This window comes from Lathamus discolor, chromosome Z, assembly GCF_037157495.1.
Source record: "Lathamus discolor isolate bLatDis1 chromosome Z, bLatDis1.hap1, whole genome shotgun sequence".
Lineage (NCBI taxonomy): Eukaryota > Metazoa > Chordata > Aves > Psittaciformes > Psittacidae > Lathamus > Lathamus discolor.
The window spans coordinates 82,245,587-82,389,765 of record NC_088909.1 but is presented as its reverse complement, the minus strand read 5'-3'; the positions used below and the strand labels follow the sequence as shown (position 1 = coordinate 82,389,765).

Below are 144,179 nucleotides of genomic sequence, written 5' to 3'. Positions count from 1 at the left end.
ACACACTCCCCTGAAGCTTTTCTTGGTTGAAGAGCAGGACAAAGTAACTGGAGGGTGTGATGGTGTCCACAGAATTTATGTGTAAAGTGTTGGTTGTGATCCCTACACATTGCAAAGTTTTTGCTACCAGGTAAAATCTGGCAATTCTGTAACATACCAGTCTATTATCTTGCCTCAGAAATAGAGTTTGAACAATTGCTTGAATCAAGTGAATAGCTGCCAGATTGTAAAATGTCCTACACATAGAGAAATAGGTAGCTCTTCCTAGCCCCTTTTCTTCTTTGCCAGCTTCCACTGCTGGTATAGTTTATGTATGTGAACAAAGAGAAAGAAAAGCTGTAAATCTGCTTATTTACAGAGAGCATAATTCAAGTGCTGTAATGAGAACTGCATTTCAGTATTTGATACAATGCACCCACTTGAGAGGAAAACCATTCAAAAACACCATTTTTTCACCATCTTGGGGGCCAGATACAAATAGCCACCAACTGCTGAAGACTAACGTTTTGTTAGCATGTCTTTGTAATTCAAAGGTCACATGCAAGCAACAGGCATTCCCAGTTAGTTGATGCTACCTAAAGGTCCCTTGCTGACCAGCAAGAATCTCTAGCAGGAGACTGCTTAGTGCTCAATGTACATACATAGTTTACTCTGATGTGACATTCACTAGGAGCTATGCCAACTCTTTCACCCAGCGTTCAGCACTTAAAAGGATCCAGTTCTGAGTATGGCTCCTGCAAGCAGATGTGAAATAAATCAGCAATAATAATTAGACCTGACATTTATTTTGTTCTTCTCCTCATTGTCTGACATAGCAGCAGCAGTTAGTTAATTTAACAAACACTATGTGGCACTTTTTCACATGGTACTGTAGGGACAACTGATAAAATGAATCTTCCTTTAAATTATTTCAGAATGGTAGGAAGTCAAGCAGCCAGCCTAGTCATTTGCAGCTTAACAATCACACTAATGAACCAGTGAAGAACTGAAATAACTACAGCTTGTGTAATTCAATTTATTCTTTTCAGTGAGCCTGTTCTGTGCTTCCCGTAGGGAGGACGTGAAGCTTCTCATTCTGCCTCAGGAGATGGGGCTGAGCCAGGGGTCTGATATGTGGAAGCTAATACTCCAGTGCCTCTGGTGCACCTAGACATGTGGTATCTTCCCCTTTGCTTGCACTTCCCTTTCAGTTCTTTTGGAAGACTCTTGATGCTATGAAACAAGGTCTGTATTACGGAGCAATATGAGATGAGTAACCAAAGGATGAGCAACCCAGTGTCAAAGAACCTGTTGTGGGCAGAAACCACGGAGTAGTGAGTGTTCTGTGTGGTGGCCTGGGCTATCTCCCAGTTTTGTTTAAATAAACTTCAAATCTCTTCTGTGTTGACCGTAGATCTCAGAAAAGAACCTACCCAAATCCATAGTCATCAGAAACAATTGCATGGGTAAATCCAAGAACACAAGCAAGACATGCACAAACTCTACTGCTCATGTTGCAAAAGGTAGGGCAACTAAAAAAAAAGCTGCAGAAAGTCTTGGAGGCTTCCAGAAGGCCTGCAGCAACATCCTTAAGTGCTCTTTGAAGGATGAGTCCCTGTCAGGGAGTCTGGTGCTTATGGAAAGACTGCAGCCTCCTTCTGAGGGCAGCGTACAATGCCTCATCCATCTGTTGAAAGAGAGGAACAAGGAATAATAAGCCGGCAGAAAGACATCCTGTATTACTTAAGATTTTCAGAAATTAATATTAAAAATGAAGCAGTACATTACAGACTACAGCATGAAATCAGTTTAAGTCAAAGGTGAAGATACAACATTAACTTGTCTTTCATGGGAGCCTTCTCATTACAGGCTGTTGCTTTGTGAGATGCATTAAGTACATAGAGGAGAGGAAAGAAGGATTGCTATTTTCTATTTTGACTATGAATGAAAATCCAGAAGACCAGCTAGGCACAGCTCAGCTACTAAAATGATGAGGATTAAGAAGGCCATAACCAGTTACTAGCCAGGAATATCCATTAACAACTCTTTAATTCATGTTGATGCTTTTTACTTAGCACAAATAGGAAGGAAACCTAATCAGTGTCTATTTTCAGCTTGACAAATTTGTAACTTGACTTGCTTGGAACTTACAATTTTGCTTCTAAAAGAAGTACACAGACAAGTGTACCAATAAAGAGTCCAATTTACTTTTTACAATGTTCTTGAGAGAGGAAACAAATGTGCAAAAGCCACAGAAAGCCTCAGCCTGGCACAGAAGAAAATCCCTCGCTCAGCATTTTGTCATCTTAAGCACAGAAGCTGACACAGTTTGCTACAAAGAGGTATTGTCTGAGGATCCCCTGTCACTACAGAGACTGTGCTCCAGTCCATCATGTTCAATTGTTTAAGCTTCATGGACCTTAGAGGTATGACTGGACAATACAGTTCTGTGGTTCATAAGGCGTCACATCTGCCTTCACATTAGGTATGTATGAAAGGCTATTAGATAGCTGTTATGGTAAGTGTAAAGTATATTCCACTCATTCTGCTATTTGTTTTCCATTTTATTTAGGAAAAATCATTTTTCTATGCCTCAGTTTTTCCACTTTTGACAAGTCACAGGGCCATTCTGAATATTAACTACAGCTTGTAAAGTTCAAGCAGAGTATGGGTGCGTGCACATCTATGCATTCATACACAGAAGCACACATGTAGATTTCACTTAAGGATGCTCTGTGCCATCATTTAATCAAATTTTAGCAGACTTGTGGTGAGTTCTAGTGTTCTGTGGCTGTGTTCCTCTCAGTAGACAATGTAGGAAATGTGCACCATAAGGACATTTACTTCACTGTCAGTCATAAGATTCTGCATTAAGCATATAAAGTTCAATCAACCACTTAAATTGTATACGTGTTCATTTTGCAAAATGTACTGCACTAGTCTGAGATGCAAGCAGCAATTCTGAAAGTAACAAGAACAGTAAACAGAAAAGATTGTGTCATTAACTGGATTTCAAATAGAGAACCACAGAACCATCATCTCGTACAGCCTCCTGCCCACAGAAGGTCTAATTTCAAAGCTGTATCAGGTTGCTCAGGGCCTTTTCTGAAGATGCAGGTGGTGGAGTTGCCATGACCTTGGGGCAGCCTGATGGGTTGCATTACTCACACCCTCAAGCATTTTGAAGATTTTTTGTGTGTCTGTATGTCTCACAGTTTGCAACTTAGACCGGACTTTACTACTCAGTTCTTGATCAACCTATCACGAAGATGTTAGTTTCTTGCAGTGGTGAGTCAGTAAGGCTTTCTGGTACAGTGTCACAAAGCAAGGCGTTGTTCTTTGAAAACAGTAATGGACCAAAATGCATATGTCAGCCTCACAACTGAGTAAGTGTTATTCTGTGGAACAGCTGACATATTGCTTTCAGGACCTACCTCAGTGAGGCTTTCAGTATACATTTACATGCTTAAGACTTAAGTTTTCTGTTAAGTCACAGTCCCATTCAGTAGCTCTGAGTTCATCTGTTCAGGCCACATGGGAAGTTCAAGAATAACCTGGATTTACTTTATGCTGTTTGGAAGTCTTATATGCAAGATTATATACTGTATTTGTCAGGCTTTAACATACTCAGCATAAGTACATTTTCAAAAGCAGTAACCTAATAGTATGAGCAAATGCCTAAGGGCATAATGTTGCTGAATGTTTCAGATGCTTCTATTAATTTTATAAGACTATGTCACTAAGAACATTTCTAAAAATCAAGATTCCTCTTAAATTTAATAAATAAATTGCTGTGATTGTGACCTTTACATTATTATAGTGTTAAACCATTCCTGTCCTAAAGGTGTGGAGATTTTATTAGAAGTGTAAGTTGAAGGAGAAAAAAAGAAAGTGTCTTGGACTTTTTGTCGAAAAGAAAAATCTTTTTGGACAAAAAAGAAAAATCGGGTTAATGAACTTGTATCACTATACCATTTTGTCTTAAGGATGAAGGGCACCGGTGTAGAAGCTGGATGTACTGCATCAGCCTCCCCATCTGTTGCTGGATGAGAAGTGGATAAGTGAATAAAATCAGCTATTAGAAAACTGTCTGATGATATTAAAAAAAATTTTAAAAAATCAATGAATTGCTAGCTCTTTGCTAAAGCTATCCTACTGAACATGTGAATGGCTCCTTGGAAGATAATTATTTTCATTCTGCCTATCTTAATTCACATGCTGCACTGACTACTCCTTGAAAGTAGGCACGTTTCTGCCACAATTGGTCATTTTTAAAACAGTCACAGTTATGCGATGTTTTCATTTGTAATTTCCCCAGTGCTACTCTGCCTTCTTAACAGGCTTCTTATGTCATTAGCAAACATGAGCAGTCTGGGATAATCAGTGGTGTAGGAAGCAAGAGACGGCCTTCGCTGGAGGTTAGGTCACCCCTGTATTGTTGAGGGTAGCAAAGCAGTCGAAGGGACATTTTTCCACTTTGAAACACGATGCTGAGCATTCAAGTTGTGGTGATGAAGTAATACTCACTGAAAAGCTGGGAGTCCACTCCTCACATAACCTCTACCCCTTTGCCCTGCTGCAGTAATGCAAAACGGACACAGATCTGCCTACAGAAGAGCTGAACATATTTGGGGATTGGTGTGACAGGAGATGGCACATAACCGGAGCTCTGCTGCAGCCTGGCAAACCCTGTTCTGAGTGGCTCTGCTGCAGGACTCATCCAGTTTGTGCTCAGGTATTAGGCCAGCCCTGAGGAAGCGGAGGAGCACAAAGGTTGTGCAGCTGCTGATTTCCTTCCCGCGCAACTGGGACCTGTGCCAAGCACAGGCGAGACCTGATGATGTGTGCTGTCTCCCGCCCTCCTCCCTGCAGCAGCTGTGCACTCCAGCACCCAAATAAATCCCAGTCACTCCATGGTGGCTCTTTTGTTCCGCTGTTTTTAAACTTGGAGACCCATTTGTGCAGCCAAGTTAACACAGGGCTCAGGGCTCGAATCTGCATTGTTGTCTGCTTTGTGCAGTAATTGAATGGGCATGCCAAATGGTAGTCAAACAGCACTAAACCCAGACCAACTTTTTCTATCTTTTGTGTGAAGACAAGTGATTGTACAAGAAGCAGAAGAGAATAGCTTGCTTGATGTAAAACAAGCTGCAGATTTTGACATACTGTTGTCATTTCCATCCTAGCTACAACTAATTAAAATTCACTTCATGCAACTAAAAAAAGGAGATGCACATATTAAGATACACACATGCTTGAACTCAGGCATAACCATCAACATTATGTGTAGCATTGTGAACACTTTAGGTGGAAAAAAACTTCCCTTTTTTTTCCTGAATATTCAGGAAAGTTTGCCCTGTTTTCAACAAAATCAGAGCAAAGTTATTTGTTGTGGATAAAAGTGAAAATGGAATGTCAAAGATTAAATAAAAAAAGAAAAAAAACAACAAAACAAACCTGTGTATTGGGAATATATTTTTTTATGGATCCTGCTTCAGAGTTAGATGTAATTTCCATTATACTGACCTAACAGCATAAGAATATACTTTTCTGTGTCTGAGACCCTACATGCATGGTATGTTTGCCTGGTGTCTGGAGCACAGTCCTTCCTCAAACATCCACACAAAACCTGGAACCCTGGGGCTGGAACTTGGTTTCCTCAAAGTAGCAACTGTACAACCACTGTAATAACCTGAAAGTAAGAGCAAAGGTCAGTGGGACACATTTTACAGAAGAGAGGTCTCCAGGATTAGAATAGCCTAACTGGTAATGGTACTGAAGAGATCATTAAGATGAATTGGCTAAATTTTGTAGCAAAAGTTTTCCATCTTACTTAATTGCCGGGTAGCTTGTTGACTACTCATCGCAGGATACAACACAGTGTCTGCTCTAGTGGGAGGTGTCTGTGATGCTCTAAAGGTCAGGAGTGGATATTTATTGCGTAACATTTAACCTTCTTGATGTTATGTGTTTCGCCGCAATTATATCACTTTAAGAAACCAGTGAAGTTTTAAGGTCACACTTTGCATTTAGAATATCCCGCAGCCTTGAGGGAAGGTTTGGTCTGCTTTTAAGAAATGAAAAGCAGTTTTCCTCTGTTTTTCAGGCTCAGCAATGTATTGGTAGCACATGGTGCCAAACACCGGAAGGGATTCTCTTACTTGAAATTTTACAAAGAAAACACATACGACGTATTTCTAAAATATTCAACCTGACTTGAGTGAAAGAGGACATCTTCATAGTTTTAAATTTTGGGTAGAATTATCCCACAAAAAAATCCCAAAACCAACCAACCAAACCAAAAAACCCAAACAAACAAACAAACAAAAAAAAACAACAAAACAACCCCAAAACATAATAAAGAGTCACTGGAAGCAACATTTTATTTTCTAGTATATTCAGATGCACAGTTTTCTATCCAGTATTATTGAGACATGACATGATTTTGAGGGTATTTCAGCTACATAAGCAGAAAGAACCATGTTAGCTTCCAAAGAAACCTTATACCTGAATATCAAGACCCATGAAATAGAAGAGCATAAGGTTGGTTTAAGGAAAGGATATGATTTAATTTTTGTTATTTAGCAGAGTATAAACATTTAATGAAAGAAAACTAATAAATGTAAGAATGTAAGCCACCAGCAGGAGCAAGGAAATTTGCATAGACAAAGAGCTGGTTTACAGCTTTCATTTTCTGTGCCGTACATCCACCAAAGGAAAAAACTATGACATCATGGATGCTTCGCTTATGACATGTCGTTGTGTCCACCACAGAGGGCAACATAATAAAGCTCAATCCGGCACTCTGTCATCGAGCTGGCAGACAGTGAAATATAATACTGTCAAAGGGTGAGCCAATAAAGAAATAACGACAGAGAGACAATATTTTTCTGGCCTATGACCACCATTTTAGTTATGTTAATTCAACAGATTGAATGCAAAAAAATCTACTTGAAAGGCAATGTTATGTGCCAGCTGCCAAAAAAAATTAAAAAATTGCAGTCTCATGCTGCTTCCAAAATGTTAACTATGTGCCCCCTCCATGTGCACATGCACACAAAGACAAGACACAGAATGCTTATGTTATGCTCAGAAGTAATGCTGAGTTCTCCATTTAAGGGGAGCCAAGTATACAAGGGAGTGAATTAATGTTGTTAGACCATCTGGAACTAGTTTTTTCTCAGTCTGGCCCTTTTTAATTTGTTCTTTTATATTGCATCAATGTCATCTTTTCCTCCGTAAAAAAAGAGGGGAAAGAAAATCAGGAGATAAGAGGCTCCCAGTTTAGCATTTCCATTGTCTTTTATGTTAATGACTTTTTCCAAGCTTGTGGCTGCACCTTGTGCTATAGGGCAGCCTATAACAATTCCTCTGAACAACAAGCTTTTACACTTGAGCATTAAGCTGCAGGCTTAATTCTGCATCAGAGGACAGATCCTTATGAGACTATTTTCAACTCCTTCAACACATAGATTATGTGTTCAAAACCATTTAATTTATATAGAAATCAATTAATAGGGTTTCTTTCCCATAACTGAAATAAACATTTGTTTCTATGGCACAGAAATCCATAACAGCCTATTTCAATAAGGTTGCAATCTTATTTCTACTATTTTAATTATGGATTGTGTTTTAAAGGCATTAAATGACTGTTTTATCTAAGTAGAATAGAACCATTGTTTCTATACTTGCAGATTTTATTCAAGTGCTTGCTCTGAACTAGCACAATTCTTTTGTGATTATGTCTTTCTTATACAAGCTGAAAGGGGGTCAAGTCACTAAACTGAGATTTTACTTTTTTTTAAGAAAGTTCTTGGGTCCTGGTAATGGCTGAGGCCAAGCACCATGCTATAAAGTTGAATAGAAAACAGCCTTTCCCGGCAGTTTCCTGCTCAAATAATTCAAAGATGACAAATAAGGCATTGAATCAGAAAATCTATGAGCTGTTTTATTACTGTAAGTCTGAATCCCTCAAGTAGGCTGTGGTTGTGCTCTTCTCCTTACAAAGAAGCATGGGTATCCCCTGACAGGTGGGGAGGTGTGTATGATGGGTTTCCACATACAAAAACGTGTCAGTTCAACCAAACTGATCCAAAAATACCTGTGGTTCATTGTGTTGTTATTTATTTTAGTTGTGTTTAAACCTGCCAAGAACTGGCCTGATTTAAGCCTGATTTAAACCTGAAATACATGTGTCCAGACTGATATATCCCACCTAATTACACTACAGACAAAAAGAACCAAACAAACCCACCACAAAGGAAAAGTTCAAGAGAGCATGTAGATCTTTGGCTCATCACAATACAGCTGCATACATCCTCAGCTTTGTGGCTTTAGCTGCACTTAGCCCTTCAGCAACAGCCTGGAAATGTCTGAACCAGTGATTGCAACTGTTATTGACCTCATGAACCATAAATCCTCCAGCATTTTTTATATTATTAAGATATCTGGTGAGAAAGGCCTATTCCTGAAGAACCAGCCAAGCATGCCATTAAAGACACAAACATGGTGGTAGCATTGGTTGTGTTAGCATCATGCTTAGTGATCCATTCCATGATCCTATGATTCTATGTGGTATCTAATAGATTATGAAACACAGATCCATGTGACTTGTGTGACAAGTGTAATTTCAGGTGACGTATTTAGGTTCCTTTTAAACCAACCCTGGAAAGTCATAGAGATGCAAAGAAGGGTTTGGAGTCTGGCACATCACTAGGCAGAGGTAGAAGATGCCACCACCTGGGTGACTGATTCCCCTGGAGGTGCAAATGTGAGGCTTAGAGTTCTCCGTGCTGCTTCCACTTTCAGGCAGGAGACATGAGAGAGGCACTTCTGTTTCCCTTGGCTGCTGTGTGAAAACCAGTGAGTGGGCCCCATGGGTTACCTGAGAAAGCCCAGTGCAAGGAGCGAGATTTACAACTTCTGATGCGGGTCTTTCAACTAGACCCAAGGAACATTACACTTAGTAGGCATGGAAGTAATAAACCTGCTGAAGTGGCTTTTTGGTCTTCTGTATCTCTATCTGACAAGTAGTCAACAGGGGAAAATCACACTAAGTCTAATGTGCCTGTACACCCAGGACAGCTTTTAAGGTGTTTGTGCGTTAATGAAATGAGCTTACTCAGGTTACTAAGAATCGTAGACTCATAGAATCATAGTATCATAGAACGGTTAGGGTTGGCCTGAAGACCATTGAGTTCCAAACCCCTCCCAGGGGCAGGGACGCTTCTCACGCCATGTCTCCCAAGGCTCTGTCCAACCTGGCCTTGAACAATGCCAGGGAAGGAGAACGATAATCCTCTGACTTTTTTGGCCTATTGCTAAACCATGGCCAGTCTGTGTAAGTCCAGGCCTTTCAGAAACCTTTACTACCATTAATTACTTCTACTTCCCCCCAGCTTTGCAGCCATACTTTCCATATTCTCATTTCCAGACTGACCGACATAAAGTTGCTTTCAGCGAATGTAGCCTTTAATTAATCAACTTACTAGCAGATGTTTTCTGCAGGCTATAATTTCTTGTCTAAAAAGACATTTTCCTTCAAAGAGAGTTTAGAGCTGGTAGAAAAGATCAAATTATAACCATAAAAACTAGGCAATGTGGCGAATTGCATCTAATTGACCCAGTAATGTGATTTGGCAGCCAAATCTTTGGGGTCTCTGCTGTGAGTGACCACATTGATGAATGCCCACCTTCTCATGAATGTTGAGGTACTGAAGCACATTCACAAGTTAAAGAAATGAGACCACTAAAGAGTTTTCAGAGTGATGAACCACAATAACAGCAATAATGTTTTTTACTCCGCTATTGACCATAGTGAAAACCGGAGCTAAAAAAAGGAACGAAGATTTCCAAAGCTTATAGCTGATCCCCTAAACTGTTCTTCCTCCTCTGTAATTCACAGTTTTACAGCTATTTACCTACAGAATTGAAATGTGTTGAGATACACCTAGTTAAAGGTTTATCAATGTTAAGAAAGCACGGTGAGCCCACATTCCTTAGTTGAGTTTCTCCTGGATGTTACCATGGTATAAAAACTAATGAACGGTAAGTCTTCTGATCTTGAAACAGCTTTATGGATGCATCACCTGCAAGACCATCTAAGGGCCCAATGATTGTTTTGACTAAAAAATGCTGACTCTTAGTAAAAGGTCACAGCCTGTGGCTGCCAAAGAAAGCAAAGAAATACTATACAACATTAGTATTGTTGTTGAGCAGTTTTGTTTAACATATATTTATACAGTTACTATGCCTACCTTTCTTACTAAAATCAATCAGCCAATCCAACTTCCTCATATATCTCTCAGACTTTTTGTGTAAGTTCAGCTTTTTGCTGCTGTGTAAAAGTAATAATAAATAATGATTAGAACTCTTTGCCACATCTCTAGCATGTGTAGCCACGCCAGTGTCTGTCTGCAGGAGCACTGGAGCTGGGATCAAGGAGTAGCGATTGAACTGCTGAGGTTCCAGTGGCTGCATGAAATCTTAGATGGCAATGCTGTAAGACCAGCCTAGGTCTGCTTTAGTGAGACCACCTTAAACAGAGCTTGTGAGCTGTAAAATCTGTCTGTCTGGGGTACTGGTTAATTGCTAAGCAACTGGTGGTCATTTCCATTCCCACTAACAGCAACTGGAGAACTAGAAAACACTATACTTTTCCCTCACTTTCATTTCCCTGTCTTACCCGTCTTTTTACACTTTTATTAAATTCAATAATGTATCTAAACAGCCCCTAACTGGGAGATCTCAAATGAGAATGTCACATTTGAGAAAGGGATGCAGAAGGCAAACCAGCAGGGAACTCCTATCCCAGCAACTAGGGTCAGAATTCAACTTTTACACCCACAACAAGCAGAAGAAATTACAGTCCAGGCTGAGAAATCACACTGGAGTTCCTCTTAATAGAAAATTAAGTTATAACTCTGGGCAATTCATAGCTGAGTACAGATGCTTTTCCTATCCAATTCAGCATTAATCACTATAATCTCCCTCAATAAAAATGATTGGTATTTAATTGGCTATCATCACATCCTGTCACTTTAATGTTGCTGTGTGGCCTGTGTGACTACTGCATGATTTTATTTGGGGCATGTCTGAAGGCTGTAAATTTCAAGGGGCTTTCTCCAAGGCAGTAAACAACAATTAGTTAGTTAGGAGAGGTTGATAACATAGTACCTATTGCATGTTAGCAGGGAAAGTGAATACAAGAGTGTCATCTTGATTTTGATGTTACTGATATTTTAGCATAATCCAAAGCTGCCATAAAAGTAAAGGCCGCATCGTACTAAATAATGGATAGGAATGGGAAAAATGATTCTACCCTGAAGTATTTCCAGTCCATTAGGAACAGAGTGTAATGTAATAAATAACATCCAAGCAAAGTATGTACAATACACAACACTATCGGAGACAATGTTTGGTATATTATCATAAGAGCCATGCTTTATATATCCAGGACTAAATCTTTAACTGGACTGCATATCACAGTCCTTAGAGCCACCTTCAGACATCATACCGAAAACCAGAGCACTGAGCAGTACTAGAAGACTTCATTCCAAAACAGGGAAAGATAGGAAGAGCTGGGTATCTGTGTTAGGATTTCCCTAGTCCGCCTTCCCCCAACAAAAACCTGATGACTGTAGTGCCCCCAAAGTTTTGCAGGTAAGGCATAAGTTAACATGTGTTTGGTCAAAATGTAACAGGGAAGTTAGTATCCAGAGCAGCCACTGTATAGAAGGAAGAATCAGAAACAAAATAAAAGCACCAGAAAAACATTATTTATCTCCAGGCCAAAGAAATCTAAAGCACAATCATATAACAGATTTGCCATATTTGGATTGATACAGCTGTGTTTTAATTAGCACAACTAGTAATAAGCGAATGGCTTAGTACTTGTTTGAGAATGTGTCCCACAGTCATCTGCTGCTCAGGCCAATACTCCTACCTACAAGTGCAGCAAGATCCTCTCTTCCTTTTTGTGATGGAGTCCCTGGAGCTTAGAATATATTTGCCCCTTGAGTGCTAGCCTCCTACAGGTGTTATTAGGCTTAAGAACATAAGATTTGTTGTTAAAAGCTTTCTGGGGATATTCCAATGTTACAGATGCTGTGTGCCACATAGTACTTTATTAATAGATTATTTTCATGGAGTTATTCCTTACTCGCTTTCTATCTCCCCTTCTACTATTGTCTGTAAAGTTCTTTTAGACATTCCTTTGACAAGCTTGATTTCATAGATACCAGCAGCTTCATCTCTTCATTCTTTGACCCAAGAACTGCTTAGTAGGAAACTCTACAGATGGATATGTGTTATGCCCTTTCTCAGGATTCACCTTCTTCTTCTGCTTGCAAATCTCAGCCTTTATAACTCCAAAATTATACACCCTTTTTTTTTTTTTTTTTTGAACACTGAGGGAAAGAAAGAAAAGTTTTTTCCTCCTGATAGCTCTAACCCCTTCTCATTCATTTAATTAACCTCCTACTGGTTAACCCATATGTATTCTATGAAACCAATATGAAGAGGCTCATCTTGCTCATTACTGCCTACTTAGGGTGCCTACAATCCACATAGTATCTTTCTGTTACTAGAGATGTACCAAGCAGCGGTTACCAGCTGTCCTGGAAACGTGAGATTTGGTATAGAAATGCAGACAGCTCTATTAAGATCTGGTTTCTGGAACTTAATCAGAGTAGAAAAAAAAGGCAAACTTACGGTTGGCCAATGTTCATATAAATATATTTTCACAGATATTTAGGTGGTATACGCAAAGGTTTCTAAATCATTAAGGCTTTCTCCTTCAGGGTAGTGCTGTTGATCTTTAAAACAGGAGTGACACTATATGGCTAGAAGTAGAAATATTTATTGTCTAAAGTAGAAATACCCTCATTCAGTAGGAAATATTGATAATTATATCAATTTTGTATTAGTCCTTTTTTTCTCTACTGAGTATTACTAACAGTTACCAAGAAAACCATGTAAAAGCTCCAAGAGAACAAAAAGCCCCATAAGAAATGTGTGCCTCTTTTGGCTGGAGTTTCAACATTATCTTTTATTTCAGGTTTATAAGTGGCAGAAAATAATGTATTTAAAAATCTCTAATATTCTATGCCCAGTTTCTGTCAGATTTCAGAAAGTAGACTAACACGGGACCTATGATGTCCTGTGATTATACATTAACTTGCAATTAACGGTTAGATACACCATTGCATTATAGAATCATAGAATCATAGAATAGTTAGGGGTGGAAAGGACCTTCAGATTATCTAGTTCTAACAAACAACCCCTGCCATGGGCTGGGACACCTCACACTATATAACTTAAGATCCTACACAGAATTTAAACTGTTTTCCCCCAGCCCAAGAGCAGTCGCTGAATCACAAGTACCCTGGCCAGACTCAGGATGTTCAGAAAACGTACATGCACCCAACAGCCCCACAAGAACCTCATGTTCTTAGTCATTTCCTGCTTTACTCTGCTTTATTGTGCAGTGTTAGGGAGCTGAATAGGTGCTCTCTGCCAGCTGGAGACAGCTGTGATTCTGTGATGAGTGAAGCAATCCATACACTGTGGGAGTCCAAGTTTGCTGGATGATGTCCTCAGTGTAAATTAGCTTGAGCCCAATAAAATTAACCAAGTAGTGCTGATTTACTGCCTAGAGAAATGGAGATGTTGGTTACTGTGGAGTGTGGCCCTCAGCAGCTCATTAATGAGGTCATATTTTTATACCTCACAGAAACAGATTTGAATGGCTCACAGTTATTTAGCTGTTATTTAGCCATGGCAGAAAAAGGGCTACAAAGTGTGCCCTAATTACTGTAGTAACCTCTTGACTATGGAGCTATTGATTCAAACCTGGATGTCACGCATAAAGAAAGCCTGGTAATGTCATATTCTGCCTATCCATCCAGTTCTCAAAAGAGCTAAAAAATGTACACACATTCAAAGACTTCACGACATATTCAAAGACTTCATGACACTATTCGCAGCCAAAAAATTCCTTTCTCAGAGGGAAGGAGACTTGAGAAAAAATGTTAGCTGAGCTCCTTCAGCAGATGCATCAACATTCACCAGAATCCTTATTCTCTTCAACCAGTTTATCATCCATTTTTCATGATTTATAGAAAGATTGTTCAGCACTATACCAACCATAAAGATTCTTGAGGTTACCTTACGCCTTGTCAATATTCACTCTCCTGATTCCAAATTACATTGAGGAATTTTGCATTTAGGCCCAAATGGATATGCATTATGATTCAGAAACATTTTACCTCGAGAATTACTGCATTTGCAATCCTGTGCCAAGCAGGTAATTGTAGCAGGATATTGTGAATAGACTGCTAGGATGAGTATTGTATTGCTCTCTTTGCTGAATCCTTCATGAATGCAAAACCATTCAGAATCAGACATATTTCCACCATCACAGTTTGAGTCCCTGAACAGATTGTTAACCTCAGAAGTGAAATCAAATACAGTAAATTGAAAACACTTCTGGTTCCCTTTTACCCTGAGGCACACAAATGACAAGTGTGTACCTGCGATGGCAGGCACTGATCACTGTACATTTTTCAGGTTTGCTTTTTAAAAAAATCTTCAGCCTTTTCCCCGTATTTCATCAGTCAAAAAATCTGAATCTTATCTTGCTCTTTAAGCCACAATTTGAATACAGTTAGGTGGATAAAGATGACTACGTTAGGAGTGCAGGCTGGTAGACTGTCTTTTTGCTCAAGGGCAAATTTTGTTCCTGGACAATGCCCGCTGCTATTTTTCATGTGTAAAGAGCATATCCTCCTGTGGATTACTTCTTTCATACCACCAGGTGTGCTGAAATAAAACACTTACTTATTTTTTTTTTAAGCTTCAAATTCAGAGGGGAACATTATGCAAAAGTCCCCAAACTGTCTTTTGTTTCTCCAGCAGTTCATTTCATTGTGTCATTCTAGTAACAGATTTTCAGTGTGATGGTGAATGAGTTGTTACGTATTTAGGTTATGCGCTGCAAGAAGGAGGAAGGGCCATCTGGAGTCTCATGATAGCCAGCTCCCATGAGAGTACTTCGTCTTGGTTGTTGAATTGGTGGTACACATAGTAACTGACAAGGTGGCTCACTAGGATAATACAAGACATTGTGCTTCATTTTTCTGGACTGCTAAATGGCTTAGGTTTTACACACCTGCAGATGTTTTACCTGATCACGTGTTTTAACACCATTTGGAAGAACTGTGTTTTCAGTGCAACAAGTGAAAAATGCCATAACAAAGACAAATTGCATTCTCACAATTGCATTCTCTAGTTCTTACCCCAGATGTGCCAGTAAAACATCCCCTCTGACCCAGGGAGCAATCTCTGACATAAATCAGCTTTACAAAGGCAAAGGCAAAGGCAAAAGGCAAAGGTAAAGGCCTTCCCATTTTTCAACCGGTAGCAGCTGCAGGATATCTGTCTTAGGAAAATTTTAAGTTGTGCAGGCTATAAAATATTTCCTTGGCAAAGGAATATGCTCTGCTTTCTGTTTAAACTATGTTTTCTGTTTATAACTCTTCACAACACTGTTTCTGCATATGGGATCACAGCATACTATGTATTCAAAAGTTATTAGAATAGAAATGGAATTTGCACCACTGTGTGAGTACCAACCACAGAAGAACATGTGTGCTGCAACACTCAGCTACTTACAATTTTTCTCAACATTTTTATGTGTATTTTGACATATCTAGGAGCCCTGAACTTTTACTCAAATCCCTTAATTTTATAAATATAAACAGCAAGACTGTTCTGCCTTCATTACTTCTTGTCTATGGTCAGATTACAGGCAACAGATATAGCAGCTAGACAAGGTCATCACACTAGAAGAAAACAACCAGTTGTACCAGGGCACATAAGAAATACATCTAACCCACTCTCTGGTCCCTCACAGTGGCCATCTGTGAGTGCCTAGGGAGAATTTAAAGCAACATAAAGCAATACTTTGCCAGAATACTCTGCCAATCTTTATAGGTTGCTAGGTCAAGGACTTTCTTACTTAAATGCAGTGTCTCCCGTTATAATGGGTCTTCATGTTTTATTTCAAGAATTCATCCAGTCCAGTTAGTAAGCCATAAAAATTTCAGCATCCGAAGTGTCTTCAGGTGAGAGGCTTCATAGCTGTACTGGTTTTGGCTGGGACAGCATTAATTTTCTTGGTTGTAGCTAGTATGGGGCTATGTTTTGGATTTGTGCTGAAAACCATGTTGATAATACAGGATGTTTTTGTTACTGCTGAGCAGTGCTAACACAGTGTCAAGGCCTTTTCTACCTCCCCCACCATGCCACCTGCAAGTAGATTGGGAGTGCATGAGAAGTTAGAGGGGATGAAGCAGGGACAGTGGACCCCGGCTAACCCGAGGGATATTCCAGACCATGTGGTATCATGCTCAGCATATAAAGCTGGGAGAAGGTTGGCAGGGGGGCCACTGCCTGGGGACTGGCTGGGCATTGTTTGATTGGTGCTGAGCAATTGTTTTCATTTGCATCACTTGTCTTGTTAGGGTTTATTCTCCTTTCTTTGTTATTTTCCTTTCAATTACATTATTATTCTTAATATTATTATTATTAAAATGTTACTTCATCCCACAAGTTTTCTCACTCTTACACTTATGATTCTCTTCCCCCCATCCAACTGGGGGTGGGGAGTGACCAAATAGCTGTGTGGTGCTTAGCTGGCCCCTAGGGTTAAACCACAACACTCTTACTGTTCTGCAAAGGAGACCCTCTGCAGTTTCATTTGGTGCCCATAACTCCGGAAAATCTCTGAGCATCACTGCAGCATGCACAATCTTGTCATTAGCCCCCACCTCAGCCATCTCTTTTCCAGGCTTAGATCCATTGTCAATTTAGCCACTCCTAAGGAACAAGAAATGCAGAATTCTTTCACAGGGACAATAGGGTCCACATGAGAGCGCATCAACTGTTTTGGTCCAAATTTAGACTGCCTGAGGAATGTTAGGCTGATTTTCTTCAGGCCTGGGCAAACCATCTGCCAGGATATGCATAAACCCTCAGCTCTGTCTGTCCCCATCCATCACAAACACACATACTCACGCATGTGCACATGCAGTTGCACGTGCAGCAGGAAGGAACTGCTCCACAAAGAAAGCAGCAGGTTGGACCTTACACTCATGGCAGATTATCACCCAGGGAAAACACGTAGGGTGGGTGATGGCAGCTGTGTGAAGGCACAAGACTGTCCCCATCAAACTCATCGATGATGACTGGCAGCACAACCCAGATCTGCATCGGTACCAGATGGACGGCAAAGATTTCAGGTCAGATGTGAGCAAGGCTTTTGGTGGAGTCCAGCACTGGAGTGAATTTCTCCACTGAAGCTGAGAGAAGGGGATTATCAGCAGAGCAACAGGAATTTCTCAGCTCTGTGTGCTAGGACACCTTCAGACTCTCACCTGGTGACATGACTCAGCCTTTGTTCATCTACACTGCCAGGACAGACCTGCACCACAACTCAACCATGCCAAGTCATGTCCAAAGCTGGCTTTTTCCTACCTATCCACATTTACATTCACATTTTTACATACAGCCGGCAGATGGGGAATCTGCAAGGTCTTGCTTTTTAACCATCTCACTGAATTCACTAACACAGGGAACAAGGCTGTGTTTGGTCTCATCAACATACTAAATATTATGGTTATCACACAGAGAGCAGTAACAACTCCAGGATGATTAATTACCAAAGGCACTCCAACTCTCAGAAACACAATAAACAATTAATATAATTCAACATTACAGCTACACAACAAATTAAACTACAGAAACAAATCCACTTTTTTTCTTTTCATTAGACAGGACATAAACTCTCTTGTGAACAGGCCTGATAAAAGGAATTTCCCTTTAGGGCATTACTGATGAAAAATGACAAGTGTAATATCTCTATGTAGCACTTTCCCAAGGATCCGTCAGCAAATCCCCAAGCCTTGCAGTTCCAACTACTCTGAGTGAAATTTTCTCTTTCAAGGCTTTTATTAGGAACTATTTTCTTCCTAAAAGATATTGGGGTTCTGGCATTATGAAGTTGTACCTGAATACGCTCTAAAAAACCATGAGGTATTGCTCTTCCTCAGGAAACCAAGTCTGGTTCATTAAAAATGAAATTTTGTTCTTATGGATAGATAAATGTGCTGTGAGAGGATTAACCTGAAGTGCAGAGCATTCTTCAGCTGCACTGACATTTTTTGCTTGAAAGAGCCATTGATTCTATCCAAAACACCTGCCCATTTATACCTCCAATCACCATGGCATCCAGTCACAACATCATGTTAAAAACAAACACAAAGCCACCCCTTGGTTTGTCAGTCATGATTATCAGCATGTATGAGCCATCAGATCCTGTTTGCATTGCTCATGCAAGTAACATCTACAGCTCCCAGGATGCTGCATCTGCAGTCCGAATGAATAGCCCTCACTTCAAAGTACAGACAACAAGCAATGCTGAATCCTTAAATCCTTCCTCCAATGCATTCTTTTTTATCACTGGTTTTTAAGGTGGAACTCCATTGGCAGCTTGCATAGACAAAAAGCTAAAAAGAGATTTGTCTTTCAATGACCTATTAACATCTACTGCTATGTATCTTAGTGTCTAAGTATCAAGACATCAATCTTAAGTGAACTAAAAATCCATCACCTCATATTCTCCATCAGTATAATTTGTTAGAGCTGCAGATAAGGCTTCATTCCATTCTAGTATGCACAATATCATATTGATTTACATTGATTTATTTGGAAGACTTTCTTCAAGGCCAGGTTGGATGAAGCCTTGGGTGGGACAGTTTAGTGTGAGGTGTCCCTGCCCATGGCAGAGGGGTTGGAACTAGATGATCTTGAGGTCCTTTCCAACCCTAACTATTCTATGATTCTATGATTCTGTTACCACAGCTGGTGCAGGGAGGGGGTGAGGGGAGTGTGCAGGGACAGCTTTAGCTTGCCTAAATCAAATCAAGGATGGACTCTATGTGCTTAAAATTCATTTGAGCCTCAGGGAGCAGTCTAACCCACTTGCTTTCCATTGCTACAAAACATAGCACATAAATTAGCTCATTTGTCACATGCTAACCTTCTCATTCTGCTGGTTCTCCCTGTGTACCCTGGGTTAGGGACTGAGCTAGCCCTGCCCATCCTAAGGGGTACTTGAGGACACAGGGACAGCCACTAGAATTTGGTACCAGCCTCCCAGAGAGAGCTGAGAGCTGAGAGCTGTGGTCTGGCCAAGATGTGGGTTGGGCTGCAAAGGTGCTGCTCCCTGGGGAGTAGAAGGCTGCCAGCCCCCACGCTGCTGCTGCTGGAAGGATTTGGTCATGGTCATGGTGCAGCTGAGAGGGCAGGACCTCCTTTGCTCACCCCACAGACTCTAGCACTCTAAACTCCCTCCTTAGTGCCTCGTAACTTGGAAGCTTAAATTAGTTGGGCTGAATTATGCCATCTGTTGTTACATGTATTATGTATGTGTGTGTTTCTTTAATTTATAAATTAGGCTGCAGCCAATTAAATTGTATTCCTCATAAGATGCTTCACTTATCAAATAGGCTATGTCTTTTCTGTGATCATTACAGTATAGTCCCTCTGGATTTAGCCATCCTAGGATGGGTATTCAATTGCTCATATCTAAGGCAAGGAAAAAAAAAAAACAAACCAAACAAAAAAGCCAATCAAAAAACAAACAAACAAAAAAATAAATAAAAAAGGAAGTGCAAAGAATCTCTGAGCTAAAGATGTATTGCTGGGTTAATTACGATCAAGATTCAGTTTAAAGCATAATTCATAGCAAAACAAACCAAACTGCAGTTCATAACTGAGTACAAGCTAAATGGAAAGCCAGGACACTGAAATGCGTGCCCAGGTCACCTCCTATTCTCCAGGGTAGCTGAAGTGTAATGTATGTTCCCTCCAGAGCTATGCAGGTCACTGTCTGTAGTAGAATATCACAGGAGAGAGGCTGTGGCCACCAGTGACAGACACAAGCAAGAAGATAAACATGTGGCAAAGTAGTGGAAATATCTGAACTGCCAGAGCCTCAATCAACAATGCCAAACAGTTATCTAAGAAAAATATTTTATTTGAAGTTGAGCATGTCCAGTGTGTGCATGGCAAGTTTAAAACTGCCCTGTGATGATTTATGATTACCATGCATTGTCCTTTCTCCAGCAGGCTCTGTGTGAACACGTTGCTTCAGCTCAGTGGGAGGCATGGAGGACATAATAATAGCTCTGGAAGCCACATTTGTGAAGCTTCAGAAAAACAAAAGAAAACACTAAGAAAACAGTTCAGATAGCAACTTTTTAAACACCTCCCATCCTTTTAAAATTAAGTCCCAGCAAATATGAGGTGACTGATGAGCTGTGGCTACTACTTGTTATAGGCATCACAACTTTCACTCCCACTGTACGCATCCTCCCATATGTTCATTATTTGCCTCGCCTCTTGCTGTAAACTCCAATCAATTAATTTTGGATTAACCCCATTGCTTTATTATTTCCTGGGGTTCTTCAGTGAGAATGGGTTTTCCCTGTTCTTTGGTGTTCAGTCCATCAGTACCCCTTGTCTGCAACCTATCATTCCTGTGCTGGCTGCTGCCTTCCAACACTGTGTCCCTGGTGCACAAAGTCTGAGCAGCTTCTTGTCACCAAGTCCAGTCTTCCTTACTGCTTCCAATCAGGAAATGAAGAAATTCAAGACAATTTCTTTCCTGATATTGTTCTCTACTTCAAAGATGTTAGATCTGCCACTAGTGGCAGTACGTTTGTAATAACGGTGGTATGCTTGTTTATACTGTCAGAAGGAGTAGCTGAAATTTCATACGCAACTTATCTTTATACCATAGAATCATAGAATCATAGAATAGCTAGGGTTGGAAAGCACCTTAAGATCATGTAGTTCCAACCCCCCTGCCATTGCAGGGAAACCTCACACTAAACCAAACCACCCAAGGCTCTGTCCATCCTGGCCTTGAACACCGCCAGAGGTGGAGCATTCACAGCTTCCCGGGACAACCCATTCCAGTGCCTCACCACCCTTACAGTAAAGAAATTCTTCCTTATATCCTATCTAAACTTCCTCTGTTTAAGTTTTAATCCATTACTCCTTGTCCTATCACTACAGTCCCTAATGAAGAGTCCCTCCCCAGCATCCCTATAGGCCCCCTTCAGATACTGGAAGGCTGCTATGAGGTCTCCACGCAGCCTTCTCTTCTCCAGGCTGAACAGCCCCAACTTCCTCAGCCTGTCTTCATACGGGAGGTGCTCCAGTCCCCTGATCATCCTCATGGCCCTCCTCTGCACTTGTTCCAGCAGTTCCATGTCCTTTTGATGTTGAGGACACCAGAACTGCACACAATACTCCAGGTGAGGTCTCACGAGAGCAGAGTAGAGGGGCAGGATCACCTCCTTCGACCTGCTGGTCACGCTCCTTTCGATGCAGCCCAGGATACGGTTGGTTTTCTGGGCTGCGAGTGCACGCTGCAGCCGGCTCATGTTCAGTTTCTCATCGACCAGCACCCCCAAGTCCTCTCTTCAGGGCTGCTCTGAGTCTCTTCTCTGCCCAACCTGTAGCTGTGCCTGGGATTGCTCACATCCAGGTGTAGGACCTTGCACTTGGCATGGTTAAATTTCATAAGCTTGGCATCAGCCCACCTTACAAGCTTGCCTGTAAGCATTCCTTCCCTCCATCGTATCAACTGAACCACACAGCTTGGTGTCATCAGCAAACTTGCCGAGGACGCACTCAATCCCACTGTCCATGTCACTGACAAAGATGTTGAACAAGACCTGTCCCAACACCAATCCCTGCGGGACACCACTCGTTACTGGTCTCCAGCCGGACATTGAGCCATTGACCACAACTCTTTGTGTGCGGCCATCCAGCCAGTTCTTTATCCACCGAGTGGTCCATCCATGAAACTGATGTCTCTCCAGTTTAGAGACAAGGATGTTGTGTGGGACAGTGTCAAACGCTTTGCACAAGTCCAGGTAGATGACATCAACTGCTTTACCCTTGTCCATCAGTTCTGTAGCCCCATCATAGAAGGCCACCAAATTGGTCAGGCAGGATTACCCCTTATTGAAGCCAGCTGGCTGTCACCAAGCACCTTGTTGTTTTTCATGTGCCTTAGCATGCCTTCCAGGGGAATGTGCTCCAAGATTTTGCCAGGCACAGAGGTGAGACTGACTGGTCTGCAGTTCCCTGTGTCATTAATTTTCGCCTTCTTGAAAGTGGGGGTCATATTTCCCTTTTTCCAGTTGTTGGGAACTTCACCTGACTGCCATGATTTTTCAAATATGAATGGACAGTGGCTTAGCAACATCATTCTCCAGCTCTTTCAGGACCCATGTATGGATTTCATCAGGTCCCATGGACTTGTGTATGTTCAGTTTTCTAAGATGGTCTCGAGCCAGATCCTCTCCTACAGTGGGCCCAAGGTCTCCATTCTCACAGTCCCTGCGTCTGCCTTCCAAGACTCGGGTGTTGCAGTCAGAGCCTTTGCCAGTGAAGCTTGAGGCAGAGAAGTTATGAAGAACCTCAGCCTTCTCCAAATCCTGTGTAGCCAGTTCTGATAGCTTCCAGAGGGCATCTATGTTTTCCCTAATCTGTCTTTTATTTGCAGTGTACCTATAGAATCCCTTCCTGTTATATTTCTCATCTGTAGCCAAGTTTAATTCTAACTGGGCCTTAGCTTTCCTAACCTGGTCCCTAGCTTCCTGGACAACATCCCTATATTTTTCCCAGACCACCTGTCCTTGCTTCCACCTTTTATAAGCATTTTTTTTCCTCTCTAAGTTTCCTCAGCAGCTCCTTATCCATCCAAGGAGGTCTCCTGGCCCTCCTGCCGCACTTCCTTCTAGCTGGGATGCAGCATTCCTGAGCTTGTAGCAGGTGATCCTTGAATATCAACCAACAGTCTTGGGCCCCCCTGCCCTCCAGGGCTATATCGCATGGAACCTTACTAAGCAGGCTCCTGAAGAGGCCAAAGTCTGCTCTTTTGAGGTGACTTGCTGCACGCTCTTCTCACTGTCCTGAGGATCTCAAATTCGACCATCTTATTATTGCAGAGTAGTAAAGAATAAAAAGATAGAGTAGTAAAGAATCAAAAAGTGGATCATCACCTCATTCAGCAAACAAGGGAAAGCTTTAGGAAGAGTGCTGTTCTTGCACACCTCCTTTGTCACTCTCCGAAGTCTCAGAGTGATTCAACATAATCTCTCCCTGTAGCCCTGCCTGTCTGGCTCCCCACTATATGATTAAAGAGAAATACACCTGTGTAACGGTGAGTTGGCTTATGCCAGGTCTCCTTCTTTCCGTGCTTTCTGTGTTCTTTCTGACCTGCAGCCACTGCTCCGTATTATTTCGTCTTCCCACTTAGCTCCCTCTACAATTACCTAAAGCTTGGCATCCTGCACTTTTCATTGCTAAATTATGCCTGGCATATTACTGAATGCCTCGACTTCACGGGGCCAAGTATTGTGGTGATGGGCCATATATGCACATAGGACTACACTGAGGAGCCAGTGGAGAACTAAGCTGGTAATAAAGTAGATTTTTAGATGGAGTACAGTTAATGAAGACATAACATACTAGTTAGTGAAGAAGAATGGTGACAGGACTCACTTGTCCTAGAAGAGTATTTTACCAAGTTAAAGAGAAAGCTGAGAAAGCTGTTTTGTACATATTATGGAAATCAGTAACTGACAGGACATGAAAATATCTGTTCAACCATATGGTCTCTGAGGCAGGAAAATATCACACATGCATGTTCTGAAAAGTGCCCAACCCATCACAAATGACTGGGTAATCACAAGCCAAGTATTGTGCTGGAAGGGACCTATGGCCCTTAACTCCAGCCCCTTTGCCCTGTAAGCATCACCAAAATCCACATAAAACTTAACATGTAGCATAATTACACTTTTTCTTTGCATTCCACCTTCTCAAGTAGATTTCAAACAAGAATGCAGACAACTTAGGCAGACCACTGTTTGCTACACTGCCAAAATCCTAGATTAGCTAATATCAGTTAGTTACGTCTTGCTTGTTTCTTCCAAGTCTCTCTCACTTGTGAATGAACTGTATACTTCTTCAGCTGCATTTCTCATTCTTCTCTTAACCTCAGTTTGAGCTACAATGAAGTCTATTTAGTCCAGGCAACCACATCTCTCTACACATGCTTCTCGCGTGCACTTGCAGCAAGGAAAAGCTGTAAAAATGCCTGACTTTTTCTTCTGATGTCCTGAAGTAATGTCTGGGGTCTGGTATGAAGCTGAATATGCCTGTGAGTACACTGAGATCTACTGTACATCTTCACCCCCCACAGACCTGGCAGATACCAGGCTGTTCTTTTGAATTCAGGATGTAACACAGCATGAGACCTGCACGTGAGGGTAATTCTGGTGCAGAGCAGCAAGCAAAGTTTCAGGAAGCAGGTGAGCTGTGCTAATTCAGCACAGTTTGGTGTGCTGGGATAGGAAAGGCTCAAGAGGGGCAGTCACACCCAAGGAAACAAGGAATTATGGAAAAAAGTTACTGCAATAAATGTGTTTGTCAAGGGACAGAACTTGGACTGTCAGTGGTCTTGAAAAATAATCCTGGATACATACTTGGCATGAAGCACTTCCCAACTCTGTGTGGTCCTGTTGCATACAACGTGCATTAATGAGTTGGTTTTTTTCTTGTTGCTAACAGGTTTCAATAAAGTCTATGTAAGAAATAAGCAATTCTCAGCACAGTGTCTGACAGAACGCAAAAGTCTAGAGGAATGGCTATCCAGAGGCCATGGCACTGGCTACCAGTTTATCTATTGCCCTGTGAGTCCAAGTCAACTCACCATTATACCGCCAAAAGGAATCAAAGGTTGAGTATACCTCTTTATTTTGTCTTTTTGTCTGTGTGTGTGGTTGTTGCTGTTTTGGTTTGGGTTTTTTTCAAGATCCTGACGTAAGGATCATCATAAACTGTATCAGGTTGAGATCTGTGACCTGGGTGGCTGGTTCTTGCTAGGGATGGGATGCAAACAGGGAAAAGCGAGGAAGTGTTGACTGTAACGGTACCAGCATGATACAGCTTACAGTCTCAGGAGACTCTGTGTTTCATAGGACAGGTGAGAATGCATTCCATGCACCCCAGCAGGCCAGGAATTAATGTGTGGACTGCTTTTCCTCAGGACATGCTTTCATCTATGGCTTCCACTTTGTGACTTCATCACTATTGAGGTTTAGATGGCTTTTGCTAAGGGTAGTGGTACTATTGTTTGTGCAGTGTCCTTCCATGTTAAAAAAATAATGGACTGTACCTTATCAGTAAAAAAGTGTCTTTCCATACATAAGAAAACAGCAAAACAGGAAAAAAAAACCCCACAACAAAAAAAAAAAAACCAAAAAACCAAACAAACAAACAAAAAAAAAAAAAACAAAACAAGGAAACAAACAAAAAAACCCTCAAACAAAACAAACAAGAGTAAATTCCTTGGAGAGAAAGAAAGTGCAAACGTTTTGTATAAGCATGTCCAGACTTTCTCTCTTTTGGCAGTACAAAATAAATTCTCAAAGCAAAACTGGCAGCTTAACTCTGTGAGCAAGAAAAGTGCTTATTCCCACAAAGGTGTAATGCTCAGAAAACATTGTCTGTCAATTACACAGGCCAATCCTCCCACACTCTTAATGATGTGTTACTGTCATGATTTGGTCTACATTTCTAGCATATTTCCAGCTTTTTTAGATACAGATGATACTTATTCCCACTCAGGAAGTAAAAGTTGTTCTTGCTGCTGCTCTTGTGTGTGTTTTAGTGTTTGTTTATGTTCGTTGCAGGCTTGGGACCAGTTGCTTGTGTCTTAAGAGCTGCTAATGTTTATGAAGGAGCCACTGCATACATTAAGCAAGGCCCAGTAGAAAGCTCAGCTATATGCAATATATGTCCTGGGTTTAGCAGTAGCAGTAATTTTTTAATCCTTCTTAGTAGCTGGTGCAGAGCTGTGTTTTTAACTTTCGGCCTGGGAACAGCGCTGATAACACCAATGTTTTTAGTTGCTGCTTAGTAATGTTTAGTCTGACCAAGGACTTTCTGAGTCTCATGCTCTGCCAGGGAGGAGGGGAAATTGGAAGGAAGCAGAGACAGGACACCTGACCCAAACTAGCCAAAGAGGTATTATTATTCTGCTGCTTGTTTCCAGGTTAAATCACTTTGTTCTTCAGCATGCCACCTGTAAAAAGGGGGTTATGAACTCATTAAGCTAGAAGAATATGGTACAGTTCTTTTTTTGTGTGTCTCTTTCTCATATGTGTCTTTCCTGCTGTAATGCATTGACTTGATAAAGCACATGCTAGATATATCTATTTCCCCACACTATTTCTACTCACATGAGCCACCTGACACATAGCTATTCCTCGCTATGTAGCCTGCTGAACATTCCAGGTATCACTGTTGAGCATATTAAGACTCAGGCTTGTGGGCAGATTGCCCCAGTTTAACAAATCATTCCACATAAGCAGAGCTGTGGTCTTTTTGTCCATAGCCATAGCATGTAGCAACCACAAAGCACTGAATTTATTTAAGCTTGCAGTGCAAGAGTGGCAAATTAAAATGGTGTTATTTTGCATTTGCTGTGGGTTCAGAGCTCATGTGCAGACAGCCCTCATGGCTCAGCTGGTGATATTGATTTCCTATAACTTGGTAATTTTGACCATGTCTGCAGCATCACTCTCATATGCCTTCAGATCATAAAAAGTACACTTAATACTACTTGGGGAGCCTCTCTGCAATATGGTTTCACCCTATCTGATGTTTATGTTACCCTGCTTTCCATATTAGCTCTGTGCTGTCCACTGTGGTACTAGCCAGCTCTTGCATGTGTTGGGAGATACATGGTATGCAGAAAGACAATTCCTGTTTTCTTTCCCTAAGTGTAACAGGCACATAACATCCACTGTAACATGTGAGCAGAAAGAGATGTAAGCAAGTGGGTGATGTTGATTAGTCCACCCCTCAATCATCCTCTTTTTCCACTAGTTTGCCCTTTCTAAGCATCCACTGTAACATGTGAGCAGAAAGAGATGTAAGCAAGTGGGTGATGTTGATTAGTCCACCCCTCAATCATCCTCTTTTTCCACTAGTTTGCCCTTTCTAAGCACCTTATGGGTGGCTGCAGCAGCAGGCTTGGCAAGTGGGAAAAAAAAAAAAAGAGAAAGCAACAAGCAGAGAAGCATTTATTCAGCAGCAACGTGGCACTCTGAGGGCTGAGAAGGTCTGCCAGGGTGGTAGGGTACAAAGATGCCTGAAACCACACTGCAAGAAGTATCCTCTTGCTCACTGCTGCTTGCATTTGAGCCTAACTAACCGACCTGAGTGGAGACAAAGGGTAGAGTGAAGGTTGATTCAGCTACGAGCAGATCAGGTATTTTGCAAACCTCTAGCTCGGGGGTTTGGGGGATGTAGGGTGTTGTCTTTTATTTGGTTGGTTGGTTTGGTTTGCTCTTGGTGTGTATGTGTGGTTTTTTTTCCTTTGTTTTTCTCTTTTTTTTTTTTTTTTTCTGCAATCACTCTTTATACAGAACTGGTGTGTGGGAACGCAGACAGAACAGAATGCTAATTCTCCTACTCCCTGAGTTGCCCCTCCCAGTTCTAGCAGATGTTGCAGTCTGTCTACCTTCATCCTTACGCTTTTTGAGCACCCTAATATGATAAGCAGGACATTAATAATTATTACATTATTAACAACCACCATTAGCAGTATTTTCCACATTGTTAACATAGCTTGAGAAGTCACTGAAGGTTAGTGAAAGAGTCTAGCCGGACCTTTTGAAACAACCCTCCATGTTACTTTTCAGTGCAATTCCCTCTGGGTAGCTGAGCATGTTATTTCAAATCCCCAAGATGTTAAAGTAGTTTGAGCCACACTTTTTAGAAAAATGGCAGAATTGCTGAGTGAAGTTCTAGGGTCATCATTAAAGTAGGTCAGAACAGATGATCTTACAGGACTTTCCTGACCTTATAAAACTACTAATCTATGAACGGTTTCTCTAGTGAGGTAGGAACTAATCCAACAAGGCCTTACAGAGCCATATAAATTCTTTAAGGTAATTTTAATTAAAAAGTGTGGGTTTGGTTTTTTTTTTTTTTGGTTGGTTGTTTTTTTTAAACCAAGACAAAGCAAGCATACTCAGCTCTGAGGCTGATTTGCTCAGTGAAAATGCATTGGAATTAAACAGTCCCCTATCCTGGGAAAAGTCAGCACTCCTTAAAATGAAGATTTGCAAAGACTCATCCTATGACCCTCTTCCGTTTTAATTCTAGTTTTCTCTTGTGAAAATACTGTTCTCAGGAAGCTGATATCCAGAGCACTGTATGGTTGATTGGACAGCATTCTCTACTGTTACTGACTCCCAGGTTTTTCTGTTTCTTCTACCCATAGAATCATAGAATATCACAAGTTGGAAGCACCCCATAATGTTCACTGGCTGCAAATCAGATTTCTCCCAAAGGCCTCTCTACCCTGGAGGGAGTCCATGGTTCCTCCTAGTTTAGTATCATCGCTGAACATACATTGATGAATATTTTATTCGTGCAACCAGATAGTTTATAAAAACATTAAAGACCACTGTCCCTAACACCAAGCCCTGGGGAAACCCACTTCTCACTGACTGCCAGCCTGACATAACCCCATTTACTAAAACTCTGAGCCCTATCTTTCAGCCAATTATTCACCCATTGTACTACGGACTTGTTTAGCTCTTTCCTGGACATTTTGTCCAGAAGGATACTGTGAGAGACAATATCAGAAGCTTTGCTAAAAGCAAAACCACTCTACATCTGTTGGCTTCCCTTAGTAAACTAGATGGGTGACCTTGTCATAAAAGGAAATTAAGTTGGCTAAGCAGGATTTTCCCCTTGTGAACCTGTGCTGGCTATGACCAATGACTGCATTGTCTCTCAAGTGTTTTTCAATAACTACAAGAAAACATCCTCCGTAATTTTACTAGTCAGTGAAGTGACACTGACAGGCCTGTAATAACCAGGGTTTCCCTTTCACCCTTCTTGAAAGCTGGCACAACTTTTGCCAGCTTCCAGTCAACTGGGGCTTCTCCAGACTCCCAAGACCATTGACAAGTAGAGAGAGGTCTTGAAATAACAACAGCCAGCTCTTTCAGTACCTTGGGATGAACCTCATGGCAAACCATGGACTTATTTGCATCCAGCTGGAACAGCAGTTTAGAACAAGTCCAGAGTCCACTGGGACCTATCATTCATCCACTCACAGTCTTCCAGCACTGAGCTTCATGGGTCCTAAGGCTGATCATCAATGTTGAAGACAGAGGCAAGGAGGCATTAAACTAGTCTGCTTTATCTACATCCTTATTTGTGAGGTGGCTGGCCTCATCAAGTTACAAATATTATCTCTGATCCTCCTTTTGCTGTTAACATGTTTTTAAAAAACTTTTCTGTTGTCCTTCATAGTACTGATCATCTTGAACTCTCGTCAAGGTTTGGCCCCATGAATTTTCTCCCTACAGTGGTGAAGAGTATCTCTGTCGTCCTCTCATGTCACGTGTCATTACTTTCAATGACCACATACTTTCCTTTTCTGCCTAAGTTCTAGACAAAAAATCCCTACTCAGTCAAGTCATCCTTCTGCCCCAATTGCTTGATTTCTGACACTTTTTGAATTGCCCACTCCTGTACTTTAAAGACATGGCTTTTAAAAAGTGACCATCATTCATGTAACCCAATACCATGAAAAGCAGATTTATGGGGGACCTAACTAGCTTATTCAACTGCCCTGTTCTTTTCCATACAAGAAGATGCTATGCAATTCTTATTAAAGACACATGTGAAGATGAGCAACAGACTTAATAAGGTGTTAAGGGGATAAAAAACAAAAAAGCAGGGAAAATACTCTTTTGTTATCAACCTAGACCGAGAGTCTAGCAGCTCAGAACCAAGTCTAACCCCAAAGTAAAGAACATAAATCAAGCAATTTTATTTCATCTATTTTGTTAGTGAGAGGCAAGTTTGAGCAGAAAGTACCAGGTGCCCGAGGGCTATGTTTCCAAAAATATCTAGGTCAAAGCAATTACTCTGAGTGAGTGGAAGCAAAACAAAAATCTTTCTTGTTTTGCTTAGTAGTGATGTCCAAGGTCTTTGTGCAGGTGCATGAGGTGTCAGCATTTGACAGTCTTGAAGTTCACCCTGTAGAAGCTCCTGCTGCTGCAGTATAGTATGAGCAGTATGGTATCTCTTGAGTAGCGAGCAATAAGACTTACCAGATACTTCTCAGAAGTGAGACCAGTGAGCCTGACAAGAAGGAAAATGAAATGCTACAGTGGAGGCTGGTGAGAGGAATATGATTACAGTCTGGCCTGAATCTTGCTTAAGAAACGCTCAAGAATTTTCAGTAGTAAAATGATGGCATTGCAAACTTTTTTTTTTTTCCCCTCATATCAGAATTAGTTTGCTTAGGAGAAAGAAACAGCCTTGAAATTGGACATCAATTTGCATTAAGATTGCTAACAAAGGACTCACCATGGCATGGTTTAATGTTCAAAGCACATTGCAAAGCAGATTCTTATCTCTAATAAGGCATTGAGAATCCCTATTAATAGTGGCCTTGCCTTTTTTTGCATCAAGAAAGTGGAGACAAATTCATGACGCAAAATACTTTCAAGCACAGCTAAACATGAATTGCCAATAATCCAGGCCTTGAACACTGTGAATTGCAGAGACCTTGCACTATTAAAGTCTCTTTTGGTGGTAGATTCCTTTTCTCCACGCCTTACTGATAGCTGTTTGTAGGATTTTCCAATTCTCGTTTTTCCAAATTGAGATACATTTATAAAAATGCGCATTTCCTACTTTTTTATAAAGCAAATTAGAAATTTGCCTACTGGATTTCTCCCTCTTATTTGAGAGAGGTAAAATAACCAGGATCCCATGGTTTCTGACACCAGGTGAGCAGAGCAGAGTTCCTGAAGCACTCAGAGCTGAGGATGAAACCTCCACCAAAACAAAGAGAAAGCATCTCTTCTGTTCTGCTAGGTACCTACTGCAGTTTTACACTATTAAACATGCCCTGCAAGAGAAACAAGAGTGGCTTTGCTCTGTTTCTCAGGAGCTCATGCAGAGTTTGACCTGAAGCAGCAGGCTGGAAACCCCTTCACAGCCGTCCCCTTTACTTCCACTGTGTCCAAAGGAGTAAGAGACACACACCCTCAGAGCACACAAAAAGCTTCAGGCACAGAGTGCGATTTTCCTCCACCCATAACCAGATGGAAGTATGCTAACTGTGAATAAAAAGGGATGGCTTTTATTTGCTCACCTTTGGGAAACATTTTAAGAGCTACCCTGGTGAATTCCTACCCATTATTCCACATAAATTACTCATTATTTTCACTAAGGAAACCCAAGCCATGATACAGTCACGTAGATGAAAGAAACCCGTAATGTTCTGTCTCCCCCATCATACGTTTTCATTTTTAGATCATTCTTAATCTGTATATACTCGAATTAGGAAAATGTATAGTGTTTATTAGCAATTGAACTGTAGGATTTTTTTCCCCTACTGATTTTTCATAGATTTATGGATCCATAATCATTCACGTCACAGTCTGAGGGAGATGAGGCTGGAACAGGATAATAGCCCTTAAATCCCCTTCTCTAAGCACTCAGATCTTCACTGTCAGCAAGATTAAAACGGTCAACTGCAGTCTTCATGAGTCTATTTCCCACACGGAGCTTTAACAACAACTGGCATGTTGGCTGGCATGGAAGAAAATGCAGAAACACTGCTGTGCGCGATAATACTGAGATAAAGAAAGAAGAAAACAGAATTGTCATCCTTTGTAGTGTTAGAAAGGACTGGTTCTAGTTCCTTGATCAGGTGAATGCAAAGAAGGGACAAGAGCAAGGAAAAATAATATGTTGCAGTTTAACATGCGGCGACAGTTTCCTTTTCTAAAACATACGGGCAGAGAGAGGGAAGCACCAAATGTCCTCCCACAGCCCAACAAGGGGAAGGACAATGAAGGCATGCATGTAGACTGGCAAAGTGGCTTTTCTGCTACTGCTCCATTGAACTCCCAGCACCTACTGCTCCTGGGACCTGAGGGAAATTACAGCTATTACGTGGACGATGAAGATGAGGAAGAGGAAGAGAAAGAACATGGGAAATGGCCAAGTGAAGAACCATTTGAGAGAGAAAACAAGCCCTCATCATCCATACCTTGCTCTCCTGCCCCTTCTTTCAGAGCCCCAGCTTCCACTTCATCTGTGCTGAACATCAATGTCGGTGGCCAATGCTACCACCTCACCTACCAGGCAGTGGCCGTTTATCCAAAGACCCGCTTGGGCCGCCTGGCTACATCCACTGACCGCCGCTGCCAGCTGGGCCTATGTGATGACTACACTGCCCAGGTAGATGAGTATTTCTTTGACCGGGACCCAGCTGTCTTTCAGCTGGTGTACAACTTCTACGCCTCAGGGGTGCTGCGTGTGCGGGATGAGCTGTGCCCCCGTAGCTTCCTGGAGGAGCTGAGCTACTGGGGCGTGCGGCTCAAATACACACCTCGCTGTTGCCGAATCTGCTTTGAGGAGCGCCGTGATGAGCTGAGTGAGCAGCTGAAGGTCCAGCGTGAGCTGCGCTCACAGGCAGAGGTTCAGGAGAATGAGCAGCTCTTCCGCCACATGCGCTACTATGGTCCTCAGCGCTGGCGCCTCTGGAACCTCATGGAGAAGCCCTTCTCCTCTGTCACTGCCAAGGTGATGGCAGTGGCCTCCAGCTTCTTTGTGCTCATCTCTGTGGTGGCCCTGGCACTCAACACAGTGGAGGAGATGCAGCAGGTAGACCGTAAGAGCGGGGAGAACCGGCCTGTCTTGGAGCACATTGAGACCCTGTGCATAGCATTCTTTACACTGGAGTACCTGCTGCGCTTGGTCTCTACCCCAGACCTGCGCCGCTTTGCCAGCAGTGCTCTCAATGCAGTAGACCTGATCGCCATCCTGCCCCTCTACCTGCAGCTGCTGCTTGAATGCTTTGCTGATGATGACCAGCCCCGAGGTCGGGGCTCTCAGCACGAGCACGATATCGAGAAAGTGGGACGGGTTGGCAAGGTGGGACAAGTGCTTCGCATCATGCGTCTCATGCGCATCTTCCGCATCCTCAAGCTGGCCCGCCACTCCACAGGGCTGCGTGCCTTCGGCTTTACCTTGCGCCAGTGCTACCAGCAGGTGGGCTGCCTTTTGCTCTTCATTGCCATGGGCATCTTCGCCTTCTCTGCCATGGTCTACACAGTAGAGCACGATGTCTCCAGTACCAACTTCACCAGTATCCCCCATGCTTGGTGGTGGGCTGCCGTAAGTAAACACATCTTACCTTGCTGGGTAGGCAGAGACCCTCCCTCCCTTCCCCTTTCCTTTCTTGCTAGAGTCACTGACAGTCTTGAAAACAGCAGGCTCAGATCAGTGAACATCTGTTCTGAATTCCAAGCTTAAGGACATACGCACTCACTCACACACACACACACACTTGCACTCATTTACCTCTGGTGTAAGCTTAAATCGAGGCTTAATCAGGCAGACAGTGTTGAAATTCCCATCCAATCAAATGCAGACAGTACTTGCACTTTTAAAGAAGTGCATTTAATCCCATTGTCATTGTTGCCAAATTAAAAAAAGAAAAAAAAAATAAAAGCATGCATTGGACTAATGATTGCAGGTAGACGCAGGATTTTCATTCTTGCTCTTTTTGGAGCTCTACTGTGGCCCATTATACAACTGCAAGATGAGAAGACATGGGTTATTAACTATAGTCTGGTAACTGAAACTTGCAAAGGCAAAGGTGTCCCAGAGCTCTGGCCTTCAAAAACGTATTAGGACCAACAGTTGTTTTATATAAGAGACTGTGTTCTCCCCTTTAGGTAGCACATCTAAGGCACATATCTGCTGACAGACAAAACACTGGAGGTTATATATACTGTGCCAGACTTACAGAAGAATAAATACAAACAGAAGCAGAATGGCTCAAGTAATTCGTAATGGGATAAACTGCCTTATACATCTGTGTCAGTGGTTTGAATCCCACATCAGTCAGTACTGAGAGCTGGTTAATGTCACATTGAATCTTTTTTTGCAACCTCTGCTAGAAAGAGTGTAATTTTAGTCCCATCCCAAGCACTTGTAGTGAGGGTAACTGCCTGAGTTTCAGCTGACAAGCCTCAGCGATAAAGACAGAATGACTGTCTAGAAACTGCCACTGGGTTAGTGCTCTGAGGCATTTGGGCACATCTCCTTGAGGGGTCTGAACCATCACTGGTGTTTACTATACTGTGTTATGCGGAGGGGTGATTTTGAGGCAGCATTTTCCAGGCTGTTGCGTTCACACTGGTGTTATCAGCGTTGTTTTCAGGCTAAAAGTCAAAAACGCAGCACTGTACCAGCTACTAAGAAGGAGAAAAATGATTGCTATAGCTGAACCTAGCACACAGGGGCATGAAGATTCAGCCAGGAACACAAAGATGTGAGAGTTTAATGTCCTCCACCTGCTGTAAATGCCTCCTGGCTCTAGCAATGTCCTGAAAGGACTGTTCCAGCACCCCAAACCTGGAATTCACCTCATAAAGTGTTTCATAAAGGTTTTAATTCATAAAGGGTTTGGAAAGCAGTTCAACCCTAGACCTGGATTGCATTAACACCCGAAGATAGGCATATATTCACTTATAGGAGGCTAACCAGTATTTCTCGAACTATTGTGAGATAAAAATTATAATTATACTCTTCAAAGTGAGCTGTGAAGACAAAAGAAACACTTTTAGGTTTATCAAGGCTAGCAGATGATGGAGAGGGAGTTGTAGGCTGTAAGTGAATGCTTAGCAGATAATCTTCATGCACAAGCATGGCAGTTTCACAGTTCTCATTTTTACAGCAATGTTTTGGCAGGAAGAGGGGTGGTTTTACCAAGCGCACTGGGGAGAGGGGGACACTGATCCCTGCCTATGCTGCTGCCTGCAACATCTCAGAGCTGGAAAACAACAGCTCTGTTATATTGCAGAAGATGTGTCTATGGCAGTCTGGATTAAATCAGAGTGCGGCTGGACACTGCAGGTGCTGAGAGAAGGCAAAAGGCCCGTATCTTGGCTGTCCATAACTCTAAGGCTTGTTCTAGTCTGTCATCACGTACATTTTGTTTTGCAGCAGCTGATGAGGGCCTCCATAATCCATGTTTATGGCAGGGCCCCCAAGAGCACTTCTGACCTCTGGTTCTGGCTATGGGGCTGGCTATGTTCCAGTTGCTCCCAGGGGAAGGACGCCCATGCAAACGGACTGGAAGGGAGTCAGAAGATCTCTTCATGCTAGTTGATCAGCACAGGAATTGGATGTACTGAGCTGTGTATGGGGCCCACAGGACATTGACCCTACCCCATCCAAAGCCACTTATCCTGGCCTGCAGCCCCAGGAGCCCATGGCCTGCACTTCTGGTTCAGTGATGGCTGATGTGATGTGGTGGTTTCCCATACATATAGAATCATGGAATAGTTAGGGTTGGAAAGGACATTAAGATCATCTAGTTCCAACCCCCCTGCCACGGGCAGGGACACCTCACACTAAACCATGCCACCCAAGTGTGGCATATATTTTAGTGATTCAGCACATGCAGAAAAACTGGCCCTACAGACACCCACAGACATTCATATATATACATGCATATGACTGTGTGATGAATATCCTTTAAACTGGGGCATGTGAAGGAGGAAAATACCAGTGAATAAAGGAAAGGGTCCTGTAATGTGACCTTCACAGGTCATCTTTAAGTGATATACACAGATTATGAAAAATTCTTGCTTCATACATTACTCAAATAAGGATATTAGCATTATACTTTGTTTTCGGAACATGCAGGATATAAGCAAAATCTCTAAGGCTCATCTCTGCAAGCTGGTGACACCATAATGATTTAAATACTCCTAAGAGACCTACATGACTATAACGATGTGAAAAAGGCCTATTAGGTTAGCAAATGTCTTCAAAAGAGAGCTGTAACATGCACATTGTTATTCCAAGGCATAAGACTCCTTTTAAAGCTTATTCATTCTTTAAGAGTGAAAATCAATACCCAGATCACTCAAATTTCATTAACATTCAAGTTCAACAGTGCTCATGGTCTCACACACACAGGAGAAGTATCCCTCCAAAACTGTCACAAGAAGATGTAGAAGACTATGCCAGTGAAACAGAACCTTATCACGTGGTAATGGTTTTGTCCTGACTGGTAGAGATAAACATCTTGCCTTCATCTCAGTATTTATTTTTGGAGATATTTATCCTGTATTATCATTCAAATCCAGTGACTTAATTTCCATTAAACCAAGTGACTAATCCTTTTTATTCCACAGGAAGCACCAGGTGCATCCTACAAATGTGCTTACCCTGTGTTGTCTCATGTACCCTAATGCTTTCTTCATTTGAAATAACATTTTATTTAGCATGTTAGAGGATGGCAGGCTACACTCTGTGACCTTCCAAAGACTTATTTCAGTGCTTAAGCCAGAAGGGTGTTACAGTGAAAGTCCTACTGCCTTTTATTTCTGCCAAAGGTTTCACAGATACACACAGTGTGTTGAGATACTGTGGAAAACAAAAAAAAAAAAAACAAAAACCCAAAAAACAAACAAACAAAAAATAATAAAAAAAAAAATCATTGGCTGAAAAGGTCCCTTGCACAGACTAGGAAGTGCCAGATGGCAGGAGCCTGCAAGTTTTACCTGAGAAACATAAGTTATATTTCCTAAATGTGAAAATTATAAACAATCAAGATGCGTGCAGAGGAAGGGTATAAATTAGGAGTTACTGTTACCAGGAGTTAGAAACAGGCTGACTGTTTGGGAGTACATAATTCATAGGTAGCATCCCCATATGCAAACATCCATGAAATTTTGAAACTGAATTTTACAAAGAAAGTATTACATTACTTAGCATAGTACTGGGTCCATATAAAACATAGTTCCTTCATACATTCATAGTCTAAAAAGAGAAAATGCTGATGGCTGCGAAAAAAAAAAATTTGTGAAACAATGTGATGGCAAAATGTACAGATTCATATAAAGTGCGTATACTAAATACCATCAGTCCCCACAAAAAAAAAAAAAATCTTAAAGAACCCCAAACACTTCTTCAAAGAGGAATTCAGAAAAAAAAACCCCAAAACCCAAAAACCACCTGTGTACCTCTGAGCTAAACCAGAATAAAACAGAAATATTCCCTACTGAAGGCACACATACACCTTACTCTTGCAACCTCTGACACACAGCCGACCAGGAAGATAAAACAATTTAACTCTATAAATATATATGTTGCGAGAATACACTGTGAGCAAAAACTTCCAGGCAACAGAGAAAGATCTTTGGTATTTCCTCAGCTCCTTAAAGGTATGTAACAATTAAAGGGGATTTTACCTAGAAACTTCAAAGTCCTGGGTCACTTCTTATAGAATAATATATAACATTATAAAAATATATTTCACAATTAGCTAAAGGTTCTCATGTGTTTTTTCATTAGTTCCTAAAATAAGTATGACAAACAAAGGTAATACATAAAATACTACTCACAGAATAAGCCACAAAATATCAGGTTTTATAAGCACACTGGATTTAGACACAGGGCATCTGTTCCAAGCAACATGATGAGGGAGCAGGGCTGTCGTTATCACTGGATTTGCACGGTCAGGAAGCCATCTCTCTCATCCGCTCACCACAGCCAAGAAAACCCACTTACTGAGCAGGCTGGTGTGGAAATTGTTTGGTAATTCCTTCTGCCAGACAAAGCTTTTGAAAATACCGCTGGATCGTGTCAAACTGCACTGTTGTCTTTCTTTATTGCATAACAGGAATTATTATTTATACTAGGGATTTTTGCATAAAATGGATAGTACAGAAAAAAAGTCAGCAGAGTATTTCAGATTTATGATACAAAGTCTAAAAACACTAACTGTAAAATTGCCCCTGATCCCCGAATTGTACGTGTTCTCAGCTAATAAGCTGAATGTTGGTTTGCCCATAGGTCAGCATCTCTACAGTGGGATATGGAGACATGTGTCCAGAAACTCACCTTGGCCGCCTGTTTGCTTTCCTCTGCATTGCGTTTGGAATAATCTTGAATGGCATGCCCATCTCTATTCTCTACAACAAATTCTCAGACTATTACAGCAAGCTGAAGGCCTATGAGTACACAGCTCTCAAGAAAGAAAGGGGGAAGGTGGACTTCACACGGAGGGCCATGAAGAAAATATCTGAATGCTGTGGAGAACATGCAACCCACTCTTTGTCACAGCACTGAGTTTGGGCTTTGGGTACTGGGAGGGAACAGAGAAGCTGAAGAAGAAAGAGAAAGAGATCAGCCAAGCTGGCTGAAGATAAACTGAAAAGGCCAAAAGTAGATGGCAAAATCTGATTTGAAGGGGGTTGTTTGCTGTGAGCAGCACTTTAGTGTTCATCAACTGTCTGGGATGGCATTCTTCAGGTTAACCACCTAGAAACTCTAAATTAGACCTACATGAAAAGGTAACCCCTGCTCCTGATTAGACCCACTATAAAGACCCATCATAATCAAACCAAAGGAAAAAAAAATGCTTCCATTGTGTCAGCCACCTCATGGCTATCAAGAGAGTCTCAAAAATTAAACCAATAGAACACCCAATATACTGACTGCATTGCTGAAATTGGTTTTGCATCAGCTTTCAAACCCAGGAAAACAGCCTCCAGCATTTATCTGAATATTATCAGCACCTATATTCTTTAAGCTTTAAGCTTTTGTTTCCATAGACAGCTATGCTTCATTGTTCCAGTTTTATTTTTCAAATGCAGCCCTGCAAATCATTCCCATTTTCATACCTAGGCAAGCAACACATTGCTTTTAGTATTTCACCACCACCACCTCCATAATCATCTTTCATTATGCCAAGAACTAGTGAAGAAGTCTGCAATCAGAGTCAATAAATGTCATTGATAATTTTGAAAACACAGGTATAGGATTAGGTGATGAAGTAAACCTGTTTCACAGCATTTAATGTATCTACTTATGAACTGTTAGAAAAATAATAAGCCCATCAGGAGGCATAAGTGTTAAAGCAGCATTTGAAAAACAAGAAGCAAATGAAACATGTAATGGATAATACATCACAAAGACTTTTCATACGAAGGATCTTATCAGCATTATCTGTAACAAATTTAAAATATAAACTAAAATCAAGATACTTTGCCTGGTATGTACAGTCATTAAGGACACAATTCTGACACCTTAGCTTACCCCCAGTAGTACCTTACTTTCTAAGATTACTGAACCTTCTTGTACAGCTGGATACAATTTCTTATGTGTAAGAAACTCACCCCAAAACATATGCAACAAATAACAACAAGCAATTAAATGGAATCACAGTTTTATGTATTAGTTTGCAACATACCAGGAGTATTCTTTTTATGTAGAAGCAGTCGTATCAGTTTAGAACAACCTAAATAACAGATCTGAAACAATAGTTATTTTATTGATAATCAGATAGAAAAAGAATTCAAAGAAAAGAAGGGCAACAAAAAGAAGTGACGGTAATAGCCCCTGGTACAACCCATGGCTGTTACTCAGCAGTGCTCTTGCTTCAAAACAGCCTGATGGCAGACATGCATTTTAAAATATTTGAACTCTCACGTTGTGTCTGTGCTGTCCTGATGAATGCAAACGCCTGCATTCAAATCTCAGAGCCACTCTGCAAACAGTGGTGTGAGGCTCACTCTTGGGACAGTTGAAGGTGAAAAAGTTCATTAATTTTTCCAGGTTCATGCAAATTGTGTCAGTCATACAGACACTTCTCCTTTCAGTGGTGAGAAGGTGATTAGTAACCAAGTTGCTCTTCTCATTCTCTGCCTCCAGACAAGCATATCATAAGCCCATCTGTCATTTTGTTCTTTAGGAATGACAGTCAGCACATTGTGTGCTGATCAGCTCTGTTAAAAGCTAAACCATGCCTTTAAGGCACAGCTGAGCCCCGGAGTCAAATGTGATAGATGCTTGCTGTTCTGCACTGCACATAATGCAGCAGGCTCAATCCTGGCACTCACTGAGAAGAATAGCTGCTTTACGGTGGCTCTAGGGGTGGTATGAATTTGCATGGCACTTCTGCACAGCAACAACAGGACAAGGAGCTTCCTGAACACACAGGAAACCTCCCTCTCAATTCAGTGAGGTGGCAGGTTACAAGCATGCAAAACCACACTGGGCTTTATTTTCAACACGCAGATTAGGTTAGAGCCATTAAAAGGACTTAAATGTTGGCAATTACTCAACTTTTCAAGATATGGGGCACCCTAAATTAATATCTGTGTCTGAAGGAATCAGTACTTGCATGTACCATGTAGATGGGATAGAGATGCTCAGCCTCCCATGGCAAGCTCAGCAGCTTCTTGCCACATAAGGAGTTCCAGACCCTGAGCACCTACCTGCTGAGGCTGGACTTCCTCACAGCCTCAGACTTGACACAAATCATCAGCCTCATTTTCCACCCCACTTGCCTCACCTGCTGTAGCCATTCAAGTAGATGTTCTTCTTTGTAAGTGAATAGGCTTTCCACAAAAAGCATGAGCAAAAGAAAAAAAGGACTGTTCTCTCTTTGAATCAGGAGTCAGAACTGAATGTCCTTAACAAGCACTTCCTTTACTGTCCAACAAGATTTTAGCACAAGTCCCATAGTACTGCTCTAACCACTCAGACACGGCTTGGAGTGGGTCTCTCCCACCCCTCTAGTTGAAGCTGTTCCACTTTGCACTATGTAGATAATGACCCACCAGGTGACTGTTAAAGACAGACACTACAGTTCAGTGTTTGCAGCTTTTGGCTGGGCGGAAAGGTGCTGGTCACAGGTCCTGCTTCAATAAACAGCTATGAACATACCTTGACCAAGCAGGACAATCTTCCCACTCACTCTCTTCTAGCCCAACCAATCTTTGGCTGAAAGGATTTAGTCCAGAAGGACTCCAGAGTCAGTCCCTACACACTGCAGCCACACGAAGGGAAAACTCTTACTAAAAGTACCCTACAGGCTAATGGCCGTGGGCCAAAGTACTACCTGATATGGAGGAAACCGGTTTATAGCCCCTGAGGAGAAGAAGACGTTGTAACCAGCACCACTACGCACCCATCTGGGTGTTTTGAGCACCAAGGCCACGACACCTTCGGCAGCTCAGCTTACGTAGCAGCTGCTTCACTTTCTTCTTTCTCACTTCATTTTGTCCTCTCATCTCTCTGCCATCCAGTCCCACCATCTCAGTGACGCAGCTTTGGTACTGTTCTGATTCCTCTATGTACTGACTCAGCACACAAATGTGACAGTTTGAGGGACCAGGACTAGATTCTTGATTGATCTGTGACCTTGCTCAGCATAGAGAGCTCTGACTAATGTTAGAGCTGGCACAAGATACATGGTAGAAGTGTGCACTCTGGAGGACAGACCTCTGGCAACTACCACACGAAATACTAAGCAGAAGACAACGCAAACTTGCTGGTTTTCTGTTTTGTAATACCTGGCCCACCCACCCCATTGCATTCAGCAGATGAATGGGTCTTTGCTGGAGTAAGGGATTTTCCAGCAAACTACAAGTTAGTGTTTGGTTGCATTTTTGTTTTTCAACCAAAGACTCATTATTTTCTTCTCCACATTACCTTGTGCAGCTTTCTGCCTTGCAGCTTGACTAACGTTATTTTAGGGGTGACAAGCGTGTTTGCATTTCAACTGAAGAGAGTAAGCCTGAAGTTGAGGTAACACTATACCAGCCAGAGGCTGCCCAGAATGCTCAAGCTCTGTCAGTACCAGCATTTTCTGTGGATGGTTACTAGCAAGGTCCGCTCACAAGTTCCTCTCCCTCTGTGAGAACCTGCCTGAGGCTTATACTATACGAAGGGGACCTCCAGCCAGCTCAGAGGAAGGAAGGAGCTCATATTCCCACAGAATGAACTTCCGACAGCCTCCAGAAGGCTGTGCAGACCTGTGCAGCTGGGTTTGAATAGGATGCAGCCTTTTTGCCTTTCTTTTTTTTTTTTTTTTTCTGTTGACACAATGATTCCTTCTGAGAAGGACTCTCAATTTATTCTGCCACATCCACGGAGATTTTCAGTGGCATCATCACTGGCCCTGGATTACTCAAATGAAACTGTCAACATGATGACATCCAAAAATAATGCAGAAGGGCTGCGATTGTCTTAGTAAGTGAAACATGAATGCACATTTCAAATTTCTGAAGTCAAAAGATTTCAAAATAACCACATTAATATGCTTAAACACAACAAAGATGGGCAGCATTACTAAAGGTAAAGTAGATAGGGCTTGTTTTATGAAATGGTAATTTGGCATAGTTAAGGTTTTGGGGAAATAGGCTGGAGGAGTCTTGAGAAATTAGAAACCTCTCTGAATGTGGCCATACTGAAGTCTTCTACTTTAACTAACTGCAGGCACTAGTAAGCCGCAGAGAGAGAAAGAAAACATGTTCTATGGTTATGTTTCACTACAGACTCAGCAAATATGTTGTCTCTGGAGAAAAAGAAAACAGTCAGTTTATCTGGATGGCCTAGCTTTATTTTAGGACAACTAAGCATTGTTTTGTCTACTTGTTTTAGACCTGGGAATTACTGGGGGAAAAAAAGAAAGACAGAGAAAATATTAAAGAGGGGGAAAAGGAAAAGGAAAAGAAGAAAAAAAAAAAAAAAAAAGAAGAAAAAGGGAAAAAAAGAAGAAAAAAAAAAGAAGAAAAAAAGAAAATAAGAAAAAAAAAGGAAAAAAATAAAGGGGTTTATGTAGAAATCTAAAGTCTGTCCCTACATGAGACAGTGGAAAGAATTCCAAGTAGAATATGCTTTTGCACAAATCCTTGTCTTAGGAGAACATCACTTTTTTCAGCGCAATTCAGAAGCTGTTTGCCTTTCTCATTCAGAAAGATAGCACTTAAAGGGGTAGCTACAGTAAACCACAGATTAATCATCATCTGGTGCTATTCCCAGGCTTCTAAGGCAAATAGTAATATTCAGTTTTTAAGTATGTATAATTTTTGAGATTATAAACTAGATGTACTTCAAAGTTTTTGGAGAAAAAGAGATACTGTCAATATGCCTAGGAAGGAAAAACTGTCTCCTTGCTTAAAAGATAGCTTCGACTGTTTAGAATGTTTTGGGTTTATGTTATGTAAAAATATTTGATTCATGCTTATCTGCTATTAACAAAACCTTTATTAACTTCTTTATTCAGTAGTAGAGAAATCACATGACATGTGACTGTAATCCAGCTCTTTACCTTGGACTGAAATAGAGAAAGGTCAAATGTACTAGCTTTTTATGTACTTACGTAATTTAATAGAAATAAGCTGAGAAAAATAAAAGCATTTTACAGCTAGCTCCTGAAATAGAGATTATGAATGTTTTTAAATAAAACTGTCTGGGCCTAATTCTACTCTATAAAATGACTCTATACTGTCATTCTAACTCCTGAAGCAGATTTGCTCAATTTATAAACAAAAGCATTCTTCCCCGATTAATAACGAGCTAAACAAGTACCACCTTTAAAAGTCAGCCTTTCACTACCACTGTTCTTCAGGCCACCACATAACACTATTACCTCCACTGGTTCTGGCAGAGGAAACTGCCTGTAAAGCACTTGTACTACCAGCTGGCCAAGACACAGCAGAACCTGCTTTGGCTGCAAAGCTAACTTAGCTCTCACATGGCTAAAACCAGCTCGCACCATCACTGAAAATGTCTGCCTGCAGAGGAACTCTTCAACAACCATAAGAGAGCAGCCTTGCTCAGTAGGAAACTGAGATTTCTCTTTTTCCTCACCAAAAGCTACACATGGAGGCAAAGGGAAGGGGTGCAGATGAATGCATCAGCCCACTTGTACCAGAAAAGCTGGGCTCTGAGGCGAGATCTCCACAATCAAGCCCTGACATAAGCCAAATTGACACTGCAATCAAAGCGACTTCATGCTCCTCAAGTCTTCTCCAGCCAATGCCTAACAGTCTTTGACTTCCAGGTATTTTAACAACCGAATGTTTCTTTTTTGGTGAACAAACAGGGGAAGTAAAAAAAAAAAAAAAAAAACAAAAACAAAAACAAAAAAAAAAAAAACAAAGATCCGGAAATTCAGGAAGCGGTTGCGATACACGGTCCTGTGTGATGGGACCTGTGAGGCACGGAAAGGCAGCCAAGTTTCCCCGTGGAAAGCGCAGTCCATGCATGGAAAACTGTTCCCTGCTGCCGCCCGGTGGTTGCAGGCTGCCAGACTCTTATCTTTAGTGCCTCCCACCTGTTAACGTTATCTAGTTCTTTCTTCTTCAGGTACGGTGTACCAAAGGCCTGGAGTCCTGTCAGCAAGAGTATTTTCAACAACGTAAAATTACATCTGTACTGCAAAGCCTGTATTATCATCACTAAGGACTAAATGAATCTTCAACCTAGTGCTACATTAACTACACTGGAGATTTCCCAATTCCATTTGTTTCTAAAAGCTCCAATGCCTAAAATGTTTCCCAAAAGACACTACCAAAAATCCCCACAAAAACCCAGAAAAGTGACTCTAGGCAGATTTAGGTGCTGTCAGGATATGTTTGATGCTTGGTCTGTGTATTTCTAGAACAGTTTAAGTAAACAAAAGTATAACCACTTAACACCAGGAAATTAATCAGGGAACAAGAAAGCTCAAGAGAAACCTTAAATGTTTGTTGAATGGATTGGTATAGATCAATAGGGAGTACTGTCTATGCTTTTATTGATAAGATTTAGCATAAGAAATAAAAAGACAGGTGTCAACAAAATGTCATTCCACTTTGAAGCATGGCAGGCTTGAAATAATGCTGATTTTCAGGTTGTGTTTTTCCACGCAGTACAATGCATGTTCCTCTAAATCTCCACATGCTGAAGAAAGAACAGTGCCATTTTATGCACAAATTTGAAATACAAATTTGATCATGCAGCTCAGCCAACCTGAAAGATCAGTTTATTCACCTGCAAAGGGAAGATCTACTCCTGGCTAATGTCAGACTTCTCACTGTCTTACCATGTTATGCTGCCGCTTGGCTTGTGCTCTGGTGTTCAGGTGGGTTCCCCTTTGTTTAGTGAATCTTACCAGCTCACTAACAGAAATTAATTCAGCACCACCACACACAAAATCTCTGTTTTGTGAAATCAATCAGCTTAGCAAGTAGCCTGACCAATGCCAGAGCTGCTCTAAAAAGGGACACAACATCTCTTCAGAGGCAGAAGGAAACCCGCTACTGACCCACACTGCAGCAGGCAAGTTGCTGAATTCAAAATCACATTTATTAGATCACCTGAGGGGCTGGAGGAGGAGAGAGGAAGATGCACATGGTTGTAAGCATACTATTCCTGTTTTACCTTTTTCCACAGGCTTGTACTGCTCTTACACAGCTGTAATACTGCTGTTACGCTTGTATCATCCCACTGGAATTCACTTCAACAATGCTTTTCAAAGGCATCTTTCCTTCTGCAATTAGTTCTTTTCCCCCAGTCTCTTCCCCCTCAGAAACCTGCAAATATCTGCTTTCTTACAGCTTTAGCTTATTTGTACAGCACGGGAGATCGTTTCCTTACATGCCTGCCTTCTCTGTGTCTTTCTCTCTGCACAGACTGCCACATCCACTCCTTATTCAAATTCTACCACAAAATTCACCTTCCGAACGAGTCAGATCCACTTCCTGTGATTAAGCTCACCATTACAAATGCAGATTCGTTATGCTAGTGCCTTATCCTAAGGCACTTTGTATACCTGCCTGAAAACAAATTTTTGTGTATAAATATGACTGCTGTTCATGGACAGTCACAGAATCCTGAGTACAAGAGTGGTCAGCCCAGTGCTAACACAATACTTTGCCATTGAAAACATGAAATGATCTGGGCTTAATTCATACCCTTTGATTTCTATTATGATGAAGAAAACAATCTAAAAGCAAGCTTGGTATAATGAAACTGTTACATTGCTTATTTTGGTTCATTTTCACTAAAAAAAAACCAAACTCCCACACCTTTATATGGGAAACGAGTTCAAAACAACAGCAACAAAGAAAAGCCTCCTAAGTATCATGACCTGGTGCAAGCTACTTGCTAGTAAGTAAGGCCTACCCACTGCAGCAGTTGCAGTCTGAGCTGCACCATGCTGCGTGAGAGCAGAAAATGCTGGCACAAATTTTCCCGTAGTGCAACATATCAACATTAAAGGACAAAGCGCAACTAACGGCAGACACTTGAAGTGCACCTGAAGCAGCATTTCAACCATAAGGATGATTTTGACTGCCATGACAACTGGTGCTATCATCATGCCATGGCCATGAAGATGACTTAATAGCAGGTGTTGCGGCACCCAATCTTCATCTAACTCACTGAGCATCGGTGGAAAAGAGAAACACTGCTTGTTCTTGGCTGATCATGCTGTCAGCAACAAAGAAGAAAGCTGGTCCTTTTAACCTTAAACTAATAGGTATTAAGTTGCAACAGTACCTACCTGTATATTCCTATTTTCAAATAATGGAAAATACACTATCACCAAGGTAGTGGGGTCCTATGTATTCTAAGAAGCCAAAATAAAACAACTATCACCCCTCTTTCTGTTGTAGATTGCCCTAGCATTCATGACAATTAAACACTGGAGTTTCAACTTACATCTTCTGCTACATAAAGTGAAAGAGAGAGGTGGTGGCTCTGGGAGGCCAAGGAGACTTTGATTTCACATCTGGACAACTGCTAGACACCCCATAATTCCTGGAACAGCCTCTCGTCTGAGCAAATGGCAGGCACACAGTTACTTGCTGCACGTGCACTTCCATTATGGTCTTTGCAATTAAAAAAAATACTGCTAGCTATCCTAAGATGCTGGCAACAATTTGAGGAGTTTGGATAATCTGAAGTAGTCAGGAGTCCTTGCCAAGTGCATTAAAAAAAAAAAAAAAAAAAAAAAGAAAAACTGAAAAATACTTTTGCTTCAGAGCCTTCCAAACAATTTCTCTCTTAGCCTTCATACAGTCACAGAGAGACCCTACAGCAGGCTGCGACACAAATGGCACTGCATGCAGGCAACTTCTTCAGTGGGAAAAGGCATCCACTCTATGAAGAACCTTCAGCGGCTGAAAACGGTCCTTAGCACCCGCCACAACCTCCTTTTCCTCTCCTTCCATTAGGCTACTTCAGAATTTGGTTTCAGCTGACATTAAAGACATACCTGGACAGTAAAATTTTTGTTCTGTCGCCGGTAGGAAGATAGCAGCACCTTTAGTATAACCTTAACTGATGACTACCTAATTAAGAGCAGCACTTTGCAATTGTAGTAAAGAAAATTACTAGTCAGTCACTCTAAATTACTACACATACATAAAAACAAATACAGTTACAAAGATGCAAACAAACCGGCTTGTAGGTTTTAATTAAAGCAACCAGCATTACACAATCTAGACATTCTTACATTGCTCTTCACTATTTAGTTTATTAACATCTATCTTCAGCTATGGCTTTCACTGCCCCCTTTAATTCTCGATTGGAAATATGTCTTCTCCCAGATTCTAAGCACTAGTTTGTTTATTCCCCCCAATAATCTCAAAATTTAGAAGTGCTGCATCAAATTCCACACCTTCCCCCACCCCCAGAATGTCTTACTCTACCACTAACTATTCAGTCACAAATCTGTTGCATATCTCGTTCAGATTTGGGTTTTTTGGCAGTAGCTAAGACTTCTTTAGCAACAGTTCACTACAGTTTAAATCCATTATCTATTGCTAATTAAAATGACCTGTTTTATTGTCACAGATGAAAAATCCTGTTACAGAAACTAATGAGCTGCAGCCTTCAGTAACTGAGAGGATGTGTTGACAAGCATGAACACTTAAAGCCAGTGCCAACCAGGTCTAACTGAGATTAACCTTCAAGTATTTACTACTACTCATCAGATTAGGTGGAATCAGAGGGAAGCACAGTCAGCAAACTACCAGTAAATCCACAGACGCAAATAAAACCCAACAATGTTAGAAACACTTCTAACTATAACCTTCACATTCTGCTTAAATTAACCTAAATAAACCCTGAATTACAATTGGGTTTACAGTTTTTTTGTTTTTTAAATTGCCTGTTCAAGTATCTTGTAATTTTTTATAATAAATAATATTCCGCCTAGACGGGACCAGTGAAAAACAAAAGACTACTTATCAAGATGAAACAATGCCTTTTATTGCTTTAGATAAACTATGTAAGCATACAAATCTAGAAAATGCACTTGACTCCAGAACCTGCATACATACAGGTGCTCCCTAGATAACCAAGTCTGGTAATCTGATTTTCCTGGGCTCCAAGCACTGCTCGAGTTCCTGATGGTCTGCTGGAGTAGTTGTATCATGACTTCTGACAATAAACTCAGTAATTTAGGAGTCTAATCTGAGGTACGTAAAATACAGAAACTTAAACCAGTGTACTTAACCACTGACAACTTCCAACTAGTTGCATTGTACTTTGTTAAGGGAGCTGCATTTTAGGGGAAAATGATGCCTATCTACTATAAAAAAAATGGAGCAACAGTAAAGAGTGACTCCTCAGTTAAAGATTGAATTAATCTGGTCCACTGGTTCAGTCTATCATCATGGCATTAAACACTACCAGCGTGTTGTATTAATGCCTTACCAAGAAAGGTTTGGGTTTATTTGTTTGTTTGTCTTCCCCCTTGATTGATACTGGCTTGATTTTTCTGTTAAAAATACGGTACAGTAGAAATTAATGGAACATCTATTTGATATCATGCAGAAGCAAATTCATCTCATCCCTATTATAAGGAAGACACCAAAAAAAAATCCCAAATCCTTCCTGTTTATTAGGACTTAAATGTCTGTACTTTTCAGAAGACTTAACAAAAACTAACAGTTAGCCTCTCCTTCAGGACCTTCTTTGTGAGAGCGCGGCGAACAGAGCGGGTCGAGGCAGTTCGTGCGGCAGTTCGCGCGGGCAGGCAAGCGGGATGGTGAGCACCCGTCATGTGACCAGGGCCTGCTCTGGGAGCTCTGCTCTGGCTGCCCCGGCGGTGGCCAGCATAGGCACCCAGACAGAGCAGATGAGAGGGGAGGCTGCAGTGCAGAGCTCGGGGTGCAGAGAGTGCCTGCGCTGGTCTGCTGAGGGGAGGGTGCACGATGGGCAGGGCTGCACTCGGTGCTCCCTGGTGGAGGTCCTCCTGCAGCAGGGGCTGAGCTGCGGAATGCTATTAGCGGGCTGCAAGATGTCAGGGTAGCTGAGAGGAAGCAGGGCTGCTTGCTGCAGCCCCATACTGTGCGGGGGCCTCAAGCTTCCCCTCCAGCTCATGAAGGAAAGGAGGCCACCAACCCGGGAAGTTGGGAATTAGTGACAAAGAAAAGAAAAAAAGAGGAGGAAAAGGACAATTAGAAGCAAGGGGCTTCCTCCTAAATCTGTTGTCCCCACGTAGAACCGCTTTGCTGTCCTGCAGGAGGCTAATGAGGAAACGCACTTGCACCACAAACAGCTGGATTATGCACGGGTAAAGATCTCTACTGGTGCTGCCAAGAAAAAGCCGCGGGTCGTAGTAGTAGGGGACTCTACTTTGAAAGGGACGGAAGCACTCGTCTGTCGGCCTGACCCAGTCTCAAGGGAGATGTGTTGCCTGCCAGGGGCACGGATCAGGGATGTTACAGAGAGACTGCCTGCTCTAGTAAGTCCCACGGACTATTACCCACTCCTGGCGATCCATGTGGGTGCTAGGGATATAGGTAGTAGTAGCCTGGGGAACATAAAGACTACAGAGCCCTGGGAGAGGTGGTTAGGGGCTCTGGAGCTCAGATAGTCTTTTTGTCAATTCTCCAGGATAAAGGGGAGGACCTAAAAAAAGCTAGGAGGATTGGCCAGGTTAATAAATGGTTAAAAGGGTGGTGTCATAGTCAGGGGTTTGGGTGTCTTGAACACAGGACTGAAGTTTGTAGGCCAAGTCTACTGGGGGCTGGTGGAGCTGGTCTAAGAGCAGTTTTGGTAGGAGGCTTGCCAGACTGGTCAAGGAGGCTTTAAAATAGATGTGTTGGGACAGGGGGCATCATTCCATCCCAACACACCCAGTCAGTTGCCAGCACCTATAATAAATGCTCAGAGCAATATAGATATATCCCAGCCACTCCAGCCAATGAGCCGGCTTCATTTGGAGCTTGGCTCAGATGCCTCTATACAAATGCCCATAGCATGGGGAACAAACAAGAGGAATTAGAGATGTGTGCACGTCTACGGGGGTATGATATAATAGGCATCACAGAAACATCGTGGGGTGGCTCCTGTGACTGGAGTGTTGGAATGGAAGGTTACAGGCTCTTTAGAAAAGACAGGCCTGGCAGGCGGGGAGGGGGAGTTGCCCTTTATGTTAGGGATAGGCTGGAGAGTGTGGAACTCTGTCTGGGGACAGGTGAGCAGTCAATAGAGAGTTTGTGGGTCAGGGTTAAAGGGAGAACAGCAATGGGAGACATTACTGTGGGGATCTGTTACAGGCTGCCTGATCAAGGAGAACCTGTGGATGAAGCACTCTACAGACAGGAAAAGCCTCACGCTCACAAGCCCTTGTTCTCATGGGGGATTTCAACCACCCTGACATCTGTTGGAACGATGGCACTGCACAGCACAAGCAATCCAGGAGGTTCCTCGATTGTGTGGAAGACAACTTCCTTCTGCAAGTAATAGAGGAGCCGACAAGGAGAGGTGCCATGCTTGACCTCATGCTCACCAACAGGGAGGGGCTTGTTGAGAATGTGGTACTCCAGGGCAGCCTTGGATGCAGCGATCACGAGATGGTTGAATTTGAGATCCCCAGGACAGTAAGAAGAGCGTGCAGCAAGCTCACTGCCCTGGACTTCAGAAGAGCAGACTTTGGCCTCTTCAGGAGCCTGCTTAGTAAGGCTCCATGGGATATAGCCCTGGAGGGCAGGGGGCCCCAAGACTGTTGGTTGATATTCAAGGATCACCTGCTACAAGCTCAGGAGTGCTGCATCCCAACTAGAAGGAAGTGTGGCAGGAGGGCCAGGAAACCTCTTTGGGTGGTAAGGAGCTGCTGCTCCTTACTGAAAAAAGCTGCTGCTTTTTTCATTCAAATGAAAAAAGAGGCTTATAAAAAGTGGAAGCAAGGACAGGCGGCCTGGGAAGAATACAGGGATGTTGTCCGGGAAGCTAGGGACCAGGTTAGGAAGGCTAAGGCCCAGTTAGAATTAAACTTTGTTAGGGATGTTAAGGATAACAGGAAGGGATTCTACAGGTACGTAGCAAATAAAAAACAGACTAGGGACAATGTAGGCCCCCTGAGGAAGCTCTCGGGCTACACAGGATTTGCAGAAGGCTGAGGTTCTCAGTGACTTCTTTGCCTCATTCTTCACTGGCAAAGGCTCTGACTGCAACACCCGAGTCTTGGAAGGCAGACACAGGGACTGTGAGAATGAAGACCTTGGGCCCACTGTAGGAGAGGATCTGGTTTGAGACCATCTTCAAAATCTGAAAGTACACAAGTCCATGGGACCTGATGAAATCCATCCATGGGTCCTGAAGGAGCTGGCGAATGAAGTTGCTAAGCCACTGGCCATCATATCTGAAAAATCATGGCAGTCAGGTGAAGGTCCCAACAACTGGAAAAAGGGAAATATGACCCCCACTTTCAAGAAGGCGAAAATTAATGACACAGGGAACTTCAGACCAGTCAGTCTCACCTCTGTGCCTGGCAAAATCTTGGAGCACATTCTCCTGGAAGGCATGCTAAGGCACATGAGAAACAACAAGGTGCTTGGTGACAGCCAGCATGGCTTCACTAAGGGGAAATCCTGCCTGACCAATTTGGTGGCCTTCTATGATGGGGCTACAGAACTGATGGACAGGGGTAGAGCAGTTGATATCATCTACCTGGACTTGTGCAAAGCGTTTGACACTGTCCCACACAACATCCTTGTCTCTAAACTGGACAGACATCAATTTGATGGATGGCCCACTCGGTGGATGAAAAACTGCCTGAATGGCCACACACAAAGAGTTGTGGTTAATGGCTCGATGTCCGGCTGGAGACCAGTAACGAGTGGTGTCCCTCAGGGATCGGTGTTAGGACCGGTCTTAACATCATTGTCGCTGACATGGACAGTGGGATTGAGTGTGTCCTCGGCAAGTTTGCTGATGACACCAAGCTGTGTGGTTCGGTTGATATGCTGGAGGGAAGGAATGCCATCAGAGGGACATTGACATGCTTGTGAAGTGGGGTGATGCCAACCTTATGAAGTTCAACCATGCCAAGTGCAAGGTCCTACACCTGGGTGTGAGCAATCCCAGGCACAGCTACAGGTTAGGCAGAGAAGAGATTCAGAGTGGCCCTACAGAGAAGGACTTGGGGGTGTTGGTCGATGAGAAAATGAACATGAGCCGGCTGCAGTGTGCACTCAAAGCCTTGGGTGAGATAGTTTAGTGTGAGGTGTTCCTGCCCATGTCTGGGGGGGTTGGAACTAGATGATCTTAAGGTCCTTTCCAACCCTATCTATTCTATGATTCTATGATTGTCATTCTATTCTTGTTAGTTCCTGAAGGATGAGACCCTCCATCACTCCTTCAGAGGGTAAGAATGGGACTTCAGCTGTTTTCTTGTTTTTCTTTCTGAGGAAACCAGAAGGGAAAGAGATTAAGGAAAAGTGTATTTATTTGCCCAGTACACAGCATCTCCAGCACAGATGCTCTGTTTGCATGGTGATTAGGACAACGTACATACAAATTTTAACAAGACTCAAAACATTTTGTGCAGATTATCAGGAAAGATTTAACTCCTTGATTAGATAACATGTTCTTAAGTTTCCGCTACCTCCTAAATGTTCTTGAGATTTCAGTCTCCAAGAACAACTATTTACCATACACCACAGAGTAAGTACAACAGACAAGCTGTTTTAGAAAGTATTTAATTTACAAATGCATATACCATGTCTTAAAACAACCATGATGCAAAATCTCAGTTGGTTGCACTGATGCAAATTGTCTTTTTAGCTTCATTTACACTACGAAGTCAATTTCTCCAGTAATGCTTCTATTCCTTTTACATTTTTATTTAGCTTCAACTTTGGGACAAGTTTTTTCAGTCCTTTTTTGACTGTATTTGCCACTTTTTGATCGGTGCTCCGGAGAAGACTATAAGAAACAGGAAAATAAACAAGTATGTCAAAGGTCAGCATGTATGTCATAGGGAAAGAAGCTGTCCATGTAAGAAAGCAGCACCTCCTTACAAATAATATAACTCGGGGCAGATGTTACTACCTCCTACTAGAAAAAGATGTAAAACTTTCCAGAAAGCATGAAACACCAGGTGAGAACAGAACACAGAATAAATCAGACCGGAAGTAACGACAGATCCCTGCTCAAAGTGGGTTCAAACACTGGGTCAGACAAAGCTGCTCATGGCTTCACCTACTCCAGGGCTGATACGCCAGAGACAGCCCAACCTCCCTCACCATTGGGCTGTCATCATGGCAGAAAGGCTCCTTCTTACCTCCAGCCTGAGCCTTCTGTGTTTCAACTTGCACTGCTGCCTCCCACCCTCTAGCCACGCACTCACTGGTGTGAACAGCGTAGCTCTCCTCCATGCCCTTCTATTGTGCTGGGGATGCTGCTGAGTGCCCCCAGAGCCATTCCTTCTCCCAGCTAAACCACCCCAGGTCCCACAGCCTCTTCTCTCAGGCCATAACTATGCTGGTTATAGAAATGACATGGAAATCAGTAAGTTTATGTTTTATCCATTTTCTACCCTGATGCAATGTATCATGCAGAAATTCAAAAAATCTGAGGAGAGGTCAGATGTAGAAACATAAATAGACCAGCATCCATGACATTCTAGTACTTACAACACGTTATTTACACTAAGCTGGACTGTAACATCTGCAAGAACCCTTCCATAACCTCTTCACACTTGTACCAAGTCAGAAGCAAGCCCCAGAATATTTTTTTTTAATAAAATTAAAATCAAATTGCTAAGTAGGACAGTGAAAGGAGAGCATCCAGAGGATACCAGGTAACTAAGAAATCAAGCACACACAAGGAACTGCTTCAAAAACATGAATAAACTTAAATGACTAGAAAGTCAAAAATCTTCAAATGGACTGACTAAGTAATCCTGAGTTTCAGATACGCACATAAGTGACAGACGGCTTCTGAAAGCCAACAGCAAAACAAAAAATCAATCATAGCTTCAAGGAGAACTGGCAATGTCTGAAAATTACCTCTGTCAGAGGGATCGGTTTTAAATGAGTGTTTTTTAAACTCAATTATTTTATGTACAAGAATACTGCAGTTATCTATACCAGACTAAGTTAAACTTATCCCTGCTGTATGATTTAGGTAATGTCTCAACTTCAATGCATGCAGTTAAACCAAAATGGCGTTAATTACTAGTGTTAGTGATGTAAGCAGGTGTCACATGAAATGGAACAAAAGCAGCTGGCTTTGTGTGTTCTCAGCTGCCCAAATGAAAGTGTGTCATGGCAAGAGTCATCAAGAGAAATTCAATTTACAAAGGATTCAGATATAATTAAAAACCCAAAACAAACTTAAACCAAAATTACAACAAACAAACAAACACTCACTACTCCCCCATATTTTTGTCTCTTTCCTGTTAGGTGTGTTCCAGTATTGGTGAAAAATGTTTAACTGCCAATCTGGAAGATAGGCTTCCCTGCTTGGCAACAAAGCATTTGTCAAAGTTCCACCCTGTAGTACCACGAGTAATAGCAGACAGGGAAAGACCGACATTCACCACATACTTTTCCACAAAAAAAACCACCACTTCTGTACTGTTTTTTGCTAACAATCAATTACTAGTTTCCTGTTTTCTATAGGAGTCTTCAATACCTATTAAGGGACTGTTGTCATGGTGAAGCTAAGCAGTTATTTCCACTAACTTACTTTGTAACTTTATTTGGACAATCAAAACAGCTTAATATATAAGCCAGGAACACCACATGCTAAAGGAATCTGCTCAGCCTTGAGTTAGGGAAAAAAAGTCTAGGCATTGGCACAGTACCTTGTCAGTGAACAAGCCTTTACTATAAATCTCCACTGAACATCTGTACAGGATCGGGTAACTTAAAAGCATTAGAAGCATTTATTGAATTCTAAAGACTTATTATGAGAGGCAAAGAAGTGTTATTATTTCAGCAGCTGAACAATCTTAACAGCCAAATTCACATGACACACGATGTTGTGTAAACTGGTTTTGTATCTGGATTGCAGCTACTCTTCTACTGCCAATTCTTCGCACTAATGTTCTGAATGATAATGACTAAACAAAGTTAGAACTAAACTCATATTAACTAACAGAAGTCCTATTAGTGAAAACAGCTTTTGATTCACCTTGCAAAAGAGCATGAACATCAAAACAGCCTCACACTAAAGTCATGAAGAACAGAGATGGAAAATAAACAGCAAGGAGTCTAAAGTAACTTTCGGTGAGGGAGAAGGGGGGGTGGAAACAAGGAAAACGAGGTTTTTATTTTTCAAAATCATGTTGACTGTTTGAATTGTTTGCTGACTTTGGCTCAGTGCAACTCTTTCTGAGGAGTCAGCTGAGAGTAATGCTGACCCAGCAGCTGCACAACACAGACCACTTTGGGTTAGGACAAAAACTTGGGTTTCTATGACCTGACACTGACAAGTAGTTACAAAATGAAAACAGCAATGATTAACACAACTGTTCACATTTGATAAAACAAAATATTAATATTAGTCCAATTCCTGTGGGGTCTTTTTTATCTCATCAGTTGCACAGTTCTCTGCTTCAAAGTTGTGAGCCAGTTAGCTCACCACAAGCCTTTGCATGATCTGTTCTTTCGTACAGTCTATTTCAAACACTTTTCAGTATGAGACATACTTAAAGACATCCATAATTAAGGCATCAACACACATGAGTAAGTTACCAAAAACTCCCATCCCCCAAACAACAAAAGAAAGAATTCTTGCATGCTGCTGCCAGTCACAGTTATTTCAGAGTTAATTATTTTAATGCAGCTATTTGTGGACTGCTTTTTTCAGAATTTTGTGCTTGTAAAGCAAGACTTACAGGCACAATTTTTAAAATATATTAGATTTTTAATCTTTAAGATTAAATCAAATCTTTTAAGATCTTCCAACATCAAGCTACTTCCTAGTACTGTAAAAGCCTGAGTTCAAGGAACCTATGGAAACTCTAATTTGAATTTTCCTACCCTGTTCCATTGCAGACTTAGCAGTGGCATGGAAGACAGTACGTATCGAGTTAAAAATGGTACTTTGCTGATAGAAATTTCAAATTATGTTCTCTTAGCTGTTCAGGAAAGTAACAATGGAACCTAATCAGAAATAGCCATGTGCCATACATACCAACAAAGAATAATGGCACCTCGATTTACTTCAGCCCAGGTCTTCATATTCTCAACACCAACACGTTCCAGCAATGTCCTTCCAAAGCAAACTGTAAAGTGTGGGAAAGGAGCAGGGAGAAGAAAAAAATTAGACAATATCTTTACACATGGGAGCCTGATAAAACTTCTCTGCAGTTGTGATTTAATCAAATAATTTTAAGCCACCAAGCACTCACAAAGCTTTTCTGTCTCAAAATAAATGTCTATTCAATGCAATGAATACATTTATAGATGTTTGACAACTTCCAAGTACTGCTTTAAATTAGTTAGACAACAGCAGCACTGTGTGACAGTTTACTAATGTAAAGCAGGCAAACGTGCTGTTTCATAGAATCACAGACTGGGCTGTGCTGGCAGGGACCTTAAAGCTCATTTAGTTCCAACCCGCTGCCATGGGCAGGGACACCTTCCGCTAGACCAGGTTACTCAAAGTCCCACCCAGCCTGGCCTTGAACACTGCCAGGGATGGGGCAGCCACAGCTTCTCTGAGCACCCTGTTCCAGTGTCTCATCACTCTCAGAGTGAAGAACTTCCTCCTTGTATCTAATCTAAATCTACCCTTGTAGAGGTTGTCAGTCTATTCACATCTTAAGGAAGACTTACAGAACTTTGAAAGAACGACACCAAAGCAAGAGACAATTATAAACAATACACTAATAAACACACATTTCTGCTGAAAACGCTACATTTGTTAGCATCTGACACTACAACTGAAGACACAAAATGTTCACAGATTAAGTTACTTAAAACTTCATAGCTAATCATTTATTGATGCATGAAAACCACAAGGAACCTTGTTTGTTTCAGCTGTACTGATGCTACAGGGCTCTATTTCCTCAGCAGCTTTGAAAGGTTAAGTTGCAGATTCATTACACCAATGGCATATGCAAAAGAATCTAGGCTCAAGTCCCCAGCTGAATTTGAAGGACTGAACTTCAGGAAAATTCTCTTACAACCGTTAAGTTTGCTGCTGAGCAAACTTACCAGTAAACAATCCAAAAACCCCACAGAACACTGACAAACTCTAACCTATGTTACACCCACCTCCTTTCATTTTTTGAGGGTTTTGTATGAGAAAAAGTAATCTCTATTAGGATATGGTGATTCACACAAGATTTTACAGTTATGTAATAAAGTAAGTTTAAAAGCTAAATTAAGATGAGAACATCTGTGCCCAGTCTCTGCCTTCTGGGATATAAAACAGCAAAGATGTCCTATTTTTGTGCATGAATTATCGTAGTAACACAAAGCATTAACCCAGCAGCACTACTGAATGCAGCAAAGATTACAGTTTGGCTCATAAGCACTAATGAAACAAGTCTTCTTGTTAGAAAGGCTTTACTTTTTCTATTACTATCCTTTAAATTGCTGTGTAATTGAGCAAAGCTACCAAGGCATTTAAGCACAGAAATGAACCCTGTGCCAAATATGTAGTAAGCCCCTGAGAACAAAACTTGACCAGTCCTTCCTTTGCATAAAAAGAAAACATATCCTTGGCATTCTGTTCATGTAACAACTCAAAACAGCATAAAAGCTAGAACCAACAACCTTAGACAGCATGTTACAATTTTCCATACGTTAGTATATTCAAAGAAATAACTGCAGAAATCTTATTTTTGGTCAGATAATTGATTACTCTGAAGTCATGATTTAATTAAATGAAGCTGAATTTCCAACATACCTTCTTTTCCACTCTCCCTCACTTTTTCATCTTGCTCTATTAACCATTTCAAAACCAAATGGCCTGCTGGATGCTCTGCAATGTGAAGCTTTAAGGGGAAAAAGCAAACCAAAACACAAATTATTTAATGAGAATGTTTCAAAACATATTTACATGTCTATCCATAAATTCCTGCTGGCTTAGTCCACTCTGCCCTCAGACACATCATCACTCTGATCCATTTAGTCATCACCTATGCAAATGACGACAAGTTTGATGCAAGCAGCTTAGTATTTATTTAAATAGACCAGTTTATTTTTACCACGTTCCCTGGAACATCTGACTTTCAGTAATAAAACACATCAACCAACGTTTCATCCACCCCTCCAAGACCCTCATGCTCGTTGAGCAACATCTATTGGTCTACCTGCCTCTGCAAGAACTTCCAGACTTTCCACATTTTCATGGACTTGAAAATTAACAGTTCACAGAAAATCACAGAAAGCATGACTAGTTCATGTAAAATTCTGCAAAATGCACATCTTATAGAAGGGGAAAAACAGGCAAATTCAGCACAACTAGAAAAATCTGGAGGGCATCTATCTTAAATACAGTGTACAGAGCATTTTTTGTTTTCTAGTCTACAGACGCATATCTGACTGAGCTTAACAAAACACAGAAGGGGCAGAGGCAAACTTTGAAGAGAAGGTCATACTCTAAAGACAGCTATTGCTGTAAAGACAAACAGTTATTATCTAAGATCTTTCCTTGCATGGAGAAAGGCACACCTGAAAGATAAGAGACCCTCTGATCGTTCTTCATTGAGATCGTTCTCAATGTAAACAGTCAAATGAACCATAAAAATTTACTAACTGCTTGACTGCATAGTGGTAACATTAAAAGAGAGACTGTGTAACATGATTATCAGATAGCTTCCTATGAAGTGTTTAAAGCAGTTTTGAAGACTAAAGATCATGAACTACCTTGCTCTAACCTCATATGAAATGCTGGCTCAAGCCTTTCTCTCTCCAGACGCAGTAATGATACCACTATGAAAGGAAACGTCAGAAAACAGATCATGTCTCATGTACAAGTGCTACCAGGGCAGCACACTGACGTTACATAGAGGAAAAAGTGAGCAGACTTCATGTTAGTGATACAAAATGAGGAAAAGCTGTGCAAGATTTCAGGAAACTTGTCCTCTTTTACTTTACCTGCCCATCACAGCCACCTGGAACAAGCTCTTCTGCTGCTAAATTAGCAATTGCATCTAGTGCAGGCTGGATGTCACCAGCAGCTGTTCTTAAGATGTCAGCAACCAAGACAAAGGTAGCTTTGTCTGTGACTACTTCTTGTGTATGTTCTTGCAAATATTCTAGCAGAGGTGAAGAAATGGCTTCCAGGAGTTCACGATGGCGGAGTTCAGTATTCTTCTTACTGATGAAAGAGACAGCACGTTAATGTGGAAGACTTGCTCTGTATGCACATCAAGCAACAAGAAACTCAGACATATACGCTATTTGAGAGAGATACAAATTATTAGAAAATCAAAATAAAACATTACTCTTCGCTCTGTTAAACACATGTTCCATATACTCATTTTAAGAACACATGGAGCGAAAAAGTGTATAGTGTTTAAAGCTGACTGCTGGTAAACCTCATAGAGTTTTTTGTTAGCAATAATTTAACCTGACTGTTTTCTATTCATTCTGACATCTCAGTAGCTGAGATTTACTTAAACAGCTCACTAATCATATAAAATTGCTTCTTCTTTAAAAGCTGATAAGCACCAATGTCAATACCAGAGACTAAATTCAAATTAACAATTTCCATTTTTATTGCTAGATTTTGAGATATGCTTTTGTGCAACCCAAAACACCAATAATGCATATTAAAAATTTTCTATGTCAAGTTTTATGTATGAGTTTAAACAAAGAACACGTCAGTTTTTGCCTCTTACAAAGAGAGTAAACTGCTGACTACCAATATATTGCTGATAACCGATAATCATGTATGAATTTTAAACAAAAAATGCAAAAATACAGACTACAAATTAACACATCTGAGTAATTGTGGATATTATTTACATATATTTACATTACTTAGCTATACTATAAAAAAAAGCTGAAATTAAATTGATCATGAGAGAAAGTTGCATGAACCCTTCTGGAATCCAGGAAAAAAACTCTTAACTGTTATATACCTATAGGCATTTCCATCTCCCTGTTGCAGAAGTGTGATAATTTCTGGAACAAAATGTGCAGGGTCTCTAGGACTTAGCAAGTACAACAAGACCTTCTTTCCGTATTTGTTGTTTATTATATTGGGTAAAGCAGCATTTATTTCCTGTAAAAGTAAACAAGCAGCAACAAAACATTAATGAATTAATAAGTTTTGAGCCAACAGTAATTACTGATGACCTTTCAAATGCAAAGCTTAGGAAAGGAAACCTACATAACAGGAGTAAAATCTGTATTTGCTTGCAAAATTAAATTAAAAGCCTCTCATCAGAATGAGTTTGGTGAGGTGAGGAAAAAAAAAATCAGGTTTAAAATGCGTACATCAGATGCATCAATGTTACCGATTAGTGAGAGAAAAAAGGGGGGAAAAAGAGGGAGGGGAAAAAGAGGGAGGGGAAAAAGAGGGAGGGGAAAAAGAGGGAGGGGAAAAAGAGGGAGGGGAAAAAGAGGGAGGGGAAAAAGAGGGAGGGGAAAAAGAGGGAGGGGAAAAAGAGGGAGGGGAAAAAGAGGGAGGGGAAAAAGAGGGAGGGGAAAAAGAGGGAGGGGAAAAAGAGGGAGGGGAAAAAGAGGGAGGGCTAAATTTTAGTATGGACAGACAGATAATTGGTATAAGGTGTTTTAGAAGTCTAACTGCTCTTTAAGATAATTTTCAGGGTTGGATTCATCTACAGAGTTTGCTTCAATACTTGATGCTTTCACCTCATCCTCTGCTACTAGTTTTCATTCTCTATCTGAAGAGCTGATCTTATCTTGGTATTTTTTACATTTTCCCAAAAATCTTTTCCCTGTTCCCGGCTTGAATAAACCCAGATGGGCCACTTCTGTGTGTGTGAAGGCCACTCGTCCTTATTTTCCTATACTCTTCTGTCTAAGTAGGATGACCAAAGAGTAAATACTCCATTATCTTTGATCTCAGATGATGGAAAACCACAGATGATTCAGGGCTTAAATGACAACTTGAAAGCTCAGCTAAAGCCAAACACAGTATGTGAACTCATAAACCCTCCAAAAGGAGAGTGCTTGTAACATAGTACCAGAATGCCTCAATGATCTCGTACCAAGTCAGCACTGATCTGTCAGGGCTTATTTGCTAGGAACTTGCCCAGAATTGGTCACGTTGCAGACTGGACTCTAGAAACAAAATCCAGCTGTGATTACAGCTAACAGACCTGAGAAACAAAAGCCATTTATTTCCACACCGGGATGCTTTCATCTCTCTACACCAAAGAGTCTGACTTAGGGATGTATCTTTGCGCTTAGGTTCAAAAACCCAATTCCCCTTTATACAAAGCTGTCAAACAGAAGAACTCCTCTTATATTTTAAAGCAAACCCCATCATGTGCTCAGTTCTGGGCCCCTCATTACAAGAGACAGACTGAGTTGCTGGGCGAGGTCCAGAGAAGGGAAATGAAGCTGGTGAAGGGTCTGGAGCACAAGTCTCATGGGGAATGGCTGAGAGAATTGGAGTTGTTCAGTCTGGAGAAGGCTCAGGGGGGACCATACCATTCTCTACAACTACCTGAAAGGAGGATGGAGAGAGGAGGTGGCTGGTCTCTTTTCCTAAGCAGCAAGTACAGGAAAAAGAGGTAAGGACCTCAAACTGTGCCAGGGAAGGTTTAGACTGGATATTAGGAAAAATTTCTTCACTGAAAGCATGATCAGGCATTGAAACAGGCTTCCAGAGAAGTGGTGGAATCACCATGCCTGAAGTGTTCAGAAAACGTGTAGATGAGGCCATTGGTGACATAGTTTAGTGGTGAACCTGGCAGTCCACATGCTGAGTATTTGACTCATCTTTACCTCCCTACCACTGCCTCTCAACCTGTCAGTCCTAAAAGTTAAGAGCATGAGTACTCCCATAAGCACATTACAACCTATACATTGATGTTAATTACCCTGCTTGCATGAAAACTAATTGTGCACTATGAAGTCTGTTTTATCATTGTGAAAACATAACTTTGTAACACTTTACAGATTAAAACATCTTAGAAGGGATAAAATTTGAAAGCAAACATAATATAAACACTATGAGAAATCTTATTAAATAATTTTGGAAGGAAGGTGAGGAGATGGGGCATTAAAAAAAACCCCATACTATACTTAATGTCATTCTGCAATTTCATGTAGGTAAAGCAGAACAGCTTTAGTTTCAGACATCTACCTGCATCAGTTTTGGAAGAAGATAAAAATATTGTATGCATCTTACCCAGATCATTAATCGTACAATCATAGAATAGTTAGGGTTGGAAAGGACCTTAAGATCATCAAGTTCCAAACCTCCTGCCATGGGCAGGGACACCTCACACTAAACCATCTCACCCAAGGTTCTCTCCAACCCAGCCTTGAACACCGCCAGGGATGGAGCATTCACAACTTCCTTGGGCAACCCATTCCAGCACCTCACTACCCTTACAGTAAAGGGCTTCTTCCTTAAATCCAATCTAAACTTCCCCTGTTTATGTTTTAACCCATTACCTCTTGGCCTATCAGTACAGTCCCCAGCATCCTTATATCCTTAATGTCATTTAATTATCAACATATTAAGTAAAAATATCAAGTTTTGAGAATTAATGTGAGTTAATGGTTTCAACATCCAACCAAAAGAAATTCCAGTCATCCATTAGCCAGATTGAACATGTACAAAATGGGTAATTTTCAGCAAGCAATCTAGTTTAAAAACTATTTCAAATAAATAACTAAAGAGAACATATGAAAGTGATGAGGTCTTCTATGAAAGGAAAACAAATTAACATGACACACAAATATAATTAAACAGAAAAAGGGGAAATGAATTAAATGGTTTGAAAAAAGCTGATGGATTCCTATTTTCATCTTCCTATATACTGAGAAACACACTATACACTGTTTAGAAAAAATTTGATTACTTACTGATATAATTAACTGTTTCACAAGTTTGGTGTCATCGATGCAATCAAATGCTGCCAGCAAGACCAGATGAGAAAACTCACCCTGCAAAGATGGGACATCAGAAATGACATGCAGTCAAGTTCTATGAACATACTAATTGACTTAGGATCAACATTTCTGAGAGTTTGTCTTGAAAGTGACACAACATGAACCACATGCAAATTCTGTTCACTGGGTAGAATGAGGGAAGCCTAATGCTTAGGCTGTCACTAAAAATAAGGCCTGTTAAGAGAAGCATGTTGTTAAAAGAAAGGTAGATTAAGTTGATCTGCCATTAGAAGTAGATAATACTGCTTTATCACATCCAAGCTATTAACCTAATCCTATGTATAATTACCACTGGAAATCATAGGATTTGCCTCGCCGAACATTACATACAGATTTTATTTATGAGGTATTTGCTTAAAACTGAGAAAAATCACATACTGTATTTTGGAGATCATGTTTCTGCAGTAAGCCACATAGTCTCTACTGTATTGCTGGACAGTAAATTCTAGCATACACAAAAGGGCATGATCCAATTCACTTATGCGTCAGTGAGATTCTACGTCTAAGCAAAGCCAGACCTTCAGTGCTCCAGAGTTGTTTTAGCCATTATTTGCCTACTGTCTCATATTTCTATCTAATATATACTTAATAAAATATAGAAATAACTTATTCTGGTAGAACAATTATGGAGAGAAACATTACTTAAAACAGTGCCCTCCAATGTGGGCTGCACAAGACAATCCATTATGAGACAGGAAGAAAATATTTTTTGTACCATTAATAAATATATAAAAATAACCACTGGCTATATCATCTTTCTAAAATTTGTTTCTGTGTCTGTTTTATAACGTATACTAGTACAGTAGTACGTGTACATTATTTATACATAAATACACATATATTTGAGATGCATGGTCAGGGTTGCGTGACCAGAAGTTTGGAGAGCACTGATTGAGACTACATCAACTATCAGTAAACAGAACAATACCATCAGGTAGAAAAGTTTAAAAAGCTTTTCTTCACAGCTTAGTTAAGCTTTTCTTCACAGCTTTTTTGCCTGAAACTATGAAATCCAGTTGCAACTGTTACTCTGTTGGTGCTGCAGTCTCAAAACATGTCTATTACTCAGAAAAAAAATAAATACAGACTTCCCTGTATGCTATTTCATCATTAATTCATTTTGAATCTTCCTGACTTCTAAAAAACACAAAACAAAAAACTTGTAACAAAAACTTGTAACAAATATGCACATTCAAATGGCAATGGCACATTCAAATATGTTGGTACCCACCCAACACAGCTACAGTTCCTTTTCTGTATACATGTTATTTTACTCCCAACCAAGAAGAATTAACCAATGAAGATATATGAAGCCGTATGAAGATGTAGTGTAAAGTTGGGATAAAAAAAAAGAGATATATATGTATATATAAAATATATATAATATAGAATTTACAATTAACTCAGCTCTTTCAAAGGAGGACTGAACTTACTGCCCACAATGAAGCTTCTCAGTATGTCTCTAAATATTCCGTAAAGTTAATTATATTTTATACTAACATATCACTGGTATTTTAAACCTAGTTTTATTAAAACCTCAGGTGTTTCCAGTACTAAAGTGCAATCACATTAGCCTCTACCAAATCACTTGTATTTCAGACACTGAAATAAATGCTCACCGTCGCTATTTTTTCAATGTATGTCTTCATAGTTTTCACAATTACTTTTCTGTCCTATACAAAAGGAAGGTAAGAAACTCGAATTAGCCTATAATGCCAGTGATTCTGAGTAACTAAATTGTTATCTACACCTTCAAAAATATAACCTTCTATCTGCTTACTATAGCAAAGGCTATTTACCAAAGTCTCACATTTGTGCTACTAGTCTGCACCTAGAAGAGTTGACTTGTGAAAGACTCAATCCTAGGGAGGTTCTGTATGTGTTTATAAGTCCAGCCCACCAACAGGACATGGCAAAAACACTAAGCTGAAGGTAAAAAACAAAAAAAAAAATTAGAAAGAGAGACACCTCCAAACCATCACACAGGTTCACCTATATCTTGTTCATTACTTACACAAGAATGCACTTCAACTCTTCATTTGGAAAGAAATTTATTAAACAGGGCCCAAAACTTTTAAGTAGCAAGAACTCTGTCTAGCCTGTTGCAAAACCTGTTTACTAGCAAGATGTATTTTTTGACAGAGTTTCCTCAGTGCTTGTACTTTCAGCTTTTGCAATCACTGCTCAGTCTTTTCCACACGCATTACTACCATTAGAGCCTAGCAACTTCCTGTTTTCTTCTGCACTCTTTAACAAGCAGACTATTTTCATAAGAATAACAGCATGGGCTGGGTTGGCAGGGACCTTAAAGATCATGGAGTTCCAACCCCCTGCCAAAGTCAGGACACCTTCCACTAAACCAGGATGCTCCAAGCCCCGTCCAACCTGGCCTTGAACACTGCCAGGTATGGGGCAGCCACAGCTTCTCTGGGCAACCTGCGCCAGGGCCTCACCACCTGCATATTAAAGAGGGCACAACAGTATTTCCAGGAGATGACGGCATACAGTACACCTAAAGTATTTCAGGATACCGTATCAACAGAAAAAGCTAAATACAGTTCCTGTAACATTTTTGAAGTCTTGGCATTGCATAGCCAAATACTGTTCCATATTACAACTTTTCACTGTCCTCTTCCTACTGCCAATTCCACTGGCATTAAAAAACCAATGGAATGAAAGAATGGCCAATAATCTAAAATGGAACAGCTTTATGTATCACCTTCAAGAATTCCACTAAAAATAAAAAGAGATGCTTCTATTATAGGATTTCTAACAAAAGCATTTGCTTCACAAAAAAATCTACTGGTGTTATTTGCCAGTAAGGCAAGTGGAACCACTTTTTAACGTTGATCTCAAATACTTAACTGTATCAAAATGCCCACTGGGAGAAGAACCCACCTGGGCAACCACACTCACAGTCTCAGACTAGACTATTATTAACTAAAAAGAGGATTCTTTATTACTAAATACCATAATTAAATTATTATTTATAAGTATATACTATATATTTAATTATATAGATTTTGTATTATTTATACAGTTATTATCTATTATTAAATAAAAAGAGGACTCTATTATTAAATAAAGAGGACTGGGTAGACAGTAACCAAACAATACCTTGGGAGTACCATGCCATAAGCAGTGCATCGCTACTCGGGCTCCATCATGAGTGTGTGCCAGGTAGATGGCAGCCTCTCTGATAGCTTCTATCATTTCCTGTGGAAGAAAAGGTGATAAAGCAAAAATGTGAATGAAAAGGCCTAAGACATCTCCAGACATGAGGGTGAAGGCATGAAAGGATTTCTTTTGTCTGCTCACAACACCACAGAGAGCATCACTGGCTCAACAGAACCATTCTCACTGCCTTGAACTAAGAAAAATGGTCTCAAAAGGACTCTGAAAGACTGTAAATGACATACACTTTCTCCCTTGAAAACTACACAGTTCCTCATATTCAGCCTATGAAATCAGAAATGTCCTGAATCTTGCCAGTTTCTGTTAGAGAAAATTCAAGGAAGGGTGCTCAGAACTGTCCTGGGTTCAGCAGTAGCAGTCATTTTTCTCCTTCTTAGTAGCTGGTGCAGGGCTGCATTTTTGACTTTCAGCCTGGGAACAGCGCTGGTAACACCGATGTTTTTAGTTGCTGCTTATTAATGTTTATTCTGACCAAGGACTTTCTGAGTCTCATGCTCTGCCAGGGAGGAGGGGAAGCTGGGAGGAAGCAGAGACAGGACAGCTGACCCAAACTAGCCAAAGAGGTATTCCATACCACAGCACATCATACCCAGGAAGTAAAACTGGGGGCAGTTACTCGGAAGGGCTAGATCACTGCTTGGTTGGGCTGGGTATTGGTCGGCGGGTGGTGAGTGGTTGTATTCTCTTCCCTTGTTACTTCCCTTATCATTATTATTATTGGTGCCAGCAGCAGTGGTTTGTGCTATACCTTAGTTACTGGACTGTTCTTATCTCAGCCCGTGGGAGTTACATTCCTTCGATTCTCCTCCTCATCCCTCTGGGAGCAGGGGGAGGAAGGGGGAGGAGTAAGCAAACAGCTGCTTGGTTTCTGAGTGACAGGCTGGGATAAACCACGACAGGAACTAAGGCAGAAACTACAGTAGACAAGGACAACGATACACTTAGAACATAAAAACCAAACAAAACATACTTACAGATCTTTGTTTTGGAAGAGCGTAAGTGAAAAAGTCCAAAAATACTTTATGTACCAGTGAATGTTTTATCACAGCCTCTCTGTATTTGGGAAGAGGAAAATAAGCAAAAAGTCCCCTATAAGTAATGGCTTTAACATAAGATAACAATACTTCATTTGCATTTAAAAAACAGGTTTGGCAGTGCTTTGTGCAGAAAACACACAGACAATTTGGATTAGATGTTTAGCATTTGCAGTTCGTGGAAGATTCTAAACCTAGCAAAATATTTTCTCCTAAGGACCACTAGAGAAGCTTACCTAATAATGACTGCATTATGGAAGTACACCACATTGCAGGATTTCTGCTGAATGGCTAGGGCAGGGGACACTTTAGTTTATAGAAGTGGAGTTCAAAATTAAGATACGACGCTTTGGACAAAACCACGGTTACTTACTAAATAACACAGCAATATTACAACTTAAAGAGTATCATTATCACTGTCTTTCTGTATGGCAGAAACAAACTTATTCATGCTAAACTGTCACTCCTTAAATCAATTTTTTTCCTTACTTTTGTGCCATTGGTGTAAGAATCTGTTTCATTTCATCCAAGATGGCCTCTCTCTTTTCAGGCTGAGCTGCTAATACTTTATCCAGTGTTGGGACAACTGGTGTCTGAAACGAAAGTACAACAAGCGCAATTGCTCCCAGTAAGTATCAGCGCTTACAGAAAATTAAAATCTTTAGTTCCTTTTCAATCAAAATTCATTAACAGTATCACAAACATTTTTCTGCAAAGCTAACAATTTTTACAATTTCAAAAATAAAAAGCTAGTCTACTTTGAGTATGTCAGAAGCTATATACTTGTTTCTACAAACTGAATATCCATTATTAGCAAATAAAAGCTACTTCTATGGTCTGAATTGGCTGTTGCCAGTTACAGTAAGATCTTCATGAGACTGTCAGATACAAGGTAAAATACACAAAATTAACGTTCTGTTAAGGGACTCCTAAGCTAAGCAGAAATCCTGCACAACAGTACGCCTGTGTCAGAGAACAATAAGTGAATTAACTGAGAAGTTAACCAAGGCCCAGAAAATTCCAGTTCAAGAACAGCAGAGAGAAGGAATTTATAACATATACCTTAAAAACAGAAGTACTTCCTGGTATCTAACAATTACACTGGTAACTCTTTGTAAAACAATGTGTTGCTAGTAGAATAGGCTGAGTAGATAGAAAATTAGAAGAAATGTATTTGTAACCATCCCTGCCATGGGTGGAAAAGGTAGAAAGTTGGAGGCAGGGGGATGAAAATTAAACCACCCATTTCAAAACTCCAGGAAATTCCAGGTCTCTTTAAGGGCTACATTGTAATTTCCTACAAACCCACATACTGCCAAGCCTCACATATTCACCACTACCTAAAACTACTTGAAAAACTCACACCAAGAATGCTAGAACAATGGAAGATTAACACTGCACCTGATTTCTGAGGTTGTTTTACTCCCAGTACAAATTACAGTCCACAATCCAAGCAAACATGCCTTTCTATTAGTGTTGCAATACGTGTAATACCAGTAAAGAAAACAACAGGAATATAATTCAGAAATGAGCTGGTAATTTCTTACACATCTTTAACATAAATTTTGGGTAAAAGTCTGCTGTGCTGTACATCAGGATGCAAAAGTCTCTCTAGTGTAGTTAATGATTGTATAAAGCAGTTTAGTACTTGGTAGTGAATAAAACTATTTGTGTCTCTAACAAAAAATATTTTACATAGTTTAAACTGAAAAACACTACAGTTTAATCTAAACTAGAAACGTGCAAGCAATCATCACATTTAAACATGCTAAACTAGACCATATTTGAATAGCTGAAAGAGAAATTTAATTAAAAGAAATAGTACACAGTACCTTAGATGCTAGAACACCTTAGACTAGAAAGTATTTAAACATCACCTTGTAAACCTGGAAAGTATTCCCATATAGCTCTTCTGTCAGCATATTCCTCTGCTCCAGAATGGCTTTGTCATTATACGCATATTCCACTATAGCAGATGCTTCAGCATGACGGAGCATTTTTTTCACATGGCCTTTAAAACTTTTTATTATTTCTGCAACTTGCGGTTTTGTCCTGTTTCACAAGGAAAAATAGATACCAAGAGTTAAAACTTTAGGGATAAGCTAACCTATCAATAGTTTCATTTTTCGAAGCACATTTAGGTGGTATGAACTGGAACAGAAACCAGGAAATACATGTTTCTGGATCAGCTTTTTGGCATTTACGATAATACAGCAAGAAAGCCATGAATCTCTGGCTTTCCTGCCATAGAAGTCATAAGGCATTTTGAGGGAAAAAGAAACCAGTGGATAAATCCTACAGAATGAAGGATGCTTTCCTGAAATGCTAAGCAGAGAAAATTTTTAAAAGCCTTTTTTTTTTTGTATGAGAGAAAGATTAACTTTGTGCATATATGTGAATCTCTTTTGGCATATGTTTTCCTCAATATATACAGCTTGAGCTTCACTTCCTTACAAAAGAAAAACTACTGTTAGCAATACGTGACACTCTTCTGCTTCATCACCGTTATAAAGATACTTCCAGAAACATACTTTTTTGTTCATGAGATTATATAGATTAAGAGCAGCACTGGACTGCAACCAGTCGGCAATCACTGGAAATGAAACAATGCAACACAGCTAAGCAAATTCATTTCATACTCACCCATACATGAGGAACTTCTTCACAATATTTCTGGAATATTTTGACTTGCTCAACTCTACTAAGCTATCTAGAAGAAGGGGGAAAAAATAGCTCATTTGATTTTGCACTACATTAACTCTACAAAACAAGATGCAATAATTTAAATAAAGTTTTAAAAACTCACTATACAGTGCACCAGTTCAGCAGAAAGTTATTCAAGAGAAAATAACATCGCTTTTTTCAATGCATCCTAACAAGCACACAGGTAAACTGTAAATGGGAAGAAATACCTTTCAATTCTTCAAATGTCTCTTGCCTTTGCTTCTCATTACCATACTGAATAAAACACTGGATCACTCGAGTTGAATCATGTGCAAACGCCAACTACAGGACAGAGACAGTTTATTATCCTAGGCCATTAAAATCGCATTATGCAACAAATTTATTTTAACACACTTGCTGTCTGGTATAGTTTTATGCCACATGTAGCATGTAATGCCTATTAAAAAAGTAGCTGAGTGTTTAGAATGAATCAAGTTTTCAGGTTTTTTTACTACTTTGTAAGTACTCTATCAAACAAAATATAAACAATACTTCCAATTGCTGACAATTAAGGACATGCATCCAGGTTTTAATACTGAAAGAGTACCATGACATGGTATCTTGCTCTTCCTCATGTTATTTCAGAGTGACTGTGACAACGCAATTCCACTTCATTACGGAATACCATGTATCACTATAAAATTAAACATGTATTTCACTGCAAATTTCTGCATTTAAAGAATTAAGACTATTTTTCCCCTTTTTTTACTCAAAGTTAAAAAAAAAAAAATCCCTGTAACTTTTGGAAGAACAGGTTAGTACTATATTATTAAAAGTTCATTTAGTATTTCACCATTCTTTAAAGAAGCTTTTATGAATTTGTGCACTATGGCATTAGTTTTTCTTACACTTTTAATTTTTCCATGAAGAAGCTTCTGCAGTTCATGCATGAGCTTTTCTCTCTTCTCCTTATCACATTTCTTCCTACAAGCAAAGCAAAATTTTTTTGTAGTATGATCCACTTATATCTATAATTTAAGAACCAAGACAGCACAAAATAAAGCTAGCTCCTGCTAAACCAAATTTATATTATCATTCATTAAACCTGTAGACAGATGTATTTAAGCACTTTCAGTTCCCAGAAATCAAACCAGATTTCCACACTTTATTCTTTTCTAACAACATTATTAAAAAGAACATAAACTCAAACCTGCACCAGAGCTGCTCACAGATCCAAAGATCTGTAAGCATTTTACAGCTGAAACTGCAAAGCACAGGCCCTTATAGCAAGTAAAATTATCTCCTCATTCTGAGGTGAGGTCCCAGTTCTAGAATTACATTTGCCCAGAGACAGCATACAAACCTCAAAAAAAGCCCCAAACCCTCATGCAGTGATCCCACTGCAAGATGAAGCTGGATCAACAGATGCTCTGTGCCTCAGCGTTCAAAATGTAATACAACTCCTTAAGAACTTACTCACAAATTTTAATCTAATAGGTGAGCTTAACCCAGACATTTCTAGCACCATCGGTCAACACACCCTGTTTAAACCATCTACAGAATTGCATGTAATGTTATCACTCACCCATGGAATTTCACTGTGGAAATACATTTTCATATAATTACAAGAGGAGATAGAGAGTCTTGCTGCAACTCGTGACTAAAAGTTAACTGAAGCAAAAAGGAATCATTATTACCTTCTCACACTTTCCCATATTTGCTTCGATTTCACAATTATGTCATAGTTACTTTTATCATTAAGCTGTCTGGTTTGCTTTAATTCCTTCCTTTTCTTTTTGAAGTCATTCCACTTTGGCTTCTTAGTATCCAACCCTGAAGACAAAAATAAATGGATTTTTTTATAGTCAGTAAAAGAGGAGGAATGGAATCTTTTACCAGTATAAACTATGGCAGCTCTGTGAATTGACTTGTTAACAATTCAGGAGCTTCGTCCTAAGTTACCAAGCTAACTAATGTGAAAGTGTAAACATCTAATATACATGCTAAGCTAGTATTTTCCAAATCTATATTACTGAAAGAACCAGGCAAACAAGAATTTTCTCAAAGCTTTGTCAAAAACACACTGCAAACCCCTTAATAGCTTGAAAATTGACTTAAAGATGCACCTAGCTTTTTAGTTCATCCTGTACTCACACATACCTTTTCTCTCTCTCAAAAGAAAAGCCTTAACTCAAAGATACATATCTGAAATCTCAGAGATGAAAAAAATTGAAGTCTTTTAACATGGTTAATCTTTTCTTTCAGTCAGATTCCTTAAGCATGGGGTTTACTATACAACAGCTATACACTGCCACTCAACAAACTCATAACGTGCTGCAAAGTGCCACAAATGAGTTATGGAAAATCTTCAAGTATCTGATCTTAGTTTTATTATATCTTGACAAAAAACATCATCTTATATGACATGGTTTCACACAACCAACTCATGCATGCAAACGATTACTTCTACATGCAACATGGCTGGCTGCACGCAAAGAGTTGTGGTCAATGGCTCAATGTCCAGCTAGAGACCAGTAACAAGTGGTCTCCCTCAGAGATCGGTGTTGGGACTGCTCTTGCTCAACATCTCTGTCAGTGACACGGACAGTGGGATTGAGTGCGCCCTCAGCAAGTCTGCCGATGACACCAAGCTGTGTGGTTCAGCTGATACACTGGAAGGAAGGTATGCCATCCAGAGGGACCTTGACATGCTTGTAAGGTGGGCTGATGCCAACCTTATGAAGCTTAACCATGACAAGTGCAAGGTCTTACACCTGGGTGTGAGCAATCCCAGGCACAGCTACAGGTTGGGCAGAGAAGAGATTCAGAGCAGCCCTGTGGAGAAGGCCTTCAGGGTGCTGGTCGATGAGAAAATGAACATGAGCCGGCTGCAGCATGCACTCGCAGCCCAGAAAGCAAATGTATCCTGCACTGCATCAAAAGGAACATAACCAGAAGGTCGAAGGAGGTGATCCTGCCCCATTACTCTGCTCTTGTGAGACCTCACTTGGAGTGTTGTGTACAGTTCTGGTGTCCTCAACATAAAAAGAACATGGAACTGTTGGAACAAGTCCAGAGGAGGGCCACAAAGATGATCAGGGGACTGGAGCACCTCCTATATGAAGACAGGCTGAGAAAGTTGGGGCTGTTCAGCCTGGAGAAGAGAAGGCTGCGTGGAGACCTCATGGCACTCTTCCAGTATCTGACAGGGGGCTACAGGGATGGTGGGGAGGGACTCTTCATTAGGGACTGCAGTGATAGGACAAGGGGTAATGGGTTAAAACTTAAACAGGGGAAGTTTAGATTGGATATAAGGAAGAAATTCTTTACTGTTAGGGTGCTGAGGCACTGGAATGGGTTGCCCAGGGAAGTAATAAATGCTCCATCCCTGGCAGTGTTCAAGGCCAGGCTGGACAGAGCCTTGGGTGGCATAGTTTAGTGTGAGGTGTCCCTGCCCATGGCAGGGCGTTTGGAACTAGATGATCTTAAGGTCCTTTCCAACCCTAACTATTCTATGATTCTATAACATTAAAGACCCAGCATAAAATTTTTAGACCTTAAAGCACAGCTTGTTGGCAATTAGCAGCATGCACTTAACTTTTTTACCCATCCAAAACCCATTCTCTCTTTTTTACAAAGTATATTATTTTCTTCTATTACTCTCCTAAAATAATAGCGATAAGCAAAACCAGTAACACTTTGAGAGCAGAGCCACCCTGCAATATCGAGCACCTTTCAGTTATTCTTAGAAACAACATTTAAAGGTTTGTTTGTGGTTGGGTTTTTTTGTTTTTTTTCAAGAAGCTTAATATAAACATTCTGTTCCTATTAAGTTTCCAGGCATCTAGTGCATACTCCACGTGGAGCCATTCTGAAGAATACAACAGCAAAATGCTCAATTCCTTCTACTGACTTTCAAACACCTAACAGTCTTCTGCAGAACTTCACATAAGACGCCACTTCTGTTTCATTGTCCTAGTAGACCTCTGCTTCACAACAAAGTAAGGAACAACACGAAGTTCTCATGCACCAGAAACAAAGTTAAAAAAGAAATCCATTTAAAGAAATGGTAAAACCAGACATTTATTTATTTAGCTTCTCTGTATAAACACAAAAATAAGCAGTAAAACACAAAAAGCACTCACAACACTAAAGATCTCTTTGTAAAAAAAAAAAAAAAGAACTGAAAGAACTGACTAGTTTGCACCACAAGAAAAAAATAATGTAACGTAAGGGATAGCCAACTCTGACTCATGACCTTTTGTGTTCCAAATTTTCTAGCCAGTACTTTTAGAACAGAGGATTAAATTTCTAAACCGGTCTGTGAAATGCTCTGTATTTTCCAAGTTTACGGGAAAGCAGTCAGTTTCAAGCTAGCCACTTAATACTGTCATTAAAATACTCATAGCTTCATGATGGCATGCTGATTATTTAAATTTGCTATTGCATCTTTACTTTTGACTTCAAAGAAAATTCGTAACTGTTCATTCTCATTACTCAAGTCAGGTGAAGCACATTTTCCACAGCAAAGATTAAACATGAGGTAAACTTGCAGTCATTCAGCCAATTTGGAAAGGCGATAAACAAGGCACAGGGAAAGAGGAAGACAGGAGCACCTAAATGAACATGTTTCCAAAACCTAGTTGCCATTGACATCCAGGCTTAAAAATCTGCTCACCTCCCTCTTGTCCATCCTGGAGCTTCCTCTTCTTTGCAAACTTTTCTGATTGCTGTTTATTCTTGAACTGTTTAACAGTAGCTCTTCCAGGTCTTAATTGTCCTTTCACAAATTTCTTGGAAATCGATTTAGGCTTTCCCTCCTCATCTCCTTTCTTGAGGAGTTTCTTTGGTGGACCTGAATCTATTACCCAACAAAAAAGAAATTAAAAAGCTATCACAGAGCTAATGTTGCTTCAAAATAACAAATAACTGCTGTAACAAGAATTTAACTTCTTTGTAGTAACAATTATACATCTAACAATAATTCTTACATGCTTCCCAAAGCTGATGTTTTCATGGCAGTCCCTGGGTGTTCCACTTTCCCCTAAGAAGTTCTGCCCCAGCATTATTTTCTGGGCAGCAGTATAACTGCCCAGACATAAAAGGATTATTCTAAATTAAGAATTTCAACACCCTTGACACCAAGGTCATCAATCCCCAAATCATCTCTCCACAGTTTCTGGTCAGAGCTGTTCTGACATCATCTAAAGCAGAAGAAAAAAACCACTGAAAGGTATATTCTCAACTCTAACCCACAGCACTTCACACACCCTAGCTTCAACTGTCAAACTTTTACTTACTGTAGGAGAGCAAACTGTAGAATCAAGAAGTTCTCAACTTTAAAATTCTAATTAAGTGAGTATTTTAGGTGAATCAAATAGACCTGAAGGGCTTTCAGTGCAGTTTATTTAAAGCATTTCAGCCTCACTTTTTCCAGGTTATTTGATCATACAGTCAGTATAGTTTTGAATGCAAGATAGAATCACAGATGACTGAGGTTGGAAGGGACTTTTGAAGGTCACCTGGTGACACAGGGCCACCCAGCCGCTTTTGATTATATCCAAGGTGGAAGACTCCACCCTGGGCAGTGCTCAGTCACCCCCATAGTAAAGACGTCTTTCCTGACATTCAGCAGGAACCTCCTGTGTTTCAGTTTGTGCCTCTGGTCCTGGCTGTCTTTGCACACCCCATTCAGGTATTTGTACACAGTGACAAGATCCCTATGAGCCTTCTCTTCTACAGTCTCAACTGCCCTAACAACATCAGCCTCTTCATCGTGTATGTGGCCCTTCAGTGGGCTCCCTCCAGTATTCTTACATCTCTCTTGTACTGAGTAGCTCAGAACTGGAAACAGCACTCCAGATGTCGCCTCACCAGGGCTGAGGAGAGAGCAAGGATCACTTCCCTTCACCTTTTGGCAACACTCTTCCTAATGTAGCCCAGGATCCAATTTGCAACCTTTGACACAGGGGCACATTGCTGGCTCATGTCCAACTTTGTGATCACCAGCAGCCTCAGGACCTTTTCTGCAAAGCTGCTTTCCCCCAACACATACTGGCGCATGGGGTTGCTCCTGCCTCAGGTGCAGGACTTCACTCCTTGCCAAACTTCACAAGGCTTCTGACAGCCCATTTCTCCCCTGCTGCTGAGGCCTATCTGAAGAGCAGCATGACTCCTGGTGCACCTGCCACGCCCCCCAGCTCCCTGTCATCAGTAAACTTGTAATTGTACACTCTGCCCCATAATCCAGATCATCAGTGAAGCAGTTGAACAGAACTAGGCCTAGTACTGTCTCCTTGGGTACAGTGCTAGTTATCGGCCTTCAACTAGATTCTGTGCTACTTATAACCAATTTCTGGGCCCAGCCATTCTGCCAGTTTTCAATCCACCACACCATGTGCTCATCCAGCCCAGTCTGTCAGCCCTTCTGTAAGAACTTCATGGGAGACACTGTCAAAAGCTTTACTGAAGCCCATGTAGACATTCACTTCTCCAACCTCATCTACAAAGTTCATCACTTCAGAAGTTCACCAAGATGAAAAAGTAAGTTCAAGCATGCCTGCGCACAACACCACCAACTCAGAAGAGATTCCTGTTAGGAAAATTTGTCTTTTTACCATTATCTTTTTTAAATTTCCTCTTCCCATGCGGTGCTTTTCCATAAGGCGTTTTTCCACTCTTCCCCACGAACTTCCTTTTACCCTTGGTTTCCATTGTGGCAGCACTGCAAAGGACGCAAGAGACAGCATTACCGGACCGCCGTGGCTCCCTTGCCAACAGCGTGAGGAACAGACAGCCCGCACTTCCGGGTACACCGGTTAACACACTTGGCGGAGTTAAACCCTTCTCAACGGCCGCTGACCGTCCCTAGGCGGACGGTGAGGGACCAAACTAGGTGGCCCGCAGGCGCGCCACCACGGAGGCTCAACTAGGCAAAGCCGCGGAGCACGTGCCCGGCCGACCCCGCTCCTCAGGGACCCCGAGGCCAGACCACGCCAGCCCAGCGCGGTGACAGCGCCAGCGAACGCCGCCGGCCCACACCCGCGGGGCCGCCCGACGGACACCCCCGACGGACACCCCCGACGGACACCCCCGACGGACACCCCCGACGGACACCCCCGACGCCCGCGCCGCGCCACGCACCGCCGGCCCCACCGCTCACCTCACACGTGCCGCCTCGCCCGCGCTTTGCGGCCCCCTCGGGCGAGCGCGGCTCCCTATTGGCAACTGCCGTGCGACAGTGCTGATACAGCATGCCGTCAAGCACCGCGCGGAGGGGGGCGGGCGCTGCTCCGCGGCCCGCAATAAGGAGAAGTCGCTTTGTGTTTGAGAACGCTCAGCCCGGAGCCCTGGAACGGGCGGGCCTCTGAGAGGAAAGGCCTCGTTCTTGTTCCAGTTGCCGTTTCCGTTCCCCTCCCAGCTCCCCAGCTAGCTGGGCCAGCGGGGCTGCCGCCATCTTCTCGAGCAGGGTTTGCTGAGTTCCCAGCACAAATAAAATCGCGGAGGGCACCGGGTGGAGCTGTTACTGGAAACCATGCAGGTGTGATTTACCCGCGTGAAACGTCTGCCAAGCGTTTTATCGTATTCGGGTGTTCAGTAAAGCCGTTTCTTCCTAACGGAAAGGGGAGCCGTGTTCATAAATGTAATTATTACTCTTGTGTGATTACAGTGGCGGTGACAGGAAACCCGAGCATGGTCAGTACTTCTGTAAGACTACCCGTCGTGTATTTCAGTAAGAATGTGATGTGGGTGGAAATTACATGGTGGAATAAAGCTTTTTATTAAGTGAGCTGGTGGCAGTACTGTTCTTTTGTCTCTTGGGAAGCACTTGGCAGTGCCTTCGAAAATGGAATAGACATGGGCAGGATTATAGTTTTTAGTTTTTCCACTGTTTGAAATGTCCCCATCATGGCTGACAAAACTGTGAAAATTGAATGGTTTAAAGGGAGGCAGGGGTAGAGTGTACTTTGAAGATCACCTTAAGCAGCATAATAATAGAAGGTTGTATGCTTCCACAGCTCAGATGTTCTGCTTCAGTGTTTGGAACAAGCTCCGTAAAAGTTTCAGATAAGTCTTAGTTGCTACACTGATTACATTTTCCTTTTTTTTTTTTTTTTGGTGGTTGCTTTTCAAGAATTGAGACAGAAAATACATTGCTGTGTTCAGCTTGCTGTAATACAAACATCTGCCAGAGAATAAACCAGTGAAATTCTTGAATGCCAGCCAGGCTTTTCAAGTCAGCAGTTTAGAGGGCCAAGCACGTCCCTTTCCTAAAAACATAAGTAGGGATTCCTTAAAGATCTTAACATAGCTTAAAACAGGCTCCAGTTGTAGATGATAGTTCTTGACCTAATCAAGTCTCCAGAATATTCCCATGTGTGTACATAAATCGTGTTTCTGCACAGATGTTTTAATGTCTAATTTTTCATAGAATCATAGAATAGTTAGGGTTGGAAAGGACCTCAAGTTCATCTAGTTCCAACCCCCTGCCATGGGCAGGGACACCTCACACTAAACCATCCCACACAAGGCTTCATCCAGCCTGGCTTTGAACACTGCCAGTGATGGAGCACTCACAACCTCCCTGGGCAACCGATTCCAGTGTCTCACCACCCTAACAGGAAAGAATTTCCTCCTTATATCCAATCTAAACTTCCCCTGTTTTAAGTTTTAACCCGTTACCCCTTGTCCTATCACTACAGTCCCTGACGAAGAGTCCCTCCCCAGCATCCCTATAGGCCCCTTCAGATACTGGAAGGCTGCTATGAGGTCCCCACGCAGCCTTCTCTTCTCCAGGCTGAACAGCCCCAACTTTCTCAGCCTGTCTTCATACAGGAGGTGCTCCAGTCCCCTGATCATCCTCGTGGCCCTCCTCTGGACTTGTTCCAACAGTTCCATGTCCTTTTTGTGTTGAGGACACCAGAACTGCACCTCTTTTTGGATGCTGTTTTGATTCCATGGAGGTAAAAGTCATTAAATAAACCAAAAGATTAAAAATTTGGAAGAGTGAATTTGTAATCTGTGAACAAGGTATGTAAAACTGTAATTGAGTATTACCAGTCTCTAGTGAAACCTTCATCTCAAAATCCAGATTTACGTTCAGATTCCTTTAAAACTGTCTTACTTATGTTAAGGGGGTCTTTATCCCAGTAAGGGGTTTACACTCCCCAGCCATAAGGAGGAAGGTTTCACTCCTTCACATGTAAGTTTGATGAGTTTGTTATCGCCCAGAACAGATGAGGCCCTTGGGCCTGATCTCTGCACGTGCCCCACCAGACAGCACACTGCACTAGACCCTGAATTCAACCGTCCTATTCAAGTATATAGAAGCTGATCCACCCACCAAGTTTAAAAAAAAATTGAAGTAAGTTTTTGAGCCGATTTTAAGTCTATTTGGGTCTCTAGAAACTCACACAAAATAGATCTTAACTCTGAACTTTTATTATATACTTTAGTGATAGTTTAAGCTTTGCAGATTGCAGTGACAATACACTAACTGCAAGAACAAGCATGAAAATAATATGTAAAGCCAGATAAAAATCAATCATTAAGTACGCACAGAGTACAGCTCTTATCCAATAGGCATCCCTCATTTCTCCCAACCCTGTATTCTGCATGTTTATATGATTTAATTCAAATCAGCAACTCCCTGTAACTCTCCCACCTTTTACTGACAGGTCACCTAGTTTGCATCAGGGTCACATAACTAAGCACCTAAATACACAGGAGTCTTTTGACCTATAGGTGTGATTTTTAGTATTAAAATGAGGTTATAATGACAAAAATTTACCAAAAGGGCACTCAATCATGGTTTTCTCATGGGAAACATCTTTTGACAGTTGTTTAGGTTTTGTCAAGTTTAACAAACTTCAGGGATAGTCTTTCTGGTTAGAAGTTCTTTGATCTTATTTTTCTCAGTCTTATTTTTTTAAACTCTTCTTTTAGGTTTTGTTTTTCCACATTCTGTGTACAAGGCGAAAGCCTATTGTGCTTTTTGAGTCTGTGGGATGCAAGACAGTATGTTGTTTTTGACAAGATTAATACAGCCTCTTCAATTATAAATGAGGAAATGATGTATTTCATAATGTGGTCAAATCTGTTCAAGAGTCTTACACTGTAAAAATACATTATCACTCTTTGCTCAGCATCCTCATAGTTCTCCTTTTGTTTCCCTACATTCTCTAGCACTCGTTAATGTTGTCTATAAAAAACCAAAACAAACCACCACCATTTGTTGCAATAAAGTGTTTTCATTAACATGTGGTTTCAAAAACACTTCACAAATACATTCTCACATTTATATCCAGAAAGTCCTATATGGCGAAAACAGTACACTGTAGTCCTTGAAACTAGACTCCTGTACACTTCAAAATCACCAACACTTCAAAGCAGGACAAAAGAACATGTTAAGCAATAAGGAAATTGAGACAGTCACAGAACCTTACTTCAAACGGCAAATGTTACAGTACCCAATGTCAATCTTCAGTTTTAGCATGCAATCTGGCATCAAGTGAAGTCCTGATGTAAAGTGAAATACAAATACCAGTACTGGATCATTCAAATCACTTCAAAGTAGCAATCACTGAAAAATTCTTTGTTCTTGCTAGTGAGTAGGGAATAGATCTTTTCTATTATGTATTGAAGGTGCAGTTATTAGATACATACACCTTTTGCTCTGGTATTAAATAAAGATACAAGACCTGACCTTGCTGTCTGCTGCATTTGTTTTTCCTCCCCTTTATTTACTCTTTTCCTTAAAAAAACACTGAAGTCGCCACATAAAATGTGCAATGTAAGGTTTTTCCCTATTTTCCTTAAAAAAGGCTTTGTTATACGAACACGTTTTAGTCTCAAACCACTTTTAGAAGAGGTTTGAGACTGAAATGCGAGATCCAGACAGACGTGTAGGTCAGCAGGAGACCTGCTGTACCTGCTGTAAGCTGAATTCAGATTCAAATTCCATACACTCCTTTCATAATTGCTGCAGAAAATCTGCCGAACTCTAGAAAACCATGAACTACAGATGCCTGGTGTTTAGATTTGGACATTCCTGGATTTGTTTCCTTCTTCCATATAAGCATAAAACCATCAACAGACTAAATAGGATACATACCCAACCACCAGACATGGGATCAGAAATCTTATTACACCGATTATGCCGGTTAGAATGATAATTTCTGTTATAATTCTGAGGCAGCAACCCACATTAAATACTATTGTTTTAATATATATTTATATTTGTGTAACAAAACAGTATTTTATTGTGCAAACTACATTTTTATACTAGAAGTCTCTCACCTGTTGTATTAAATGCTACTGGAAATAACAAGGCAACAATTTTCCGGCACTAACTTCAGTGGCTTCATGGCCGAGGCCATAAAGTTCATGTTACTTTTACAAGTTTCACAGTTTTAGGGACTACTTTCCACAATCTCACAAACTACATTTAAATAGCTGCAAATTGCTGTTGGCTTGGAGCAATACCTCTGAAACTACAGCTGTTTCTTAATTACTCCCAGCAGGTGTCCTTTGCTGCTGCTTTGTCCTAATGTGGCATGTAAGTTTCTGGGAGAAGGGTCAGAAGGGTCAGTTTTCCTGAGGCTTTTTGTTCAAACCAGGCTTCCAACAGTGCGTGGAAGGCTGAAGGCTGGTTGTATTGTGCTAGAGGTATCACTGTAGGTATGTTTGTGGTAGTAAAATGTATAAATTTCTGATTCGACTCCAGCTCATTAATTCACCCCTAAGGCATATACTTTGAATGATAGAAACATACTCTAGAAAAGTCAGTATGTGCTTTTTATGGATAACATTGTCTGGAGGGAAATCACATTAAAATCTACTGTTACTCTATAGTCTTCATCGTTTGTTAGGTACACAAGCCAAAACTACATTTTCCTATAACTTCTCACAGAGCTACAGAAAAAGTGAAAGTCACACATACCCTATCATACAGTTCTATATCTCACTATGCTAGGAGTAATTCACAAATATGTCCTGTTACATTTCTATAGGCATAGAGAAATTTCAGAACAGTTACAAAGCATATGTAAGATGACTTTAGGCTCACATCTCAAAATGAACCAAATTAATGAGTCCATTGAGAGGAAATTGAAGCATTTAACAGACTGCCCTGGTGAGCTAGAGGATTACACCAAACATTGAAATCTGGACTTAAGTGCTGAGTGTTTAAAGCACAGGCACTACATACTGCTCAAAGATCTTTTGATGTGTTACATATACAGACACGAGGTAGGCTTTGTTCAATAATTAAGAATACTATGAAAAATATAGGCAAAACAAGCAGCAGTGAACCACTGTGAGCTTACTGTAAAACAGAAATATAAGCAAACACAGAGATACAGTTCTTGTTCTATACCAAATGAACTTTGTGAAATAAAATTGAGTCTGCTGCAATTCATCTCTACATGTGAACACAGGCTAAATTACAATCTAAAATAAAAACAAGGATGGAACCACATATCCCCTTCTCATGTGACTCACATACACAGTTACATATGGGTACAGCTACAGATTGGTTTTACAGAAGTACCAGTAGGCCTTCTAAGACCTGAACTGATTTTGGTCTCATTGGTTAATCAGCTTGGCGAGAATCTCACTTCTGTTTTCAGATGCTGTATCTTATACATATGAGCTATGTATATATTCTAGGCAAACCTAAAAATAGATGAAAGAATAAAACAGTTATAATAAAATATGAAGTTCTTTGATAGCTTACCGCACTAGCTGAACTAAGCAAACTTAATCCTAATATAGCTTTTATTTTACTCTGGAGAACTATTGACAGGTTTTGATATTTAATAAGGACTTTGATGAAATTGAAAGTGTTAGAACACTCAGCCAATGTATGTTAGGTAAGTCTCATTGGAATAAAGCTAAGAAATCAGTGCTTTGTTCTGTTACTGGATTTATTAAATGCAGTGTGATTTCAAATTTAAATTGTAATTCTTTTCATCTAGATTTGCAGCTGTGCAAGCAAGTGTAATACGTTATCAAATCCACTATATTTTACAAATGGAGATAGATACTTTCTTTTGCTGTTATGTACAGTGGCTCAGGCCGTTGCTTTCACAGAAATTAAAGGCTACCTAGTTCAGTCTTTTATTTTCACCTTATGCTATAGAATGAGTATGGAGTTGTTTAAAATGTCTAGCATTGCCTCTACTGTCTATCCCTGTGGTACAGAGATAAATGTTTGTATCAGGGACACTATAAAGCAGTGATGCAGAAGAGAGGTAGGCTGTATGTGTTGGCATAATGTCCCACATGCACAGTAATTTGCATGTCCTGGTTTAAAACCTAGATTATATTTTAATTTTTAAAAACCTTCCAAATGCCTTTAAAGTTATCTCATGTTTATAAATAAGCATTTTTCTTTTGAGAAGTCTTCTTTGCCCATGGGGGTTTTTTTTAACTCTTTCAGAGTTTTGGTAATTGCTATGGGAGGGTAGGGCAGAATGGAGAAGAATCAACAAGCAGAAAAACATGGAAACAAAGAAAAACCCACAAAACCAGCCAAACAAACAAACAAAAAAATCCAACTAAACTAACAAACAAACAAAAACAATGGAAAAAAAATCCAAACCCCCAACAAACTCTAATGAAGCCTCATAGGAGAAACTTATTAAGTAAGGTCAGAGTGTTATAGCAGGATTTCACAACTAAGCACTCTTAAGAATTAATGCATAAAAGAACAGCAGTCTATATTATTGAACTCAATACGGTTAATAGGCTAGCAACCATGAAGTCACACAGTGACATTTTTACATTCGATTTTCAAAATACAATAATTCTTCATATAATTTAAAGTACTTTCATATGTAATACACAATTTGACCATTTTCCCCCCTGCTTTCTCACAAATGAATAGGATTCTGAAGGTGATTTCTACATTTATAGAAGTTAAAAACACTTAACAAAAGCTTCTTTTTTTTATAAATGAGTAGACTTTTATCATCTTTGAAAAATCGCACTCATGCGATGGGTGTTGAGAGTTAAGTAGGAGATTTTAGAAGAGTAAACTAACTGTTAACCATCCTCACAAGAAGCATTTTTATTTGAAACAAGTATTAGCCAAACCATGAACATAAGCAAGCTCGACTCTGTCCATGTCACTGGTCAAATCTGAAGAAATTAATCTTTTCCAGTGCATGATTTTATTTATAGTTCTTGCAAGTCTTCCATAAGCAGTCTCTATTAAAAGGCATTTTTACGAACTTAATCAAAAGGGCCGCACTCTAAAGCCAAAATGACTGGTGTGCTCCAGATTTGATGTACAGATGAAAATTAATTAACTTTAATCAGAAACAATGGAATTTTTTTTTTTATTGGATTACTGTGAAATTTTCATATAGGTCTGAATCAAAAATTACGAAGTGGGGAGCACATAATGAATAAGGGAAGCATTTTCCATGGGTACCCTCTGGAAAAATCAATTCCACCAGCTGAATTTAGCTATTTTTAGGCCCAAATTCAGCATAAGAATAAGAAAAAAATACAGCCCATTTTTCTCAAAAATGTTTTGGGTTTGTGGGGGTTTTTTTGGTGGGTTTTTTTTTCCTTTTGGAAGAATTGATGGCCCCTTCCTCCTTGTTTTGATCTGTAATTGACTGCTTTTCTCCAAAATAAGGTGCTGCAGCAATGCCTAATGGAGGCATCCTGTTAGAAAGGATTGCAGCATGTAGATTTTTTCTTTACCTCCTCTCATGTTTAATACAGAAAGGACAGGTTCTTCATGTGAAATAGTAATGCCAATATTTATGTACTTAGCATAATGCATCTTGGCAATATTACTGGTTCCTTGAATTATAATGATGTGCATCACACAACAGGAAACAGCAAAATATTTCAAGTATACATTCATTCACATAAGTATATGTCTACTATTTTAGCAAAGCAATGAATCATTACAGTTCTTAAATAAAGCTTTTTTATTTCGCTATTTTGCACACAGCCTAAATAGAATTTTGACTTACATATGTAACTACTGCTAATACACAGCAAGGATGCCCTCATACCTGTAGAAATAACAAACTGTAAGAGGTCAGAAACTTGTTGTTCCCCAGTAGGTGTGCTTTGCTTCCTGTCATACAAGATGTTACTACTCTACAAGGGCATACTTTAGTCATAAGCATGTCTTACCTAAAAACTGGATTTTTTAAATCAAGAATGTTAGAAGATTTAATTCCTGTCTCATCCACCATAGCCACAATGTGAATATCATAACTTTGTCTGCATGGAAAGAGAAGTATAAAAAAGAGGTAATGGAATTAAAACAACTGTAACATCTTGTGTGAAAAATACCAGTGTAGTTACTGTTTGAATAATAATCACCTAGTAAAAGAAGCAAAGAAAATTTATTTACAGTGGGATCAGTGCAATTGTGTGGTTATTTAATCATCTCAAAATAAGTAAAATATGCAAGATGCTTAAGTGATTTTAAAAGTTTGCATCTGAACAACATAATTTTACACTGATAGTATTCAATTTTCTCCTTTTCTGACAGAAACACTATAAATTTCCACATTAGGTAGTACAAACAGAGTATTATTTCACAATAAAAAATATCTAACTGGCCTGAATAGTGAGGTTCACTATTGTCATAATCCTGGATTTCACCAGGAAGGATATTTTTCACCCAACTTTTTGCAAGAAACTGAGTTTACACAGAAAAGTAAAGAGGACCAACCAAGCACCTGAGAGCATACCAGTACACTGAAGGTGACCAAAGCTGGTCCTCCAGCATGGAACAGCAACTGTGGAGTTACACAGAGGTCTTATGTAGATCATGAAAGCAGATTAGTTTTGTGGCAAGACCTGTTAGTTCAGTGCTAACACATGGTTAAAGTACTTCTCATTCTCAGTCTAGGAAGGTCACTAGGTTGGTTGTTCTGAGCCATTCTACACTTACGTATTATGTATTGACATACGTATATCCTAATGCGCATTGTGTATTGACAAGCATACTAAGCTACCACTTAGTGGCATACAGTGGTTTTTTATACATTAAAATATGAATACATTTTCTGTTTGAAAGAGACATATCAGGATCTGTTTTATTTAGAGGAGCTTCTGAGGAGAAGGTCTGGAAGCTTGACAAGTCCAAAATCAAGCATCCTTTCCTGATGTGATAAAGAGCCCTGGAAGTATTGCTGACAGCTTTGATGTCACTGGAATCATCTGACTGGTGAGCATGTTTCCCCTGCCCACCCCCACCCCCCCCCCCCCCCGAAAAATCACCTTCCTACACGGAGAAGGCTTTGTTTTCTGTTAAAACTACATGTACCCATAAGCAAACCAGGCTGCAACTTGTGTGACCCAATCATTTAAGAATTATTTTCAAAACAAAGATTAGGGGTGGAGTTACCAAACATTTGACTAACAGGAGGTTCATCAGAGATGTCTGAGGAGGAAATATGCCCTTCCAAAAGCAGCTGTCTTCATTAACTTCCGTGAAAGGACAACACCACATGGAAAGCACCATTCTTAAACACGACAGCACTTTTTTTTTTTTTCAGTATTAAAAATGTAATGGATTTGGGATCAGCCCCTCTTCTCCCTGTCTCCTTGTCTTGCTGAGAGACAAGGAACCCCAGGGCTGCAGGCACATCACCAATCATATCAAGACATGGTCAGACCAAGGCCATGGTAAATGTCTGGCCACTGCCAGGTCAAGGTATGGAAAATGTCTGGACATGACCTGAGAAAACTGCTGTGTGTGAAAGATAGCAGAGTAGGAAGCTGACCAAATCTGCAAGTGGCATTGTGAGGGAAGGCAGGACATGACACATGGCTAAGGAGAAGGTTTGTGAGAAAGTACCTCACAGGTAACTCTCATTGAAAATTGAGACCTTTTGGTGATCAGAGTGTCACAGGATAAAGAGTGCCTATGTTAACAGTATCAGTGATACCATATAAATTGGTTATGGTACGAGAAATAGCAAATGTGGGTACAAGCACACACAAAATTAACTGGTATCTTTTGTACCTCTAACAAGAACAGCCACACTACAAAATCTGCTTCTGAAGCTTTTACACTTACCGCTTATTGGCAACAAGTAAGACTTTCCCTGAGAGAGATTCCCCCTCTTTAACAAAGAGGGGGGTCTGAAGAAGGCAACGTACTTGATACCAGTGAGTGAGAGGTTCTGTCGGCGCAGTGGATAACCAAACAGTTACCCTGAAACAAACAAGAAAAACTGTGTAGACTTTCTCTCCTGTCTTCTCCTTTTGGAAACAACTTTAAGTTGTAAGACCTTTATATATGTGAGGCCTCAACTGCTTATAATAAACTTCAAACAGCCTTCAAGTAAAGTGGCAAAATGACCCTACCCTATGTTGGGAAATCAGTATATTATGCCTCATGTTCTTCCTTTATCTGTACTGTGCCTGTCACCACCAGATTTGCATGCCTAAGCCAGTTGCGGGGATTCAAAAAAGAGGTACTTCAGACTCCTGTTTTCTTTTATTTCCACACTACCAGTATAGAGAATATTAATTTCTCTCTCCTCTTACTACAACAGACAATTTCAACAAATTACAGGAAATTAAGATTTGTCGTGAATGTAGCAATGTGATTCTTCTCAGTGGAAGTTTCATCCTTAAACAACACTCTCCAAGAAGGTCCCATACCTAGTTTTCACTTGAAAAATGTATTTCAATAATATATTGAACAAGGGCATAGGTTCAGAGAAAAGGATAACACGGGTAATACCATGAGACCAATCCACTGAGATTTCAAGAGCTAAGACAAAGAACTTCCACAGTTCTAGGAACACTAAAGAGCTGCTGATTAAATAGTTGCCTATTCCAAAATGGAAGCCTTCTGCGTGGAGGATTTCAGTCAGTTCCTACAAGTCTGCAATTTTATCTACTGTTATAACTGATGTGGAGCTTTTGGTTCCTTTTTTAAGACTAAAAATTTTCCTAACAGCTGTTAAAGTAAATAGAAATGCAGATATATCCATTTTCTTTTAATGGATATATGATTCTGAATTCTTGACAATCCTCATTTCAAAGATTAATAAAAGGCATTTATCAACACAAATAAATAGAAGTGCATTTTACAATATATTGAAAAAGTCACCTCATCTAAACTAGATCAATTTAACTGGGAAATCAAGAAATCTTATCTAAGGGCTAAATACAGATAGCTGAGATCTATGTATTGAATACCTGAATAAGTTTATCTAATTATCACCCATTCACTACAACAGATGAATGTCCCCATTTTGAAATAAATGCCTGGTGCTGCAGTGAAAAAGTCACCCATCCAAGCCTGGTAAAATTTTCTCTGTTTCCATTTTGTTGGTTGGAACATACAACCTGCTCTGCCTTTTGCCCACAAACAAGACCAGCCCAATTGAGAAAATCCAGTTTATATTCAAATGCTGCTGCTATACTTGCAATGTAAAACAAAAAGGTATAAAATATTGAAAAGAATCAGTACTGTGTGGAATAGTATATTTCACCCCCAACAGTTCCTGGATGTGGTCTACAACAGATTATGTGTACCCTAATCAACATGGGAAGCAAGATCACCATGATCTTGTCATACTGTTAGCACTAGGTTATTACATTTCTTATTACCTCCACAAGGCATCCTTTCTTTAATATGAAGGAATTACAAACAAGGTTAGCACCAGATGAAGGTCTAATTCTGGAACACTTTGTATGAAAGATATGATATCCCCCCCTGTATTTAGTATTTCATAGGAAGAAGGAAAAAGTACTTACAATGATCCTACAAATGCCACATCAAACCAGAATGCCAGACCGTGGATTAATCCAGAGTGTGTCATTTGGAAAACAAAAGGGATTTCCACTCTGCAGAAGAAAAAACAATATGCTGCCAAAGTAATTTCCAAAAAGTACTGGAAATTCCACCAGAAACTTACCTTGTACTAACTTACGTATTTCCATTCTCATTCATCAGTTTATGTCTCAATTTTCTGTGAATTTAAAAGGATGTGTTCTTTTTCTGTGTATCAATAGAATTAACCAATAACACTGACTCTGGTGTTCATTTTTTGTGTGCCTTGTTCAATAGTAGAATCAAATATGCTTCTACACAAGTGTTAATGCATCATTTATGGCAACACTGCAGTCTGCTACAAATATAAGGGTTCAGTCCTTCCAGTCGAAAATTTCCCATTCCCAGTGAAGGACTTAGATTTAGTTTAAATACTAATTTGAAAGGAAAATGTTCCATTTGAAATTTGACAGACATGACTACTACTGGAACAAGAAGGAAAAATTAAGCTGCTTGAGCAAGAGCTGGAATAATTTCCCTTCCAAAAGAACTATTACTGGCTATGTAGTTGAACCCAAATCTCATCTAATCTTGTTGAAGTATAGAATAAAATTAACATTCAGGTAACAACATGTTAGTTCTGAGACTCTCTGAAGCAAGTCAACACTAGGCAGATGAAACTGGAAAGCAATTCTTCACTTGTTTCCACCATATTAGAGCAATTCTTCTCTCACTAGACCATGTTGTTTGTACAATTAATTCTGAGTCATGTTGGAAACAAGGGTTCAGAATTTCAAAGACTGCCTGTGATATTTCCCCCTTACGACAGTGTCTTGCAAGGACTTGAAGTACTCCCTCAAATTCTCCCATACGGGACATTTTATTTCACAGATGTACTGAGAGATGTACTTGTGTCATTCTGGGACACAAGGAGTGCAGGCTTCTTTACAGATAAGATTTGCCAACTCATTGGCAAAGTTAGATTTGAAAGAGCTCTGGAGGGAAGTGAAGAAATACAGCTGATTCCTATTGGACTGGAAAATGTTGGCTTTTTTTTTTAAAAAAAAAAAAAAAAAGAAAAAAAAACATATACACGAGAGTTCAGCAAGGCAGCTTATGATGACACCATTTGACAAGCTCTTTTAGGATACCTACTCAGAAAGACAAAAATTGCCTTGTAATTAAGTTTAAATGTGCCCCAACATAAAATGCTAAGAAGTAAACACTGTCCTCCAGAGCCCATTTTATCCCTTTCAGAAGGAAAATTTTGTGAACCAAGTTCTGGTGTTTTACAGGCTTACCAACAGGCTTCTCTGCTAATCCTAGACAAAATCATGCAAACGAGCTGGTCCAGTACAAGTGGTGTACTTATTATTCTGGCATGCCACCTTCCCTCCACCATGTCCACTGTCAGAGCCTCCTCTGTTTCTGAGTACCAATGACCAACAGCCAGTTACAAAAACGAAAGATTGAGAGTGAACTTCTGGCATCTGCTGACCTGTGCAAATCCTCCTCAGCAGCTTCCAGGAAGTTAACAGTGTACTTCACTGTCTGGGCCATCAGAATTCTGGTGTCAAAAGTATCCTATGTGGGTTAAAAAAAAACCAACAAAGTTGCGAAAGTTACCATTCTGTCTTGTCCACATATAAGCTTCCCTTCTGTTAATAAAAAAGGGGCGGGGGGGGAGTGGAGAAGATAAAAATCAGCCTTCACCACAATGAAGTCATTTGAAACGTTTCCATTTTTTAGCATCCCTTAGAACCCTGTTAGATTTTGCAACATTGTCAGGATTTAATATATCTGATAGCTCACATACTTATCAAAGACTGTTTTATTCAACCTAGAAATAATAAAATTCTTTCAGAAATTGATCACTTGTTAAAAAAATAGGTGGGTTTATTATACTATTTTTTTTTAGTTACAAACATTTTAATATGCTTTCTGCACTGCACAGTTGAGTAAAGTGAACTTAGCTGAACTAAGCATGGAAATACTTGAAAATGAAATTATCAAGAGTAAGCAAATTTACTTAATACAGATTGTCCTCTAGAATAAAGTTAGGAGTCACTCAGCAAACAAAAACTTTTCCCTTTATTTTTCTGTCTTTGATCACATGTACTAATCCTAATCTATCACTGCTCACAAGCTCTTTCTTAAGTAAAGCATACTTAACATAAAGGCTTCTACCACATCTCCCCCAGTGAGCCCATCTAAGAACTAAAACCAGCCAGGAGATAGTGATTTTTTTAAAAAGAAGTGTCAACTTAATGTGGCTTTTATTTGGCACTGCATTTGTGGTGTTCAGGGTAGGAAGAATCTCAGCTGAGAAATAAAAGCCAAATATGTACTTCATACAGGGTGCAACTGTGTGCCACTGGCCTACATATTACTCCATTCTAGTCTTAGCTTGACTGACAGTCAGAGAGCCAGCACTGAGAATGACCATGCTATAGTCAAAGATACAGCTTAAATTTGTGAAGACGAGTCAGTTTTCTCTTATCCATTTTGAGCGGCAGAAGCAGCCAAATGCAAAAGGTCACATCAGTAGTCTAACAGTCTTTCCAGATTTCTGGACAGGCTTTAGGGTGTCCATGTGATAGCAGCTACACTGCTATCACTGCTTAAACTAGTTAGCCTAATGCTAGCCTAGATATGCTAGCTAGATATGTTGCAGTTAAATTTCTGAGAGTGAACGTTTTCATTGCACCTACAGTGAAGCATTATGCTGGGGCAGGGGTGGGTTTTAAAGGTTTTTCCCCACAGAGGTGAGAAGGGTTTGTCCCTCATTCTTTCTACCTAGCTACCACCTAGACTTTTACTAAAAAGAAGAAGGGCAGGTGCTAGATCCATGGAGATTTAATCTAGCACCACTAAATATGTAGAGATTTAAATTTTTAATATGTAAATATTAAGCATTTGATATTTACATATTTAATTCAATATTTAACATTGAACATTAAATATTTGCATATTAAATATGTAAATATCCAATAAAGTATGGCTATTTACATATTTCAAAAAGGGTTGTTTCATAACACTGAAACCTGTTTGCTTGGCTGCATTCTCTTTTCCTTTAACTTGTGGATCAGAGATGGGAAGGGAAAAATCAAGGTCAAGTCACTCGTTTAGGAGACTGGAAACACTGAGGGAAGCTAGTTGCATGTTAGGAAGAGAATTGTTCACATGCTGTAGCTTCCCAATATGTGCAAAACTCTAGATATTTGTTACTACAGCAAAACCAGGAATATTGCATATAGTATTTAACCTTTCACAGCTCCTCTGTTCACACTTGCATGCTCCTGGCTCTCAATTCAACTCAGAGCCACAGAGCTCTGCCAAACAAGGAGGCTATCGTATCTGTAAGATCTAGTGGAGGGGACAAGATAGCGGGAAGCCAAACCACGAAAAAATAAAGCCCAGGCATACAAACCTACCACAATAGGTTGTCGGAAATATTCATCCACAGCTGCAGCACGCAGACTAGACAGATTGACCCCATAAAAGCATTCTTGGTACCTAGAAACAGTAACACATGAAATGTTTAGGGAAAAATGTTTTTTCTGGGTTCCAACCAGAGCCAGCAGAGTAACTGCAAATGGCAGGTGAAGTCTGGTGAAGCCTCTTTTCCTTTTTCCTGTCTGCCAAGAGGCCAAATTGCAGCCCTCCTGAGCTTACCTTCCATACAGACATCCTATACAGCACTGAGGTGACATGATCCCATCAAATGGATATACGGAGACATTTCACAGTATGCTTCTGAAAGAGTCCACACAGCAAGCAGAGAATAGGGATCAGGGCTAGGGCATTTTAAGCTACTTCTGTAATCTTGAGCTATTGCAGAAACAGGAGTGGACCTTGTATAAATCAAAATAATGATAAGGACACCCACATTACAGGTCTGTTCCTTTTTGTGGAGGAAAATAAATCCTATACTAACAGAATGGGGAAAAAAATAGTATTTTTATCTTACTAATTTATGAAAATGTGCATTTAATGTATATTCAGGCTATTTCCAGTATGAAATTTGAAATTAAAATATACATGCTTTCAGTATTCCTCCTCCTGTGTATAACCCTCTTATCAACTAGTTGAAAAGCCTAATAGGTATCTTTATTTCCAGACAACATAAACAAAAGGAGATGGAAAGGGGAAACATAAGGAAACTCAACTCACTGTGGTGGAAGTGTCATCTAGATACAAAACCACGGTCAAGAATTCTAAGTCTTAAGAAGCATTTAAAAAGGAAAACTTAAAGCACTTGTCCTTATTGTTACAGTATCATACAACTCCTAAACTGCCATAACTTTTTCTAAAGTGGATGAACTAGTCTAAACCAATCTGGCAATATCTCTTTAATGCTGGTAAATTCTGCATTACTAGTTCTGTGCTAACTTCATAAAGGGAAGATGCCCAAATGACTGTATGCCTTAAAGATCTCTTTAAGGAAAGAATTCAGATAAGCACAACAGAAGAGATCATCTCACACCAATATTTGCTAGTCATCTTTTACCCTTTTCCATATGTTTGCTGTACTGTATAATTGAGTTGCTTATTTGTCACTGAAGAGAAACACAACCAAAATGCACACTATTTTAAACAACTTGCTACATATATTTATGCTTTGTATCTTTCTGTCTTTGAAGAGTTCCACCAACAAAGAGAGCAGTCTGCTCTTCTATGGTAGACTACACATTATCACACTTCTGGGAATGATAACTGTTAAATACAAATTAATAAGCAGCTCTGAAGCCCAACAGTAAGCCAATCTATAGGCATCAAGAGAAAAAAAACATACTTACACAGTCTCACAACTACTATTACCATATAGATACAAGGCAATAATTCTAAGTGTTTGGGAAACATGTAGCCTTTCCATTGTACAGTAAACAGGCTACACTAACTGCTGCATCTAATGTTAGAACACACAACATGACTTTTGGATTTTGAAGGTTTTTAAAGGCATGGTGCCTTTGCCAGGTAAAAGTTGGAATTGAAAATCTAGTTAGTTCTTTCAGTCCTTTGCTCAAGTACCATCATCCAACCAGATTCAAAACCATATCCAATCTCTAAGACACATGATATGGATTTAGCTATATAGGTAAGGATTTATTTCACACAAAACACATCCTCTGTTCCAAATAACAAAGCTGGATAGTGAATAAAAGCTGTTTCTTGAGGCCTGGAATCTGAAGCTGAGGACATCACAGGCTTTCACCAATTAGTTCCTGACAGTTTACTGCAAACCCCAAGAAGACCCTGAGGAAGTGGTTTGTCTGAAATAGGACTTTTATAGCTCTGGATCTATCAGAGTATCCAGACCATTTAGTATTAAGAATGTGAATGCCCTAGAGTGGTGCAGATGCAGAACTACTTGCACTCTCAGAACATTGTTATCCCATATTTGGTTGAAGACTTTAAAAGCACTAATTTGTTGGTCTTTAAAGCACTTAGTAACCTCAAGGATATTTAATCTTCTTGTACTATCAATGACCTGGCCATGCATCCAGACAAAACTACAACTACGTGGATTGATTGGAGGACTGATACTATCGCCCTCTGCTCAGGAGACATGTCATGTATATAAGTAAAAACAACAGGATCTTGGGGAAGACCAGAATGACAGTTGAGATGCAAATCTTATCAGAATTTAATTCTACCTTCTTTTTTTCATTTTCTTAACACAGAGAAGTACTGTTGCATTTTTTTGTGATGGTAAACATACAATGCAAACATTTTATAGCTGGCTCAACTACGCAATGAGACAAACGACCACAAACTGGCTGTATAAATTAACATTGCCAGCAAAGGATTCAGCATGTAAATTACTCAAATTTCTCGTGCTCCTTTAATCACTATAGAGATAGTAAGATTTTCTCATAGCTCTACTTCAGAGACAGCTAGAAGAAATCTTCTAAGTATAAGCAGTTATAACCTGGTGCCCAGGACACTTGGGCGGGGAAGAAAACTGTCTTTAATCTAAGAAACCAACAAATAGGTTGATGAGCACCAGTTAATGTTCACATTAATTCCACATCAGAAGCTGAAAGAACAGTTGAAAGACTGCAGTTACATCTTCCAGAAGATTTAAAATAGTTAACCCAGGAGTTCCACAGTACCTTTCATACAAAACCTTTAAATAATGATCTATAAATTAACCAGTATGTATCACATGAAGAAGTTTACAAATAAATGTACACTTTGCTGAAATGGAATCATCTCAATTTCTCCTCATTAGAATATCTCTGCAGCTGTTTCCTCCCATATATAGCGCAGCAACAGTGTAACGGTGGATAGTAGCAGTAGGACGCTCCAAGGCAAAAGGAGTACAACTTCAAGTTAAAGCTGCATGAAAAAATTTGGTGGACAGAATATAACTACCAAATTGGAATTTGTTCAGGACTTAGGAATTAATACTTATTCTCTTTATACTCTTAATACTTATTCAGGCAATGATCACCATCTGTAGCGTAATACACTTTGGTATAGCAAAGGAAACACTAGCATCTGATTCACATTCATCTTTCAAAATGGGACCAAGTCAGCTGTAGCCCTCCTCAGAGGTTCTTCAGGCTTGCACAATAAACAGTATGACTTTAGGACAGAGCAACAGTGAACACAGAAAACATAAAAGCATTCTCTTTCAATGATGACAGTTTATGCTTAATCAAAGAACTGATTTAATTTTAACCTCTACCGAATCTTTGATACAAATGAAAAAACAGTCATTACCAAAAATTGGCTCTGGAGAAATGTTCCATGTACAGCTGCTCATCAGAAAAAGGAGCCAAATGGATGTCACTGAATGTTGGGAACATCATTCCTAGTACACAGAAGACAACATAAAGTGGTAAGCCAAGTGTTCAAGAAGTTTTTGGACAATGCTTTTAAATAAATGGCTTAGTGTTAAGGTTGCTCTGTGTGAAGTAAGGAGTTGGACTTGCTGATCCTTGGGAGCCCATTCTGACTCACGATATTCTGTAACTGTGTCCTCCCACAGACATCTCTACAGGGATGTCTTCACTAGCAGGAAACCACTAGTTCAGAAGCAGCAATTTGCGTACACTTCAGATACCTTAACGTTCAGTTTTACTGATATATGGGTTACTGAAATGTGAGTACGCTAAAGCAGTTAGTAAAAAAACTAATCTAGAACAATGTATAGAAGAGACCACAATACTTCATAAAGTCCTAACAATTTTATGGTCTTATTTCAAATATTTGAATTATTTAACTTCCTTCAAAAGTGAAATGCTAGCTATTAAATACCTTCTCAACACTCTCCAGTGGAGTTTTAGCACCTTCTTTGCTTATAGTTAACCTAGTAAACAAAACATCTGTGTGAAAGATTTGCTTTAAAGGTCAGACTTGAATTAAACTGCAGGGTACAGTTTTGGTCAGATTTGGAAAAACTGCCATTAGTGAATGAAGTAGTTACATGCACTTTACTCTTAAGAGTTTTATCTGAGAAACTCATAACACTTCAGAGTAAACACTGAAAATTTTACAGACACAAAAATGTATATATACCCTTTTTTATTCTTTTTTTTTTCCTGAAGATGATGAAGCTGAGAAACCAATTTTTTTTTCATACAGTGGCAAATTTGTAACAGAGCAGGGAATGAAATCCTGATCTACTACATTCTAATGGATCGGGAAATCAGAGGAATTGCCTTCCATTATTTTCTGTAGGCAGTGCATAAGGCTGCCTAGCAACTTAAATGACAGCTTTTGTGTTCTATTGTGCATGCATCAATGGAAGCAGGAAATAAAGCCTGGTCAATTTGAACTACACTTTAGCATACTGCTTCACCCTTTTAAAATCTATTATAGAATACAATGCATAGTTGAAGGGGAAGATAGTTGAAAAGTGGAAGGAAAAGGAAGCAGTATTCCTTTTGTAAGTACATCATGTAGGAAAAGTCCACAGAAATTTAAATAAAGAACAACACCCACTCACAAAATAGACATGTTTTATTTGTTTTTTAACTGGCTGTGGGGAGAATATTAACAAGTTCACAGAGAATTTAGGACAGAAAGTTTCCAAACCTAACAGGTACTAAATATTAGAAACTGACTCAAAATGTCATAATTTCAGCTCACTTACTTAGACAATCGTGAAATCTAATAATTACCACATAGGGTGATTCATCCCCATAAGTGAGCAACCAGAAAGATAGACATGTATTTTTAAAAACAGCCACTCATTTAAAACTAAAAACGAGCTGCTTCCTGATAAGTTTTCAGAAGCCCTCCTCTGAAACTGAGCTCTAAATGGGAGACTTAAGATCAGTGGCTGACTTGAAAAATACAACCTAAATGTGGTTTGTGAGCAAATTCATTAGCTCCCTGCATTTACGTACAGATTCAGTACAAAATTCCATTTTGCAGTAATTTTGCTTGAGATACTTCATAGTTCATTTCTAGCAGTTTGTGTATATTTATCATTCAGCAATTGGATGCTCAGATTTGCCTCTCAGAGAAGATTCACATGAGGCCCTGGAATTTACAGATTACCTTCAAAACTCCCCTAAATACTGGAGGGATGAAATACAGAGCACTGAACTCTGTGAATCTCTCATGTCATTCAAAAAGTAACATCCAAATATTAGAATAAGGCATCTGGGAGAAGCCCAATGAAAGGATGTCAAAATAACTTGGAACTTTCCCCAGAACACCAAAATTCTATTTGACCGTTCCACTCTCAGCTTGATTCCACTGTCTGGCAGTTGAGGCTAGTGTGCTATTATCTATTGTGATATGTTGTAACAGAAATGCTATCATAGTGTATATAACAACAGGTTAAGATTAAAGCACAAGCAGAATTCAGCACTGCAACAGCAGCATGCTCCAAAGCTTTTTCCACTGTGAAACAGCAAGAAGTCACAGCATAGTACAATAGCAATGGTGGCTTCATCATTCTATTAATTCCCCTGGGCCCCCTAGATGCTGTTGTTAAAGCTAGAATGAGGGTATAAAACCAGACAATCCTGGACTACCAATTCAAGTTGTTTTTTTTTTTTTATTTTTTCAGAAGCTTTTTATTTTTGTTTCTCTATGCAGGGGATAACTTGGTGAGACACTCACCACGTGTCTTCAACCATTTTTTGGAATGGAGGTAAGTTTCCAACATCCGTTCATTGAACAACATATAACCCATTGGTTCAGAAATTACCACATCAACATTCTCAGGCAGAGAGATCTCCTCAATTTTTCCAGACAGAACTACTATCTTGTCAGAAAGGTTGTTGCTTCTCACCAACAGCTGGAGCAAAAACAAAAGCACACAAGTTTCGACTCTCTTGATCATCAGAATTTATATCAGAAGTCTTTAACTATCATTAAACCCCTTATAACATAAACCTTAGTCTGTTAATCAGAATAAAATAGAAATATTTTTCCTTGCTACACCAAAATTTCTAAGACTGGAGCTCACTGGAGCAAACTCAAAGAAATACATTGTGTGGTATCGGCAAGTGATAGTACAAGTACTGTTGTCCTGCAAGAGATGACAGTAATCAGTATCTACGAGAAAAAATTGCTGACCAGGAAAATGTGGGTATTTTAATTCAATGCAAAATATTACAAAGAAAGGGTCTTCACAAGTCTCTACATTTTAGAAATACTGTTCTTGAATAAGAGCTGAAAAGTTTACAGTATTTTCTACGCATAAATGGAGCATAGCACTATATTCACACGAATGCATTTGAACGTGCTAGTACATAAAGCTGAGATACTGGAGATTTATTCACTTGTATGGGCATAGTGAAACTTGGGGAAAAATGTTTAATGGATAGCAGAAATGGACCTTAAATTTTATGTTTGATACAGCAAGTTAAGTCTAAGAAAAAGAACAACTTTTTTCAAAGCCTCTACATACGTACACGTAGATGTGTATCCTATTTAGCTGCACTGTACTCAGACATATGGGGAAGTATCTACACTTCTTGCTTTTAAATAACAGCAGAATCTGTGTTCTTCTGGCACAAACTTATAAAGAAGCAATTAATTAACTAATCTGAGGTGTGCTGGGAGATTCTATAAAGTGAAGAATCCTTTGCAACAGCACAGTAGGAGATTTATATTGATGTCCAGTAAGTAATAAAAAACTCCTTCACTGTTGTTCTTGCATTGATGTAATTATGTCATCAACATAAGTGTATATAATTACTTCAGCAAACCTTTTCCAAAACAGACTGGGCCTTAGGTAGCAGCAATGATACTTATGACTCATTCTAACCAGAGAAAGACTAATGTTGTTATCAGCTAATCCACTGATACGTGAATATGCTAAATAAGTTAATAAAAAATCAACTCAGAACAGCATATAGAAGAGACCAGTAAGCTTCATCAAGTCCTAACAATTTTATGGTTCTATGTTAAGTATCTGAATTACTTAGCTTTCTTCAAATGAAGTTAAATGCTAGCTATCAAGTACCCTGTCCACACTCACTAGTGGAATTTTAACACCTTTGCTTATAGTTAACATAGTAGGTATAACATCTGTGTGAATAATTTGCATTAAAGCTTGAATGACTGATACAGTTGATGATTTCCAGCCATGACTTGCTAATATAAACTATATGTTAATATGGTAATAAAACTACTATGCAAAACAAAAATCATTGTACACTGGCATGCTATCAATTAGGTAAATACCATTGCTGCTTCTTCACTGACAAGTGTTCGTACCCATTTCTAATGACAGGTTGGCAGATTTTATTTTAAAGTTCTTTAGACCAGAGGCTATGTGAGCAGACACATGATGAAGTTTCATTTTGGAAATTAAATGACTGGTTTGCTCACAGGTGAACTCCAAATCTAAAAATAACTAACTGAAACAACACTTCTGCAACAGCGTGGACGTACAAAGGAGAGAAGCGTAAGTCATTTCAGACCCTCACAGACTATGGTAGATACCTCACAGTTTGCTAGAGGGCAGCAGATCATTACAATATCTCATGCACTGGAGATGATTATATTATGAATTTTTTTACTGGAAATAATAGCATGGGGACAGAAATTGATATTCTGTTGAATATAATAGAATAGAAATTGATGTTACACAACTTAAAAAAGTTATAAATGTTTGTTTTCCTGCCTTCAGATACAGCAAAAATAAAACCTCAAAAAACCACTGTCAGTACTAATCCTCTCCTTTAGAGTGTAGCTGTGACTTGGGAAAGCTAAAGTTTAATGTGCTTTTGTCACTCAGCTTAACTAAGGTAGAAACTGCATTTTCAAAAGGAATTTAGTAATGCCAGGTTTTAGCAAGAGCCTCAGTGAACAGAAAACTCTGCTTATTCACACAAAATTTGTGTCCCACCAATATACTCCGATAGTGATCTGAAAAATCAACGCAATTCTGCATCTGCCAAAATCTCAGACTGTGTACCACGATTGTGAGGAAGCCAATGAATGTCAGTTGAAGCAAGTATCTTACATGCATTAGGACGCTGATTTATTGCAGGGAGAAGATCACTTGTCCTGTGGCAGCTATTTTTTTGGTTATTATTACAGCTGAGTTAGCTGGTTCGGTGGCAATGAAAAGCTAGTTCTGAAAATTTCAGACCTTCATTTTTTAAAAAAATATTCTTTAAACTCAGAGATCATTTTTCTGAAACTGAAATATACCATGCATTAATGAACTCTGACTAGTGGCTCATTATCACATGAAGAAAAGTAATAATCTATTAATTGACATTAAATATTGGAGAGCTAGTCTTCCACAATTTCTACACCTCTCTTTCGTACACGAGGAAAATTCTAGATTCTACAGAAGTAACAGAAATACTAATAACACAAGTGTGTTATACCAAGTGCACATAAAATACTGTTAAATTCTACTTCCAGGCAATATTAGTGCAAACCTGAAATTTAAAAATAATCACGTAAATAAATACATAAATAAATCACTTCAAGGTTATAAGCTAACAGCGATAAACTAACTTTTGTCCCAGCCACCTCCGTCTTGTTTGAACTGACCTTATTCTTGACAGAATTACTGAGTTAATTCACCCTCTGCAGCACCCTCACAAACTGAGGGTTTTATACACAGCACATTATTTATACTGTCACCAATATGACTTTGCTGCTCAGGCAGGTATTTTGTCCATGCCATTTAAAAGATATGCCTTAAACAAACTATGTCTTCATCTCTTATACTGAAACCAACCCGTATCTTCATCTGACAGCTTGCTGTTTTTACTAACTTAATATTAGCAATTTTTGTGCCTTTTTAAAAAAAATTTTCTTGCAAATGAAGAACAAACAGCAAAGGGTGATGGCAGTACAGCTTTTAGACTCAGTGCCTTTGGAAATCAATAGCAAATCTGTGGCAAAAGGAGAGGAGGTGTATCTGAGTGGGTGTGTTGGCAATGTTTTCACCTCCACACAGTATTTCATGAATTCCTGCAACCACCTGGTTATGGTCAGCATAATGTGTTTGAACAAAAGGAGTAGTTTCAATATTTCACAGCTTTAGTGAAAGCTAAAAAGAAAAAAAAATACAGAAAACAAAAAAATCCACCCAGTAGCTTGTAATTTTATCAGTGACTGGAAGCAGTGTGTTATTTTAGCAGCCACATTCTCTCATTATTCTTCTGGATTTCAGAAGACTCTGAAAGTAGGCTCATTAGAAAATATTTCTTCCTTATATATTGTATGAATCTACCCTCATTTTTAGTGTTCATTATCACCATACCATATAAACCCCACCACACAGCATCTGACATACGAGATGAGAAAGACAACTTACCATGTAATTAAATATAGTGAAGTCTTTAAATCTAAGTAATAGAAAACAATAACAGATGAAGATTTGTTTACTGCACAGAAGACAGTTAAGGTACTCACAAGTATCACTTAAACACATAGCAAATGACTGCAAATATTATGGTGATTGAGATGGAATCTTTGCAAGACTGCCCCAAGTGCACATCAAACGCTTTTCTAAATTCCTGTATCTTGCAGGCAAACTGTGTCCACTCAGATGTGAGCACCCCCACAGGAGTTTTAACACACTCCACGCAAGGTTAATTGTCTTTCATTAAATTAATTTTCTTGTTTGGCTATTGCAAAAGATTAAGTAGCAGTCTTACATGTAACAAATCTCTATTTATGTCCCATGTCACAACAGAAAGTGAAGGATTTCACCAGAAGTAATTATTTTTACTTTCAATGATCCCATCACTAGCTGACCTCCACAATACAGTCAGATTTTCCTCATGCACAGTAGCTCTTTCTTTCTATTTATCCAAGTGTTCCACTTAGATTTTTTTTTTTTCCAGTTTGTTAATGTTTCCCCTTGGTCCTAGATAGGTTGCTTAGAATCACGCTTCCTGTTTAGACAAAATAGCTACCAGCGCCAGCCACTTTCAGCCTTCTTTCTTCTGCTCTTCACATTTTTTGGCCAAAAGATTTACTGCAGTAGTGAAATCAGCAGTCTGAGATTGCATTCATCTCACATGTCATGCACCTTCTGCTGGAGAGCGCTTGCTCCCTATTACAAACCGGTTTGCTAGGCAAGATGCGTTTCAAATTTCTTCCTCTACCATGTACTGCACATAGCATGAGCCAGCTACCAACAGTTGTATCTCCAAAACAAGGAGTCACAGAACAGAAGAAAAACTGGTGCAGAGTCATGATAAAGGTACACAGGGTTTCTCACACCTCTGCTGAATTTTGAAACAGGAAAAAAAGACAGCAGGTAAGCCTTGGGTACGTGAATATCAGACAGAAAAGCCACCCAAATACTACACAGAACACAGTCATGCAGACATGAGATATTCTCCAGTGAATATCTAAAGTAAATGAGTGCAAAGCAACAGGCAGGATGTTTCATAACACAGCAGCTGGTATGAATTTTCCTTCCAACAAACTTTTCAGATACCCTACCTTTGCACATATTTATGCAGTACACAGTTTTCAACACTGTCAAATAAGATACCTGATTTCAGGTAACTGTATTGTAATGCTAAATTTTTAATCTTGCTCTTTCAAAATAAACTTCCAACTATAAAGAGGAATTTACTGTAAACCCAACAAATCTATCAGTAAAAATTATTACAGCATTAATGTAATTTCCCTTCAGTCAGTAATTCATTGCATTGGCTTCAAGTTTTCTGTTTTAAAATAGAAAAAAATAACCAAAACCCCACAATATTTGTTAATCTCACATTCAATATTACTACACGTATCTGAAATAGATGAAATATAATAAATCCATGCAGAAATGAGAGACTAAATGGATGGAAAGTAATGGTTTTCTCATAATCGAGATACTTGATATACCATACCAGTGAAATCCTACTATGGAATATTTAAAGATGACAAATAGTATACTTAAGGCTAACCATCTTTATACTGAATAACATTAAATTCTTGAAACATGTTATGTGTTACTAGATCAGCTGATCTGCAATACAATTCATGAGTTAACAAATTTTCACAGAAATTATGACTGCCTCAGTCTATTTCTTATTAAATCTGAGACCAATTTCTGGAAGTAGAAGGAAAGAAAATGACCAAAAAATGGTGAATTTTCACACTGAGACTGACATTTTAGCCGGTATTCACCAGTATCTATAGCTGCTTAAAGTTCTTTACTTCTCTTTATCAATCATTTTTTTAGGCTGTTTAGCATTTCATCCACCCCAGGAGAAAAACCAAACCAATTTCTAAACCCAGTGGATTAATGCTATTTCTCTACCAGTAAGTTGCCAGATATTCTACTCACATTTACACTGCCCAAGAAAATACTCAGTATTTGATACGCTACAGATGCAGCATGTGTCATTTCATAACTAGTGATTTTGCTTACTTCTGACTGGATTTCCAAAGTCACAGTTTCAAACCTGTGATCAAAACGTTAAAAAACCCATACACATTATACTCACTACTAGACATTATATGATTACTGGGAAAAGTAGGTTCCTTTTTCTTTTTATTATGCTTTCATAAATAAAACTTCTATCATGAAACAAAGATATTGTATAGTATCATATCTGTTTACAGATTCCTGTGTGAAGTAAGAACTACCCTCCACTTTTCTGTCTGAGATACTTTTCATATATTAACTTTTTAATGCTTTTGCTAGGTCTGACACATTGACAAACAAGAGAGAATCCCTCTAATTACAAAGAATCTTTCTAATTATACAAATTATAATAAGAAAATAGAAATGTTCTTTCAGTACATAAATGCTAAGTAAGGCTAGTACATCCTTGCCAATTCCAAAAGTAACAGGCACATATCAAGAAAACATTTGTCAAAAGCAACACAAATAAGGTGGAAGTAGGAAATGATTGTATGAAACAACACTTTTCCTCAGTACAACAAATTAATGAAAACATACATGGGGAGATTAGGGAGTCCTGTATTCAAGCGAGAATGAAAGAATTTATACATTAATAACTATTTCTACCTGGAGAGAAGTAAAAATGTCTGATATCCACAGTTTTTTCTATAAGACCAAACCAGCTTATCTCAATTTCCAACAGCAACCCATTTCCTTCACAATGATACAGTCGACAACTGGTGTTTGCCAGCCATCAGCAAGACCAAGGCTGGATTGCTGCACCAGGACATAAAGGAGGAACTTTCAGTAAATTACTGCATATTCATTGTGTGGATTTAGAGGAACTATGGACTCCTAATGTAGCCCATGAACATTTATATTCTAGATCAGTAAAGCAAAAGGAAAATTAACATCTAGGTGCTGCAATATTTTTCTAGTGTGGGATGAAAAATCCTCCACTTCACTACTTTGCACCCTTTTTCACATTAAAACTATTTTTAAAACTCAGCTAGAAGTGATCAGTGTTGACAAAATTAATAATAATAATGCTCACACTTCATCTAAACTAGCACAGACTGTGTGAAAGAACTTGGAGAAATTTGTCATTGCTAATATTTAGTATTACCAGTTTTTAGGAAGTGAGCTTATCCTAAGGTATTTAGTTACCAATACCACTTTGAGCTCTTAAATTTATTTTAATCATATTAGAATGCTTACTAAACACAATGCCTGAAAAATACCATTTAAAAGTAACTGCATTGTTTGGACACATTCTTCTTAAACACTAAGAACACAGTTCTGTAAGCAAGTTGAAAGGCCCGATTAATCAAACTTAGCAGGAAACTAACTCAATTGATCACACAGATGTCCAAGAGTCTTAGGAAAAAAACACCTAAATGTTTTTGCACATAAGCCATGGAAACAACTAATGTTTTTCTTTTCTTTCTCTTCTGAAAATAAAAATTTTAATCACAGTTATGACCATTCACTGTTTTTCACAAAAACAACAATCATATGGTTTATTTATTTGGCATATTAGAACATTTAGAACACCTTCAAAAATAACCTTTCAAAAAGCATTGCTCTTTAGAGACCTGACTTCTTAGAAAAATCACACTGAAGCCTTCAGCCTTTTTGAGGCACAGTTCTAGACCTCTTCACATTTTCACACTACACCATTCTAAGACTCGGCTCATGTGAAAAACACTTACCTCTGCATGTTTTGCTACTGTACTGGCTTCAACTGCATAGACTTTTCTAGCTCCAGCCTGCACTGCAAAAAATGAAAGGATTCCTGATCCACAGCCAACATCTAGGACCACCTTGAAAACAAAAGGTAGACCAAAAGAAATAAAATAATCAAAATGTCACTTCCTCATACTTATTTCAAGTAACTAGATATTCATAGCTGTACCTTGTATTTAGTAAGCCTGGCATTATGCAAAAATATTACTAATTTCACTTGAAAAAGTGAAAAGGCTTGAACGAAGAGTTTTAATGCCCCTAATCATTATTTTAGCATATTTTAAAGAGGCGATGGATTGTTTTCATGTGTTGTGGTTATGTCATGGTAATGGTTTGGAGGAAATAGATTTTTGTAAGAAAATTTCTTCAGGAGAAAAATTTGAAACAAAAATGTAGTCTGAATACACTGGGGAGGGAGGGAAGACATGACAATAATGCTACCTTTTAGAAAAATCTCACAGAACATCTCAGCATTCGAGTTCCTCCTATGGGTTTGTGTTTGACTGAAAACTGGGAGCAACAGTTTTCCTGTCCTGTGGCCGAAATTCTCATTAAATTTTGATCCAGGATGTGAAATTCACAAGCCCATTAGGTGATTTAAGGACCTGGAACCTCATGAGACTTCAAAGCACTACAACCATGAAACCAAGCTACCATCCTGATACAGTCTCAAGAGTCAAGAGCAGAGAAGCTTAAATATAATACAGATTTAGAGTAATATTGAAGTTCAGTATACCACTAGCTACCCCTACCCCTAGTCTGATTTTCTCACTCTTTGAAAAGGTTCTTAGTGGCAAATTCAAATACTGTCTGTCAGAGGTAAGCTATTTTAGGGTAAACTGAGAGTAGAGCTTGGATTGGCTATTTATGCCTATTGAAGCTTAAAAGAATTAGGAGAACTCATTCAGAATCTAGTGAGTCTGAGGCTGTATTCTTCATATTGATATGACAATTCTTACTGGCATATAATCCTTTATATTTACTCTTAGAACTGTTGGAGCAAGTCCAGAGGAGGGCCACAAGGATGTTCAGGGGACTGGAGCACCTTCTGTATGTAGGCAGGCTGAGAAAGTTGGGGCTGTTCAGCCTGGAGAAGAGAAGGCTGCAAGGAGATCACACAGCCGCCTTCCAGTATCTGAAGGGGGGCTACAAGGATGTTGCAGAGGGACTCTTCATTAGGGACTGTAGTGACAGGACAAGGGGTAATGGGTTCAAACTTAAACAGAGGAAGTTTAGATTGGATATAAGGAAGAAGTTCTTTACTGTGAGGGTGGTGAGGCACTGGAATGGGTTGCCCAAGGAAGTTGTGAATGCTCCATCCCTGGCTGTGTTCAAGGCTGGGTCTAGCAGAACCTTGGATGACATGGTTTAGTGTGAGGTGCCACTGCCCATGGCAGGGGGGTTGGAATTTGGTGATCTTAAGGTCCTTTCCAATCCTAACTATTCCATGATTATATTCTAACTAATTTTCTCTAGCAGAACTGAGATAACCTGTTGCATTTTCTCATACAGGAATATTTTTTCAAAGCATACAAAGCCTAAAATAAGAAAAAATATACTTCCTCAGCAAATATCCCTTCACTATAGGCAAAAGTGTTTGTATAATAAATCACTACAGAATTTAGGGAACAGGCAGCAAAAGGGAATTTACTGGAAGGATGCAAAATAGATAGAAAATAATAATAGCAGTTGAATAAAACTTCCTTCAATAATGCATATATTAAAATAATTATATCCTTTTTACCTTTTTATCTCCTTACTGCCATCATTAAATACTTCTGTCTGCCTCATAGTTTCTGGATGTAGGATAGGTGCTGTATTTCCAGCTCATCAAGTCTCAGCACAATGTTTCTCAGCTTCTTATAGGAAAGCATTTTGCCACACTACAGATAGTTACATTTTTCCAGCTACATTTATTCCAAAAATTGCCATTTCTCAACAGAATCAGGAAAAAGAGAGATCATTTTCTAAGTGGGTGGCCAGCAACATCCAACCTATGATAGTCTTATTATTAGCTATGCTGTAGAGAAGCCAAGGCACCTCCAACAACTGGGAAAATAAATAAACCTAGAGCAAATGGAAGCAAGCTGTACTACTGCACAGCAGCAAGATTTCCTACAGAGGCAAAGAGTATGCAAAACCTGAATTCCTTAGTGCCGAGTAAAAAATGGAATGGATATGTTACCTGCAGGATAAATCTGCCTTTTGCAATATAACATGGGAGCATCCTATTTTGGAAGAAAACGGTAGCAAATAAAATTATCTCTCTGCTGTTTCTTTCACCATATATTCAAGTTACATATTCCAGTACCAAATTTAACCTATTAATGATCCTATAAGCTCCACTTACATGGCTGGTATCATCCAGTACCACAAGCTTTGGGTTTTGATTCTGATGTCTATAGAAAATTAGTGCAGCCCTGTGCACATCACTAGTTTACTAGCCTTATTGGGTTAAATAAGAGAGGAGGATTGTGTCAGGCTTGAAAGAAATTACAGGAACTGAAAACCTATTTGTTTTATTTCTATAAAGGTTTGTTTCATTTCTATGAAAGTAGGTCATTTAGTTTTTTAAAAAAGCACAGTTTACCTAAGTTGCATGGCAAATAAAAATTATCAGCTGCATTTGAATTTGTTACTGAACTAAACAGCAAAAACATAATGATCTTAAAAAAAATCAGGTAAATTTCACATTTACAGCTCTCCTCATTTTGGCTATAAATATTAGCTACACTTTTAAGGGGAAATGTTTTGTTTGGCATTTGCTTATAAGTTACTAAAAACTCTTTTCTGTGATGCAATAAAGCCATTTGCCCTGGTGTAAGCTGAAGTCAGAGGCTCCTTTTAAGAGAAAGTGCACACAAAAACACGAGAGAAAGAAGGGGAAAGGAGAGAAGACAAAAATATTAAAATTAGGTAAAAAAAAAAAAAAAAGCTAATTTTCTGCATTGTTTTTATTTGCAGTCTGCTACCCAAACATCATAAACTGAGCTCACGCGGTCACAGCTGACATACTGAGACCTAAAAAATGTAAGTCTGTAGTAAGCAGAGACTACTGCTTACAAATTGCCTATTTGCTTACAAAAGGTCACATGTAGTCTAATGTTTTTTGCTGGGTTTTAGTATTTTATTGAGAGGTGAGCAGTGTCATAGCAAGACATGCAGATGACATAACATGCACTGATTAAAGAGCAGAGAGCTAGCAAAGGCAGGCCACAGAGCAATTCACAGATAAATTAAACTCAGTGCTTATTAATATAATTTTGTGGAAAATAAGAGCTGTTCGTATACCATCCAAGTTCTAAATGAATCATCATCAGCAACAACCAACAGTAGCTTAGGCACCATTATCAATTGTTTGGTGAAGATCAAAGCTCAATGGATAGATGCAGTCCCAGGAAAAAAAAAAAAAAAGTCAAGATTTCTGAGAAGTACGGTAAAGAAAAACTACGAAGTTAGAATTCAGCAATACAGATCAATTCTGTGGCAGTCTACACTATCATGCATAACTCCCACCAATCCTTCCAAAACAGATGTTGCACATTTCATGGTGACATTGAAAAAAGAGGGCAGGAATGCTAACAGGGCATGTACAATTTCTACATACAGAAAATGGCAAAGTGGACTGAGAACACTGACTTCAGAAGAAAGACTATCTAAGAAGAGAAAACACAAATCGACACAACGGAGGAACAATATAGAGAAAAGTAGAACTTCAATCCTCCTTTGGCTCACAACATAAATCAAAATGACAGAGTTAGAGGGCAGATAAATTAAACATCTTACTAAAGGAGATACTTTTCTGCATAACATGTATTACGGAATTTGTTGCTGTATTAAGTGTGAATCACAGGAAAGTGTGCATGGGGACTGATGCTGGAGAGGGTCAGAAAGTCTCTAGTTAATGTAACTAATAGAAAAAAAGTAAAAACCCACTGTAAACTGTATTAGCCCTATATTTTGCATTTCAAGGAGCATAAAAAAAAAAAAGAAATCAGAAAGCAATTTAATTGGTGTCTGGGCAGCAGATTATCCTACATCCCCTCAATGTAAGTTTTCTTCTGTCTTCTGATGAAGTATCTGGTTTGGAAAGTCTGAGAGGCAAAGGACTAGGTAAAGTAATAGTCGTTCTATTTATTACAGTAGTCCTCAAGATCTATATACATATTTCAGAGATTGATTTGGTATCCGAAATCACAAGTTTCTGCATTGTATCCAAATCTTTGTCTTGCACCAGTGCACCCGCAGCAGACTCTTATGTGCTTCCTCAGTTTGTAATGATTGTGGGGTGCAAAAACATTCAGTGTACACCTCTATGAAAGAGACATAAACTCAAATACCTTTGTGGGTATTTGCAAAAGACTATGTGGCACAATAGCAAACACACAGTCAACAGTTAAGACAAGGAAACTAATTCTGTATACAAGCTCTAAGATGCCAAATGCGAATAACAGCCCAAAATGTCAAGAAAGATATATATGTAAGTTCCCTGATTGTCACAGAAGAGAGCAAAGGGATTTGTAGCTCATGTTTGGCACCATGCATCCTGAGGATGTACCGTCAGCATCATGCTTTGTCATCCATGCGCTTAACAATAACATCAATAATGTAAAGCACACATGAATTAATACATTCATGCACAAAGACCTAGGTGAGAAAAGGCTACAGCCTGACCAGTGTTGCTCTACAGGGCAAATTGAAGTTTAGAGCTTAAGCAGCATACTTGAACATTTAAGACTCTCAACAGAGCTTACCTTGTCTACGAAATCTACGTCGTTCTGTAGTATAGCTCTGTGGTAAGTTGCCGTCCTCACAAAATCCTGCATCATATTCTGTTGTTGAGACAGATAGCCATAAAACTAAAAGTAAGAGGTTGAGGAAAAACAGAACAAAAGATAAAGTCCATCTTCACCAATCTTACCTTAAATTACTTAGTATTTAAATTACCAAGGACCTCACCACCCTCTCAATAAACCTAACCTATCTTTCTAACTGATCTTGTGACTGAGGTCAGACAAACAACAGTAACAGATTTCACAAACTGGCACCAAAGTTTCATTACCTGAAAATACTGAAGCGCAGATGCTTCCTCTGTTCGCTGGCTGAACACAGAGCCCTCCTTATTTTTGTTACGACATTTCTTCAATGCATCTGAAAATGTGCTGTATTCTGGAAAACAAATATAGCAAAAACCACAAGGACAAGTAAATTAAGATAAACATCCAGTGACAAGATAAGAACACAGTCACACTTGAGAGGAAAGCTTCTTTTGGCTTCTGTGTTCATAAATACATAGCAAACAGTTCGAATTTTGTTAAACAGGCAAGAGCTGTTGCAAAGATCTGGCCAGCACTGAAAGATTTAAAGAAGCACCTGGATGCATGCAACAGTGCTGTCAGGATTCAGGTTAGCTAACTCCAGCAAATAAAAAACATTTGCGTTGATGAATCTTAACAGAGGAGTGGATGAACGTAAGCCTCAACTTACTATTTCAGGTTAATCTACTCTAAGCCAAGCTCCACACAGAGAACCACCTAAGGTTGGAATGCATGGATTTAAGTGAGAAGGTTTATAACCTAAAATAAAATATTCAAATTCCATTGGCCTAAAAAGTCAGGGTAAGGACCATGGATTTTCCTTTAGACGCAGACTAGCTCAAAAGCTCAGTGTTATAGCCCTTTGGCTTCTGTGAACAACATCACTTCTGACACTAAGTAAGTAACAGGAAAAATCACGTGGACCTAAAACCCAAATAACCAGCTCACACAAGCACTTTTGTCACCATCTTTCAAGATCAAACCAATCCCTTCAAGCATAAAGTAATTTGTTGATGTCTAAAAGAAACACACATGCCAGTAAGTGGAGAAAGTATCTAGAAAAAGCACTGTAAGGAAAAATTGTCTGACACTGGACAGTGGAGACTTTTTTCACAGAAAATCACCCATTGTCTTAAGTTTCTCTTTTATTGTTTTTTAATTTTTTTTTTTATTTTCTTTCTGAAGGTAAGACATGATGATATAGATTCAGTGGTGACATGCTTGACTTCTTTCTTTTATAGTCACTCTTCACACATTATTTTCATACCTCTACAGAGGCTTTTTGGTAGCTCAGAATAATATCTTTGGAGTCTTTGGTGTCCAGGAGTGAGAATGGATTTAAAAATACAATGCTGTAAGGAAAACTGAAAAGGCTTGCCTAGAAAGGTGGTGCTCTAGAAATTTTTATCCTTGGGTATTTACAAAACATAACTGTACAAAGCTCTGAGCAACCTGCGGCTGAATTTGCTTTGCGAAGAAGCCTTAAACAGGTGACCATAAGATTTCTCTTCCAATTGAATTACTCTTTGATTCTAAGAAAAGAAGTGTGATCTCCTTGTTATTTATATGAAAAAAAGACATTTGTTGCTGGAGCTCTCCAAAGTGCTGGCATATTACTAAACTGGTACTCACTGAGTTGAATCAAAACAGAAAGTACAAAAGGTTGATGGAGTTCCTCCACAGTCTTTCATTATGGTCCTCAGATGCACTTAAAAGTTTCCCTGTCAGAGTACCAGCAAGATCTCAAGAGGTTCTGGCAGACTATAGAGGAGAAAAGTGTTTCATTTCTTTCATCAGCTTTAAAGAAAACATGGAATTAAATTCTTCTCTATTAGATGGCAGTAAAGATTGAGCAATAAAAATAGGAACAGCTCTATATCTAGTACATGCCAATGTATTCTAGACTTCAAATCCCAACTCCACATTTTACACATTCATCTGGGGCTAACAGTATGAGGAAAAAAAGTATTTGAGCGTAAAAATAGAAATATACAATTAGTTGCTGTTGTTTGGTGGGAAGTGAAAAATCACTCTAGTGACAAAAGCAACAGCAACCAAGAACACTTGTTTACAACTCATCTATTAAAACTTAATGATTCCACCTTTGAGAAATCCCTATAGCCTTGTCTGATCCTGTACTGACTGAATTAATATACTATGCGAAATTTCCTTACAGCACAAATTTGCTCCTCTTTTCTTTTTCTCATCTGTTCAGTGGATGTTAGTTTATCCTCAGCATTCATGAATCAAATATTCACCAAAAATATTCTAACTACATCTACTTACTATTTGAAGGAAATTACAGTTAAATAACTACAAACCAAGGATCAGGTTGTAAGGAAGGAATTACTGTTGCAGATGTGAATTTGGGATTTTGTTTTTCTGTGGAATGCAGTCAAAGAATTCAAAAGAAAAATCTTTTAGGGAATGCAAATTGCCTAGGTATTATTCCTAACAGTTGCTACTTGTTTCACATATTGTCTGAGAGTTCAGACACACGTTCACTTCTGTGACAGGGCAAATTGCCAAATAATAAAACTTCAACATCTAATACAGAAGAATGGAATTATTGTGAATACTCTACACATGACACAGGCACAAGAAATAAGTTCAAAAGAAAGACATGGAAAAGCTTGAAGGAATTCTCACAAGTAAGGACTCCCTACTACAGAGAAGATAAACAGGTTTGTTTTCTTATTTTCTCTAGCATGGACAAGGAACACAAAGTTACTTTGTTTTGTCGACTGTCCCAGAATAAGGAAAAGAATTTATCTCAAGTCTTTTTTCCGTATCAAGCAAGTCTATTTTTTACATCCAAAACCAATCTACAATAGCCTGTCTTCTCTCTATTTGCTTCTGCAAGCAAATACACTAAGTTGCTTTCTTTCTACATTTTCCATAAAGCAACTTCTTATTAGCCAATACCTCATCCTGGTTGTGCTATGAAATAAGGCTTTATCTGCATATTGATCAAATTCCTTAAAATGAAATATAATTAATTTTGATCTTCTTAACAACCTGGGAACTCAATATGTCATATGTAGAAATATATCCAGAATGGATCTCAGCTTTTATGAAAACTGGATTTTCTTCTTTATTTAAAGTAAGGGGACCAGAAAAGGATCTATACCAAAACCAGCTGAGCTCACCAACAGGCTAGAATACTGCTGGGTCATATACTTTGGAACTATTTATTTTGCAACCAGGACTCAACCATACAGAACTGTGAGTCAGTAAAACAATTTTTAAGAACAGAGAAATAGTAATTTTTGTTAATCCTCAGCCCTACATTCTACATAAAGGTTCTAGCAATCTAGCAACTATATATCTTTTCTTTTGATGCTGACTTGTTTTCTCATCTCAGGATCCTCAAATGTTCTATCAGCTTCTCGAAAGTAAACTCAAGTATATGAAGGTTGTTGCTTGGTAACCTAAGCATAGTGTTTCAAATGCCACCCCTTCAAGAGTCTTCTAACCAGTCCTGAGAGATTTCTTCTATTACCAGGGGTTTTGCTTGTTGGTTCATCTGTAAAGAAAAAGGTCTGGCTTGCTTACAAAATTTTCTGGGTTATCAGAGATTATACTTAAGCAAAAATTAATCTATCCTGTAAAATCCAAAATTAATGTTCATGGTGGGAAGGAAAGGTGTAAGTGCTCCTTGATGAGCTGCTTCTTTATGCTGTGAAGCTATCTCCTTTCACCCTCAAAACTTTTTCTCTTGGGAAGATGTCAATGACTTTTCTTGAACAGTTTTGGCTGTCTTCAGACAAATAACTTACAATCTTCAAGGACTGAAAAACAAATCCTTGCGCCCTCACCACCCCAATCACTTAAATCAATCTAAAGTTTTCCACTAGCAGGTTGAAAACAACTTGAAAACTTTTCAAGTGTTATAGCCATGTTCTGAGTGGCAAATCAGTGAATTGAGGCTTTAAAATGTAAGTAAATCTTACAGTGCATTTACTCTTTCCCATGCACTGTAAAACCTCCATTAACTACCCCAAAAAGAATTACCTGATATTCTTGAGGATAGGTATAAGCAGACATTTATTGCCTTTTCATCTATACTTTTTCAGTATCTCAAACCTCCACCCAACTCAAAATTCCCCCTCAAACCACTGATGTTTCTTTTTTAAGGAGCCTCATCTGGATGTTACTCTGAAAATGATGGAAAATACTGGAATGAATAGCACTATGAGTGTGCAGCCTGATCTAGTTTAGGTTAGCTAATCCAGCCACTGGTTTATTTACAGCACAATGGAATAGGCTGCAGAACTTGCCCAAGTGCTGGGTGCGTATAAAAGACCTGCAGTCACTGAACTAAGTACAACACAGCAGTGAAATCTGTGCTTTTTACCTGCTGAATAAGCAGCTTTTAAAGCACCAACATTTTTAACTCGATCAGAAGTCTCCATTAAACAATTTGATGTGAATTGAAGCTTGTATTCTATGGCCCATAACACAGAAAAAATTTAAATCCAGCAATTCAAACTGTCTCTGTTTTAAAAGCTAAAAAGAAACTTGGAAAATTGTTTAAATTCATTAGGCACTCTATGGTAACTGCCTGTGTGCAAGCTCTTACTTCACTACAACTAATCTCCTTGCAGTAAGGGGTACGCTTCCTCACATTTATTGTGCATATGATAAAAACGTTAATGCAGGTGTCTACCAGGAAACAGCAAAAAACCCCATAGTTCATGCTCTAGTATGAACTAGCATGCAAGAAATGCTTCTTTGGAGCAAAACTTATGTTATAGAACAAATTGTTTGCTTTCGGATTAAAAGTGTCAGTTTCCCCTTTTTTCCTAGCCCTTGAGAGGGTAAGGAAAACTCCCACTCTCCTGGGCTGAAGTGCTTTCAGAAGGAGCTTTTTAAGGAAATGAAATAAAGTTCACTTGCAAATAACGTAAAAGAACATAAAAAATATTATTGTCAGGCATTTCCTTTGAAAGCCAAGCTTCTTAGGATTTTTATTTATTACTCAATTCCTCCCCCCCCTTCCTCCCCCTCCCATTTTTTTTTATTACTCAATTCCTCCCCCCCTTCCCCCCCCCCCCCCCCCCATTTTTTTTTCAATGAAAATCTGGAAACAGAAATTATTTTGAAAACTTTTACCTTGACAGAAAGTGTTAACTTGCTGAAAAACTGAGGCATTTGGCTGTTAAGTTTTGACTAGCTACGCACCTCAGCTAACTTATATTTGCTGCTGGACATTAAACCTATGTTAATCAATTATACAGTCTGATAACTTGACAGAGATATTCTGCAGATATTACTGCACTGATTGATAGCCTAAAAACTCAACTGTGTAAAAGCTGAATAATGGCCAGTCAAAACTGATTCCTTTGACCAAGATAACAGGCACATCCTTCCGAAAAGCCCTGCTTCTTGTGTCTGTCTCAAACTAGTCCCTTCCCAAAGAAGGGAGCAGAAGCCCCAGGTGCCTGTGGCACTTCCTGCATGCACATTCATTCTTAGTTCTTGATAAATCGTCAAGTGGTTGCACTCTGCATACTCAGAACTGCTGTAATGAGTTCTCTTTACAAAATGCTTATACTCACAGCAGAAGACACAGACACAAAACCACGAGCTATTAACATAGTGCACCTCATCCATGTGCTCAGTACAGATGGTGTCGCTTACAACTTCAAAGGGGAAGAGGGTAGAGAAGGAACCAAAAAAAAAAGAAAAGGTTCCAGTAGTAAACCTGGCTGGTTCTTGAGGGAGAAAGGGAAAAAAACCCAAACTGAACCAACATGCCAGAATAAGGGAAAGATTAATTCCTAATTAATGAATTAATGAATGAAGTAAAGTGAAATAATTAATAAATGGAAGGGAAAATAAACTCAGTGGGGAATAAAACCCCACAAACTTCACAAAGCAGCAGTCCAAAATAATGCTACTCAGAATAAATCATTAAATAAATGTATTTTACCAACAGCTGTTATGTTTTCTGATCTAAGGAGATCAGCATAACAGTCATGGAGAAACAGTACCCCCACATTATTTTGCAATATCTGCTGTAGGCTACTGCTAAAGTCCGGCACTCACATAAAGCAATAAATTTGGCCTGTTACTGATGAGAGGTGTACAGTTGTAACATTGACCGCATTTGAAAAACTTAATGGAAGTCTATAACTTATCAGAAGACCATATCAAATGATTGGATAGGTATATATAATATATAGGTATATATAATTGGATTGCCTCCTGTAAACAAGTGGGTTACAGTCTTCCATTTGGAATAACGGAGTTGCAAAATACCCGAATACTAAAATACCTGCTTTGCAAAAAACCGAAACATGCAGTAAAAATATAGTAAACTTACCAAACCAGATTACTATCCCAGATGTCTGAGGCTGGAACATTATTTCCAAATGAGGAAGAAAATCTTTTTTGCTTCTTCTCAGTTGTATTACACTTCAGAAACTCACAGTGATATTTACTACAGGTGTCCTAACAGAATCTCAACAGCATTCACCACTTAGACTCAAAACAAAAAGCTCCCAGAAATACCTAGGTATATACAAGTTTGGCAATATTTATTCAGAATACTTTTGTATTTCTGTTGTACCTTTCAAGCAGTTATAGAGCTTTTCATTGCCACAAATAAAGCAGATTGAACTAATGTGATTCTGTTAATTTTAATAACTAATTTCCTAATATTTCCATCAGCCATAGATAACTTTGTTGAGTACTTTACTGAATATTAAATCACAATTTGCAGACCAGGTCACTTTGTAAGTAAATTTCTGCAGCCTCCTTTCAAATTTTTTGAGAGTCTGGATTTGCACAATGGCAACAACTTTGTCCCAGACACAACAGTAGTTGAATCCTTTTAAGTGTCAGCATGGGAGAACTAGATGCTTAGAAATTCAGCCATTAAGCACTTCATCAGCAGACAGGGGACTCAGTCAGTCGGTCATTTTTATGGGAAACATGACTGGTGGCCTTGTTTCTTTCCACATCAGGAACTGGATGCCATATGTTTCAAATCACATTGGTAAGTTTGTTTTTCCAAAGCAAAAACCTTTTCTACTTTTAGTACCGCTAATAAGTGCTTTCTTCAGTAAGCAGAAAGCAAAATATTGTATCATCTGCCAGCAAAATATCCTAACTAAAATGGCTTTTCTTTAAACAGAACATTCCACCCCTTAGTGATTCACATTTATATAAAACAAAAATTGAGCCAAATTGATAAAATGATTATCATCAAGAAGAATATTAAAGTATCTTTACTTTCAAGTTGCAACCACACTCCAAAGAAATGCAAATTAACAGATGTGAAAGCTTCCCCCACAGTGTCAATCTCACACTAAAAACATTACTAAAAGAATAGTTATGATTTGTAAAATGCTATTATAAAGTTTCTAAATGTAAATGTTTAATATCCTTTAAAACAGCCGTTTCAGTTGTATTAGACAACAGAGAGAAAAATGGGGCTTTAAGGTGTAATCAAATTTACATAAATGTTGTACGAATTATTGTGATATTGCAAAAACTTTTGAAGTTAAGCTATACTTTGGGAACTATTAAACTAAGAAATACTCGTTCCTTTCTTTTATTCTTCTTTGAAAGAATGACTGATTTTTATGTAAACAAGCTTCCTCAGAAACAAATTACATTGTAAGGAAGGAAGATGCTTTGGCTTAGTGCAGTATAATTGGATGAAATGTAAATATTGAGACGGATGTCGCTGGTGCAGTTGCTTCACTTATGTCTTCTAGTTTTAAAGCCAGAATGCTGAAAGTCTTGATATGTAAAAAGTCTAGCAGTGCTTACTGAAAGTCTCTTCTGAACCGGTGGCCACGGACATGCTTCACATGAAAGCACTATCTGGTAGCACTGAATTAGTGGCTATTAAATTTCAAAATACTGCCAAAATTTTCTAAGACATACCCTGTCTCACTGGAATAAAGTGCTGCCTGTTTTAAACAATTATCCACCCACCCACACCCAGTCTAATCCACTCTTACCAGAACAATAGAACTACATGAATTTTTAAACACCAAATGATTGGTCAAGCTACCAATACAATCATGTTGCCACCTTCAACACAAAACTAGCACTGCAGTTTTGTAATTTACAGGCAGGCAGATGTAGCAATACTCAGATATAGCAGATAGGAGCAAAAAAGCTAGAAATTTAGAATCCTTCATATAGTATTTTTTAAAAATTGAGGGAAAATTATGGTACATCACATTCCTATAGAAGAAAAAAAAAAAATATAATTCGAATCCTATCTGGAAAGCCAAACACTAATATTAACTAGCAAGAAAACAGCCCAGAATAATTCCAAGGAAAATAACAGTATGTTATGAGTCATTCAAAAACACACTAAAAGCAATTGACCTTTTTCAAATCTCCTTTATTTTGTCCTCCCAAGAATCTGAATCAATCGATACTCTAAAATGCTAATGCTAAAGTAATTCCCAAAGAACTGTTCAAGCAAAGCCCAGAGATACAAAAGGTACTCAAAATAGTGCTGTAAGCAATTAGGTCATTCCCTGTAGATCCTAACACCCTGAATTCACTTAGTGAGTCCCCAAAACACCACAAAACTTGTGAATGGCTGCCCCTAACTGGATCAAGAAAAACAATGGCATTGAAAACCATAGACTGAAACAACAGCAAACCCAGAGGTTTAAACAGTGAGACTAACAGACACAGCAGAGGGCATGTTCAGGCAGCCTTCTCTGTTAAGATTTGCAACTAGACTAGCAGTCTCCAAAATCACATCATGGGTATTTGCTCTTGCACACTACAGTCCCCAAAATCACATAATGGGTGTTTGCTCTTGCACACTACAGTCCCCAGCTCCATATATGACCTTGAAAACTTTTATCAGACACTTCATCCTGTTGAATTGAAATTTGATCCAATCAAACTGATTGCTTCATAGTCCCATAGCCTACACAGTGTTTGGGACAGCCACATAAACAAATTAACTCAGAGAAAGCACCTGCAAAGCCTAGAGGCACTTTGTGACAGTAGAGTAATTTAGAAACTGAAGTATAACACAGAACCGAAGTTCCTACCTCAGAGGTGAGCAGTTAGGTATTACAACTGTGCGCATTGCATGGCTCAGAAGTCAGAACCTTTTAATTTTTTTAAGTCATTCCAAATAGTTGACCCTCCTACCACGCTTTTAAGACTAGCAAATCCTGGACTTCACCATCATTGTGAGGTCATTTACAGTCAATGCATTGAGTAAGTTGTCTCAACAAGTTGCATTCATTGTTTACTCTCCTCAAGTTTCAAGCTGTAAGATTAAAGACATTTGTGAATCTAACTGTTTTTAAATTAACTCAAATAAAACAAGTTTCAGGTAAACAAACTATTTTCTTTTCTTTTGTTTTTCTGAAAAACAGAATAACTACTTTAAGCATAAACCAACAAGAGACCACAGAGTCATTTGGTCCTTTACTTCATAAAATTTATTATTTGACACAAATTCTTAAATTGCTGAATGGATTCCTTGCAACCTGTGGATCTTGAGGCATATCTATCAGTTGTCCCCACTTACAGTGCTTTGATTTGCATGACTGAGTGGTCTCAGTACACACTGACTGGAATCCTTCTGAATTAAATTTAACAAAAATAGTTCAAAGTAAACACACCCTTCGTTTTTGCCTCATTCCCAAATGAGTATAGTTTGCATACCAAGGCCCCAGCACCAATGCTCTGTTCTACAAGCTTGTTCCTTCTGTTCTCTGTGACTTGCTAATGGAATCATAGCTCATTAGAGCCGCATGCCATTATATGAGCTAATAATTTTGAGGGAAAAAAATCACCATGAGACATACCATGTTCCTTCGCTTACGTTGTATGGCAGTAACAGCATGTATGTTTGCACATATAAAATACAACATATGCTTTTAATATATTTCACATATATGTATCTACAGACACATGTACTCATATGTCTCCAGTTCTGTATGTGGAGATCCGCAAGTACTATATGCTGAAAACTGTAAATAGCACCTTTTTTTCACCACATATATCATGCTTCTGTGCAAGTGGCACAGATATTAGCGCTGGCAGACAACTTTCAAGATGAGTTGTGCTACTAAACCAACATCTACAGACACCAACTATTGGCATGTCCGGTGCCTGGATACACTGTGAAAGTGGCTGGAGACCAGAGCTGAGGTTTGAAAGAGAAGAAAAGAACATCCATTCTATCATGACACCAAAACAGCATTTCATCCTATGCTTATGAACTAAATCCGTGCTAAATTAAGCAGGCTATTTCCACTGAAGAGCAGAGAGCTACATACCAAGTCTGCCACAGATGAGTTACAGACTGGTTGGTTGGTCTATTACAGATAAATGATCTTTGTCTTTGAAAGAAGTCTGTAGGCTACTAACTTTCATTTTATTGCCTACTCAATCCTACTCAGATGTTTAACATATGTTCAGCAGGAAATGAAATATACAATCTATGATTTATGACTGCCAAAATGCTGGAACCAGAACAACAATTCTCTGTGTGGGCATAAGCAGGGCATGTATTTCCCTCTCATTCCTCACTCCTCATCTTCCTCTACCTTTATAAAAGACAGAGGACTTAAAGACCCAAGACTTTTGCAGTGAATTTTCGTAACATTTTAAGAGATGGAAAATTAATTTTCAGTCCATTTTTTGATCACAACTTTTTTTTTTTTATTATACACACAAACATTTGCAAATCTTTTCGTCAATTCTCCAGGACACAGGGGAGGACCAAGAAAAAGCTAGGAGGATTGGCCAGGTTAATAAATGGTTAAAAGGGCGGTGTCATAGTCAGGGGTTTGGGTGTCTTGAACAGGGGAATGAAGTTAGTAGGCCAGGTCTACTGGGGGCTGGTGGAGCTGCTCTGGTAGAGAAGGGGAAGAGCAGTTTTGGTAGGAGGCTTGCCAGACTGGTCAAGGAGGCTTTAAACTAGATGTGTTGGGGGAGGGGGGCATCATTCCATCCCAACACACCCAGTCAGTTGCCAGCACCTATAATAAATGCCCGGAACAATGTAGAGATATTCCAGCTGCTCCAGCCAACGAGCCGGCTTCAATTGGAGCTCGGCTCAGATGCCTCTATACAAACACCCATAGCATGGGGAACAAACAAGAGGAATTAGAGATGTGTGCACATCTACGGGGGTATGATACAATAGGCATCACTGAAACATGGTGGGATGGCTCCTATGACTGGAGTGTTGGAATGGAAGGTTACGGGCTCTTTAGAAAAGACAGGCGCAGCAGGCGGGGAGGGGGAGTTGCCCTTTATGTTAGGGATAGGCTGGAGAGTGTGGAACTCTGGTGACAGGTGAGCAGTTTACAGAGAGTTTGTGGGTCAGGGTTAAAGGGAGAACAGCAATGGGAGACATTACTGTGGGGATCTGTTACAGGCCGCCTGATCAAGGAGAACCTGTGGATGAAGCACTCTACAGACAGACAGAAACAGCCTCACGCTCACAGGCCCTTGTTCTCATGGGGGATTTCAACCACCCTGACATCTGTTGGAACGATGGCACTGCACGGCACAAGCAATCCAGGAGGTTCCTCGATTGTGTGGAAGACAACTTCCTTCTGCAAGTAATAGAGGAGCCGACAAGGAGAGGTGCCATGCTTGACCTTGTGCTCACCAACAGGGAAGGGCTTGTTGAGAATGTGGTACTCCAGGGCAGCCTTGGATGCAGCGATCACGAGATGGTCGAATTTGAGATCCCCAGGACAGTGAGAAGAGCGTGCAGCAAGCTCACTGCCCTGGAGTTCAGAAGAGCAGACTTTGGCCTCTTCAGGAACCTGCTTAATAAGGTTCCATAGGATATAGCCCTGGAGGGCAGGGGGGCCCAAGACTGTTGGTTGATATTCAAGGATCACCTGCTACAAGCTCAGGAGTGCTGCATCCCAACTAGAAAGAAGTGTGGCAGGAGGGCCAGGAAACCTCCTTGGATGGATAAGGAGCTGCTGAGGAAAATTCAAATGAAAAAAAAGGCTTATAAAAAATGGAAGCAAGGACAGGTGGCCTGGGTAGAGTACAGGGATGTTGTCCAGGAAGCTAGGGACCAGGTTAGGAAGGCTAAGGCCCAGTTAGAATTAAACCTAGCCAGGGATGTTAAGGATAACAGGAAGGGATTCTACAGGTACGTAGCAAACAAAAAACAGACTAGGGACAACAGAGGCCCCCTGAGGAACCTTTTGGGAGAGCTGGCTACACAGGATTTGGAGAAGGCTGAGGTTCTTCATAACTTCTCTGCCTCAGGCTTCACTGGCAAAGGCTCTGACTGCACCACCCAGCTCTTAGAAGGTAGATGAAGGGACTGTGAGAATGAAGACCTTGGGCCCACTGTAGGAGAGGATCTGGTTTGAGACCATCTTCAAAATCTGAAAGTGCACAAGTCTGTGGGACCTGGAGAAATCCATCTGCGGGTCCTGAAGGAGCTGGCAAATGAAGTTGCTAAGCCACTGGCCATCATATCTGAAAAATCATGGCAGTCAGGTGAAGTTCCCAATAACTGGAAAAAGGGAAATATAACCCCCATTTTCAAGAAGGGGAAAATGGAAGACCTGGGGAATTACAGACCAGCCAGTCTCACCTCTGTGCCTGGCAAAATCTTGGAGCAGATTCTCCTGCAAGGCATGCTAAGGCACATGAGAAACAACAAGGTGCTTGGTGACAGCCAGCATGGCTTCACTAAGGGGAAATCCTGCCTGACCAATTTGGTGGCCTTCTATGATGGGGCTGCACTCCTGTTAGGGTGGTGAGACACTGGAATCGGTTGCCCAGGGAGGTTGTGAGTGCTCCATCCCTGGCAGTGTTCAAGGCCAGGTTGGATGAAGCCTTGTGTTGGATGGTTTAGTGAGAGGTGTCCCTGTCCATGGCAGGGGGGTTGGAACTAGATGATCTTGAGGTCCCTTCTAACCCTAACCATTCTATGATTCTATGATTCTATGGACAAGGGTAAAGCAGTTGGTATCATCTACCTGGACTTGTGCAAAGCGTTTGACACTGTCCCACACCACATCCTTGTCTCTAAATTGGAGAGATATCAATTTGATGGATGGACCACTCGGTGGATAAAGAACTGCCTGAATGGCCGCACACAAAGAGTTGTGGTCAATGGCTCGATGTCCAGCTGGAGATCAGTAGCGAGTGGTGTCCCGTGGGGATTGGTGTTGGGACCGGTCTTGTTTAACATCTTCATCGTTGACATGGACAATGGGATTGAGTGCGCCCTCAGCAGGTTTCCTGATGACACCAAGCTGTGTGGTCCGGTTGATACGCTGGAGGGAAGGGATGCCATCCAGAGGGACCTTGACATGCTTGCGAGGTGGGCTGATGCCAACCTCATGAAGTTTAACCATGACAAGTGCATGAGCATGAGCCAGCTGCAGTGTGCGCTCGCAGCCCAGAAAGCCAACCGTATCCTGGGCTGCATCAGAAGGAGTGTGACCAGCAGGTTGAAGGAGGTGATCCTGCCCCTCTACTCTGCTCTCGTGAGACCTCACCTGGAGTATTGTGTGCAGTTCTGGTGTCCTCAGCATAAAAAGGACATGGAACTGCTGGAACAAGTCCAGAGGAGGGCCACGAGGATGATCGGGGGACTGGAGCACCTCCCGTATGAAGACAGGCTGGGGAAGTTGGGGGTGTTCAGCCTGGAGAAGAGAAGGCTGCGTGGAGACCTCATAGCAGCCTTCCAGTATGTGAAGGGGTCCTATAGGGATGCTGGGGAGGGACTCTTCGTCAGGGACTGTAGTGATAGGACAAGGGGTAACCGGTTAAAACTTAAACAGGGGAAGTTTAGATTGGATATAAGGAGGAAATTCTTTCCTGTTAGGGTGATGAGACACTGGAATCGGTTGCTCAGGGGGGTTGTGAGTGCTCCATCCCTGGCAGTGTTCAAGGCCAGGTTGGATGAAGCCCTGGGTGGGATGGTTTAGTGTGAGGTGTCCCTGCCTATGGCAGGGGGGTTGGAACTAGATGATCTTGAAGTCCTTTCCAACCCTAACTATTCTATGATTCTATGATTCTATAGTTTGAGAGCAACAGCTATACCAGTACACAGCAAACAATAAAAAGATTAACTTCTTCTCTATAGCCTTAATTTCTTTGTAAAAGCATGTGACATTCTCAAGAGTAGGTGCTGTTAAGTAACTTCCAGCTTAATGGAGCACCCAACACATTTTGTTTGTCACGTAATCTGAAGAGACTTTGACCAACCATTATATTTCTGTCATTTTATCAATGAGTTGTTTCCTGGACTAACAGGTCATTTCAATTTATTTTCCCCTGAGCTCTAAAGATGGAAAAAATATAGAAAACACACGATTTAGTAATTTTAACAAATAATCAGAAGTAATAAATTGAGACTTACCTCTATTGTTTTTATCTATTTCAAAACATGCAATTACATAAATAAATGCAAATCACCAAGGAATATAGCTAAAGAGAAGCCTGAATTTACCACTAAATCATCAAGGCACTCCTCTCAGGAAAAATTCCAAACTGTACATAATTTAGGCGGACTTTTTTTCCAAATACTTGTTTGCAAATGTGAGGAAGAGCACTAAGAGAAACTTCCTTTGCCTTGGGATCTCAAACTGTCAGTGCCTTTTGGAATCAGAACCTTCCTTGGTAGGTGATATATGGTAGGGATTGCAGACCAAAGAGTACTGAAAAGCTTGCTGGAGTCCTTAATTATTGGTTATTAATTCTCTCAGCAGCGAGCTAATAACTTGCTAAACCACCTAATCTCAATTATTTTTTCAGTTATGATGTGTATATCTGTAAAAACAGTTGTATTGCAGTCTCAAGAGAAAAAGCTTAATGGAAGCACAAACCTGAATTGTAACACTCAAATACATAGATAAAAAAAAACCCAACAAACAAAGCAACAGACACTCGCAGTCATTCTTGTCTTACATTTATATTGTTTTAGTAAGGTAAGAGTTTGAAAATCTGAATAGTTTTTCTTGATGGATACAGATGAAAGACTATAACCAGTCAGGACTTCAAAGGCTACCAAGATTTGTCTCACAACTGAAAAAATCAGGTTAAATACTACATTTTCTGCCTGAAACTCAAGATTTCATTTTTGTATATAGATGACACAGGGCTAGCAGCTCATTACATAAACCGATCTCCATCCAATTTCTCATATGCCAGGCCATTGAAACAGCATCTTTAAGAAAGCTGCCAAAAATCTAATCTAACTGCTCCGTGTTTCATTTTGCACACAATATAAAACACAAATAATGATAATACAAATAATGTCCTCCTGGAAATCATCAAACCTACTGATGCAGGCTGCTATATAAGAACTCCTGATTATTGCTAAAGGGGAAGTTGTATATTAACTGTAGTTACACAATTTCAAAATGAGTTGTGGCCATGCTGCGCACTACTCAGAATAAATAGGCAGCCTTTTGAATTTCATCGCATAAAAACCAAGAGTGCTTTCCCAAAAGTTGGCAAGAGGACATGAGGATAGCACATATTAAATAGTCTTAGCTGTTGGATTTACAAAACACAAGTCAGGTGGATGTAAAATATACGGATCTTAAAATTCTACTGCAATAGTCATGTTTCTAAAACAGAGTTGAGTTTCTTTTTCACACACAAAATATGTATCATAACAACTGCAGGTATATGTTAAACTACCTCAGTTAACTATACAGGCAAATAGATCTGTGAGACGTTTCTAAATGGGGAAAAACAAGTGGCAGTTTGACCACACAAAGCATTACGTTTACCAGTTATTACAGTTTATGAAGTCAAATTATATGAATACATTATTTGCATTTGCTTTCTTCAGAAAACTAATCTGCAGGTGTTTTGCAAAAATGTTATGTTCACTATGTGGATGGTCCATACTCCCCAAAAGGCAGATGAAGTGGGTGAGATGCAAATGAAGTTGAGTGAATTATCATAACAATATGTAATATTTAAATAGCCAACATGAAACAGAGGTAGAAGACAACATCCTTTGGAGTGAATTTCAGCAATACAGTAACACAGCAGGAAGGAGAAGATGCTCACTAATTTAAAATGTACTTACCGGATTGTGATTTGAACTGAATCAAGGCACTGCTGTATTCCACTGTAATTAACAAAGACTGTTTTCCCACACGACAATATTCAGTGTCTCTGTTAACCAAGCATTTAAACACACAGACTCCATCAGCTGAAGGAAAAAAAAAACGACAAACCTTTAGAAAACTTTTTAGCAGTTAAAAACAAAAACATATAAAAAACTAGATGCCTCTGCTTAACAATATACATAAGTGTGTATTCGAAGTACACAACTTGGCAAAAATACACTAACATGTTCCTTAAGAAAATTTTACAGAGACCTAGAGTTTCCATCCCACTTATCATCCACAGTTTCTTGAAGTTGTCTTGTCCTCAAAAGAAAGAGAGCTGACTAAAGTAATTTTTACCTAGATCCTAAAGAAGTCTTGAATTAACACTTTTTCTACTACTTTTGCTTCCTACTTTGTCAAATTAAATGGCAAGGTGAAGAATCAGGGATCAATTAGTTTGACTAAACGAGGAGAAATGGACCAACTTTTTCTAGCAAACACACACTACGCACCACATCACGTATTACAGCTATCAATAAACCTATGATGTGAGAAAAACTAATGCAATTTTTCGGGCAATGAAGAACACATACATACTTCAGAGCTAGGAGCAGCAGAGGTCAAGCCTGTGGCCCCTGGAAGAGGGACCCAGTATCAGAGGCTTAAGTGATGCAGTACACACTGTCTCTCTATCAGCCTTACAGCTGTCAGGTGGCAGTTGTGTGAGCACATCAAGTAAGATGCATATCATTGCTTTCAGAAACCTGAAAGACATCTGTCTCAAAGGGAACTTAATGAAAATGGCAGCTATGGATATTAGGTACAATAGGTGAAGCTTTTAAATTATCAGGGGGTTGTGTTATACATATCTTCATCACTCAGGAAGCAAAGCTCCAGGACTTAACATCCCTAGAACATTCTTTCATGCATTTTATTTCACTTTGCTGTCGACAAGCATCTATTATGCTTCTCCCATGCACATTGTATTATTCTGGAGATAAATGTTAAAATAAAACACAAAACCCACCAGAAGCAGGAAAAGTAAAAGGGTTAAGGCAAAATAGAAACAGAGAAGTTAAAGTTCACCAATTGGCAGTGACAGAAAAGTGATAACACTGCAATATACTGAAAAGTGTGCAAGAGAAAAAAACTGAAGGAAAGCAAGAATGAAGGGTTAAAAATACACATCTTGAAAAGCAAGAGTCATAATGAATTGATTATTATTAAAAGCTTAGTTGAAAGCTAATTATAGACTGCTGAGCTATGTTATTCTGCTAGCAACATTCAAAGGACCAGACTAAGAAGGTACACAAATACCCAGCATACAGGCACTCAGTACATTTTCTGAAGTCATGTGCTGTGATGAAAAGGAAAGAGAACAGAGAGAAAAGCCACTACATGATGTTCACAGAAGCATAGAACAGTTTGGGTGGGAAGGGACTTTAAAGATCATCTCGTCCCAAGCCTGTGCCGCAGGCAGGGACACCTTCACTAGACCAGGTTGCTCAAAGCCACATCCAACCTGGCCTTGAACACTGCAGGGATGGGGCAGCCACAGCTTCTCGGTGCAACCTGCCAGTGTCTCACCACCCTCACAGTAAAGAATTTCTTCCTAATATCTAATCTAAATCTACCCCCATTCAGCTTAAAGCCGTTACCTCCTTTCCTATAACTACAGGCCATAGAAAACCACCTCTCTCTGTCTTCCTTATAAGGCCCCTTTGAGTGTTGAAATGCCACTGCAAGGTCTCCCCAGAGCCTTCTTTTCCCCAGGCTGTACAGCCACAACTCTCAGCCTGTCTTCATAGGAGAGATGGCCCATCCCCTGGCCATTTTTGTGGCCCTCCTCTGGACCAACTCTAACAAGCCTATGTCTTTCCTGAGCTGTACTTTAATGTGGAGCTCCTGTGTACTTATGGCAGCCTATTCCTCCTGGAGGTGTCATGAGACATTGAAATGTACTCATAAGTTAATTACAACTTATAAAGACTCTTTTCTAATTTGAAAGACTGGGCCTACACTTAAAAACTACCTGTGGGCTTTTGTTTGTTTGGTTTTTTTTTTTTGTTACGTGAGCTGTTACTCAGCAGCTATGAGCAACCACTTTGTCAAAAGATTTTTTAAAATACTATATTTCCGGATCAGATTTTGGGATAAATGTTCACATTTTTTCTCAAATACAGCAACATGAGTGTAACTAGATGCTGAGAGTCCAATCCTGGCTAATAAGTGATTGTGGTGTGGACTACAATGGTATTGGTCTAAAGTTCAAAAGCAAGCGTATCTCAAAGTAGTTACAAAAACACGTCTGTACTTTAAACATTAATTAATCTTGAAGTACTCATAGCAGTATCAGGGAAAAAAAATTGCTCCAGTTTTAGGTGCATGTTAAGAGAGTAGAATGTAGTACTTAGGAATTTTCACTTCCAGATGTCATTTAAGTATTCCTGCAACTCACACTGAGCTAATGGCCATTTGGAATCAACTTGGTGAAGACTTTGTTCCAAAGTCTCTCACTTGTTCTGTCTTCTGCCATTTATCAGTTGCCGGTTACAATTAATACATCATAGTTAAGCATAGTGAAATCAATTGCCTGCTAAGTTGGAAGAGCCTACATGTTCATTGGAGCTCCCGTGGATGTTCCTCACTCATTTTCTGGCCTGTAGGGAACAGAGGGCCAGTAGCCAGATGCTGAGGTCTTTTCTCCTGTCAGCCTATAAACTATACAGCACAACAGCATCAGTAAAACTGTATTTGCATGTCCAGGTCTGTACAGATGTTTGTTCACCTTGAAAGTCAGGCAGCATACCTCTTTGGTATTTCAGAACAACAACAAAAGACAGGAAAGGACCAGATCGTATTTTGGTATCAGGACTCAAGGCAGTAAAGGCAGCAGCTAATGTCATACCCTGCAGAAGTTTCTCAAAGGTGAAGAAAATACTTTTTTTCCCCTCAGTTAAAATGGAAAAAGAATATATTTCAAACTCTGTTGTTGCTTTTGCATTCACTGAATATGACAGCTCACTGCACAAGTTTGGCAAGTCAACAACTACAGGAGACTTTAAAAAGGACTAGTGGGTTGTTAGTGTACTGAGGTGGACAAGGACATTGCTCATAGCACTGCTTTCTACTTGCAAATGCCAGAGATTCTCTGGGATAACCTCCATTTTCTCAACCTGACTTTTAAAATAATTCCATATCCATTTTGAGTGGAGTACATCCCCAGTGTCTGCGCATCACTGAAATAAAATGTTCATTCTCACATTAGAATACATTCAGGATACTCTTAAGACTCATTTCACTATATTAAGAGAACAGTTTGTAAAAGAGTTTATAATCTTCTTGTAAACAGGAAAAAAAAAAAAAAAAAAGCTATTGGAAAAAACCCAGCGAATTTCCCATCTATAGAACAGCACATTAACTTGAAGTTAAGTTTCAGTAGAAAATTCAGCATTTCAGAACAGCATGTCTAAAGGACACACAAAACTTGCATGGTGTTAAAGGCAACATGAGCAGGAATCTCTCAAATCCTAAACAGTGCTACAACAAATGAGGACTCCCCTAGACAGAGCCCACTACTTCCACTCAGCCTTACAAGAGCTGACTTCTCTTTGCTTTTCCCTCTCACTTTATTCCTCTTACATACATAGTCATATCTATATCAAGAATGACAATACTCAAAATGTCTAAAAAATTTGCTCTTTCATGTAAAGCAAGAAAGGAAAAAGTAAAAAGTCTTCTGAGATTTAAGCCTTGGAATCTTGCCCAGTTAACCATTATACTACCTTAATACTTCACTTGTTTGGAGCTTTAACATTACTATGACTGCAGACAGAAAGTCCTAAGATACTGTTTTGATGACAGCAGCATGAAGCTGTTGTCAGCTTTATGCATATGAATTGGCTGCAATCTCCATAAGGTAATATGCAATTTAAGCAAGGGTGTGTGATTACATGAAGGCATGGATTCTTTCAAGCTCAGAATAAACAGCTGCTCTGTTAGGTAACAGATGAGATCCATTTCCTGCAAAAGGGAAGAAAAAACCACTCCATATCACAGTCAATTAAAAGAAAGAATTCATAAATGCAAATTTCATGAGGAACTATATATTTCGTAGCATTATCTCCTACCTACTTCACAAACAAGCCTGATCTTTAGTGTAGCAGGCTAATATAATTAAATATATTATTTTAATATATCTCTAAAATCAATGCTTGATGAATGATTTCTAGAGAAATAACCACTTATAATTTATTTAAAATTGTTTCCTTATTCAGCATATTAATGACAAAAAAAGAAAAAAAAGAAAGAAGTTAGCAATAATCCTTTTAGTAGTACCAAAGTCTTCCACCTTTGCTCCTCTTCAAAAGACATCTTGGTAAAGTTTTCCTTGGCAGAAAACCAAGGAAAGATTGAGAGTCTGAAAAGAAATAAGTCAAAACCTGGAAATGGGGCAGAGGGGGATGGGGCCCTAGAACATGGAGAGGGGCTGAACCTAGATTAAAACAAAGGCACAAACTCTGCAAAATTTCACTTTCATAGCTCAGTGTTTAATGAAAACTCCTTATCTTCTTGCTGGAAATATGTCTAAGCAGTGACTGTTCACTTGCAAAATAAATCTACGTTGTAGATACCTGTACCTATCCATAGATGCCTTCTACCAAAATGAGCACTAAGTATTTACTTCTGCACTGCTCTTTCTCTGATTAAAATGTTAGGTGCACTAACATTATTAAACATTTTTTTTAAGATTATTTTAACTTTATTTAAATGTTAAATATTTAACAACATTTTAACATTATTTAAACACTATCAAAGTGTGTTTTAAATACTTCCCAGGTACACACTTCTTGAAACTGCTAGAACATTTAATCACTAGAAAAGGTGTTCACCTCACAGAATGACTTTTCCTAAGTATATGAACTCTTTCTGGGAATGAGGGATTTAACAGTTGCTCCTGTTTCCCTGCCAGTTCTCATCCTGTTTCCCTTTAAGATTTTCCCTTTAAGATTTTGCTGGCCTTTGTGATTAAGAGGAAGGAGATGTTTGCACTAATTTAATTACTGAGAATCCGCTTTAGAACAAGGATAACCTGACACAGTTATCTACTGCTATACGCCTTTAAACTTTCAAGATTTTTGCTCCCTACACTTGCATCCCATTTTGAAAACTGATCAGCACCTACAGCATGCAGGCGGTTAATGCCAAGAAACAATTCACATCCTTCAGCATTATCTTGTCTTTTTTCAATAAAGCAAACACAAAATGAAAGAAACACAGCCCCAACAATAGTCGGCTTCAAATATGCTTGTTTACCAGTTGCCTGTATCTCACTGCCTGTTCCTTCAGTTGATTTATGACCACCTTTAAAACACCAAGCACAGCAAAGCACACTTTTACCCCACACAACTAAGTGCAATGTAAATATCTCTCAGTAACAGTTATCGTAAGTTGGTATGCTCACAAAGCAAAAGACGTCTTCCAAAGACACTGACTCAAGTCCGGATGTTATCTACACTCAACACAGAGTTAATACATAACCTGATCTTTGAAGGCATAGGTGGTTTTCACCACGCAGCTCTCAGGGTCATGTCAACCTCAGAACACAGCTCTGCCTTTGTCTGCAACCATGCAGCTTAACAAATAAATCGTGTAATCACAAGCAGATCAAGAGTCACCAGTTGCAAGCAGTGTAAAAAAGAATACTGTGATACAGAACAATCGGTGCCAATTTAAAGAGTATTCCTTTTTATTTGGACAGCCTCAAGGAGACTGTCACGTTGCAATGTTGCAATAACAAGAGACTAAAACAAGTTACGTCTTCTAATGACTGACGTAACAGACCCATCCAAGTTTCAAAAGCATAAGCTGGTTTATAATAGAAAGGAGGAGGAGAAGTTGTTATCTAGAATCGTGGGCTCTACAATATTTTTCTGATATGCAAGCCACCTCATCCTAACAACCACCTGTGCCTGTAACCTCTTCAGTGATACCTCCACTGAGTATTAACTGCATCATATAAAGCTTCATACATGACTAAAACGGGCATTCAGAAAGTGTAAAGAACCTCTGTGACATGGATTCACAATAGTGACAATTTAGGACAAGCGCCCTCTCAATATCCTGACTGCCTTAGGTGTAGTTCATAAGGCAGTCAGAGCTCAAGTAAATAGTCTGAAATAACCACCATAAAAGTGTGATTTGAGGCACAGACTAGGAGATCTACTTCAGCAGTACTACAGCAACCTTTAGAGAAATCAGGCACTTTTTTTTAATAAAATAAAAAAGTAATATTTTTTAAGATAGATATTAAACTAGAAGTGTTTTGAGAAATTTATTTCTTGAGCTATACACTAGTACCTCTACAAATATCAAAGAGTTTTGTTTTTACTGTAAGCAGGCACAGTTTCATTAACTTCAAATCAGCAACTATTAATCTCAGACTACTGTGGTAAATCACTGCAGTTTAGACACCGCAGCAATAAAGCACCTGTCTTTCAAGTAAGAGAGGATACAAAGAATATTATAACAAAGTTGCTTCCTTATGCTTTTAAAGAGCTTAAAGGAAGAAAATCAAGAAAGCATTTCATAATACCTCATACTGCTAGCCATAAATTGATTTCACACTACTGGTGTCTACTCAGCTTGACATTTAATGAGTCACTGCATTTCCTTCTTTATACAAAGTCTTGGAGGGTAAGGGCCTGGTATAAACTTATTGGATTTGCAGAAAGAGGTCATACTTGTATTCTCAATTTGCAACTCCTTTACTTTTCTAATTGCAATATATATTTACTTTTACCTTATTTTTGCTTATGTATGTCCACACATTTCTGAGAGCATCATTGCATTTCAACTATAGTTTGACATAAATAAGACTTATAAAGATTAAGTTATCATAAAACTATCAAGGAAAAGTTGTGATGGTACATGGCTTTTTACCATTTCTATTCAATTTATAATTAAACAATAAAATGATTAAAAGCACAATGTAATCAGTAGCAGTATTTTTTAAAGAATTTTTTGGCTGCAGCATAGCAAAAATGGCAGCAGCTATTAATCTGTATCATTCTGAGATACAAGTTTCTTTCATTATGTGCTGAGGACTGCCGAATTCTGGTACCTATTTAGTGGCTAAGGCAAAGCACCATCAAATGCAAATTTGAAAAATTAAGTGTTTCCTGAAAACTTAATCTTTTAATAAAGAGAAAGAAAAGGAGAGCAGTAAAATAAGAATCCTTTATCTGTAGAGCTCTAAAGAAACTAGCATTCTGTTTACAAGTAAAAAATTTAAAATAGGGAAATTCAGAAATAGTAGTGAATGACCAGTACATATATGAGGTTTGTTACATTTTAATCAACAAGTCAGATGCATTACATCTTTTTAAGCAGTGGTGAGACAGAGCAGAGTAGAAAGAAAAAAAAGGTGCAGACAAATCCTCAGTCATCACTAATCATTACTGCCTTATCACAGCACCCTGTAGTGAGCCACGTAGCCTGTAATTTTCAGCCATCTCCTTCTGCTGCTTCCAAACCAGCAGAAATATCTTATTTTATTATTTCATTATATTTTAATTATGCCTGATACAGTTTAAGTAGTTTTCTCACTTTAGGAATGCTAGTTTTGCTTCACAAATGTTTTTAACATATTATTTGCCAAACATTAAACCAGACAATAGGGTTGTCTTTCCTTTCCACTCAGAAATGCACAGCCACTGCACATGGTAGAGTGACAAAATATTAATACCAGAACATCGTAACTAGTAGTAAAGATTGAAGAACTCTGTATTTGGACAAAAAACAAACAAACAAACAAACAAACAACAACCAAAACAACCAACCAACCAAACGACCAACATTCCCTTAAATATTTCCTGCATATGTTTGAAGGTGTTACCACTCTGCCTGTGCTCATTTTATATCATGCCACTGTGGAAAAAAAATAAGCAGACCTGCCTTTAGGAAAACTAAGTTTCTAACACAGCATTTCTCCTATAGTTTTATAAGCCACTGTAGGGTCCAGGGCGTATCTGGAACATTCCATACCTGTGGCAGTGTGAAATGAATGGAAAACTCTCTACTGCATGCTCTTTAGCTGCCAGAAGAACCCGGCATAGAAACAGCTGGCCTGAAAAGGTCAGGCATCAGGACTTCAGTGCAGATGGTTTGCTTTCCAGATGTCTGATATTGAACAGTTGCAATCTGTTTTCTGGATAAAAAGAACATGCTTACAGACACATGCAGACATAATGCCATCCATGCTACTTGCAGGAACACTGCCAACTGAAGTCAATGGCAATGAATCACAGAGAAAAATTTGCTAGTACACATTTTTCCTGAATAAGCGTTTGTGCCTGACTCACAGTTATATAGCCATACATAAATGGATACAAGATTTTCACTTTCAGATTTCACTTTTACACTTTCAGATGCAGAGACCTTGATTAATTTACACATAGCATGTTATACTATTTAAAGGAAAAATAATTTATGTTTAGATTTATTTGAGATCAAAATATATTTACACAGAGCTTCATTTTCCCTTGCAGATTAAATACATTAAAATTCATCACAGAAGTTTCGATACAGAACAGGAAAACATAAAACCAACAGAGCTAGCAATGGAACTTTTACTATGCTAACACAAGTATGTGCACGTGTACTGTATGAGTAGGTGATCTTTAGGTCCTTTCCAGCCGTAACTATTTTATGATTATGAGCCTACCAACATATAGAAATCCTTCCATACATTAAAAACCTAATTCCGTCATCTGTAGTACACAAAACAAGAGCGGTGGCTTCTGCGATATAAGAGACAGAAGTGGAAGTCCACCGTGCTAAATGCACTGCTGAACTCAGTTTCCTCCAGCTATGAAAATCATCTCAGTGATAACAGTTTTCAGTTGCCATTTTGTTGTCTTTACAATACACTGATCCCTTTAATTGGCTTTGGTTGGAGAAAAGGCACAAAAAGGGACTAGCAGGAGCTGATCCAGGATTCCTTTAAGTTAATAGGAACCTTTCAACTGGTATCAGTGTCCTTTACATAAAACTGTCTTAGCATCTATCTACTCACCATGTCTGTGCATGCAATTTAGGTAATTTGGCAAAATAAACCCATGACCCCACAAACCTAACCTCCCCTCTTCTAACTTCCCTTTTCTACCTCGAAACAAACCAAGAAAAGTAAGCCTACGTCAGAAGGCAGTACTTTCTCCTCCTTCAATTAAAAACATATTCCAAACTCAATCTAAATATTTATTACGGCACTTACTGGCTGACTCCTAGATATAAAAAAACTTTATGGTAGTGTCTTCTTTCTTAACTTTGGGAGGTAAAAACCAAAGATGATACTTTCTTTATTCTCTCACTCATCTCCTTGCTCTAGGAAGGTTGGGAACTCTCTAAGGAACAACTGTTTTTATTAAAACTGTCTAGGCAGCACTGCAAAATATTTAGAAGCAAAGAGGTACAAGCTTAAACAGGTATTTTCGTTGATGTATGTTGCCTACCTAGAAAATAAAGGAAAAACAATTTTAAAAAGCAGCACACAAAAATAAAAAATCATGCATAGTTTTTCATTATACCTGTTTCCATCCACACTATCTCTTCTTGACATAAACACAGATGTTCATAATTTAGTTCAGCTCAAGCTGCAGCAGAAGTAACAAAATCCAAAAGTATGGTTATGCAGCAAGGCCTTTAATATCTTCTTGGTTCATTTAGGATTCTTAATTAATTGCTGTGAAAAGTTTCAGCAATTTTATTTTGTGAGCTCATATTTAGGCTTGAGAATTTTTACACTCTTCTTAAAGGCCCTTAATTCAGAGTTTAAGTTCAGAAAGAGCTAGAATCATTTTATAAATTCACTCAAGAAATTTTTAAACTTTTGCAGACCAGCCAAAGAAAACTGTTTGAAAATCTTCCTAAAAAAATGTATTACCAGTAATAGTGTAAGGGTCATCAAACTGCACCTTAAAACTGCAAGCTAACTAGTGCAAGAGAAGGAATTGGTTAAGAGGACAAACACAGGGAGAGGCTGATAATGCCAAGCAAATCATACAATCATAAAATGGTTTGGGTTGGAAGGGACTTTTCAAGGCCTAGCCTCCTGCAATGAGCAGGGACATCTTCAGCTCAGAGCCCTACCTAACATGTCCTGGAACGTCTGCAGGATGGTGCATCCACCACCTCCCTGTGCAACCTGTGCCAGTGTTTTACCACCCTCATTGTTAGATAAAAAATAAAATCTTCCTTGTATCTAGTTTAGTTTAAAACCATCACCCCTTGTCCTGTCACTATAAAGCCCTGGTAAAAAACCCTATCTCCATCTTATTTATTTGCCCCTTTAAGTACTAAAAGGCCACAATAACGTCTCCCTGGAGCCTTCTCTTCTCCATGCTGAACAAGCTCAACTCTCTCAGCCTTTCCCTACAGAAGAGGCGTTCCACTCCTCTGATCACTTCTGTGCCCCCACACTGTCTCCCCTCAAGGCCTTGCTCCAAAAGGTCCATGCCTTTACTGTACCGAGGACTCCAGAGCTGGATGCAGCACTGCAGGATGGGTCTCAGGAGAGCAGAGTAGAGAGGCAGGACCACCTCCCTTGAGCTGCTGCCACACTTCTTGTGATGCAGTCCACTATATGGTTGGATTTCTGGGCTGCAAGTGCACACTGCAAAGCGATGTCCAATCCTTCACCCACCAGTACCCCCAAGTCCTTCTCCTCAGGGGTGCCCTCAATCCTTCCACTGCCACAACGCAAGTACACCTGACCTCCTGCAGCCCGAACAGCCGCAGAAACCTTGCTCTTGGCCTTGTTAAACCTTATGAGGTTGGCATGGGCCCACCTCTCCAGCCTGTCAAGGTCCCTCTGGATGGTAGTCCTTCCCTCAAGCTTACCAACCGCACCACTCAGCCTGTGTCATCTGCAAACTAGCATCTGAGATATAATAAAAAAGACCCTTATGAAACATAAGTTCAGGAATTTTTCCAATCAGCTAACCACTGGAATACTTACTACTAAGATCTGAAACAGTTAACAGAAAATTTCAGGATTACTGTTTCTAATCATAATACTGTCTTCAACCACAATAGTATTACTTCACATGACCTATTCTGCTTCAAGAATTGTCTGACCTGCAATTTCCCCTGAGAATAAGATAGAAAAAAGAAGAAGGAATTTTAAATGCTTTGTTTATTCCTCCCTGAAATCCTTTGTGCTGCCCTAAAGAGGCAGGTAGAAGTGGGAAAGGACAACTAAAGCCTCCATGTCACCTGCATCTCAGAGGTTACCTAAATTATATGCATAAAATATCAACCGTGTGGCTGCTCAAACTTCCTCTAGCAACCTATTTTTGCCCCACAGGAAAATATATACTTTCACATTGGAAAAGGAAAAGGCAAATAACATCAGTTCTGCTGTTCAGATCTACTGGCAGTGACTGCCCTCTACCAGCACACGGAGGCTGCTCATGTTAATACTATCTGCTCAATGCATGTGAATGTACTGTACTAGAATATTCACACTATTAATACATTTTCCACCATATCCAAACCTGATACTTTTGTATTTCAGCTAGCAAGTGATTTATTTTTTTTATTCTCCTTATATTTTAGGATATAAAACTGGTCTCAATACGGAACAGGAAAAAATATATATCCAATATATTCAGTTGCAAGGTACTGCATGGGAGGGGAACTAAGAAAGGGCAAGTAAAAGAGTGTGGTTAATGATTCTTATCCAGTCCATCTCAATAGTGTCTGAAATTCACTACCATGAATGTTTTGTACCACTGAACTGAACTAGCAGTGATGAACTTTCCAAGCTGTAAAGTTTTAATTAGCATCCTTGTTCTGGAGCACAAACAGAACACATTCTCCTTGAGTCCAGCAATGCTGCATACTTTTCCTTTTATGTAATTTTAAAAAAGCTAAATATATGGCCTATAATACCAGTACTTATTAAGACAAAAGGCAGCAGGGCATCTCAACAGCTATCATATCCTGTGAGAGTCAAGTAGCCATTCAGCTTGTCTGCAGCTTGTCTTCTCCCATAGCTGGGACACAATCGACACACTTGAAGTCAATATAAACTTTCCATCTGCTTCTGGGAGCACAGAACTAGCTTGAAAAGGAAAGAGTAGGCAACATCTTTAAACAAAAAAAAAATATGTTATTAATAAAATCTGTTCAAAAATTGGGTATCATTTCCTCAAGTTCAAAAGCTGGAACTCAGAAAGGCAACTCTTAAGAAAGATGTAAAGAATCTTAAAAAATGATGTAAAAATGTTGTAAAACACAATAGACTTTCCGAGGGGCTTTCACTTATTGTACCAGTTCTTCCAAAATTCATAGCTGTTTATAGACGTTCATACATTTGGACCAGAAATAATTCAACAGTATTTAAAAAAAATAAGTAGGTAATTAAGCATAAGTGGAGACACTGTAACATCAATCTAAAAAGGACAGCATTTGCCCTCTAAATTTCCTGTGTATGTAACACCCAAGTTTTTCTTTTTCAACTTCGCCTAACCCGTATCAAGAACAAACACAAATTTATTGCAGACCTCCTAATCTTATTTCAACTATAAACAGAGAGAAAATAGTCTGCCAGCCTCATGATTTGTCTTGTCATTTACAACTAGCAAGCTTATCACAGACACTGAAACATGGAGGGTAAGGAGTAAGAAATAATCAGAATTTCCAAAAAGACTGTTTGCTCATTTTTCAAACCGAAGAAGCCCTACTCTCTCAGTTTCACCTAGCTTCTATCCAGGTCCTCTTAATAAAAAGACAGTTTGCAAAGCAGCCTACTTAGGTATCGCTGATTCTATTCTGTATATAATTAGAGAGAGAAATTACATCTTCTTCTAGGCTGCTGTTGAATTATGTCAAAGTACCAGCTGAATTAGAAAACAAAAAAAAAAAAAAAAAAAAACAAACCCAAAGCTGCTGTGTCTCTCCCTCACTTACTCCTAAGAGACACAGCCAATAACCCTTTCATAAAAAAGTACAGGAGATTTGGGGTTTTTCCTAGTAACCACAGGCAAAAGATAATGAGTGAAAAGCTGGTTTAATATGTGCTCCTACAGAATTTGCACTTCAGTGCTAAAATACATAGATGCTGCATCTGCTAGCTGCCAGGTTTGTGTCCTCAGGTTGAATAGCTCTAAACCTTGTTTTATATTAAAAGCACCCTGCCTGAGTTTACTGTTAACCGCTTCTTCTAGGTAAGGGGGAGTCAAACGTGCTTTCTTTTTTGAAAGCTTGAATCCTGACTGTGTTTATATCCTTGATATTTGTGAGGTACAAAGAAGTACAATAATATACAAACAAAAGGAACTGAAATCAGTACTCAGTTCCAAGAATTTCATGGTACAATTTTGAGAGTGTTCAAGGAAGCTTCTTGTAATAGCCTGAAGAGCTATCAGTTGAAGTGGGAAAAAAATACTTCAGAGAAACAGTAGCTAATGGCCTTTCAGAGCCATGGAACAAGAATGTAACAGAATTCAAGTAGAGCTGCTATGGCTAGGAGAAACCTCGAGAAACCTCCATATTGCCAAACTTTGAAGCTTTCAGTTAGAATTTCACTGGCCTCAATTTAACATCTCCACTTGTTTACATACCAGTTATCACAGGAAAGGGAATCCAAAAGGTCTCCCAGCCCTGGAGAAGCCACCACACAGCCTCATTTGCATTTTAAGGCACTCTGCCATCTGCTCTATTAAACTCCCTTTGATAGAAGTAGGTTGCAGCCCCGGATTTTCTTAGTCTCCTGGGAATACTTCCTGGACATCAATTTTCTACTTTCTTCCAAGAAGTCCTCACTATTTATACCAGAATTTCTGCAGTTCTCCTATGATCATTCCATAAACCAGACATAAGTTACATTTTTAATATCACATCCTCCAAAAGCAATGCACTATACCAGTCACCAGGATTTCTTCTTCTGTTCAGCACCCTCAAATATATTTTGACCCAAGGTCAGAGTTCTCTCAGCAGCAGTCCTTTCAAGCAGACCTTTCAAGAATAGCTTTGCACACTACGTCTTCATTTCCAAATCAGTGGTGAAGAACTATCACAGAAAATCAGTATGACCAGGTGATCATTTATCTTATTGGTAATACCTTTGCCCAAGAAGAGGCATTCGACTCTAACTCTCCTTGAGCTGACAGCTCACCAGAGACCACTGTCTCCCTAATGGATACTTCTCCCAAATGGCTGTAGCTCCAGCTCAGCACTGGCCTCAGTGCACCGCTCTTGTAGGTATACTCACCTGCTCCATTTGGCACCTGTACTTTAGAAAGTCCATTGTTTCTTCCCACTCTATATATTAAAACTGCACTGTGGAGATTCTTGCTTTCTCCTGTCCCAAATTTGACACAGATTCATTGCCTGATGAAGCATAATCCTTAATTCTTCTTGTTTCAGCATCATGTATTTATTTGTCAGTCTCTGCATCTCTTGGGATCATAACCAGTTGTTCTACTTACGGAGAAATTCTACTGCTCCAGGTTCCTTTCTGGGGAACAGAGTGGTTGTATTGATTTTATACATTGTATTGCAACAGTGTGTATCCACATGAAAGGAAAATGTTAAGGCTTCAGCTGGTGGAATTCTTACTGACACTGCCCGCTAGGAGCATGAGCTACAGCAGCCATTCAACCACAGCAGAACCCACTCACACATTTGCCTTTAACATCACTCTGAGTACCAGTAGTATACTGCACACTGCTATGCAATGTAGTCTACATTCTTACTTAGCTTTATACTCAATTGCCATTATTACATTACAGACAGTAACAGAACAGTTTCAGGCAAATACAGCAGTAATAGGTGAAGCATAAAAACTACAGATAAACTGAATGCTGTAGCAAGGGTAAAAATACAATCCGGATGGACAGCCTAATCACAGATCTGCAGCCAGAGTAATTTCTGATGAGACAGGGGTATTTTATCACTTTAAAATAGACATAAGAAGTGCCTGCTTCATTCCCACAAAAATGTTTCCTGACAAACATTCTCTTACTGGTGAAGAAGGTCAATGGTATCCTAAACTAGAAATGGGGGGTTTGTTTTGGTGGTTTGTTTGTTTGTGTTTCTGTTTGTTTTTAATCATCAGAAAAAACAGCAACCCCCCTTCAATGTGCGTTTAAAGAATTGCAGTAACTACAGCCAAATTATTTTTTTCCAAACATACCAAATACATGGCTTCACGAGGCACATTCAGGGAAAGAGATTGAAAAGGAAGTAAATTTCATCACTTCAATGTGACGTATGGAGGAAAAAAAAAAAAAAGTCAACACTTCAAATTATGCTGATTTCTTTTATTGTTTAAATAACCTGTATCTTACCAACAACAAAAGTCACCACAGTATGATCACTTCTGGTCAAGATTTGTAAGAAAACAGTTTTTATTTTCACAGCAGAATTGTCCATCCTATGTGAGATAACATAGATAATAGTAAGATCATTCTAATGAGCAGATATTAATAACAGAAAAGCTATATTATACTGTCAGTCTCATAATAGGCTATGTCATCAAGCTGTTTGCAGACTTGTTTTCTCACCTAATACATAATGTATTCAAGCAACAAGTTAGTGAACTCCCAGATACGACTAGGATTCGTGTTCTGCATGGAGTCTGATAGGGTACAGCTCGAACATCTTGGTATGAAAGGAAAAAGATGAAAAAAGACAGCTTACACCTCAAAACAGATTTGCAGATTTCCCTTCTCTTAGCAAGCACAATGCACTGATGCCCCTTCATCCGAACCTTATCAAACAAGCCTTTAATAAACAACAATCCAGCTCTATTGCGCATTAAAAAACCCCAAACATCTCCCCTCTGTATTTTCAGCTTTCAGCTGTCCCCTGTGAACCCTTCCAAGTGATGATGATGATGATAATGATCATAATAATATTAATGAACAAACAACCCCCAAACACAATATATCCAAACCCCCACAAATCTAGCAACTTTGAATTTCCCTGTTTCCAGCAGGTCTTTCATTTGCATGCATGCAAGAATGAGTGTGTATGAACGAAAGACGAAGAGAACAGTAACTAGAAGCTAGTCTTCAAATGAATACGATGCAAGGCAGAATCATGTCTTAACTGTGATTAGCGGTCAGTTTTTGTCACTCACGCTCTCCCAAATGACATGTTAAATGACTGACAGCACAAGCAAAAATCCAGTAGCAACTGGCATGTGAACTGATCTGTTTATGCTGCTGACCAAAACCCACGACTGTAATTCATCTACTCCACCAATCCTTCTAGAAGCTACTGAGACCACGTAAGAAAAATTAAAGCCACAACAGGTACTGCCTGTCCAGACCCGCTCAGGATTGGTGTCATATTCACCCACCTCAAGGAGAGCATTTCCAACCACTTTCTGTACACAACAACAACTTCAGGTTTTTCCCAGACTACCCAGATTCAAGAAGTTTGTTTTAAAGTGTCAGCTCCGCTACTGCCCTGTAAAGGCACAACCTCAGAAGAAGAATTACTTTTGAGGCAGTGTGTGCGCATGCAGACACCCCCTTACCACAGCCTACCTACCAGCCGCAAAGCCGGAGGGAATCACTTCAGGGTTTCCAGCCTGTTACTGTTCCAGTCCCACGCCCCCCGCCCCGGAGCCGGAGGAAAGCAGGAAGCACAGACACCTGCTCCGACAGCTGAACCAACCCCACGGGCCTGCGCTGCCGCTGCCCCCCGCCGACCCACACCTGGAGAGACGCGGCGGCGTCGCACCTCGCCCCTTAACGGCGAGGGCGCCGCGGCGCTGAAGGAAGGCGGCGGCAGCGCTCCGCACAGCACCACTCAGCGCTGAGAGCCCGGCGGGCCACAGGGCCTCTTCCCCGCTCCCGAGCCCTCCAGGCAAGAAGCGCCATTCCCTCCAGGGCCAGCCGCTGCTCCGCGCAGCGGGGAAGAGGAGCCGCCCTGCTGGCGAAGCCGGTGTCCCCCCGCCAGGATGCAGCCGAGGCGGGCGGCCGGCAGCTGCGCGGCTGGGCTCGGTACTTAACCGTCTGTCACGGTCACGTCCGCGTCCTCGTCTCCCAGCTGCACCTCCAGCTGCAGGGCTGTCTGGCTGGGGCTGTTGAGCTTCAGCCCCGCCGACAGCTCCTCCTCGGCGAAGATCAACTTCACGCTGTAGCGCAGCAGCTGCTGTGCGGACGAAGCCTGAGCGGCCATGGTCACAGCGCCGTCGCCTCGCTCTGCCAACAGTGCCTGCCTGCTCCTCCTGCCAGCTCGGGGGAAGGCGGCTGCGGCGGGAGGAGACCCGCGGGGGAGGTTTCTCCACAGACCGTTTCCACGGCTCAAGCGCCTCCCAGGGCACCGGCACAGCAACCTCCCCCCGCCGCCACAGCCGCTCGGCCCCTACCCGAGCTCGGCGGCCAGCAGCGACACCTGCCGGCTGCCGCGGCGCCTCCTCCCCCGAGCCCTGTCCCCGGGCCCGGCGCTGAGGCCGCGGGATGGCGCGGGGGCAGCGCGGTGCGGGGCGGGCTGAAGTGAGGGCCCCGGCAGCGCTGGTGGGAAAGGCTGTGAGCGGCGCTCGCCCGGCACCAGGGCCAGGCGTTAGCAGCGGTGGGTAAAGGATAAGGGTCACTAAAGCTCCGATAGTTCGGCGTTTCCCTCCCTTGCGCTGCTTCCCTCTCCGCTTTATTTTCTAAGACCGTAAAGGTGTAACAGCAATGTCAAGCAGTAGGCGTCGTTGTGCTGCCGTGGAATATATATATCCGGTTGGTTGGTTTGTTGTTAAGATCGG

The 144,179-nt window shown here is 39.8% G+C and overlaps 3 protein-coding genes and 1 long non-coding RNA gene across 5 annotated transcripts; 2 read left to right on the top strand and 2 right to left on the bottom strand.

Annotated features, from left to right (window-relative positions):
• Nucleotides 1–31,914: 31,914 nt before the first annotated feature.
• KCNV2 (potassium voltage-gated channel modifier subfamily V member 2) lies at nucleotides 31,915–38,322 on the top strand. Its single transcript, XM_065663309.1, has 2 exons — nucleotides 31,915–33,348; nucleotides 38,047–38,322. The coding sequence occupies exons 1-2, from the start codon at nucleotides 31,915–31,917 to the stop codon at nucleotides 38,320–38,322; spliced, it is 1,710 nt and encodes a 569-aa protein (XP_065519381.1).
• Nucleotides 38,323–52,948: 14,626 nt separating this feature from the next.
• Nucleotides 52,949–77,482, bottom strand: PUM3 (pumilio RNA binding family member 3). 2 transcript variants are annotated; one of them, XM_065662474.1, is made up of 18 exons: nucleotides 77,382–77,482; nucleotides 76,837–76,943; nucleotides 74,898–75,080; nucleotides 71,917–72,052; nucleotides 71,128–71,203; nucleotides 70,468–70,561; nucleotides 70,199–70,265; nucleotides 69,433–69,607; nucleotides 68,045–68,148; nucleotides 67,496–67,574; nucleotides 66,444–66,542; nucleotides 64,946–64,999; nucleotides 63,240–63,320; nucleotides 60,314–60,456; nucleotides 59,325–59,547; nucleotides 58,132–58,219; nucleotides 56,410–56,500; nucleotides 52,949–53,190 (listed from the first exon to the last, which is right to left on the bottom strand). In XM_065662474.1, the coding sequence occupies exons 2-18, from the start codon at nucleotides 76,931–76,933 to the stop codon at nucleotides 53,061–53,063; spliced, it is 1,920 nt and encodes a 639-aa protein (XP_065518546.1). In that variant the 5' UTR covers nucleotides 76,934–76,943; nucleotides 77,382–77,482; the 3' UTR covers nucleotides 52,949–53,060. The 2 variants fall into 2 exon arrangements, with proteins under 2 accessions (XP_065518546.1, XP_065518545.1); XM_065662473.1 differs by lacking the exon at nucleotides 77,382–77,482 and adding an exon at nucleotides 77,363–77,376.
• LOC136005202 (uncharacterized) lies at nucleotides 77,305–78,008 on the top strand. Its single transcript, XR_010608704.1, has 2 exons — nucleotides 77,305–77,759; nucleotides 77,889–78,008. It is a non-coding gene; the product is annotated as an uncharacterized LOC136005202 (long non-coding RNA).
• A 7,366-nt stretch (nucleotides 78,009–85,374) lies between these two features.
• On the bottom strand, nucleotides 85,375–143,605 carry LOC136004811 (histone-arginine methyltransferase CARM1-like). The gene is made up of 12 exons (XM_065661687.1): nucleotides 143,437–143,605; nucleotides 126,385–126,510; nucleotides 110,591–110,697; nucleotides 110,283–110,387; nucleotides 105,495–105,605; nucleotides 98,073–98,250; nucleotides 95,718–95,808; nucleotides 92,423–92,504; nucleotides 90,487–90,572; nucleotides 88,973–89,062; nucleotides 87,279–87,416; nucleotides 85,375–85,468 (listed from the first exon to the last, which is right to left on the bottom strand). Exons 1-12 carry the CDS (start codon nucleotides 143,603–143,605, stop codon nucleotides 85,375–85,377), a joined length of 1,377 nt encoding a protein of 458 aa, XP_065517759.1.
• Between the last annotated feature and the right edge of the window lie 574 nt (nucleotides 143,606–144,179).

What these genes read in the sequence shown, in the direction of transcription:
- KCNV2 (XM_065663309.1), top strand. Translation starts at nt 31,915, where the DNA reads ATGTTGCAGTTTAACATGCGGCGACAGTTTCCTTTTCTAAAACATACG. An exon ending in ATGCTTGGTGGTGGGCTGCC is followed by an intron (nt 33,349 to 38,046) that starts GTAAGTAAACAC and finishes GTTTGCCCATAG; the next exon opens with GTCAGCATCTCTACAGTGGG.
- PUM3 (XM_065662474.1), bottom strand. Translation starts at nt 76,933, where the DNA reads ATGGAAACCAAGGGTAAAAGGAAGTTCGTGGGGAAGAGTGGAAAAACG. An exon ending in GAAATTTAAAAAAGATAATG is followed by an intron (nt 75,081 to 76,836) that starts GTAAAAAGACAA and finishes GTTGGGTAATAG; the next exon opens with ATTCAGGTCCACCAAAGAAA. An exon ending in TGAAACAGTTAATTATATCA is followed by an intron (nt 60,457 to 63,239) that starts GTAAGTAATCAA and finishes TTACTTTTACAG; the next exon opens with GAAATAAATGCTGCTTTACC.
- LOC136004811 (XM_065661687.1), bottom strand. Translation starts at nt 143,605, where the DNA reads ATGGCCGCTCAGGCTTCGTCCGCACAGCAGCTGCTGCGCTACAGCGTG. An exon ending in AAAATGGTTGAAGACACGTG is followed by an intron (nt 95,809 to 98,072) that starts GTGAGTGTCTCA and finishes TCTGTGTACTAG; the next exon opens with GAATGATGTTCCCAACATTC. An exon ending in GCTGAGGAGGATTTGCACAG is followed by an intron (nt 89,063 to 90,486) that starts GTCAGCAGATGC and finishes TTTCTTCTGCAG; the next exon opens with AGTGGAAATCCCTTTTGTTT.